The 144,179-nt window shown below is 43.5% G+C and overlaps 1 protein-coding gene and 1 pseudogene across 5 annotated transcripts; both read left to right on the forward strand.

Moving 5' to 3' along the window:
• The first annotated feature begins 4,768 nt into the window (after positions 1-4,768).
• Positions 4,769-113,591, forward strand: HMG20A (high mobility group 20A). 5 transcript variants are annotated; one of them, XR_008201237.1, is made up of 10 exons: positions 4,769-5,013; positions 55,972-56,064; positions 62,807-62,954; positions 65,526-65,738; positions 68,558-68,690; positions 69,789-69,820; positions 77,227-77,302; positions 77,999-78,177; positions 79,666-79,808; positions 82,750-85,172. XR_008201237.1 is itself a non-coding variant. In XM_052659783.1 (10 exons), the coding sequence occupies exons 2-9, from the start codon at positions 55,976-55,978 to the stop codon at positions 79,800-79,802; spliced, it is 1,044 nt and encodes a 347-aa protein (XP_052515743.1). In that variant the 5' UTR covers positions 4,769-5,013; positions 55,972-55,975; the 3' UTR covers positions 79,803-79,808; positions 82,750-85,171. The 5 variants fall into 5 exon arrangements, 4 of the variants coding, with proteins under 4 accessions (XP_052515743.1, XP_052515744.1, XP_052515745.1 ...); XM_052659783.1 differs by having other exon boundaries at positions 77,999-78,214; positions 82,750-85,171; XM_052659784.1 differs by lacking the exon at positions 82,750-85,172 and adding an exon at positions 80,815-80,937 and having other exon boundaries at positions 77,999-78,214.
• On the forward strand, positions 35,306-37,405 carry LOC128066691 (dnaJ homolog subfamily C member 14-like; annotated as a pseudogene).
• Positions 113,592-144,179: the final 30,588 nt, after the last annotated feature.

Genomic DNA, 144,179 nt, shown 5'->3' on the forward strand with positions numbered 1-144,179 from the left:
ATTTATTTATATATATTTTTTTAATTTTAAAATCTTAAGGGAGGAGAGACAGTAAACTCTTCCAAAATCCGGTGCATCTCCTTCACCTGTACTATTTGTTCAGTCCTCTGTTGAAAACATTATATCTCTCACAATTAGCTACATTTCTAGTTGTCATTGGCTCTTCAACTCCCTCACCCAGAAAGCATTACAATGTAGCTACCTGCTCCAACTGAAGTAACAAATGACTTAACCATCATGGCTCAGGGGCTTTTTTTCCATTTTTATCTTACTTGGCCTTTGCATGGCGAGATACTGTATTCTCCACTCCTAGTCCCTGAAATACTCTTCTCCCTCAGCTTCCGTGACAAATCTCTCATAGTTTCCCTTTTCAACTCTGGTCTATCTGGCACAGATGGTTGGCTTCTCTTAGTTGTCTGCCCCATTCAGTAGTTCACAACAGAAACGTGGGAATCATGTTAAACTGTCAGTCTTGCTCAACTCTATAATCTGATTATTTACCCTATCCTGTTGATAATACTTCCTAAACGTCTTACACATCCACCCCTCTTCTATCTCTCATCATTTCTCACCAGGAATGGCTTCCTAACTGGTTCTGCTTCTAGTTTTGTCCTTCTCTAATCCAGCATTCACCTCACTGCCTGGAACACAAATTTGATTCTTCACAGCATAATTCCCTGACTCCCCCCACCCCACTAAATCCTCACAGCTTTCAGAATAAAGTTAAAGCCCCTTAGCTTGTTTCATAAGGCACTCAGTGATTTGACTTCTTAACACTTTTTCATCCCCTATTTTAAACTGTGTTGTCCACATGTGCCTATTGAATACTTTAACAAGGCTAGACCCAACTGAGATATGGTGTAAGTGTAAAATACATACAAGATTCTGAAAACTTAGTTTGAAAAGAGAATGTCAAATATCTCAATAATACTTTTTATATTAATTACAGATTGAAATATTTTAGATATATCAAATTAAATAAAATATTATTAAAATTAATTTCATCTTTTACTTTTTAACGGGGTTAATAGGAAATTTTTTTGAATTACATTTGTGACTTACATTATTATATTTTTACAGAACAACACTGGTCTAGAATGTCCTTTCTCTTTCTTCAACCTAGTTAACCCCTGTCTATTTCTGAAGATTAGCTGAGGTAACTCACTAAAATGCATTTTAGGACACTCCCCTCCCAAGACTCCCAAGTACCCATCCTCCTCTGTGCTTCTATCCACAGGAATTCACTTACACCTGTTATATATCACTCCACATTATAATTATTGGTTACCAGCTATCTTCTTCTGCTAAACTATATGCTCCTTGCAAAAAGGTATATCATTCTACATATACTCAGGGATTTCCACCATGCCTACCACTTTTAAGGCACTCAAAATATTTGCTGAACAAATGTGAACTATCTATTCCTGGCCTGAAAGTTACTAGAATTTCTCCAAGGAAAACAAATCAGCAAAGAAGGAACCTAGATTTCTTCCAAGAGCTCCAGTAATGAAGGATCAGAATGATGCTAGGAAGCAGGAATTACAGTAAAGAGAACAGTAATAAGAAAATACGGCTCATCATACACACCTCTTACAGTGAAAGCAGGAATTTGCAGCAGTGATACGGAGCCTTGAACTCAACTTAGCATGCCAGGGGCCACAGTTTGGTTCCTAAATTACTCAAATAACCCATCCAACAAAAGAGTATGATTTGGCAGGTTTCAACACAAACAGCTAGAGCCCAGCACCTGTTCCACTTAAACAGAACATCATTACAGTTAAAAACAACAACAAATCTTTCTCATGAAGCAAATGCTAATCTCATGATGCTTCACCATGGAGCAATTTAGAAGAGTTATTATATGAAATGTGCCAAAGCATGAATTTATGGCTGATGCTTATTTGGCAAATATGGTTGGCACTGCTAGATGTTGAAAAACATGTATGCAAATAAGCAAATAAAAGTTTTTAAGCTCTCAGACTTAAATATTTACATTATCATAAATGTACAAAGATAAATGTTTATATGAGAACACATATAACACATTCCAGGAACATATTTTTAAACATGATTGTCAGGAACAGTTATGAAGTGGCATTATTTCTTTATGGGCCTCGTGGTAAACTCTTAAAAATAAATTTTGACTGAATGTTAATGGGGTACAAAAATTATGGAGGAGGTTTCTCCGTACTATCACTGGGTAAAATGAATAGTCACAATATCATAATAGTTCAAAGCAATTTTATCTTTTCCTTTCACCAAAATACTTTTCTTCCCATCCTGGAGCACAGCCAAACATAAATGTCAAACCCTAAATGGAAGGTCAGAGGTGAAGAAGAGGACCACACATCAAAAAGGCTTAAAAAAGATACTTTGACATTTTCCCCACATTAATATAGTCATGTTAAGAGTCTCCAAAAATAAAGACATGATAAAATATTTCCCCCTCTTTCCCTCTGACAGTTATGGAAAGATGTTTGTTTTTTCACATAGTTTGTGAGCTGGTCATAGCCAAAACACATAGTAATCGTATGAATTCTGCTTCCATTGTTAACTGTTCATCTCTGGGCAGAGGCTACAACTCCCATCTCTGAAGCCAAGAAAATGTACCATACACGCCATTATAGTTTACTAAACGAGTCACCAAAGAAAAGCAGGCACTTCAGAAAGTAATTAAGGTAGTCAGTGAACTGAGCTATCTAGAAGTGCTCTGAGATTACAGGAGAAGCCATCATGAAGCAAGTATTCAAGATTGCTCATAGAAAGTTTTACCCCTGTGGGTAATTCATGGTTTTCACTTCTACACTGCAGAGAGCAATATGGGTTCTCTGCCTATACACATTACCACATCATTCCATTTATCAAGGAAAAAAAAAAAAAGACGTTGTGGCTGAACAAAAGTCAAGAGGTAGGCCCCAACACAGAATCCTCAAGGCAATCCCAATTCAGGTGAAAAGCTGATGACATACACCATACAATGACCTAAAATCAGACTTTCATATATAATCTTACCATATTTAACAGACACAGAAGAAAAATGTATTGAGTTTTCTATACAAGGCCAATAGAAATGAAATCCTAGTTTTCCTTTAGCTCCTCTCCTATCCCCTCAACGCCAGCCTTCCACTAACTCCATTCCATAGCTCTCCGATTCCTAAAAGGGGATCTTAAAAACACAGCGGACTGCAAAAAAGTAACATTTAATGGTGGGAAGGCTCCTCTTTCCTGTTGCTCTCAGCAGTCTTTCATGTAGTCAAAGGACGAAAAAATAAAAAAGAAACCAAGCTCTCAGACGGATGGTGCAGGCGATTGGGAGAGGGTAGAAAAGGGGCGCAGACGGCAAGTCCTCATCGTGGGGGGGGGGGGGGGGGGGAGAAAAGTTGCAAAAATGAACGAATCAAAAGGCAAAGGAGATACAAGACTGACCTCACGAACCACTCAAAACCTCCAAATAACCAAGCAAACCCGCACGTTAGCGGGGCTCACAAACCGCAGAGCGAAGTGAGCAGGCAAAGAGCCACCGGGTTTCGCCCTGGCGCTGTCGGCCAGGCTGCGCCGGATCCTCGGGTTTGGAGGTGGATGGGGATGTCCCCGCAGACTTCGCAGTAACGAGAGGCGTCCTTCCTGCCCTAGCCTCACCGCGTCCACCTCCTCCAGGCTTCACTTTCCCTAGCAGCCTTCCAGCTGCGCCCGGGGGTGTCCCCCGCCGCCAGGTCCCAACTTTCCCTCCTCTGGGGGGCGCCGAGCCACCGGGGCCGCCGCCACCGCAGCCACCGAGGGAGGGGGCGGGAGCGGGGGCGGCAGGGGGCGCGAGGCGCCGGCGGGCCCCGGGGACGGCGGGGCGCGGGGGTGGCCGTGGCCGGAGAGCCCGCGCCGGGCCAGAGGCACAAGCCGCCTAAGCCCCCGCGGCGGCGCCACCCAGACCCTGCGCCGCCCCGCCCGGATTCCCCCAGGTCATCCCCCTTACCCGTCGGCGACTCTAGTCCCACACGCCGGCGCGAGAGGACAGAAGGGATCGAAGGGGACGCGGACAACCCTGCCCCCGTTACCTGAGGGGCTCACACGCCGCCGCGGTGACCACCTTCGCCGACCGTCCCGTACCCTTCCTGGTGACCGCCAGCGCCGCCGCCGAGCAACTGACACTGACTAACAACAACTAACTAACTACTCGCCGCCGCCGAGTCCATCGCGCGCTCCCGGCCGCCCGCCGCCCGCCCGGCCCACCAGCCAGCCCGCCTCCTCCTAGCCTCGCGCGCCGCCTCTCCGCGCGCGCACTCGCCGCCGCGCTCCTGGAGCGAACACGCGCGCGCGCGCACACGGGCCCTCTCCTCAACCCCGCGGGAGGAGTCACCATGAGGCCCCACCTCTCGCGTTCCTACCTCCCGGGAGACCTAGAGCACGTCTGATTGGCCGAGGGGGCGTGGCCAAAGAAAGAGGGCGGGACAACCAGGACCTTCGGCCGGCGTGAAGGGAAATTTCAGTTCAATTACGTTTAAGCGGAAAAGGGGAACGAAGTACTACCTCATTTGGTGCCTCAGCCCCCTAGGTCAGCCTACCGTCGAATACAGAATATGTATCTTCAAGGACTCCAGCACACAGTAATCACCAATTTAAGCCCAATATTTCTGCAGGCCTTAATTTTAAAAAACTACATCTCCCAGAAACCTAGGCGAAAATAAGTCTCACCTTACGTAATCACGTAGTCCTTCGCCGCCTTTGAACAAAATAATCCCTTCATTTTTCTGAAGGTATGGGGAATAATATTTCATTTTTCTCCTCACTGGAAAAATTTTAAATGCAGCGATTAAAGAAGTTACCTATGGAAGGCAGTTAAGAAATTAAGTAAAGGGAAAGAAAAGGCATCAATACAAAGTACTGCGGAGGAATTTTTGTCAAGCTGTGAGACGACGGAGTGAGAAGAGTGAAGGCGGTTGAGAGGGGCTCAGGGAATTGTCCTGTGTGCCAGGGACTTTCTTTAGGCCTCGGGCCCCTGTCTACCCCTATCGTCAGCAGGTCAGTAAGCGAGGCGAGCTTGGGGGTGGCCACAGTGGAGGTACCCTTCACCCCTTGAAGATCACCCCTCTTTTGCTGTTACTGGTTTGCCTCAGTTTGAGGCCGACTGAATGGGGGCGCCTCACTTCCTGTTGGGGGAGGGGAGGAAGGCCATCCTGGGGGAGGGGGGAACATAACTCACTTCCTGTGGGGGTAGGGTGATAGGTTGGGGTGTCCAACCCATTTCCCGTGCCGGCGAGAGCTTGAAAAGGTGATGCTTGGTGCCATATGCATAGACAGTATCCTAAAGCTTTGGGATTGTGTCTTAAGCGAAAAAATTAGGTTATTCCACGAAGTTGTGCTGATCACCAGTCTCCAGTCAGAATTTATGTGAATTTTGATTCCATGGGTAAGGTGAAAATTTTCTCCGCAGTAGAATTTTCTTAATGCATTTGTCATAGAATTCGAAACCTCTTGTTAAAATTTTCTACCCATCTGTGCAAGATGACATACTTTCTGGTGTGACTCATGAATTGCCCACCCTGCTCCTCGACTCAAGTCCAACCTTGACTTAGAGTGGTATAGCGGTATTCTTTGCCTTGACGTGCCACAGGAACTTTAGCAATTCTTAAAGAGCTTGTTTATTACAGGACTCGATATTTTACATAAACTATGAAACATTTTCACCTTAGGAAAGTGAAAATACACCCAGTTAACAGGTGTTACCTTAACTGACGTGATTGGTGTCTTAAATCCGTAGACCTGTTGCTTTTAGGGTACGGGTTCTGCCCTGTGCCTGAAAACAACTTCCTCAGCTTTAAAAATCGATTTAATTAAATTTACAAAGGGGGAGAATGTACTACAGTGCGACTTACACAGATGTTACATGTAAGTTACATATAAGAATGTTTAAAGCTGAGGACGTTGTTTTCAGGCAGAGGACAGAACCTGTAAGAGACCTGGGTCCCATCCCTGAGTCAGGAAGATCCCCTGGAGTAGGAAATGGCAAACCACTCCAGTATTCTTGCCTGGGAAATCCCATGAACAGAGAAGCCTGGGCAGGCCAGAGTCCATGGGGTCGCATAGAGTCCAGCACACCTGAGCGATTTAGCAGGCACATGCATGCACACATACCCAAGCACCGATTTTAAAATGGTGTCTACACTTTGTGGTTTTAAGGCATAGTGCAGGGATCCTGAAATTTAAGTAGGGGGAAATTTGGGCTCATAAAGGACAAAAAATACGTACCGGAACGTTCTATTTTTCTATATTCTCAGTGTTTTGTAAGAAACTACTTGTAAAGTAATAAACACTTAACAGTTTGATTTCTTGGCTTGTTTTCAAGTACCACAATACTTAGTAGGTGGTGAAGGTACTGAAAGGATCAATCTATTTGGTGATTATAAAATTTCAACAGCTTTAGTAATTTTAGAATATCTATCAAGTGAACTGTAATGTCTTTCAAGAATATTTAAAAGAATAAGGCTTTTGTATTTTTTTCCTTTAGGGTTCTCACCTAATCTACCCTCAGAATTTGCAATTGTTTTAATTCTGGTTCTTTTCAGAAGCTAGTTTGTTTAGAGTTTATTAGAAAATCTGATTTACACTAAATGTTTAAACATCTGTAAAACTGAAATGTCACAATAAGGAAAAAGATATGTTTTGACCTTTTATAGACATAAAGACAAAAAAGCTAAGACCCAAAAATCAGTGAGTTACCTTTTCAAGGACTACAGAGTTTCTGCAAAAGCTGAAAAGACAGGACACATTTATGTCTGTGTTACTGTTAATAAAAGGAACATATAGACTGCCTCAAGCAGGTATTAATTGATGAGAAAAACCTGTTCATTATCTTCTGTTAGTGTACTATAGAAGAAAATATTATATGAGGCTCCTGACAAACTATTCAACTACAGCATTAAGAACTGTTGAAGTGAGTAAAGCTTGTGGAATTAGATGAAATAGAGAAAAAGTAAGTTAAAATATTGATTGAAATACAGTAGTAGTGCCTTTAGGAAACTGTCTTTGAAAAGCAAAGGAGTTTTTAAAATTGGTCTTTATACTATTCCATGGAAGAAACGCAGTATAATAGAAATAAGAAAAATTGTTGCAGCTGAGAGACTTGAGCAACTTGAAGAATTGTCTGTTCAGAAGAAAGCAATTTATAAAGCACATATCTGAAAGAAGATGTTTTGTGATAAGTGGCAGTTATTCATTGGTTCCATCGAAGAAGAAATATTAGAAAACCTTGTGGAAAATAGAAGGAAGTTCATGGAACCTGCCTTTATTCTCTTTAAAAGTGTTTTTGTAGAGTAGATTGCTGTCTTCCAAAGACTTTTTTTTTTCTTCTTACAGCTCTTTGTTGCAGTTTTCTTTTCATGTTCTAATAGAGACATATTATCAAAATTAGAAAAATAAAGAATTTTGTAAGTGTACTCTGTTGCTTCTTTAAGTAAATGAATTTCATTCCATTACTTGCCATCAAGAAAAAAGAGATTGTCCGTTTTTTCATAATATTTAGATTAGATAACCATTTTCTTTTTCAAAAAGCAGTCATTAGATATACTGCTCATAGCAGTCTGAAATAAAACAGTAGGTCAAAATTCTGGATTCTGTCTCACTGAAGTTCGATTATCCAGGAAGTGCTAGATGCTATCTCTAATGCAAAAGGATCTTTTCATTCTTTTGTCTATCTTTCTGTGTACAATCATGTTCTTGTTTTACAACTGTTGCTTTTTTGTATATTTGTTGTTTTGATAGTTGCTTATTTTTGCCATTGAGTTGAAAGGGAATATGCTAACAACATGAATGGTTCTTAAACCTGCTGGTCTCCTGTCATCTCAGGGCCATCAAGAGTATTCAAATGAGAATACCCCTTACATGACCTTTCATTATTTCAAGAAAAGTTTATTGAGTGCTTACTATGAAATAGTCTCTGTTTTAGGATCTTGAAATACATCAGTGAATACAGACAAATATCCAGATTCTCTTGGAGTATCAGTTCAGTTCAGTCGCTCGGTCGTGTCTGACTCTTTGCGACCCCATAAACCGCAGCACGCCAGGCCTCCTTGTCCATCACCAACTCCCGGAGTCCACCCAAACCCATGTCCATTGAGTCGATGATGCCATCCAACCATCTTATCCTCTCTCGTCCCCTTCTCCTGCCCTCACTTTCCCAGCATCAGGGTCTTTTCCAATGAGTTAGCTCTTCGCATCAGGTGGCCAAAGGATTGGAGTTTCAGCTTCAACATCAGTCCTTCCAATGAACACCCAGGACTGATCTCCTTTAGGATGGACAGGTTGGATCTCCTTGCAGTCCGAGGGACTCTCAAGAGTCTTCTCCAACACCACAGTTCAAAAGCATCAGTTCTTCAGCACTCAGCTTTCTTTATAGTCCAACTCTCACATCCATACATAACCACTGGAAAAACCATAGCCTTGACTAGACGGACCTTTGTTGACAAAGTAATGTCTCTGCTTTTTAATATGCTGTCTAGATTGGTCATAACTTTCCTTCCAAGGAATAAACGTCTTTTAATTTCATGGCTGCAGTCACCATCTGCAGTGATTTTAGAGCCCAAAAAAATAAAGTCTGACACTTGTTTCCACTGTTTCCCCATCTATTTCCCATGAAGTGATGGGACCAGATGCCATGATCTCTGTTTTCTGAATGTTGAGCTTTAAGTCAACTTTTTCACTCTCCTCTTTCTCACTTCCTTCTCAGTTCCTCTTCACTTTCTGCCATAAGGGTGGTGTTATCTGCATATCTGAGGTTATTGATATTTCTCCCGGCAATGTTGATTCCAGCTTGTGCTTCTTCCAGCCCAGCGTTTCTCATGATGTACTCTACATATAAGTTAAATAAGCAGGGTGACAATATACAGCCTTGATGTACTCCTTTTCCTATTTGGAACCAGTCTGTTGTTCCATGTCCACGTCTAACTGTTGCTTCCTGACCTGCATACAGGTTTCTCAAGAAGCAGGTATACTCCAAATCAAAACCGGGATTTTGCTCCTTGATATTCCTAAATAAGCTCTGTAGTGTGATCATTGTTCAAACTGAATCAAGAGACAGCTGTAAACTTGATCTCTTTCGGTCTTGATCTCTAAGCATTCTAAACCTAGTTTTTAATATTTCAGTCGAACTTTTCTCCAGACCATTAAAGTCCCTGTGTTAAATATTCAACCTTTTTCATCGATGCATGCATCACAACCCTAACATTCTAACCTTTGTGTGGTACAAACAAAAGTGAACAGTGGGGAAAATAGGGGATCAGACAGGCCTGGGTTCAAAAGTGATGTTTACGTTTTACTAGCTGAGCTTCTTACTGGCTTGGTAACCTTGAACAATTTATTTAAGCTGTCTGAGCCTCACTTGCCATAAACCTAAATAGGGTTATTTTATGTAAATCACCTGGCAGAATGCCTGTTGTTAGGAGCTTAAAAAAAGAGTGGAAGTGTTTGTCGCTCAGTCATGTCTAACTCTTTGTCACCCCATGAACTGTAGCCCACCAGGCTTCTCTGTCCATGGAATTCTCCAGGCAAAAATACTGGAGTGGGTAGCCATTCCCTTCTCCAGAGAATCTTCCTGACCCAGGGATTGAACCCAGGTCTTCTGCATTGCAGAGTCTTTATGTCTGAGCCACCAGACATGGGAAGCCCATTAGGAGCTTAATGAATGCTGTTATTTTGGTTTGCTTCATTATTCTAGCTATTGGGATATGCCTGCATGACTGTTGTAAGCCTTACATATTCCCAGAAGTATGGGGATGCGGTGATAGGATTATTCAAATTCAGCCTTTCCCAATCTAAGTAATCTAAGCATGCCCACTTAGCTGTCAAGATTTTAGTTTTTGTTCTTTGCAGAAGAAATCACTCATTTCCATGATTATTTTAGATAATAAACATAGAAGGAGTTTCTAGCAAAGGTTAAGGAATCACCAAAGTAATTTGAATTGTTAAAGGAAGACTTTTTGAGTCAGTCTTCTAAACCTATTTAACTATTAAGCCTAACATTCAGGAGTCTTCTCTTGTTACCCATCTACACAGTCCCCAACTAAATTGGTCTCTGGGGGTAAAATAAAAAGTATCTTGTACCCCACCCTTTTCTGTCTTGGATCATGCTGTTGTTCATTCTCTGTGTGAAACCTTTGTCTTTTCCTAGGAAAATCCTTATGTATCTATCAGAATGCCACTTTCTTTGGCCCTTTCTGAAATACCACCTTCAGCTTCAAAAATTATTTTCTGATGTCTGTCCTCTAGTACTTCTATTTTCCCAACCATATGTGCTGTGTCTGTTGACCCTCCAGAGCATTTTGTACTTTTCTTGTGGCATTTAAAATCCAGTACGACTGATGTTGTTGTGTATTTCTGTTGTTGTTATTGTTGTCAGGTGAGTGTATACTCCTCGATTCTGTCTCATCACAACAAAGATTTGGAGTGACGGACATTAAAGCCCTCGGCGTGTCACAGCTCTTAGGTCTTGGACAGACCAGACCGTGTTATAGCTCTTAGACAAATCAGTGTTACAGCTCTATTTTATTTAGATAATAACAGGAAAATCCATCCTCAAGGTGTTGAGGGCATGTCGACACCAAAGTTGCAAAGAGAAGAGCGCCCCAGCGTGCCAGAGAGAGAGTGAGAAAGAGCGCACGCACGCAGGAGAGAGAGAAGGAGCATATGCACGCGGGGGGTGGGGGCGGTGGGGGGTAGAGAGAGAGACCCCCAGCCCTTTGGCTTCTCTTTTTATATGTTTTCTCTCCCTGGGGGCCTGCCCTATGTAAATTGGGCTGGCCAGGAGTGTTGTTTGTTCTACCTGAGGTCCTCACTCTGGTCCTCGGACCTTCCTTTGTTCTATTTTCGTGGGCTTTTCCCTTCCCTGTCTTTTAGCCACCACCATTCTGGACTCCTGTTTCCTATTCTAACTACCTAACATTCCCCCCTCAAGAGATGGGAGGCCCAATTCTTTGGGAATAGGGGTGTCGAGTTCTTTCTGGCTACTTCCTACTGAGCTGGGACGGTGAGGGGTATTGGTCCTCCCCCTCTTGCTAGTCACAAGCCTCAGAGTCCTTATAGCGGTGTCCATCTAAGGGTGAGTGATATTTTCCGTGGTCGGCTGTAGTTTTATCTTTGTTGAACCGGCACTGCATGTTGTAGCTTGTTGACTGGGGCAGAGATGAAACAGGTTAGACAATTGACAGTACATGGAACAATCATAAGCAGCATCAGTATGGCATAACAAGGACTAGTAGGGGCATTAGCCAGTTCCAGATTCACACACCAGGATGGCTTAAGTCCATCCTTGTGTAGGGATCAGAAGATCTATCTCCTGTCTGTTTTGGAGTACTATCCCTGCCAAGCTGTATTGGCTCTTTAGAGCTATCCTGAGAAATCTTATCCCCAGAAACCAGATTTTGGGGGTGTTCATTAGAATGGCACTCATTGGTAGTCCTGAATAGGTATCTGAGCTCTCCCAGGGGCTCACAGGTGTATTGATTTTGGGGATGCTCATTAGAATGGCACTCATTGGTAGTCCTGAATAGGTATCTGAGATCTCCCGGGGGCTCACAGGTGTATTGAGCGTCGTCTTCTGTTTTTTTCTATGGCTTGACTTGTGAATAGTGAATCCAGGAGTCATGTCCTGGTACCTTGACTGCTGTGGGGGTAGAAAGTATTATAGGGTAGGGGCCCTTCCATGTGGGCTGGGGTTGAACCTTGGGGACCCATCTTTCCAGACTTTAATTAGGGCTTGAGTCCCTGGAGCATATAGTGGTGACTCCTTACAATCTTTTGGGTCCTAGTTCATATCTCACAAGCTTATATCCTGTTGGAATTGCCCAGTGGCCATGGTATAAGACTGGAGGGTCTGAACCTCTGGATCTAGGAAGAGGTCATTGACATAAACAGAAGGTCTCCCATATAGCATCTCATAAGGACTAAGACCAACCTGTTCCTTAGGGCCAATGCGGGTGCAGAGGAGAGCTATTGGTAAAGCCTCCTTCCATCCCAGGGAGGTCTCCCGGGTTATCTTTTTTTATCGCTGATTTTAAGAATTGGTTGGCTCTTTCTACTTTTCCTGAAGACTGAGGCTTCCAGGCACAATGGAGATAATAAGTAATGCCCAATGCTTTAGAGACCCCTTGGGTGACCTTAGAAGAAAATGATGTCCCATTGTCACTTTGTAATGACCTGGGCAGACCAAATCTTGGAATGATTTCATGGAGCAGTTTTTTTTACCACCTCCTCAACCTTCTCAGTATGGGTGGGAAAGCCTTCAATCCATCCTATGAATGTATCTATCATGACTAATAGGTATTTATATCCTTGAGAAACTGGCATCTAGGCGAAGTCCATCTGCCAGTCCTCTCCTGGGTAGGCCCCACATCATTGGACAGGCTGGGCCAGCTGGGGTCTTCGAGCTCCTTGGGGGTTGTTTAAATGGCAAGTGGGACAAGAGGAGACGACTTGTCTTATAGTTGTTTGGAAGCCTGTTCCTCTTAAGGACCTTTCTAGTAATCTTTGAAGGGCCTTTTCTCCTAAATGAGTGGTGGCGTGTAAGGAGTTTACCAACTTCCATTGGAGGTTTCCAGGCAGAAAAAGTCCCTCCTTTTGCAACCACCCCATATGATCTTCTTCAAAGCCCTCAGCTTTAAGAGTCTCACCTTCAGTATATGAAAGAGTTTCTGGCAAATTAGTCTGTGGAACTAAGGTGGCAACCCCTATTAGGTTATGGTTCTGTAATGCAGCTCTCTTAGCAGCCTGATCAGCTGCTTGGTTCCTTTGTGCCACTTCCTTGCTCCCTTTTTGGTGTCCTTTACAGTGAGAGACTGAAACTTCAGTGGGCAGATGAACTGCCTCCAAGAGTCTAAGAATTTGATCACCATATTTGATTGGGGACCCTCAGGTGGTCAAATGGCCCCTTTCTTTCCAGATAGCATCCTGTGCATGTAGCACCATACTTGGAGTCAGTGTAAATGGCTCCTCTTTTTCCTTTTCCCAGCTCTAAAGCTCGAGTCAGGGCTATGAGCTCAGCTAATTGGGCTGAAGTACCTGGTGGCAGAGGCTTAGCCTCTGTGATCTGAAAATTGGAGACTGCTGCATATCCGGCTCTTTTTTCCATCCAAGACAAAGCTGCTTCCATCAGTATGTCAGATTTCCTCAGGATTGGTCAGAGGATCTTTTTACAATCCCGCTTGGGGTGTTGTCCAGTGGTCCAAGGTTTCTAGACAAGAGTGAAAGGGGAGAGAGCCCTCGGGGGTAGGCAGGAGAGTGGCTGGGTTAAGAACCTCACAAGGGGATATAGTGAGGCCTGGATTTTCCATCAGCATTACTTGATACCTGAGGATTCTTTGATCAGACATCCATAACCATTTAAGAGTTATTTTACTTGGTGGCTGGTAAAAATAGTTTGCTCCCAAAGGAGAGTTTTAAAGCATCTTCTATCATGATTGCAATAGCTGCAAGATTTCGAAGGCAGGGGGGCCAGCCTCGTGTGGTTGGAACGAGCCTTTTGGATAAGTAAGCTACAAGCTGGGGCTCAGATCCCAGCCTTTAAGTTAACACTCCCAAGGCTATTCCCTCTCTTTCATGGACATAAAGTTGGAATGCTTTTTCTGGGTCTGGCAACCTCAAGGCAGGTGCCTGAGTTAAGGCTTGTTTTAGTGTAGCCTCTGCCTTCTTTTGCGGAGTTCCCCACATCAGTAGGATTGAATCATCTCATCCCTTTAAGCTTTCATATAGGGCTGGGCAATTAGACCATAGTTGGGTATCCAGATTCTACAATACCCAGTTAGCTCCAGGAAAGCTCGAAATTGTTTTCAAGTTGTGGGGGAGGGCAACTGGAGGATTCCTTGTACCCGATCAGAGGACAGCCTCCTGGACCCATGTGTAATCTGAACTCCCAGGTAAGTAACCTTTGTCTCGACTGTCTGTGCCTTAGCATGGGAGACTTTATATCCCCTTTCTGCCAAAATGTTTAGAACCTGAATTGCATGTTGTTGGGCACTTCTCATCTGGAGAGCAGATTAGTAGGTCATCTACATATTGTAATATTTTCCCATTAGGTCCCAGGTCCAGATCTAGGAGATCCCGCTAAGGGCCTGTCCAAACAGGTGGGGGCTATCTCTGAACCCCTGAGGTAATACTGTCCAAGTCATCTGTTGGTGTTTTTCTCCTGGGGCCTCCCACACAAAGGCAAAAAGATACTGGGATTCTTTAGCCACTGGTATGCAAAAAAATGCACCTTTGCGATCCAAGACTCTAAACCACTTGGCACTGGGTGGGTTTCTCCCAAGATTACATAGGGATTGGGTACTGTGGAATGGAGGGGGACTACAGCTTCATTTATGATCTGGAGATCTTGAAATATTCACCAGGTTCCGTCCTTTTTCTTTACTGAGAGGATTGGGGTGTTACATGGTGAACTGGTGGGGACCAATAGCCCGCAAGCAAAGAATTTATTTATTAAAGACTGTAGTCCCTCCCGAACCTCTCTTTTGAGGGGATATTGTTTCTGGTTAGGAAACCAAGTGGGATCTCGGAGGACAGTGATGACCGGTTCAGCTTGGTGGGCTCGTTCAGGAATCCCCTGGTCCCACACCTGGGGGTTAATTTTGTCTTCCCATTGTTTTTGGTCCCTCTCTATTGGAGAAGTTGTAATCGGTTCTTCAGTAGTAACCAGGAGCTGTAAGAGCTCTAGGGGCTGAAAAACTTCCCATCACAAGGGTGGTCCCCAGTTTAGTGAGTATATCTCTTCCCAATAAGGAAGTAGGACACTCAGGGACCACCAGAAACTGGTGGGAAAATATTTGTCCATCCCAGCAACAAAGAAGTGCTCGGGTGAATCTTTTAGTAGTTGCTTTTCCTGTAGCACCCAAAATGGTACAGGTTTGGGAGGAGAAGGCTCCGGAGTAGGAGATCAAGACAGAGTAGGTAGCCCCTGTGTCAACCAAAAAATTCTCGGACCTACCTGCCACATCCAGTTGCACCCTTGGCTCCAGCCCTGCGATGGTTATCTGTGACACGTGGGCTGGTTGGAGCGGGCTGCTTCGGTCCTCTTGAACCATCGTGAAGGTAGGCTTGGCGCTTGACCTTGAGGCTCTTGGGTCCCAAGGGCAGAATGCCGCCCAGTGTCCCAATTGATGGCATTTGTAGCAAGCCATTTTAGGAGACTTGTCATGGTTTGGACGCTCTTTGGCCCAATGCCCCACTTGTCTACAGATTAGGCATTTGCCTAGTGCCTTGTCCTTCAAGGACTCGGGGTTTGCCATAGAGCTTCTCTGGAGGGCAGCCAGCATCTTAGCATGCCTTGTCTCTTTCCTTCTCTCCCTCTCTTGGGCCTTGGCCTTCTCCTGTTCTCTGTTATAAAAGGTATTGGTGGCTGTCTGGACCATCTCATCTAAAGAGGAAGCAGGGTACTGCTGTTGTAGTTGTTGTAACTTAATTCTGATATCTGATGCACATTGGGACAGGAATTTGTCCTTTAAAATCACCTGTCCCTCGTAAGAGTGTAAGTCCAGATTGGTAAACTTTTGGAGGGCCTCTTTTAGCCTTTCCAGAAAGGCAATGGGGTTCTCATTGGGCTCCTAAGTTATTGCTAAGACTGGGCACAGTCCCACAAGTAATAGGTTTCCTTCTATTTCCATGGGTGGATCTTCCTTAGGGGTGAGTCTTTCTGAAGCTTATCCTACGCAGTACTGTTGCAACCTGAGAGCCAGGCATCCCCGGGTCAGGGTGCAGATCCCCAGGCAGGCTGAGGCGTGACAGCCTCCTAGAGATCGAATCCCCGGGCCAGTCGAGGCATCACAGCCTCCCGAGAATTGGGTCCCTGGGCAGGTCAAGGCATGACGACCTCCTGGTACCCCTGGACTGGCGGATCCCTGAGCAGGTTGAGGTGTGACAGCCTTTCAAGGACCAGATCCCTAGGCAAGTCAAGGCAGGTTGACCTCCTGGGACCCTCCGGACTGGAGTTGGGCATCCCCAAGATCTCCAGGGTGACCAGTGCTGGGTGAGATTAAGGGGTTGTAATCTTAACTCATTGCTGGTTTGTCCACTGTGGATGGGAATAGATATCATGATGTAAAGCAATCCAAGCCTGTGCCCTGAGTCTGGGAAACAGTGTAACAGTCATAAGCCTTATCTTCTTACTCTGTACTTCCCTGGTGGCTCAGATGGTAAAGCCTCTGTCTACAATGGGGGAGACCTGGGTTCGAGCCCTGGGTTGGGTACTCTAAGGGATTGTAAATCATTGATTTCTTTCCCTAGTCCTCCATAAGAGCAGGTTAGGGTGTCTCCAATGGTAAACATTTCGTTGTCATAGACCCACTTTAGGTAATAACAGAAGTAGTGACAAAGGAGTGGGTAACTGGCCCTGTTAGGGACATTAAGGTATTTTAATAGTAGGCTAGGTGGAGCAATGTTGCCTACAAGGGGGCAGGGTCCTGATTTTAGGAGTTAGTAATTGGCTTAGGAACAAATTTGTTTAGAGGCAACAGACCAAATGTTCCATAAAAGTGGAGTGGAGATTTGATCCAGGGGGTTGTTTGTAACTTTAGGAGAAGGGTGGTAAGGGTTTGGGCCCAAACGGCCTGTGGGGCTAACTCCCAAAGTGGCAAACATTATCCCTGGAAGCCCAGTTGCCTTTGAAGGGATGCCAATTGATGGACTTCCAGCAGGCACTGTGTGCCTGTCACCCCCCCTAGCAGGTTCACTGAGAGATGTCGATGTTGCACATGTTGTAGGAAACATGGAAGATGAAGGGCTGAGGGATTGGATATTATACAGTATTTCCCTCCCCAGGGCCAGCTATTTTCTGGGTGTCCCTCCAGAAGATTGTAGAGGCGACATTGTGGGCCTGGATGGGACTCAGGAAAAAAGCATGAAACAAGAGGGAAGGGGACAGGGCACAACCTTTGAAAAGAATGACACAGCACAAGGGCATAATGTAAACTGATTAAAATCAACTGGGTCCAAGATGACAAGTCAAATTCAAGCAAACCTTAATCCCCAATCTGTAAACTAAATGACACACCCAGAGGTGGCAGGACAGCTCCAAGGCACTGTCAAAAGACAGAGGAGTGGGTGGTTCCCCAGTGGCTGGGATGATCCTCCCACTCATTAGCATATGAATTCACCTGGCTCTCAAAACCTAGCCAGGCCGCATTCCATGGCCCATACCCCATAGAGTGGGCGCTTCCCTCTGAATCCTAACAAATCTACCTCTTACCTATGGCTTGTCTCTCGCTGAATTTCTGCAATGAGACATCAGAGCCTGAGCTTCATTAGGTCCTGAAGCCAGGCATCCTGGGTTTTGGCTGGGCTCAAGTCCCAGGAGAGAGAGCTGAAGGACAGGAGGAAAAAGCAGTGGGAAAAATGTGCCAAGGAATCCCCTTCATAGCCTGCAGGAAAATTTGCTAAATATCTGACTGGTGCTCACAGTTTTCATTGGCCTGATCCTTGGCACAAAGAAGAGTAAGGACGGAAGAACCAGTGGCTTGGGTAACAGCTACTGGGGCTCAGCAGATAGTGCCTTTGGGACATGCTGAGGAGTAGCCCCTCCAGAGTCTCTCAGTTGTGCCCACTGCCGCCCACCTGTTTTCGGGGGCAGAGGGGGTTGGTTCGAGCAAACAAGAAATGAGAAATTGTAAAGGAATTTAGATTTCGTTAGGCATATGTCCCTCCAGCCATAGGAGCAAGGATCTCTTACCTTAACTGGAGGTCTTCTGGAATCTGAGACTGAGCCGCGAGAGCTTTCTGCTGAGTTCGTTTTTCACTGTCCCGGTTTCCAGCACGATGGCCCTCTTGTCACTTTCCTTGCGCTGGGTTTTCTTTGCGTTCTGCTGGGCTCCTGCTGTGCTTGGCCCCCTCCTTGCCTGGCCGCTCCGAGGTTGTTATAGCCAGGTTAAATCCGAGTCACGGCACCATGTTACACGGCACCACGATATCACTGTCAGGCGAGTGTATACTCCTCCGCTCTGTCTCGTCACAACAAAGATTTGGAGTGACGGACATTAAAGCCCTCGGTGTGTCATAGCTCTCAGGTCTTGGACAGACCAGACCATGTTATAGCTCTTAGACAAATCAGTGTTACAGCTCCGTGTTACAGCTCTATTTTATTTAGATAATAACAGGAAAATCCATCCTTGAGGCGTGAGGGCATGTCGACCCAAAAACGCGAAGAGAAGAGCCCCCCAGCGCGCGGGGAGGGAGAGAGAGAGAAAGAACGCACACGTGTGTGGTGGAGGGAGAGACCCCCCCCCCAGCCCTTTGGCTCCTCTTTTTATGTGTTTTCTCTCCCCCTGGGCCTGCGCTATGTAAAGTGGGCTGGCCATGAGTGTTGCTTGGTCTACCCGAGGTCCTCACTCTGGTCCTTGGACCTCCCTTTGTTCTATTTTCACAGGCTTTTCCCTTCCTTGTCTTTTAGCCACCGCCATTCTGGACTCCTGTTTCCTAGTCTAACTACCTAATATTGTCATATCTAGAGTTCATGAATGGTCGTAAAAGTTTGCAGACTACACTATATTACTGTGTCTACTGTCCTACCTAGCCATGCGCATCATAAGTATTCAGTAAATATTTGTGGAGTTGAATTGGCAGTTGGGGTAGATGAAACTGATCAATAACTTTTATCCACTACTTATACCCCTTGTTTAATATATATATATTATATATATGTTTATATATATATGAATAATCATGTAGCTGTATGATGAGACTTATGAGAATTCAATTTAATTGGAAAGAACTAAGTTGTAATTAATATGTATAGATTCTGAAGACTGAAGGTGTTTCAGTGAAGGTGGGGTGGGGACTCACTGTAGAGTTGCTTGCATTTTGAGAGATATCCCAGGCTGTCTGAACTCAGAATAGATTTAGATATCAAGAGATACTTACCTTGCAATTCCAATCCTAGTTATATACCCAAGAGAATTAGAAATGGGTTCACATCTTTTCCCCAGATGTTCCTAGCAGCATTTATTTTTAAGAGCCAAAATATAGAAACAAAACCAAATGTTTATCAGTTGATGAATAAATAAGCAAAATGCAATGTAGTCATACAACAGAATGTTATTCATCAATGAAAGGAATGGAGCATTGGTACATGCTATAAAATGGATGAATCTTGAATATATTACACCAAAGGGAAAGAAGCTAGACACAAAAAGCCATATATGATTCCATTTATATGCAATGTCTAGAACAGGCAAAACCATAGAGACAGAAAGTTAATATATTAGTGTGCCAGGAACTGGGGGCTATGGATGGAGAATGACTGCTAATGTGTATGGAGTTTCTTTGAGGGAATGATGAAAATGTTCTGTGATGGTTGCACAACATAAACATGATACTAAAATACCTGTATACAAATATATTGGGCCAGCCTGAAAGTTGATTCAGATTTTCCAGTAAGATGATACAGAAAAACCAGAATGAGCTTTTTTGGCAAACCCAATACTAAACCACTGAACTGTATACTGAAGGGGTGAATTTTATGGGATGTGAATTATACATTTAAAGAGAGGGATATACCTAAACTTGAAGATTCTGGATTTTTGGATGGGGCTAGAACAAGGAAGTAGTAGTGAAAGTTGCTCAGTTGTGTCCAACTCCTTGCAACTCATCTGTCCATGGAATTCTCCAGGCAAGACTACTGGAGTGGGTAGCCATTCCCTTCTCCAGGGGATCTTCCCAACCCAGGGATTGAACCTGGTTCTCCTGCATTGCAGTCAGATTCTTTACTTTCTGAGCCTCTAGGGTTGTAAGGATGTGATAATTCTCATATTCTAGAGGGAAATGTATCCAGGTGCAGATAAGGTAGGGATGGATAGGTTTCTGGCTATCATGTTTCTTATGAAGCAGGCAGTGAAGTGAATGGTTAGACTAGAAGGGTGTTGACAAGGGAGAACAGGATTTTAGGAACTTAAAGGAAGCTTCAGATTTTTTTCTTGATAGGGTCAAGGATGTGGTGTGTGGTCATCCTGGTTTCAGTGTGAAGGTCAGCTTAGTTCAGAGGGGGAAAGTATCATAGGGAGCCTGATAGCAATCAACAATGAAGTTACTAGAGAAGATGGGAGAACAGAGACTAGACAGAAATATTAGAATTTTATTCTAAGACTATCCCCATATGATGAAAAATAGTTAAATCATAGTGGAAAGGAAACAAGGGCAATGATTTGGAGAAGTTAGTACATATGAAGGTATTCATTTGAAGAAATGCTTGAGTACCTTTTATGTGCCAGGCACTATTAAATAAAAGCATAGTTGTTTTCTTTATTTAAATTATTTTTTTAGAATAAGATCTTATGAGCGAAATTGTTCATTTTAAGAGTATGGGTATTTTATAGTTCTTGATATAGTAGGCTATATTACTTCTCCTAAAAGGTTATACTAATTTTTGATGTCACCAGTAATATACAAGTGTGTTGTCTTAACCACAATTTCACCAGTAAAAATTCTTGGCTAATTGGATAGGCATAAAATTATTCTTCTCTTTGATTATTGCTTCCATTATAGTGTTTCTATATTATGGAGTTGGCATCTGTGGGAGCATGAAGGAATTCAAAGCCTTTATATTTGCTCCCTCATCTGGAATAGCTTCCTTAAAGAATATGGATTTTTAAGGACCCTAGGAATCAAACCAGTCCCTAATTTGAATCAGCTCAAAACTACTGTTACTCAGTGGTGTTCTGCTTATTTCTTAAATGGTATTCACATTTAAACTATATTTAGCTATAATTCCAATTCCCATTCAACTAACTTAATTCTCATAATTTGGTGTTTTAGGTATTAACTAACTTCATGTTGCATATGAGAAGATAGAGGCTAGTTCACTTGCCCAGGGTCACTTGACCTGTAAGTGAAAGAGACAGGATTTGAATGCAGCCAGTTATTATTTCTCAAACTCTGTGATCTCCTAGAGTCACTAGTAAAATTTACTGGGCGCTAATAGAAACTGGAAATGAAATTTGAAATGGAACTTGGCCAATCAAGCACTTACTTACATATGTATGTAATGAAGCAGTTAGCAGAACAGGTTTTTTCATTTTATTTTTTTATTGGCCCTCAAAGAGGCCTAGAGTAACTTTTTAAATAATAACTTCGAAATTGGTAACAAGGTTAGTGAGATACTCAAAAGCATAGTACATGATAGCAAAGGAAGAGAGATTGTTTTTCATTTTTATTCAGTATAGTATGCCCACTAGACAGATTTAGGATAAGGAATATAAAACGAGATGCCATGTTCAAATGCTCAGCTTTAATCAGATGAAATACCCCAACATATAGATAAGGCAATTAAGGCCCAGAATTACATACCAAATACAGTGACACAATGGACCCTAGAACATCAGCCACCTGCTTCCTAATACACTCTGCTAAATTGACTGAACCAAGTAGAAACAACAATCCATGTGGTCGTTTTGTAAGTTATAATTTTTATAATTTAATATGCAATTCTTAAAAGAGATCATTTCTCTGTGTATTTTAAAACAATAATAATATAATAAAGATCCACACACCAAATTACTAAATATTTAGTGATAGGTTAGAATAAGAAGTGATACTGAAGACCAGGTTGAACCCTAGTGTATCAGATAGTCTATCTGTAAGTTATACCCAAACAGTATTTATCTGTATCCCAGATGAGTATTTGGAATTTTCAGCAAAGCCCAGCCCTTTTCTTCTATCCCTAATCCTTTAAGTGAAACTAATACCCCTGCTTCCCCCAAAATAGTATCCAGATACTCCACTTTCATTTCTTAGCCTCAAAATTTATATTTCCTTTCTCATGCCATCTCCACACTTCCTTCATTCCTGTACTTCATAACTTTAATTCCTATTCTCTTGACACAAACCTTGCATTTTTATTGCCAGTGATACCACAATTACTTCAGCGGTTTGCAAAAGCAATATAGCTATTGTGTCAGCAATAATAATAGGGTCACAGTCTTGAGCCAGATTTCCACTGATAGGATTTTATTCTGAGAAAATACTTCAAATAAAGAAAATAGTAAAAGGGACAAAATGTTAATGGCACTGATATCTATACTGTTTTTAAAAACTGGAAACCTGCTAGATACCCAAAAATAGAATGATGGTTAAGCAAATTATTACCTATTCATTCAGTAGGCTATTAGACATTAATTTTTCACAATAGCTTCTTTTAAAATATATTAAAAGATGCTCTAAGAATGTTTATGCCAAAATGAAAAAAAGGAGAAATCAAGAAAAAATAGAAAATTTCACATGATTCGTGTATTTCTGAAGCATTTGTATTTTCTGTGTCATAATAACTGACATTCATTGAGCATATACTGGTGTCAGGCACAATACTAATGCAAATTACAGAAGTATTGAGTAATTAGTAAGAAACCTGCTCTAAAGTCAGATCCTAGCAACATCACTTACTAGTATGTGATCTTAAAAAAGAAACTGGAGATAGTAACTATATCTATATTAAGTTATTAAATCTATATAAAGTGTCTGGCACATTGCATGCCCTCATTAATGTGTTTTTGTTAGTAGACATTTTATAGACATTGTAATCTTCACATCCTCACAACATTTATGAGATGGTGTTATTTTCATTTACATAAGAGAAAATTGAAACTCAGAATGTTTAAATATTTTGGTCAAATAACTTGCCAAGGTCACGCAGCTAATATGCAGTAGATTTTTGATTGAGAGCCCATGCTATGACTTCTCTCCTGGCACTGAGGTTCTGGGTTGCTGCAGACTAATGCTTTTGCTGAGAACATGAGAGGACAAATTTTTTAAAAAGAATAATGAAAGCATCAGAGACCTACTGAGGCAGCCATCAACATCATGGAGTCAGGGGAACTTCAGAGAAGCACGCTTATGTTCTATGCTTCTCTTTTCCTGTTCAAGAATTTGCTTAATGCATGGTACAGAACAAGAACCTGTGAAACGGAGCAGAGGATTTCTGCTATAAGCAGAGAAGCCAGTATTCTTATGGGGCTGAGTACATAAAAATTGGAGTTTAGTGATCCCCAGTGGCCAAGACTGAGGGGTCAAGATCCTAGTAGGGAAGGGAAGTATCTAGAAGTGATTTTGCTGAAGAGCAGAAGCTAGCAAGCTAACCCCTAAAAAGAAAGAGTGAAATTTTTTTTCATTCTCATGATGTTGACAAGCAAGCATTAAAATTCTGGTCCCTCCAAGGAAGAAAGGACCTGTATAACAGCCCAGGCTCTCAAATAGTATTCCCTAGAGGACTACACCCTCTATACAGAATAGACTTGAGTACAAGAATAACTAGAAATAAGAATATTTCATATTATAGATGAGTCATCCTACCAGGGAAAATAGGAGAATATAAATCTGTATATATCTAATTCTAGTAATATAGCTTCAAAAATTATTTTTTCAAGTTCACATAGAACTTTTAACAAAATAGATCTTACAATAGACCATAAAGCAAGTCTTAACAAATCTCATCCAGCCTGTTATCTGAACATAGTTCAATTCAGTGAGAAATGGATTATAAAATAGTAGCTAGCAAACTCCCCCCAAAATACATTTCTGAATGACCCACTAGATCAAAAAATAAAGCACAATTAGAACATATTCACAACAGAATAGTAATGAAAATATAATATATCAAAATATATGTGACTCTGCTATACTTGATGGGAAAAAAGCTATACTTGGTGGGAAAATGTATAGCCCTATATGCCTATATTAAAAGAGAAAAAAGTCAAAAACTAGTGATCTAAATATCATTTTCAGGAAATCCAGAAAATAACAGCAAATTAAACCCAAAGTAAGTAGAAGAAGGGAATTATTAAAAAGTAGCAATTAATTAAACAGAAAACAAGTACACAGTAGGAAATATCTGCAAAGCCAAGAGGTCTGTCTTTGAAAAGTTCAGTAAAATGTATAGACCTCTAGCAATACCAATCAATAAAAGTATACGATCTTTTTCCTAATTCTACATCTCCAGTATTCCTATTTCTATAAATCTCATCTCTGTGTATATCTACTGATAGCTCAGTTGGACATCTTGGTATTATTCTTGAGAGCTCTCACTACCACACACGTACACCATGCAGACCACTACAAAATTCCCTTAACTCTACCTCCTAAATATATCAAATCCACTCTATATGCTACATCTTCACTGCCATATCTTGTTTTAAGCCACCATCATGTTGTGGTAGACTGTTGCAGTGACTTCCCAACAGTAACTTCCTAGATTCATTCTTACTATTTGTCACTCCATTCTTTACATAGAAGTTAGAATGATCCTTTAAAAAGCATAAATATCATATCATGCTGCTCCTTGGAATTCCTAAAAGCCTTGTTCTTAACATTGGTGAAAACCCAAATGTTTAAGATAATCCCACATCTGTGCAGGATGTAGTCCCTGCTTGCTTATCCTTGCTGTGCTCTCCTGATCACTTTACTCCAGCCTCCTCTAGCCTTCTTTCACTTCTTCCAAAGCACCAAGTTCTCATTCAAGTCCTAGTTCCTCAGTGTGGAATGTACCTACTTAACATTCAGTTCTCACTTTACTTCTTCAGAGTGGTCCTCTGTCTAAGTGACATCTCCCACTTTTTCTATAGCATTCTGTTCTTTTCCTTCCTAGCAGTTTTCATAATTTAAAATTATATTCATTGGTATATGTGCTTAATCTTTTACCTCACACCATAATTTTCGTGAAAGCAGAGACTGTTCACTGTTATAGTCCTGGTGTCTTAACTAAGTGCCTGGTATATGTTACACATTTGGTAAATACAAGACGAATGAGAAAAGATAGCATGCCGCCTTAGGTAAACTCTATAGGTCAGGAACCGTTTCATAGGTGTGCCCTGTACCATAGGAGCATGGAGGGATTAATTTATTTTCTCTGGTTTAATTCTTTATTTCTTCAGAATTACTCTCAGAGAAAGGCACCATGTAATCATTGTAATGCCTGGAGACAGTTTCTGATGATCAGCCTGTCCTCCCAGTGATGTATATTTTATGTGCTAAGCTAAACTGGCAGTTGTGGGCAGATTTCATTTAAGTCCCCACAGAGGAATACACCTGCCTGCATTTCTTAGGTCGGAGCTCTTGGAAACTGTTGGCAGAGTATTCTCAGTGGCAGTCTTGGCTAAACAACTTGTCTTTTGTAGAATTCCTTTTTTTTTTAAACATTCAGTTCAGTTCAATTCAGTCACTCAGTCGTGTCCGACTCTTTGCGACCCCATAAATCGCAGCACGCAAGGCCTCCCTGTCCATCACCAACTCCTGGAGTTCACTCAGACTCACGTCCATCAAGTCCGTGATGCCATCCAGCCATCTCATCCTCTGTCGTCCCCTTCTCCTCCTGCCCCAATCCCTCCCAGCATCAGAGTCTTTTCCAAAGAGTCAGCTCTTCGCATGAGGTGGCCCAAGTACTGGAGTTTCAGCTTTAGCATCATTCCTTCCAAAGAAATCCTACGCCTGATCCGCCCTACAAAGGAAAGGTGGTCTAATTGCATTTGCTTACTGCAGAGGTTGACAGCATTGTTTGTATAAAGGTTATTAGCTATTTTAGGCATGTAAGTATGCCATAATGCTACCACAGTAAGTATATGACATGCCTTTTAATCACAATAAAGCAAAAATGACCACATTTCACAATACGAATATCTTCATACATGTTTTATAAGACATACAGAGCTATTGTGACTTGCTATTACAAAATCTACATTTTCTTAGCTTGCATTTTTTCCTTCATCTTAGACCTAATTTTTAATTAAAAATTTGTTTTAAGCTAATTTCAGTAAAATGAAATACTTAATTGTGTGTTTGATATAAAATTGTAAGTCCAACAATTGTTTTTTCTTTGTTTAAAATATATTTATTTTTAAGAAGTCCAACAATTTGAAAGAGCTTTTGGCCACTAGAATTTCTTGAAACACATGAAAAAAATGTTTGCTAGCAATTTCAGGCATAAATTTCATTTCAAAAGAAAATGTTTTATATACCTGAAACTAACTCAACACTGTAAGTCAACTATACTTTAGTTTAAAAAAAAAATGTTTCAGGGACTTTTATTTCTTAATGTATAGTAAATGAAGTATTCTTATTTATTTCTAAAGTCTTGGTACCATACTTAGAATTCTCACATAAACTGAAAAAAGCATGATGAATGTTTCTTATGCATTTTGGCAGGTTCAGGGTGATGATGGGGAAAGTGAGTAAAACAAGAAGAATGAGAATTCTGAGTGCCTGGTTTCTCACATCATCATATTATTGCTATTATTAATTTTGCCTTTAACAAAATTATTAATTCTTAATGCAATAATTTTTAAAAGCTTTATCTAGTTATTGATATTTGTGGATTTACTAGACATTCATAGCTGTTCTCAGGTCAATGAAATTGGGAGTTTATAAGTCATAAGAATGTATAAATGTCTGCTGACAGGTATGACTAAGTAAGTTTCTGAATTTCATAATCCTCTGGTTGCTATTGTAGGTTCTTTCTTTGATTTTTGAAATGTAAATCACTGACTCTAGAGCTAGTGAAAGAATATGAGTATATTGAAATTCTTTCTGTAGTACTATAGCAGTGTGTAAATATGATGCATTATGGGTATGGAAGTGGTGAGGAGCCTTTAAGTACAGGGAACTCTGCCATATGTGAAAACAGTCTTCTCCAGCTAATTGCCAATTTAGAGACTATATTAAATAAATGTAATAGAGTAGTTTTTATGTTTATTTCTTGAAAGGGGAAAGAGCAGCTTTATTTTGCCAGAAAGACAGTGTCAGCTCTAGCCATTAATTTCCTGGCAAAACAAACTACTTGCAGAATTCTAATTGGCCAATTTCTTCTCCCCCATGTTTAATTAAAATCTTAGCAATACATGATACTGAAGATAGTGTATAGATTCCTTTACTGTACAAAGACAGACTTGGGTCAACTATATCTTTCTGGCTGTCAGCCTTTACTAATTATGTATCTTCTCTTACTTGTTTAGCAATCTTGTCTAAAAAGCAGTCTCATTGGTAGAGTAGGGTAAATATACTGTTTACAGTCTTTATCTTCTATGTCTGTGTCACCATCCATAGAGTTATATTCCATTCTGCAGAGTTTAATGTTTACTTGGCTGTGTAAACCCTTATCACATTAGAAATAACAACTCAATTTCTGTTTGTAGCTTAATTCGATCATGTAGTAGAAATAATTCTGGTGCCTAGGATTGGAATTGATCTCTGTTTGTACCTTACCTTAGAGTGATGCCCTATAGATAAATATTGCGCTTCAGGAGTGCTAGATTGAAGACTAAGGATGAATTGGAATAACTGCATCCTTGTTTTTAAACATTAGAAAATCTTTCACCAATGGTGAAACAGCAGTCATTTTTACATATCAAGAGCAATATCATGGTAGCTAACAATTGATCATCATCTAGTAGGAAGCTTGAATTCAGAGATTTCAAATTCAGAACACTATTTTTCAAATAGGTTAAGTGTATTTAAGTTCAGTAGTGTGGCATTTTATGAACTGTTCTAGAAAGCAGTGAATACAGTGGAATGATTGAGCTTTATTCCTCCTGAGTATTAAATTGGTAACTAAATTTTCTCTTTTTTTCCAAACTGTGCCCTCTTAGCATGTAGGGAAGGCATGTTTAACCTGGTGGGTCCAACTCTTGCCTGGGTTATATATTTTATCATTTCGATACTTAATAAATACACATAATAAGAAATGAATTGTAGCTGTAGCTCTGCACTTCCTTTGCTTTGATCTATAATAGTCTGTTTACACTCTGTTCTCTTTGTCTTTCAAGCAAATCACGTCACCCCAAACTTAGAACCTATTTACTACAATTGTGTCAATAGTGTCATGTTTGCGGAGCCTAGAAAGAAGAAAAAATTTAACTGGCATCATGGGATCTCAGTTGGTGTAACAGTTTATCCTGCCTTACTTGGTAATGCATGTATAAAACTGGTGAATGGCATTTGCTCTCAAAAGGTTTTGAGGTTGACTACAACAGAAATACATTGCAGGAAAGAACATAGATTCTGTAATTTAAAGGGTTATAGGAGAGACTAGAAATTACTCTGATAACCTGTTAATTTCAAGACCTCAAGCATGTATTTAAATACGATACAATCGAAAATAATCTTCCTAGTTCAAAAATTAATAGAAAGCTCTATCATAAGTAGTTATGTATATTGACAATTAAATCTTATCATACTAATTTGTTTCATCTCCTTTCTTTAAAACTGTATTTATTTCCTGGGCATAGGCTATTTGATCTACAGAAGATGCTGTAGGTTTGGTTCTAGACGAGCACAATATTATGATAATTGCAACAAAGCAAGGCACACAGATTTTTCGGTTCCCCAGTGCATATAAAAGTTATGTTTATTCTGTACTGTAGTCTGTTGACTAAAGTGTGCAATAGTATTATTTAAAAAAATAATAATACCTTAATTTTTAAATATTGCTAAAAAATGCCAACTATCTTCTGAACCTTCAAGCAAGCTATAATTTTTGCAACAGTAACATCGGAGATCACAGATCACCATAACAGATATAATAATAATGGAAAAGCTTTAAATACTGCAAGAATTACCAGAATGTGACCCAGAGACACAAAATGAGCAAATGCTGTTGGGAAAATGGCACTGGTAGACTTGCTCGACACAAGGTCAAACCACCAATTTGTAAAAAAAACATAGTATCTGCAAATTGCAATAAAGCAAAGTACAATAAAACAAAGTATGCCTGTACTCAAAAGAGAAAAGAAGGTCAGGACTGCATTTTTTTAACTGAGCACTTGTTATCTATATGTTAGTCTTAATTGGCAAGTCAGCTGAATCTTATTCCCTCAAGGGATAAATTTGTAAGATGTTTCATGTGAGAACAAATAGAGGGTGCCAAAGAAAAGAATTCAATGTAGAGAAGACTTTAGTTTTTTTTAATGTATTCTTTTTAGTTATATTTTTTGTATTCTAGTTCATTTAAACATATCAAGATTCCTTTTTCTGATTCCGAAACTAGTTTAAAGGTAGTCATTCACTACCAAGTTTTATTGTTTATACTAATAATAAAATAACGTATCTTTACTGCAAGACATTCAGACTTTGAGCATACAGACAAGCATAACTTTTATGCTTTTAAACAGAGAATTTTAAAAAGAAAAAAGCAAGAATCACCCAAAGACAGGTGGGTTGTCTCTTGAATGATTTTATGCAAGGAATGATGTGCATGAATCGATTTGTATTTTCGAAGGATCACCGGCAGCTGTATGGAAACAGATTGGAGGCAGGAACAACAGGCAGGAGGTTGTTAAGAGTACTCAGGCCAAGAAAAATAAAGGCTTTCACCGAGACAGTAATCATGGGATCATAGAAGAGACAGGATCAACTAGGTTTTGGTAAAGGCAGGGGAAATGCTGGAAAGGACGCCCAGGTTTTTGGACTGAGTGACAAGTAAAGCACCCTCAACTGACATAGAAAACATAGGAGATGGAATAGACTTTGAGGAAAAGATTATAGATGCAGTTTTATATGTGTAAAGTGTGAATTGCCTCTGGCACACCAAAGGAAGATCATCTTCTTTGCCATATAAGATACAGGCCTGAAATTTTAGAGTTGGTTGTAGATGTTATCAGTATAAGTGGTTATTAAAACACTGGGACTGAAAGAGATCACTAGGAAAACGTACAGAGTGAGAGAGAGAGAAAGGGGCCAATGTCTGAAGAAATGGCTAAAGAGACAGGGAAATAAAACAAGAGAGGTCAACAGGAAACAGTGGAAGAAGAGTTATTTACAGTATCAAATGCCAGTTCGCAACAAAATAGATTGACACTTAAAAACTGTTCATTGAAATTAGCACTTAGAGATGACTGGGTATCAGAGAAGTCAGTAGAGTAAGTTAGGGATAGAAACCAGATTACTGTGTATTTCAGATTGAGTGGGTAGTGGCTAGGATAATCTTTGTAGTTTGGTTATGAAGAAAAGAAAAATGAATGGGCAGTTGCTTAGAAGGGAAGATAGGAATTAATGAAGGGTTCTATTATGAGTTTTGTTTTTTTCTTTCTTAGGAATAGAGTATATTTATATCTGATGGGAAAAAGAACAGTCATTGTTGTAAAAGAGGTTAAAATGATGATAAGAGAGCTGAAATACTTGAAGAAGCTAAAAGCATATCCAGAGCATGATGTCTTCCATGGAGAAGACACTTACATGGAAAATTTACAACTCAAAGTGGTGCCAAGTGTTAAATGAATAAAAAGAGAAGGCTGGGAGTTCCAGAGGGGTTGAGAAAAGTTTGACTCAAATGCTGAACTCATTGCGTAGCCTCCATTTAGTTTTCTACTTTATAAATCGGTGCATCATTTAGAAGTGTGTAGTATAAGCCTTCAGTTCATTATTGCTGATGAGAATCTCTAGTTGTGTATAAGATTTCCCTGGTTCTGTCTGACAGTAGTTGACCTTCACTGTCTTCAGGCATTTAATCTGTCTGTGTTTCTGTGTTAGCTCCATAAAATCATCAGTTTCATGGCACCATTTCTCCTGCAAAGCACAGCCATGCAAGAATTTCTCAGATTACAATACTTACTAAGCTTTCCTTCTGTTTATTACTTCATATCCTGTCTCAGAAATTCCCCAGAATCATTAAATAAATACATTTTATCTTTGCATAATTCATGCTGCAGATAATCTATCTGTAGATAATCTTGAGTCTGGCTTTTACACAGTATGCAGAATCTTAGTTCCCCGACCAGGGATCAAAACAATGGCCCATGCAGTGGAAGCGGAGTCATCCACTGGACCACCAGGGAAGTCCTTGATTATTGTTCTAATCTGTGCAATAAAGGACAACACAGTAAGAACATGAGGTTGTAATAGTAAAAGAGCTGCCACTGATATGAAATGATTATATGGTCAAAGTGTTGGTGTTTGGCTTTTTAAACACAAGACCTGCATAGTATGAGTAATACTAGAAATCTTGAGTGTGAGAAAAATCTCATTCTGATTTTACATTTATCTCCTAAACTTTAACACTATAGAGGCTTTTCAATGCCTTAAAATATGCAATTCTATGAATTAGTTGTCCAGTTGGTTCTTTGAGGTTAGGAAGTACTTTTATGTTTGTTCATGAAGTCTGGTATGCTTTAGGCCTAACAGGACTTTCATATATTCATCTTAATTCCAAATGGATAGATCAAAATAGTCACCACTGACTTGACTAATTTTTTTATCTAAGAAATACACTTCTCATCTTCCTAGTCTAAACATTTGATGGTAAACACTGCAAATCCAAGTGAGTTAGGCATCTTTCATGAGGAGCTGTGATATGCTAATATGTTAAGCATTGAGAGAGATCTTTTTCTGCTCTCATGAGCACACAGATGTGGCCAGCTATACACTGTAAATATTGATGTGATTTAAAATTCATATTTTGAGTAAAAAGCTACAAGTTAGTTATCTACTTAAGTTGATGCATAACAGTAGAATACTTTGGTTGAAAGAGTAAAGTTCAACAGAGGTGCAGCGAAAGAGGTTAATGAAAGGAATGTGGACAAGTAAAAATAGAGGTTTCTAGAATTTTTAGAGCTGAAAGGAATCTAAACAGTCATTAATAAGCCTTGGTATAACTGCATGCGTTTGTGCTCAATTGCTCCGGTCATGTCCCCACGGACTGTAGCCCGCCAGGCTCCTCAGTCTGTGAGATTCTCCAGGCAAGAATACTGGAGTGGGTTGCCATGCCCTTTTCCAGGGGATCTTCCTGATCCAGGGATCAAACCTGCATCTCCTGCACTGCAAGTGGATTCTTCACTGACTGAGCCACCGTGGAATACCTGAGGGGATGTGATTTAGGAAAGGGAGCACACTGTAGAATGAAAATCTAAGGATGGACACTTCTTGGGGACAAGTTTGGAGTTCATTATTAAGAAAAATTTTCTAGTGATCAGGCTATTCAGAAATGGGAGTAGACATCCCCAGAAGAGATACTCAGGTTGGGAGCCAAGCCTTGGATGTGTGGTTGGATCCAGTGACCTTTATGAGATTTTCTAATCCTTGAATTCTTACATAAACCAGTGACCAATGTTTCTCTTTTCTTTTCACTTTTTTAAACTGCAGTATATACAGTAAGTGCACAAATCTTAAAGGTACAAGTCGGTGAGTGTTTATGTATATATGCACCTGTGAATATTTCCAGCACTTCAGGAGGCTCTTTAGTCAGTACCCTCTCTCCCCCTGTTATAGATAACCACTATTCTGATTTCTGCCCACATTACATAACTAGATTCACAGAGTATTTACTTTTGTGGTTCTGGCTTCTTTTGCTCATCATTATATCTATGAGGTTCATCCATGCTATATGTAGCAGTAGTTCAGTCTGTGTAGTATTCCACTGATGTCACTGTAGGAATATATTAGAATGTAACCAAGCCACTGTTGATGGATATGTTGGTGTCCAATCCACTGTTGATGCATTGGTTGCACTTTGATATTGTTAATAATGGTGCTATGAACAGTCTTTATGTGTCTTTTGGTAGACATCTGCACTCATCTTCAGGATATGTTACTAGGAATGGATTGCTGGTTCATAGAATAGGTTTATTTTAGCAGTTATTGCCAAGGAGTTTTCCAACGTGAGTGTGCACCTTTAAACTTCCACTAGCAACATGACAAGAATTTCAGTTCCTGCTCCTCCTTGCCAACACTGTGTATTGTCAGTATTTTTTATTTTAGTCATTAAATGTGTTGTAGTATTTCTTTTTCTATGATTATTGATCATTTGGATTGTCTCTTTTAGGAAGTGCTTTTTTTTATCTTTAGCCTTTTTATTTTTAATTGAATCATTTGTCTTTATCTTGCTGATTTGTTCTTTACACATTCTGAATATGCGTCTTTAGGAAATTGTGTGTGTTACAACTATAATTTCCTAGTCTGTGGCTTACTTTTTAACTCATGGACTTTGATGAACAGACATTCTTAATTTTAGTTGTTTATCATTTTTCTCATTTGTGGTTAGTGCTTTTTGTTTCTTCTTCAAGAAGACTGCCTATCCCAAGGTCGGGAAGATATTTAGACTAATAATTCTTGAACTGTGTACTAAATTAGACAATATTTAACTTTCAATTGTTCATATTCCCCCAAAAAAGAAATGTATAGAATTGTACTATTTTCTCCTGTAATTTAATTAAGCTTTCAGCATTAGCTGTAAGTAAGTAGATAATTATGATGGTATTAAATCTGAAATTTACTATCAGGATACTTGGTTATTGCTATGGTAACAATACCATCACAAAAATCTCAGTGGGTTTTTTTCTCAATCATGATATTTGTCCAAAAGTGTGCAGGGTAGGGGAGTTGGGGAGGGGGCGGCTATGCTGTTTTTATACACTTTGGCATCTGGGTTGATGTAAACTCCAGTACAATATATACTTGCATGATCACTATAATAGGGGGAGGGCAACATGGAATATTGAATATTCCTTGGAAGGACTGATGCTGAAACTGGAGCTCCAATACTTTGGTCACCTGATGCGAAGAGCCAGTTCACTGGAAAAGACCCTGCTGCTGGGAAGGATTGAGGGCAAGAGGAGAAGGGGGCGACAGAGGATGAGATGGTTGGATGGCATCACTGACTCAATGGAATGAGTTTGAACAAACTCAGGAAGATAGTGAAGGACAGTGAAGCCTGATGTGCTGCAGTTCATGGGGTAGCAGAGAGTCGGACATGACTTGGTGACTGAACAATAATACCAATAACATGGAAAATTGCTTTTGGACTCAAACTTTCTGCCCAGAAGTATCATGTGCCACTATGAGGTGACCCTGTGAGTTCCCACCAGCCTTACCTAATTTCAGAGGTCATGAGGAAGTATAATCTTACTATGTTCCAAAAAGGAGAACTAAAAATATTTGTAAATAGCCGTAATATTGACTATCACAGTTAACTTGGGCGCATTACTTAACCTTTCTACGGATCAGTTTGTTCACTGTAAAATCGAAGCTAAGGATAGTATCTATCTCGTGATAGTTGTGAGGATTAACTGGGGTGATACATGTAAACTCTTAGAATATTGCCTGATACTTAGTGAACACTGAGGATATATTTGCTAGTATTACTGCTGTCATCATTGGGTTTTATCTTCTATTACTTTATTTGTTTTTGGCTCTGCTGGGTCTTCATTGCTGCCCAGGCTTTTCTCTAGTTGCGGTGCACAGGGGCTACTCGTTGTCGCAGTGTGCGGGCTTCTCTTTGCACGGAGATCTCCCTGCGGACTTCTCTAGTTGCAGAGCACGAGCTCCAGGGTGTACCTGCTTCAGTACTAGCAGTTCCCAGGTTCTAGAGCACAAGCTCAGTAGTCATTTTCACGGGCTTAGTTGCTCTGCAGCGTGTGGGAATTTCCTGGACCAGGGATCAAACCCATGGCTCCTGCACTGGCAGGCAGACTCTTTACTGCTGAGCCACCTGGGAAGCCCTGTCCTTATTGTTATTAGGCTCTTACTATGGGATGGATACCACACGTGCATGTGTGCTAAGTTGCTTCAGTCATGTCCAATTCTGTGCGACACTATGGACTGTAGCCTACCAGGCTCCTTTGTCCATGGGATTCTCCAGGCAGGAGTACTGGAGTGGGTTGCCATTTCCTCTTCCAGGGGATCTTCCCGACCCAGGGATTGAACCCACGTCTCTTATGTCTCCTGGATTGGCAGGCAGGTTCTTTACCACTAGCACCACCTGGGACACCATACTACCTGCTTTACACAGATTGATTCTTCAAATAACTCGCATTATAGCTACTATTACTACCCTCATTTACAGATGAGAAAATTTAGGTTCAGAGATATTAACTAACTACCCAGGTACCAGAACTAAAAAATAAAAGATGCGGTTTGAATTTAGGCAGTCTGATTTCAGAGCCTGCAATCATAACCATGACTCCCTCCCAGATAGCAAGTAAATATTAACAGAAAAATTCAGAAGTGCATCCTTTGCTTAGAGAACTCTGTGTGTGTTTGTAGACAAGTATATTCATGGTATGAGTTTATATTGAACTTTCAATATATTTCTATTTTCTGTTAGTTTGTAAAATTGTTTCTAGTTCATATCACTTAATTAAAGGTATTATTTCATGGTGTTCTGTTCATGGCTTGACATCTAGACAAATTTAGAATTGATCTTGTCCTTAAGATGAAGAAACTTGAGAGCGTGAGTGGGAGGCGGAGCCGGGGGAGCCACTCTCGTACCTCCCCCTGGCCCTTGGCCCAGCAGCTCGAGGGGGCGGAGTTACCGCCGTTCTTCGGCATCAGAAGTCAGCATGATGGCTGTGACCTAAAATCCTCAGGAAGCCCCGGGGTCATGGCCCAGAAGCACCGCGGAGAAGGAGGGTTGTGTGGAGCCCACCACAGTGGTGGTGCCTCCCTCAGGACTTTAGGACCCTCTGTGGACCCTGACATACTTTGATTCTCAGGACTCAGGGACTCAGCGGGGCCTGCTCCTAATGGTACCCGCTGCCTCACAGAGCACTCTAGTCCTAAGTACACACAGCCCCCAAATCCAGCCCACTGGTCGGATCCAAGCCATGGACCCCCAAGGGGTCCAGGACCCCCTCTGGCTGAAGAGGACCCTGATCAGAGTGAGGCATCTTCAGAAGAGTCAGGAGTGGACCAGGAACTCTCAAGAGAGAATGAGGCTGGGTACCAGGATGATGGGAACTCTTCTTTCCTTTCCATTCCATCTACTTGTAACTGCCAGGGAACCCCTGGAATCCCTGAAGGGCCTTACTCTGAGGGAGGAGATAGCTCTTCTAGCAACTTCTGCCACCATTGTACCTCTCCAGCTTTGGGGGAAGATGAAGAGTTGGAAGGGGAATATGATGAAGAGGAACCTCTTAAGTTTCCCAGTGATCTTTCACGTGTGCACAGTGAAAAGAAACCTGCACCCCAGAGACAACGGCACCGTGTTCCAGCCAAGGAGGACCCTCGGGAGGGTGGACGAACAGATCCCAGATCCCCTGGTCGACATCGGCTGGGCCGGAAACGGAGTCAGGCAGATAAACGCAGAGGACTGGGATTGTGGGGAGCAGAGGAACTGTGTCAGCCTGGACAGGCAGGCTTCTGGTGGCTGATCGAACTGCTAGTATTAGTGGGGGAGTACGTGGAGACTTGTGGCTATCTCATCTATGCATGCAGGCAGCTGAAAGGCAGTGATCTGGACCTTTTACGTGTCTGGGTGGGAGTGTGGGCAGGGCGGCTGGGGGGCTGGGCCCAGGTGATGTTCCAGTTTCTGAGCCAGGGGTTTTGCTGTGGGGCAGGGCTGTTCACCCGTTTTCTTAGGCTTGTGGGTGCTTTGCTTCTCCTGGCTCTGGCCCTTTTGTTGGGCTGTTTACAGTTGGGCTGGCGGTTTCTGGTAGGATTGAGTGACCGGCTAGGCTAGAGGGGTAAAGCCACCTGGCTCTTCTCTTGGCTGGCTTCTCCCACCTGGCAGCGTTGCCTGATTCTGCTGAGAGAGAGCAGGCCCTGGCAGCAGCTGGTAAGAATAGTTCAGTTGGGTTGGCTGGAGTTACCTTGGGTCAAACAGAGGACCAATAGGCAGGGGAATGCACCTGTAGCTGGTGGTCGTTACTGCCAGCCTGAAGAGGAAGTGGCTCGACTCTTGACCATGGATGGGGTTCCTGAGGATGAGCTAAACCCTTTTCACGTGTTGGGGGTTGAAGCCACAGCATCAGATGTTGAACTGAAGAAGGCCTATAGGCAGCTGGCAGTGATGGTTCATCCTGACAAAAATCATCATCCTCGGGCTGAGGAGGCCTTCAAGGTTTTGCGGGCAGCTTGGGACATTGTCAGCAACCCTGAAAGACGGAAGGAATATGAGATGAAACGAATGGCTGAAAATGAGCTGAGCCGGTCAGTGAATGAGTTTCTGTCCAAGCTGCAAGAAGCAATGAATACTATGATGTGCAGCCGATGCCAGGGAAAGCATAGGAGGTTCGAAATGGACCGGGAACCTAAGAGTGCCAGATACTGTGCTGAGTGTAATAGGCTGCATCCTGCTGAGGAAGGTGACTTCTGGGCAGAGTCAAGCATGTTGGGCCTCAAAATCACCTACTTTGCGCTGATGGATGGAAAGGTGTATGATATCACAGAGTGGGCTGGATGCCAGCATGTGGGAATCTCCCCAGATACCCACAGAGTCCCTTATCACATCTCATTTGGTTCACGGATGCCAGGCACCAGTGGGCGGCAGAGAGCTACTCCAGATGCCCCTCCTGCTGACCTTCAGGATTTCTTGAGCCGGATCTTTCAAGTACCCCCAGGCCAGATGTCCAACGGGAACTTCTTTGCAGCTCCTCAGCCCAGCCCTGGGGCCACTGCAACCTCCAAGCCCAACAGCACAGTACCCAAGGGAGACGCCAAACCGAAGCGGCGGAAGAAAGTGAGGAGGCCCTTCCAACGTTGACACCCCTTCTCTTTCCTCCAATCAATGTCAGGGAGTCAGAAGGGCTGTGTACAGCACCAGATGGAATTTGATTTGTTTATTTTTAAATATTTTAAAAAGGGAAAATTTTAAGCTCAAATTGTTCACTCAGTACTTTTAGGAAGCCCTGGAACCACTCTCCCTCCTCCACCAGCACCCAGGAACTGAATCTTTTCTTCTGACAATACCAAAGAAGTAGAGAATGTCTAGAACAAAGAACCTGGGGCCTGGACCTGGGCTGGATGGTATCTCCCATAGTGTGGGAACTGGGTATTTCCCTGGGGTCTGTATGCCTTTATCTTGTCTTTTGCTTCTTAGAGCAGATGACACTCCCCCCACCCCCAAACGAGTCTATCTTATATTTCTTGACTCATTTCAGGAGGGAGCCCCCTCCTTTGCCCCAGTATACTAGTTAAAAGAACAAGAAAGCATGTAACCCTAATTATAGGAGATACATAAGAGTTCAGAGAGTGGGAACTCTCACCTTGTGGGTAATCACCCAACTTCATGCTTGTTGCTGCAGGGATGGCCAAAACTAATAATTTTTAAAAAACAAGATTCATGCCCTCTGCCCTTGGGTGAGGGGGAAGGGTAAAGGGGCTCCCGGCAGCCCCCTTATGATCCAAGGGTTTGTATTTTTTTTAAGTTTGTTCATATTTGTATGTACATATCTATTTAAAGCCAGGGGATTATCTTTCTATAAATATGTAACTGGCAACCTGTATCTTCCCTCTCTTCTTTGCCCATATAGCTGGAGTCCTTTTTCTCATTTGAAAATCTTTTCCTTCCTAAGTGTTAGAGTGAAGGGCACCTCCTGCTGGACCAAGGGAGGGGGATAAAAAAATACCTTAAAGAAAAAAAAAAAAAAAAAGATGAAGAAACTTAGGCCAGAATGGTTTAGTGATCCCATAAGACACAGCTAGTTGGTGACATGCCTGAACTCAGAATCAGACTTCCTAACTTCAGTTCGGAGCGCTTCCTGATGCTTTGGATTACCTCCTTGTAGTTTGTATATGATATAGCACATAATCCTTTATAAAAGAATCTGAGGTGCTTTGGTTCTTCCTCCCCCCAAATTTACATGAATTTGTTGTAAAAAACGGAGATTGTGCTTCTTTCCTCATAGCTTACATTGGTACATCTTGATTTTAAGTTATCAATTTTGTCTTTTAAATATCCTGTTGCTAAACACCAAGAGTCAAGTTATATATTTGGAAAGGTTTTGTAATAAGAATAAATGCCTCCAAAGAAAATGCTTCCATGGAAAAACATTGTAATGATGAGCTTTTTCATGTCAGCCAGATTTGGAGTCAAATTTCTGAAGGAAAAGGGATGACAGTAGAATTGGAAATGAATCAAATATACCATACTTGAGGTATATCTCAAGATACATTAGCAAGAAATAAAATGACTGTTTACTCATAAGCAGCTTGTTACTTTTGCTACCAGTGACATCATAATGTACATTTGTCAACCTCACATGTATTGTAGTTTTCAGAATTAAATATTTTAAGGAAATGCCAAGCCATATTAAATTGGTGGTCATGGTTTATTTTCCCATTATTAAATGAGACTTTTGTATGGTAATTGCAGTGTATTATCATATAATTTTATCTGAAAGATTAACAGGATATAAATTGAGTTAACTGTATAGTTCTAGCCAAAAATAGGATTTACTCATTCTATTGCTGTATAGTAGAGAAGGAGTTGGGCTTCCCTGGTGGCTCAGAGGTTAAAGCGTCCGCCTGCAATGCGGGAGACCCGGGTTCGATCCCTGGATCAGGAAGATCCCCTGAAGAAGGAAATGGCAACCCGCTCCAGTATTCTTGCCTGGAGAATCTCATGGACGGAGGAGCCTGGTAGGCTACAGTCCACAGGGTCACAAAGAGTCAGACACGACTGAGCAACTTCTGAGTAGAAAGTCAGCACTTCTGTTTCTCTCAATATCAGAAGTTGTCAGGTATCTGTCAGGAAGGTGAACCTAATCTGTACTACAAGGTAATGCACTCATAGGGAAATATACTATTGTTTTGAAGAGAACACGATCCTTTTTCCTGGTCTCCTTCAGTTTTAAATATTCATTCTTGCATTAAGGTAAACACTGTTTTATAAAATTGAATGCAGAATTTAAATGAATTTTTTAATATAAAATGGAAAGTTTATAAACTGTGCTTTCATACTTTTCTTGCTAGACATTTTTACTCTTCTCTGCCCTGAAGCACTCATTCTCATTTGAGAGAAAGAATGAATATATCACTAGAAATTATCTCAAAGGCTCCCTTCAGCAATAAGCTAGTGTATTTGCCAGAGAAGAGAGTGGGAAGAATCTGGTCAAAGGAAATTTTAGTTCACTGTATAGTGAAGAACTTTTTATAAACATTACTTTGCCAACAAAGGTCTGTCTAGTCAAGGCTATGGTTTTTCCGGTGGTCATGTATGGATGTGAGAGTTGGACTATAAAGAAAGCTGAGCGCTGAAGAATTAATGCCTTTGAACTGTGGTGTTGGAGAAGACTCTGAAGAGTCCCTTGGACTGCAAGGAGATCCAGCCAGTCCCTCCTAAAGGAGATCACTCCTGGGTGTTCATTGGAAGGACGATGTTGAAGCTGAAACTCCAATACTTTCGCCACCTGATGGTAAGAACTGGCTAATTTAAAAGACCCTGATTCTGGGAAAGATTGAAGGCAGGAGGAGAAGGGGACAACAGAGGATGAGATGGTTGGATGGCATCACCGACTTGATGGACATAGGTTTGGGTGAACTCTGGAAGTTGGTGATAGACAGGGAGGCCTGGCATGCTGTGGCTCATGGGGTCGCAAAGAGTCGGACACAACTAAACCACTGAACTGAACTGAACATTTACAAATATATTTATAAATATACCTTCTTTTTATAAAGTATATTCATAAAAAGAAAGTATATTGCATGTGAAATTGAAATTTAAGTTGAAAAGGTCTGATTTTTCATGGTACTTTCTTTTAAACAACACAACCATATTACTGAATATTGGGGAGTGAAAACAAAGATTGAAAAGTAATTCATAATTTCACCATCCTAATATTATTACTTTGAGCACTGAGTATGTTTCCTTCCAGTCTCTTTTCTTATGTATCTGTTCTTTTGACATCACTATAACCTGTGTAATACACTTTCTCATAAATATTTCATAATTAGCATATGTCATAATTAGCCAAAATAGCTTTTAAATTTTATTATTTGCAGATAACATAATATTTGATCCACACAATATATTTTTGAGTTAAATAGGAAAGGTATTATTAGCACCATTTTACATATGAGAGTACTGCAAGCAGAAATGCCTCTACTTGGTCCTGTAGTGGATTTCTGTTCTCTGCAGAAGTATTTGCTAACACAGATGGGTGAATGAAGTTCAGTTCAGTCGCTCAGTCATGTCCAACTCTTTGCGACCCCATGGACTGCAGCACGCCAGGCCTCCCTGTCCCTCACCAACTCCTGGAGTTTACTCAAACTCATGTCCATTGAGTCAGTGATGCCATCCAACCATCTCATCCTCTGTCGTCCCCTTCACCTCCCTCCTTCAATCTTTCCCAGCATCAAGGTCTTTTCAAATGAATTAGTTCTTCACATTAGGTGGCCAAAGTATTAGAGTTTCAGCTTCAACATCAGTCCTTCCAATGAACGTTCAGGACTGATCTCCTTTAGAATGGACTGGTTGGATCTCCTTGCAGTCCAAGGGACTCTTCAGAGTCTTCTCCAACACCACACTTCAAAAGCATCAATCCTTCTGCACTCTGCTTTCTTTATAGTCCAACTCTCACATCCATACATGACTACTGGAAAAACCATAGCCTTGACTAAACGGACCTTTGTTGGCAAAGTAATGTCTCTGCTTTTGAATATGCTTTCTAGGTTGGTCATAACTTTCCTTCCAAGGAGTAAGCGTCTTTTAATTTCATGGCTGCAGTCACCATCTGCAGTGATTTTGGAGCCCAGAAAAATAAAGTCAGCCACTGTTTCCATTGTTTCCCCATCTATTTGCCATGAAGTGATGGGACCAGATGCCATGATCTTCATTTTCTGTATGTTGAGCTTTAAGCCAACTTTTTCACTCTCCTCTTTCACTTTCATCAAGAGGCTCTGTAGTTCTTCACTTTCTGCCATATCTGCATATCTGAGGTTATTGATATTTCTCCTGACAATCTTGATTCTAGCTTGTGCTTCCTCCAGCCCAGCATTTCTCATGATGATCTCTGCATAGAAGTTAAATAAGAGGGTGACAATATACAGCCTTGACGTACTCCTTTTTCTATTTGGAACCAGTCTGTTGTTCCATGTCCAGTTCTAACTGTTGCTTCCTGACCTACATAAAGATTTCTCAAGAGGCAGGTCAGGTGGTCTGGTATTCCCATCTCTTTCAGAATTTTCCAGTTTATTGTGATCCACACAGTCAAAGGCTTTGGCATAGTCAGTAAAACAGAAATAGATGTTTTTGTGGAACTCTCTTGCTTTTTCGATGGTCCAACGGATGTTGGCAATTTGATCTCTGGTTAACGTAGAAAGAAGAGCAAAACAAATTCTTATTCCCTGGACACAATCCTGCCTTACTGGACTAAGCGAGCCTTGAAAAGCAATAGGCAACTGTGGAAATAAAAATTTTGTCAGATTTTAGTAAATACACACTCACTCAGACACTAAGAATCTGGAGGTGATTTGATTAGTCTTGTTACCCCTCAGAGTTACACCACTGCTAATAGGTTTTTGTTTTTGTTTTTTAAACTTGTTTTTGTTTCACCTGGAAACAAGGGTAACAAAGTCAGTAGCTTGTAAATGGGAAAGATAACATCTAAGCACTTGATTGGTAGCCTGAGAGCCTGGAGGCTCAGTGTATGAAGGGCAGAAACCTTTTCATATTGGGTAGAGTATTTAAAGGAAAAATGTTCCTGGGAAACTGCTCTTCTAGAGCTTTAAATGTGTCGTTTGAATTCTGTGACTATTTGATTTACTTTCTGAAGTCTTGAGCATTGTCAGCTTTAGGATTCAGAAGCAAAACGTAGCACAATATTTCAGAGTTTTAAGTTTTCGCTCTTTCATTTAAACTGTTCTGTTAAACTGCAATTATGCCTTTTTGTTTTCTAAGGAAAACTGTGAATTTTAAAAGGAAAATATAGCAAAATCTGAGTTTTATTCTTCTTTCAGTTAATTTGTCCTGTTAAACTGCAACTGTGCCTATTTGTTTTGTGAGGAAAACTGAATTTTATTTTATTGTTCAAAGTGGTGAAAACCATTAACTGCTTTGACTTATGGCAGCTCCTGGGTTTTTTTTGTTATTTTTGTCTTCACTTTTTGACTGAAGAGAACTTCCCTACTACCTAAAGCTTCTGTTTTTCCTTTTAGGAATTCTTCCTAGAAAGAGAATTTAATTTGTATTGGATTAAACCGATTAAAATGAAGTTGGTTCAAATGAACACTTTGATGGGATCTATTTCCTCTTATTATACTATAGTTTTTATAAGTGATCTCTGACTTTCCTTTCATCTTTTACTTTTAGTATTCATCAGCTTTAAAAGAGTAAAAGGTTTTGAATTATTGATTGTAACAGAAAGGAGCATTCTTTCCATCTCTTCTCTGCAGTGTTGTTTCACAGCTGCAAATTAGAGCTGAAGAAGCAGTGGAAAACATAACAAAATAAAGAAGCAATGTTCTTTGGACCCATAAGAACCCTTGCCCTAGAACTGTTAACTGCTGAGTTTTTGTTTGGGTCAGTAGGTACTGAAGACTTTTGTTGCTTCTGCTTTCTCATATATAGCTTTCCTCAGATGGCAGGCTGGAATAATTTTGTTTTAGAGCTAGAAAGGAATACTGTCTGTCTCCTTAATATGAGTCTGGATTCCAAACATGAAAGTACCCCTGAGTGTTCCTTCTCAGGTTTTACTCAATTAGTAGTTTCTGTTTCCTTCAGATCTCAATTTTTGGTGAGTTCATTACGATTATTAGTGGTTGTCTTAGCTGGTCACCCCATCTATTCAATTCATCTATATTTCTCCCCTGTTTTGTCATATATTTAAATAAATAAATAACTGTACACACATCAGCTACTACAGCCTTTGCATTTTTTTTCTTACCATTTGCCCTTCTATACCTCACTAGATTACAAACTGTGAAAGAATAAGAATTTCTTATTGATCTTATTTACCTCTGTGTCTTTGGCACATAACACAGTGAGATGTAATAAACTGTGAAAAGCATTGCTTTTCAGCTTTTTTAAAACTCATTTCCCTCTTGATAAACATAAAATTCCTCTAATCTGATACACCCTCCATGAGGGTATCACCAAGAAGTGAGTGAAAATATATACATCATATGGCTTCCTAGATGGAAGACTGTCCTGTCATTGCCCTCCTCTATCTATGTCCCTCTCACCCCTCCTTTACCTCATATACACCTTGTACTTGCCATAGTACCCCACTGTCCCAGGATATTGTTTGGGAAAGTACACTAAGGAAGTAGTGCCAAGTTTTACTGGGTTACTTTAACTCTTAGTTCCAGCACTGGTCCAGAAGTTTCTTACTTGGGCAGTTATCTCTTTGTTTACTAATAATAAAAGCAGTGCTTTAATACACTGTATAGGAAGGGCAACTTGGGACCATTAGCCACCAGGAAAAAGAAGCCAAATACGTGGACTATGACCTCGAAAGTCAACACCCTCCTTGTAAAATAACAAATTTGCTTTGGCAGAGGAAAATGTTTTTTTATTGTCTCCATATTATCAATGTGCTTTAACCTGTGATACAAACACTATGTCTAAATGTTTCAGGTTGTTTTCTTTTGACACCATATTTTGTGTCCTAATGGTAATACATCTCCAGCAAGATTTCATTGAGGGGAAAAAAAAATACATGTACAGGGATCATACTGTCTAGAAAGACTGTCTAGAAAGAAATCTAAACCATGCTCAGTTTCTTTTGTTGATCTAGTGCTTATATTTTTTAGAAAATATCTAACTCAAAAGTCTACAAAACTTTTGCTTCAAAAAATCATCAACAACAGTAGAAAATTTATGTTTGTTTCTAACCCTGGCCTCTTCTTTCCACTTATCATGTTGTCTGAGAACACTGTCTCTAGACCAAAGAGAACAACAGACTGGAAAATTCTGTAAAGCATAGCTTACACACCATTTGACACCAGGCACAATCTTAGTTACACAGTAAAGATGCTCAACAAACGTTTGCTGTTGAAATATGAATTCTGTAAGCACTTACCTTAAAAGGAGTCTGGATTATTTCCTTTATGGCCCCCACCAAATTAGTATATTGTTAGTATGTGTGCGTGCTCAGTCATGTCTGATTCTTCGTGACCCCATGAACTGTAGCCCGCCAGGCTGCCCTGTCCATGGGATTCTCCAGGCAAGAATACTGGAGTGGGTTGCCAATTCCTCCTCCAGGGGATCTTCCTGACCCCGGGATCTCCTGTATCTCCTACATGGCAGGCAGATCTTTATGACTGAGCCATGGGAAAAGCCACCCTTTATCACTAAGTAGGTTATAAAACTACAGCTGAAATAAATGCAGGGCACAGTAGATAGATTCTATTTCTTATTCTGAACTGAGAAATCTGCTCTATCTTCAATATATATCAAGAATCTGACCACTTCTCATCACCTCCACTATCATCACTGTGATCCAATCCACCATTTTTTAGATGGATTATTGCAATAGATTCCTAAGTGATCACCTTACTTCTGTCCTTGATCCTCTTCAACTTTCATTCTGTTCTCAAAACTGCAGCCATGGTAATCTTATAAAAATGGTTAATTCCATCCCTTATCTACTCAGAACTTTTTAGTGTCTTCACCATCTCAGAGTAAATGCCTGTCTTTACTATGAGTTACAAAGCTGTATACGGTCTGATCCCCTATAGCAGTCAGCCTCATCTACAGTTTTTGCCCGCAGTTCAGTCCAGCCAGATTTGCTGCCTCCTTCAGTCATCCCACGGGTACACCTTTGCTTGTGTTCCTCCTGCCTGGACCATTGTGTCCTCTCACATACATAGCTCTCTCCTTCCTCTTCTTTAGGTCTTTCCCCTGAGGTTACCTCAGTGAAGACTTTTCCTGGCCTCTATTTAAAATTCCAGAGTTCTCTTCCTTGAACTCTTCCTGGCCTCTTTCTTTGCTGTCTTTTTTTTACTTTGTACTTATCACTATGTAACATTTTTCATTTTACTTTATCTTGTTTTTTGTCTGTGTTCCACTATACTAAGCTCTGTAAGGGTGGGAATTTTTGCCTGTTTTGCCTACTGCTGTATCCCCAGCACATATAAAGTGCCTAGAATGTTAGATTAAAAAAAAAAAAAAAAAAACTTGTTCAATGAATGAATACTTGTTGAGTGAATGGTTTCTCTATTATTTAGTTCCTAGAGTAGCCTACTACCTTTTTAAAGAAATTAATGATAGTCATAGTTATAAGAGCCTGGACTCAAGATTCTAGGACTAGAGAGCCACATTTTCTTCCCACTCCATCCAATACCCAGCCAAACACACGCCTGTATGTACTTATTAGTTATTTAACAACCCTGAGCCTCAAACTCTAATTATATCCCCCAACCTACCCACCCCCCAAAAGTAAGTATTTAATTACTCCCAAATTACCTGACCTTATCTTTTGCCCCCTCATCTCCCACATCAAAACCTACAGTGAGCGAGTTCTTAACTGAATTTCACTTAACTGAACCCCAGTTAACTGCCTGGTGGGATTAGCCAGTGTTCTTATTCCCTCTGTAAAACATATTGATTAATGCCCACAGCCTGCTGAGTGTTCTTAGCTAAATGTTCACAGCTGGCAGATGGTTTTGTAGTAAGCCTTCATTCTTTCACTTGCCCCAGATAAACTAACTGTGTGCATATAAAAATCAGTTGTATTTATTCCTCAGCCTCAAGGCTATCTTACAATAAACTGTATAATTAAATTAATTTTTAAATAAATGAACGTTCTCTTTTAGAGCAGTTTTAGGTTCACAGCAAAATTAAGCAGAAAGTACAGAGTTCCCATATACTCCATGTCCCCATATGTGTACAACTTTCCCCACTCTCAATATCCCCTACGAGAGTGGTACCTGTGTTACATTCAGTAACAGCCAGTTACAGTCAGTTACAGTTAATAACAGCCTGCATTGACACATAATCATTACCCAACTCCATAGTTTAGGTTTACTCATAGTTTAGTTCACTCATGATGTTGTACCTTCTATGGGATTTGACAAATGTATGACACACATCTATCATTCTAACATGTAGAATAGTTTCACAGCCCTAAAAATCCTCTGTGTTCTGCTTTTTCACTCCTGCCTCCCTCCAACCCCTCCCAACCACTTATCCTTTTTACTGTCTTCCTAGTTTTACCTTATCCAGAATGTAGTGTGATTGGAATTATACACTATGTAGCCTTTTCATATTGACTTCTTTAACTTTGTATTATGCATTTAAGTTTTCTCCATATCCTTTCTTGGCTTAGTAGTAACATTTCTTTTTGGCACTGAATAATATTCCATTATCTACGTGTACCACAGTTGATAAACCCACCTACTGAAGGATATCTTGGTGGTGTCCAAATTTTGACATTATGAATAAAGCTGCTATAAACACCCACATGCAATTTTTGTATGGAATAAGTTTTTTAACTCCTTTAGGTCAATACCAAGGAACACATTTGCCAGTAAGAGTATGAGTAGTTTTGTAAGAAACTACCAAATGATTTTCCAAAGTGGCTGTACCATTTTGCATTCATTTCCACCAGCAATAAATTAGAGCTCCTGTTGTTCCATATCCTGACCAGTATCTGGTGTTTGATAGTGTTTTGGATTTTAACTGTTCTATAGATGTGTAGTGGTATCTTGTTTTCATTTTCAATTCCCTACTGACATATGATATTAAATATCTTTTCATATGCTACTTGCCATCTGTACATAGGCACTGGTGAGGAGTCTGTTCAGATCTTTTGTTTATATTTTACTTGAGGTGCTCCTTTCCTTATTGTTGAGTTTTAAGAGTTTTTTGTATATTTTGGATAAATTTCTTTATCAGATGTTATCTTCTGCAAATAGATAGACTTCCTAAAGTCTATGGCTTGTCTTCTCATTCTTTTGACATTGTCTTTCACGGAGCAAAGGTTTTTCATTTTATAGTTTTGCATTTTGATTCATTTAAAGTTAATACTTGTGAAAGGTATAAGGTCTGTGTCAAGTTTTGTTGTTGTTGTTTTGTGGGGGGAGGTTTGTACATGGATGTCCCTGTTCCAGCACCATTTATTGAAAATACTATCTTTATTTCATTGTTTTGCCTTTGCTCTTTTGTCAAAGATCAGTTGACTATATACATTTATTTCTATCTAAGATTTCTATTCTGTTTCAGTAATTTGTCTTGTCTTTCACCAGTACACACTGTCTTGATTATTGTAACTTAACAGGAAGTCTTGAAGTTGAGTGCTGTCAGTCCTTCAACTTTGTTGTTCTCCTTCAATATTGACTTGGCTATTCTGAGTCTTTTGCCCCTCCATATAAACTTTAGAATCATTTTATTTTTATTCACAAAATTACTTGCTGGGATTTGTATTGGGATTGACTAATCTGTAGCTCAAGCTGGGAAGAACCGACATCTTTACCATTTTGAGTCTTCCTATCATGAACATGGATTTTTCCATTTATTTAGTCCTTCTTTGATATCTTTCATCTGAGTTTTGTAGTTTTCCTTATAGAGGTCTTGTAAAATATTTTGTAAGATTTATACATAAGTACTTCATTTGGGAGGATGCTAATATAAATGGTAGTGTGTTTTTAATTTCAAGTTTCAACTTATTCATTGCTAGTATATAGAAAAGCAATTGAACTTAATATACAATTGAACCTTGAACAACATGGGTCTTAGTGATGCTGATCCTCTGTGTAGGAGGAGACTAAACAACATGCTACTAAAAAAACAATTAGTCAATGAAGAAATCAAAGAAGAAATTCAAAAATACCTTGAGACAAATAAAAATAGAAATATAACTTTCCAAAATCTATGGGACTCAGCAAAAGCATTTCTAAGAGAGATGTTTATAGCAATTCAAGGCCTACCTCAAGAAATAAGAAAAATCTCAAACGAACAACCTAACTCTCCATCTAGAAGAATTAGAGACTGAAGAACAAAGCCCAAAGTGAGCAGAAGGAAGGAAATAAGAAAAATCACAGTAAAAATACCAGGAAAAAAAGAGAGAAAAGATCAGTGAAACTATGATCTGGCTTTTTGAAAAGATACAATTGATAAACCTTTAGCCAGACTCATTAAGGAAGAAAAAGAGGGGCCCCAAATCAGCAAAATTAGAACTGAAAAAGGAAAAATTACAACTGATATTACAGAAATACAAACTGCCATAGGAGAATACTATGAACAATACAATGAATACAGTGACAAACTGGACAACCTCAAAGAAATAGCTAGATTCAAAGACTGAATCAGGAAGAAGTAGAAAATCTGAACAGACTGATTTCTGGTACTGAAATTGAATCAGTAATTAAAAACTCAACAAATAAAAGTCCAAGACCAGATGGCATCACAGGGGAATTCTATAAAACATCTAAAGAAGAGTTAATGTCTGTCCATCTCAAACTGTTCCAGAAAATTTAAAGGGAGGGAATACTCTCAAACTCATTCTACAAGGCCAGCATTGCCCTGATACCCAAGCCAGACACAGATATTGCAAAAAAAGAAAGTTACAGGCCAGTATTCCTGATGAACATGAATGGTAAAATCCTCAACAAAATATTAGCAAACTGAATTTAACAGTATGTAGAAATGACCATACATCATGATCATGTGAGATTTATTCTAAGAATGCAGAGATGGTTCAGTTTACAAACCAATCAGTATGTTTCCCCATAGTAACAAAATGAAGGATGAAGATCACATGATCATCTCAAAATCTCATTTAAAATTCATGATAAGAACTCTAAACAAAGTGGGTATGGAGGGAACGTACCTCAACATAATAAAAGCCGTTTATGACAAACCCACAGCTAGTATCATATTCAGTGGTGAAATGTTGAAAGCTTTTCCTCTAAGATCAGGAACAGGCAAGGAGGCCCACTCTGGCCATTTCTAATTAACTTATATTGGAAGCCCTAGCCACAGCAATCAGACAAGAAAAAGACAAGACATCCAAACTGTAAAAGAAGAAGTAAAACTGTCAGATGACATGATACGATATATAGAAAACCCCAACAACCCCACCAGAAAAAAAAAACATTAGAACTAATAAGTTCAGTTAAGTGCAGGATACAGTATTAATATACCAAAATCTATTGTGTTTCTCTCCACTGGTGGTTCAGACAGTAAAGAAGCTGCCTACAATGTGGGAGATCCAGGTTCGATCCCTGGATCAGGAAGATCCTCTGGCTAAATGAATGGCAACCCATTCCAGTATTCTTACCTGGAGAATTCTATGGACAGAGGAGCCTGGCAGGCTACAGCCCATGGGGTTGCAAAGAGTCAGACATGACTGAGCAACTAACAGTCATAAACTTCAGAAAGAGAAGTCAAAAAGAATTGCTATTCATAATGACATCAAAAAGAATAAAATATCTAGGAATAAACTTAATCAAGGAGGTGAAAGACTCATATTCTTAAAACTGTAAAATGTTTATAAAGGAAACTGCTGCTGCTGCTGCTAAGTTGCTTCAGTTGTGTCTGACTCTGTGCGACCCCATAGACGGCAGCCCACAAGGGTTCAAACCCCTTCCCTGGGGTTCTCCAGGCAAGAACACTGGAGTGGGTTGCCGTTTCCTTCTCCAGGGGATCTTCCCCCTCCCAGGGATTGAACCTGGAACTCCTGTATTGCAGGCAAACTCTACCCACTGAGCCACCAGGGATTGTTAAAATGACCATACTACCCAAAACAGTCTACAGATTTAATGCAATTCCTATCAAAATACTGATGACATTTGTAACAGAACTAGAACAAATAATTCTAAAATTTATATTGAACCATAAAAGATCCTGAACAGCCAAAGCAGTCTTGAGAAAAAAGAACAAAGCTGGAGGATCATGCTATTTGACTTCAGACTATACTACAAAACTTCAGTAATCAAAGCAATATGGTACTGGCACAGAAGCAGACACATAGATCAATGGAACAAAATAGAGAGCCCACAGATAAACCCACACACATATGGACAATTAGTCTGTGACAAGGGAGGCAAGAATATATAATGGGGAAAAGACAGGCTCTTCAGTAAACTGGATAGCTACATGTAAAAGAATGAAACTAGAACATTCTTTCACAATGTGTACAAAAATAAACTCAAATGGATTAAAGACCTAAATATAAGACCTGAAACTGTAAAACTCCTAGAAGAAAACATAGGCAGTGAACTCTTTGACATTGGTCTTAGTGATGTTTTTCTGAATCTGTCTCGTCATGCAAGGGAAACAAAAGTGGGAAACAAAAAATCAACAAGTTTAAAGTTTAAAGTTTAAAATCAACAAGTTTAATCGAGTTTAAAAGCGTTTGCACAGGAAAGAAAACCGTCAACAAAACAGAAGGCAACCTACTAAATAAATGGAAGAAGATATCTGGAGATGATATGTTCGATAAGGGGTTAATGTCCAAAATATATAAAGAACTCATACAACTCAATTAAAAAAAACAACAACAAATTTTAAAATGAACAGAGGACCTAAATAAGCATTTTTCCAGAGAAGACGTACAGATGGCCAACAGGCACATTGAAAAGATGCTCAACATCACTGGTCATCAGAGTATTGCAAATCAAAACCACAATGAGATATCATCTCACCTTTGTCAGAAAGGCAAGAAATATTATGTTGACAAGGATGTGGAGAGGAGAGAACCCTAGACCACTGTTGGTGGGAAGGTAAATTGGTATAGTCACTATAGAAAACAGTAATACAGGTTTCTCAAAAACTAAAAATAGAACTACCATACATATTTAAAGAAAACAAAAACACTATTTGAAAAAATATATGCACCCCAACATTCATAGCAGCAATGTTTACAATAGCCAGGATATGGAAGCATCCTAAATGTTCATCAAAAAGTGAATGGATAAAGAAGATATGGTATGTATACAAAGGAATATTACTCAGTATTTTTTAAAAAAAAATTGCCATTTGCAACAATATGGATGGACCTGGAGGGTGTTATGCTTAATAAAATAAGACAGAGAAAGACAAATACTGTTTGTTTTCACTGATATGAGGAATTTTTTAAATAAATGAGTATAACAAAACAGAAATAGACTGACAGCTACTGATAACAAACTAGTATTAGCAGAGGAGAGGAATGGCTGGGAAGGGCTAAAATAAGTGGAAGGGCTAAAATAGGCTGAGGGGACTAAGAGATACAAACTACTAGGTATAAAATAAGTTACAAGGATGTAATGTATGTTGCTTGAATGTTGCTGTTTTTCAGTTGCTAAGTCGTGTCTGACTCTTTGTGACTGCATGGACTGTAGCATGCCAGGCTCCTCTGTCCTCCACTACTACCAGAGTTTGCTCAAATTCATGTCCATTGAGTCGATAATACTATCTAACCATCTCATCCTCTGCCACCCCCTTCTCCTTTGCCTTCAGTCTTTCCCAGCATCTTTTCCAGTCTTTCCAGGGTCTTTTCTAGTGAGTCAGCTCTTCACATCAGATGGCCAAAGCTTCAGCATTCCTTCCTTCAGAAGGAATATTCCTTCCAATGAATATTCAGGTTTGATTTCCTTTAGGATAGCCTGGTGTGATCTCTTTGGTAAAACTCAGAGTTGATCTATATCTAGGGTATAGAAGAATAACATGGCAAAGGAATTGAGAGTGTTGGCAAAAAAAAAAAAAATTCAAGTGAAGCTATAGAATCTAAGCTGCACAGAGTAGGGAAAATTAAGAGTCGACAAATAGAGTTTTGTGAGGTTAAAGGTCAGTTGAGTAGAATGGGGCTTCCCAGGTGGCGAAGTGGCAAAAAATCCACCTGCCATGCCTGGGTTAGGAAGATCCTCTGGAGAAGGGAATGGCTACCCACTCCAGTATTCTTGCCTGGAGAATTCCATGGACAGAGGAGCCTGGCAGGCTACAGTCCATGACATCGCAAAGAATCAGACCCAATTGAGCGTGCATGCTCATGCACATTGTAGAACTGAAATGACAGGAGGTAATGACCAGAAACTGATATAGCCAAGTAACATGACTTTTAAAGGAACTAGACCTTTTACATAAGGGTTGTAGTATGGGGAAGTGAGGGCAGAATCCCACCTCTCAACTCTGACGTGTGTACAGTTGGGGCTGGTGTGGTAGGAAAGGAGTATGATGTGTCTCCATGAGAGGGCTTGATGAAGTGGGATTAACATATGTGAAGTAGGGAAAGGGCACTTGCAAAGAGCCAACTCCAGAAAACACAAGTACAAATTCTCCTTCCAGCATTGTTCAGCATATTCAGAATAATGTAGTCTCATTGGTGAGATCATTCTTTTGTTGGGAAAGGCTACTATTAGTAGAAAAAGCTTAGTTGAAGAACACTTCTTAAGCTCTACCTGAGTTCCTTTATTCTGGCCCTATATTGACCAAAGACATGTGGCTCAATGTAATTTGTGTTATAGTTTTTGTAATTGCTATTCAAATATCTTCAATTGGCACTCTGTTTTATACATCAGGCTTTTTTTTTTTTTTCAGTGAGTATTAGTATTAGTACTAGAAGGCATTTTTTCGTTTCCAAAGCCACAGTTGAAGTGTCAGCCCCAAGGTAATACTATTTTTGAAGCCTCCAGGTGGAATCCTTCTGTGGGTGAATCCCTTCTGCAAGAAAACATCTGCATGATATACTTGTTTCTATAAAATGAAGTGGAAAACCAAACTTGTATATTGCTTTGCCTTTGTGCGTATTTCTCTTCTTTCCCCTTCCAGAGCAGTATTCATTACACAGCTTAAGTGCTTTGCATAGAATTTCCGAGTTCAGTACGACCCCTGTACTGGGGCGTTATCAGGCACAGATGCTACACTGAAGGGCTTTTGGCCATCAGTGGCTTGGTAACTGTGATTCAGTTTGAATCACCCCCTCATGGACCATATAAAAGCAGATTCTTACAGGATCTCAGCCAATTCTTGGGAATCATTTTATTTTCCAACTTACTGGACTAGTTTAGAGGCCTTTGAGTTTCACTGGACTTTTTCCTCATTTCCTTCTTTTGTTGATTTTGGCCCCTTAACCTTCCACCCACTTTATTACTCACTCATTTCTTAGGGACCTGACTATTCAATAACACTAGAGAAACTATATCTGAAACCATATGGGTTGAGTAAAACACACTTAAGAGGGAGGAAAAAAGCAACAACAACAAGAAATGTGTGTTCTCTGAACTTCCTTTGTTTATATGGTCTGTTTATGTGTTGTTAAGCTTGTGTTGTCCAGCTGCCTCCCCATATTTCAAAAATGACCGAAGATATCTGGGAAACATTCTAAGAGGATCACGTTGGCATAGTGAATGAAAAGACACCTCAGGGACTTCCCTGGCAGTCTGGTGATTAAGACAATGCAGGGGATGTGGGTGTGACCCCTGGTCAGGCTAGGATCCCAAATGCCTCTCGACTAAAAAACCAAACCAAAACATAAAACAGAAGCAGTAGTGTAACAAATTCAATAATGACTTTTAAAATGATCCTCATAAAAAAAAAAGAAACTTCATTTGTCCCCCACCAGATAATATATCTTCTTCTTAGGTTTAGATGGGATGTCAAGAGCTTCAAATGCTAAATCTTGAAGGCTCTTGAGAAGTCCTTTACTTCTAAGGAGACTTTTAGAAAGAAGCCAGTTAAATGAGCTCTTTTGAGGTTTGTGGATATATACCTGGTTATTTGAATGTTTGTTTGTGGTTTATAATTAGGCTGTATGGCATCTAATTGATTAATTTTCTTTTGGTAAAATGAATATTGGTATAAGGTGATGTTAACAGCCCTTAAAGCCTGGGTTCTCATCTAGTCTGTGCATAATGTGAATTAAAACATAAGCACACTTGTGTCAAGATTATCCTAGAATGAATGGAACTGTGCACTATTTGTTAGAGTCCCTTGTAAGCCCCCTTCTCTTGAAGGAATGCGTTAGCAAGATCCCTGCACATGGAACAAACTCCTTACTCTGTGGTTGAGTGGGAAGTTCCTCTCTGCCTTCCATGCTCTACCCACACTATAATGAGTGGTGAATATACAGAGATGCATTTTTTTCACATTAAGCTATTTATGGAATTTGGTCTGCTAAGTAACAAAGAAATGAAAACAAGAAAATAAGTAAGAAATAAATCATCAGTGTTATCATTTTGGAAGTAAATTATTATACTGAGCTTCAGGATATGGCATCGGCGTCATCAGCATTTTCTTCACACCTCGCTCTGCCGGGGGCCCTGTGCTTCCCTCACAGCTGCTGTCTCACTAGGGCTCCTTAGCAGCGGCACCCTGGATAGAACTGCCGAGGGAGCTCCTGAGAGGGAGCTCCTGAGTGCGTGTTCATAACCGGCTTCTCGTTCTCCCAGTTGATTAAGGCACTTTTTTTTTTCTTGAGTGGCTTGCAGTTCCACTTAAGTGTCTGATGTTTGGGGTCACTGTTGAATGTTTTGTTTGAATATCACTTTCACAGTGGATGGGAGGCTTCTGCTTTTAGCTCTGTGGGGTGAAGCCCTTGGTGTTAAGCCTTGAAAGGGAAAAATCTTTCTTTGTAGCGATATGCTAAATGAAATTACTCTATTTGTCACTTTGTCCTTTTATACTTTCAGTCCAATAACCTCAAATTCTTGTGATTTATTTGCTTTCTTCAGTTAAGCTTAGTTATTTCCTGTGTCCAGGTGCATGCTGTTTCCACTGGTGGCCATCATGGTGATGTGGAGCATATTTCTGACCTGGAAGTGTGGTTTCTTTAATTTTGAACCACATCAGTATGCCTTCCATCCTCCACTTCCTTTGCATTATTTCCTTTTGGAAGGCTCAGTTTGTCACCATTTAATCTAAGGATGATTCATCTGGGACTGAGAACTCATAATGTTGTAATAACAATACCTTTCTTTGTATAATAATACTCAAAGCACTTACCATCTTAGCCTTTCTCTATTTATGAAGCACTTTCAGTTTAATCCTTCACAATAACCCTGTGGGTTAAGTCAGCAATTTGGTCTGTGTCTAAGATGGTGAAATTTTATCTCAAAGAGGTTGAATAGCTTGCTCAGGGTTGCAGTGCTTCTGAGTTTACTCTGCTTAATGATTTTTACAGCAAATACAGAATAGTTTTGAAGATATTCTGAATGAACAAAAAGGAATTTTCCAAACTGTGTCCTGATTTTTAAAAAATGATTTTACCCTGGTCAGTTGGTAAGATCAGGGTTAAAAACTCATTAACCATAAAGTTTAAATTGATGTGTCCAAGTCAAGAAAATATTTAGGTCAGTTTCTCTTCTGCTACTGATGTGATAAAGGTTAAGGAGGGCTGGCTCTTAAATATGTGCAACTTGAACTGGAAATAATTAAGCCTTTTTTTTTTTTTAATTCTCTCTTCCTTCCAGAGAGATGGAAACCTTGATGACTAGTTCCACTCTGCCTCCCCTTTTTGCAGATGAAGATGGCTCCAAGGAGAGTAATGATCTGGCTTCAACTGGGTAAGCAGCTGCTTTGGGACACTGGGCCTTTGCCTAGGCTTCAAAACAGATTCTGATAATGTATAAGGTGCTAAAGAGGTCGTCTTATATCATAAAAATAGAAGGTATGTTATGCTTTGCCAAGAGAATGGGAGCTATTGTAAACTGCTTTGATATCTGCATTCAGCCATCATTTGCAATGCTGGTTCCTGAGAACTGGAACGGCAGTAATGTGGGATCTAGGAAACAGGACTCCTGGTTACATGATCACCATTAAGGAAATACCTGCCACAGGGCTAGCTGCAAAAAGCAAATTCATTTTCTGTCTGAACTGCCACAAATATTAAAATAATTTTTTCCCCAAACATCAGATTTTTTTAAGATCAAATTTTTAGTTATGGTTCCTTTATTCAGAATGCATAGGAGCTCTAGCAAAACTGTGGAAAATTCTGAAAGAGATGGGAATACCAGACCACCTGACCTGCCTCTTGAGAAATTCGTATGCAGGTGAGGAAGCAACAGTTAGAATTTGACATGGAACAACAGACTGGTTCCAAATAGGAAAAGGAGTACGTCAAGGCTGTATATTGTCACCCTGCTTATTTAACTTCTATGCAGAGTACATCATGAGAAATGCTGGGCTGGAAGAAGCACAAGCTGGAATCAAGATTGCCGTGAGAAATATCAATAACCTCAGATATTGGCTTAAAGCTCAACATTCAGAAAACAAAGATCATGGCATCTGGTCCCATCACTTCATGGCAAATAGATGGGGAACCAGTGTCAGACTTTATTTTTGGGGCTCCAAAATCACTGCAGCTGGTGACTGCAGCCATGAAATTAAAAGATGCTTATGCCTTGGAAAGAAAGTTATGACCGACCTAGATAGCATATTCAAAAGCAGAAACATTACTTTGCCAACAAAGGTCTGTCTAGTCAAGGCTATGGTTTTTCCAGTGGTCGTGTATGGATGTGAGAGTTGGACTGTGAAGAAAGCTGAGCGCCGAAGAATTGATGCTTTTGAACTGTGTTGTTGGAGAAGGCTCTTGAGAGTCCCTTGGACTGCAAGGAGATCCAACCAGTCCATTCTGAAGGAGATCAGCCCTGGGATTTCTTTGGAAGGAATGATGCTAAAGCTGAAACTCCAGTACTTTGGCCACCTCATACAAAGAACTGACTCATTGGAAAAGACTCTGATGCTGGGAGGGATTAGGGGCGGGAGGAGAAGGGGACGACAGAGGATGAGATGGCTGGATGGCATCACCGACTCAATGGATGTGAGTCTGGGTGAACTCTGGGAGATGGTGATGGACAGGGAAGCCTGGCGTGCTGCAATTCATGGGGTCGTAAAGAGTCGGACATGACTGAGCGATTGAACTGAACTGATCTGAACTGAGGAGCTCTAGCTTACTTCTCTTCCTCCCAGCACACACTGCCCCCAACACCCCAACTCCTTTCTTTGGTATTTTTGGGCACATATATGAAGAAATATAGAAAACGGCTAATAGCAATAGTCCCTCTTCCATTGACAATCTCTGTTCCACTTGAATGTTTATCTTTTCTATTTAGACATTATTTGCCAAGGAAGAAATTTATTCACTAATAGATTGAAGTGCTAGCTAATCCCTAAAATGAATTATTTTAAAATCCTTTAGAGCTCTTTAAAAATAGACTACTCTTTATAATTCTGTTTCCTTCCCTGACATTCTTCACTCATTAATATCTGCCATCTGACTCTATTCAGATGAAACTGTTCTCCAAGACTTTGCTAAAAGCTGCCTACGTGCTGAATCCAGTTCGTACAGTAAAAATGTTCTGAGTGTCTGCTGTGTGTGCCAGGCACCATTCTAGGTACTAAGTATTAAGCAGAATAACCAAAACATACAAAAATTACAAAAATTCTAACCCCTGTTCTACTGGGGAAGTCAGACAATAGAAAGTATAAAGTAAGCTGCGTAGTACACTGATAAGAACTATGGATTAAAAAATAAAGTCGGGAAGGGGAACAGGAAGGGCTTGGGGTGCCATTTTAGATAAGATGGCCCAGAAAGGCTTTACAAGTGACTCGAATAAAAACCTGAAGAAAATAAAGTAACTACCTGCATTATAGGCAAAGATTATTCTAGGCAGAGGGAAGTAGTGAGTGGGAAAGCCTTGAGGTAGCAGTGTTTTTTCCTTTCAGGAATAGCTGAGAGGCCAGTATGACTGGAGCAGAGTATGCCAGGGGGAAGCATAATAGGCTTCATCAGTGTGTTTCTCAAACTTTAATGCACTTATGAATTGCCTAGACATGTTATTAAAATGCAAATGCTGAGTCAGAAAGTCTGAGTTAAGACCAGAGATTCTACATCCTGTTACATTCCCAGAGATACCAGTGCCACTGCTGTGAGGCCAGTACTTTGAGTAGCAAGGGACTAGATCCTGTAGGAGCCTGTGGGTCAGAGTAATCAGTTTAACTGTCTCTCTGAGTGATGTGCGAAAGTGTGAGGAGGTTTTGCACAAAATGATGTGATCTGACATTTTTAAATAGTATCCCTGTGGCTGATATATAGAGAAAAGAGCAAAGGGAGCAGGGACTGAAGCAGGAGACCAGTTTGGGTTCTAAAATAACTCGAGAGATGACTCAAAGGACTTCACTAGTGACAGCAGTATTTTTGGCAGAGTAGTAGGGGAAAAAACCTCATTAGAGTGGGTTTTAAGGATTATAGGAATGGGGAGTGGTGAAAAGTATAGAATTCTTGATATATTTTGAAGATAAACCAAACAGGATTTGCCTGAAAGAAACAGATGAGATGTGAGAAAGGAGAAAAAAGCAGTCAAAGACAAGCTCCAAAATTTTGGCTTAAGCAACCTGAAGGGATAAAATTGCCATTACATTAGATGGCACACACTGAGCAAGTGGAGGAGGGAATGTTAGATTGGTTTTGGAGATTTTAAAATTGAGATGCTTATTAGATATCCAAGCAGAGATGCCAGATAGGCAGCTTGACACAGAGCTCTAAAGTTACAGGCTATCTAGCTTGAAAAAAGAAACTTTGGAGTCGATCAGCATATTACAGCTGACACGTAAGGCTGTGTAACTGGTTGAGATCATCAGACGAACGAGCACTGTGTAGGGAGAAAAGAGAAGAGACCTGACACTTGAACTTGGGGATATTCCAGCATTACAAGTCAGGGAGAAGAGGAAGAGTCAGCAAAGAAGACTCAAGGGGGTACCTAAAAAGGTATCAGAAAAACCAGGGATGTGCAGGGTCCTGGGAAGCAGGTAAAAAATGTACTTCAAGGGAAAGGAAGAGATGAACTGTGTCAAATACTTCTGGAAGATCAGGTAGGATGAGGTCTGAGAAGTGACATTGGATTTAGCATGGAGGTCATTGGTGATCTTGACAGGAGTTGTAAACATTTATCTCCTTTGGGTTGGGTTTAAGATAGAATGAAGCAAGACAAATTAAAGTTAATAACTATAAACAGTTCTTCCCAATACAAACTACTAAAAGTCAGTAAGTGCCCCTCATCCATGGTTTCACTTTCCATGGGTTCTGTTACCTACCACGATCAGCCACAGTTGGAAAATACTAAATGGAAAATTTTAGAAATAAACAGTTCATAAGTTTCAAAGTGCCCACTATTCTGAATAGTATGATAAAATCTCACACTGTCCCACCTGTGTCCTGCCTGGGACGTGAATCATCACTTTGTCCGGTATATCCCACCTGTTAGTCACTTGGTGGTTGCCTCTGTTATCAGATTGACTGTCACAGTATCTCAGTGCTTATGTTCAAGTAACATTTATTTTACTTAATAATGGCTCCAAAGAGCAAAAGTAGCGGTGCTGTCAATTCAGATACGCCAAAGAGAAGCCGTAATGTGCTTTCTATAAGTGAAAAGGTGAGAGTTCTTGACTTAATAAAGAAAGAAAAATAATAATAATATGCTGAGATCTGACATCTGTGTTAAGAATGAATCTTCTGTGAAATTGTGAAGAAGGAAAAAGAAATTTGTGCCATTTTTGCTATCAAGTATCAGACTGCAAGAGTTGTGGCCACAGTGCGTGACAAGTGCTTAGTTAAGAAAGGCATTGAATTTGTGGGTGGAGGACATGAACAGAAAACAGGGTTCAGTACTATCTGCTCATCCACTGGGGATCTTGGAACATATCACCCCTGGGTCGGGAGCTTCTGTATAAACAGTTCCATAAAGGAAGGGAGAAAAATGAAGTGGAATCAAGAAAGTTTGGTTTTTTCCAGATAAGACTAAGAACTTGGACAGTTCATTCATTGGAACTAAAGAGCCTTTTTTTTTCCAGTCTGTATTCAATTTGTCATCTCTAAGCATTTGACACTTTTGACCACTCCCTCTGATTCCTGTTCATTTCAGTCAAGGCACTCACAGAGTGGGTACTTGTTCCTGAACCTAGTTTTCCTATTTTACTAAAATAAGAATGTGCAAGAGTTAGTAACTTAAAATCTGATGGCACAGTTAAAATGAAGAATGACAGTGAAAGAAAAAGACATCATACACTATCCAAAATGATTGAAATATTTGGAAAACAAAGCTGCCAAGATCAAACTGAATCTCTGATGGCAACTCTTTTTCAGAGAACATGATTAGCATTGAGTTAATAACTTCTCTTATTTACCATTTTTCAAAGAACCTCAAAAATGTAGGAACCTTCTAGTTTAAATCTTCTATTTTTTCTGGAAAGGATCAGAAAAATAAAATTTCTTTCCTTTCCAGAACAGTCTGCATCTGCTTTCATTCATTTCTCAGCCCACTGTAATCTGGTTTTTATTCCCATAACTCTACTAAAACTGTACTTCCTTCAAGTACAGGGAGTACAGTTGAACTCCTTCAATCTTCAGATTTAGCTGATACTTTTTAGCCTATCTTATGTGACATCTGCAACTTTGCTTGTGTAAAACCCCTTCTCAAAAGTCTTCTCACCTTGGCCTCTGTAACAGTTTTCTCTCTTCTCTCTTAGATCTCTTCATACCTTCCTTAGTCTTACTCAGCTCGTGTAACACTTGATCTTAAAATATTGTTCCAACAGAGTTCTATCGTGGCTTTTCTTCTCACTGTCTTTCTGGAGAAATAGCTAACACTTCCCAGTATTTCCATGAGCTGATGCCTCCTGAAACGTCTCCTGCCTTTTTCTTCACTTCTGTTCTCTCAGAACATGTGTCCAGTTGTCTACAGGACAGCTCCACTTAATTATGCCAGAAATTATGTTTAAAGCTTATCATTTTCTCATCTGTCTTAACTCATCCATCTTAATGTGTCTGACACACATGTGTACACACACACTCTCCAGTTGTTACCTTGGTTAATAGTACATTATCACCCAATCTAGAAACCTGAGAATTACCTTTGACTCTTCTTTTTCCCTCACTATTTATATTCATTCTATCATTTTGCCTCTTAATTATCCCTTCGCTTTCTTTCCCCTGTTCTCCCACTTACCCTGGTCTCTCACTTAGTTTTTTGCAATAGCCTCCTGAAAAGTTCTCCTTTCTCCTATTACACCCTGTTCTTTCTACCTGTAATAATAACCTGTAATAATATTGTTTACCTAAGGCTTCTCTGGTAACTCAGATAGTAAAACATTCGCCTGCAATGCAGGGACCCAGGTTAGATCCCTGAGTCAGGAAGAGCCCCTGAAGAAGGAAATGACTACCCATTCCAGCATTCTTGCCTGGAGGATTCCATGGACAGAGGAGGCTGATGGGCTATAGTTAACATTTACATGTTTACAATCCATTGTTTACCTAATGAATGCCTATTCATCTTTTAAGTCCTCCTCTGTAAAATCTTTCTTAACATTCTCTCCATATATATAAAAGTCCTCATCCCCTCTACTGTACCTTTGTGGCCCATTTTATAGACCTCTGTTTCACTACTTGTAAGTATTTTCTATAACCCTGTAAAGTATACATTCTTCCAGAATAATGACTGAATATTGCTCTCTTATACATCTTCCTCCACCTTCCCCACTACCTGCCCCAAACCCTAAATTCTCTAGCACGTGGTGCTACCTTTATTTCCATTCCTTTATCTAAATGTTTAGTTAGGGTTTAACTCTCTATCTGAGATCCAACCATCATCTGTACATTGTATCCACTTTTCAGAAAGATGAGGTTTGCTGACTCATCTGAAACAGAACGGTAGGAACAGAAAGTGTGTATCTCTGAGTTATTAATGTTTATACCTGAATTTCTGAACTTGATAATATTGATCTTAAATGATCTCTTTGTCAACAAACACTATAATCCTACAGAAGGAATAGCCAATGGAATATACTATAAGAGAAATTTCTTGTGCCTTTAAAGAACTCTCTCTTTTGTGATAGGGGGGCAAACTGCTTCTACAACTCCCATTCCTATTCTTTTCCATTAATACTGTTTTCCATTTATCACATTGGAGGAACATGAAAAGTAGCACATAAAAGTTAGCTGCATGTTTAGAGCTAAAATGTAAAGTCTACATTGAGGAGAGAGGTAATTTGCAGCAGAAAGATTATAGTTGTTTTTAGTAGGAGACTTCTTCTTGGAACTGAGCTAGTCCAATCAAGCATTGAAACCTTTTTAAAAGTGTTCTATAATTACTATGGAGATATGGTTTATTTACATTTATACAGAATGAGGTGGGGAATTAATTCAAGGGCTGGCATGTGATTTTGCTGGCAGTGAAATGTGTCTTGAACCTTGATAAGTAGGAGGTTTTGATGCTGCTGATACTAAACTTCTCTCTGCCGATCATTCTTCAGGTTAACCCACCCAGAGGCTCCATATAGTAGTGGAGCCACATCATCCAGCAATAATCCAGAATTTGTAGAGGATCTCTCCCAAGGTCAGCTGCTTCAGAATGACTCTTCAAATACAGCAGAAGGCAGTGAACAGAGGCATGAAGATGAGGTGAGCTGAAGCATCTCCTCTTGTTACTGGTCTCTGAGGCTTCTAAAGAAGCAGTCAGCAAAGGAGTTGATTGAGGTGTTCATCCTCTGGCCTTCCATTCTGCAGAATATTCTTTTTAATATTTCTTCTTTTACATAGAAACATATTAATGTTTTTAATGATATAGAGACAAGTAGACTCTACTTTATCCCCTGCCAAGTAAATTTATACCTGCATCAGATTAGATGCTCAAATGCTTACTGAATGAGTTGAATGATTAAATTAAATAAGTAATTAACGAGGAGTCTACATGCCCTTACCACGTACTGCTCACCTGCAGCATATGTGCCCGAAGGGTCCACAAGACTTGCCAGGTCAATCTCTCTCCCATAGAAGGCTGCTGCTGCTGCTAAGTCGCTTCAGTCATGTCCAACTCTGTGTGACCCCCATAGACAGCAGCCCACCAGGCTCTGCCATCCCTGGGATTCTCCAGGCAAGAACACTGGAGTGGGATGCCATTTCCTTCTCCAATGCGTGAAAGTGAAGTTGCTCAGTTGTGTCCGACTCTTCACGACCTCATGGACTGCAGCCTACCAGGCTCCTCCGTCCATGGGATTTTCCAGGCAAGAGTACTGGAGTGGGGTGCCATTGCCTTCTCCGCCCATAGAAGGCATCTTTTTCTAATTCACACAAGGGCAGTAATGCCCTTGTTGGACTTCCAGTGTTCCTACACATGACTGATTACATTGTCTGTGTTTTAAGGTACTTTTTTTTAAGCCATAGAAGAGGACCACCATTGATTTTTGTCTTGATTCTCATTTTGAGAAAGCTGATTCTTTCTGCGTTGGCATTCTTAACGATTATGATGAATGCTTGTGTGTGCTGTATCCTCAGTCACTCCGTCATGTCCTACTCTTCGCAGCCCCATGGACTACAGTGCCCCAGACTCCTCTGTCCATGGCATTTTTCAAGCAAGAAAACTGGAATGGGTTATTGCATTTCCTACCCCAGGGAATTTTCCTGACCCATGAATCAAAGCTGGGTCTCTTGTATCTCCTACAGGTTGGCAGGCAGATTCTTTACCACTGTACCACCTGAGAAGCCTCATAATAAATGCTTAAAGCTCCTTAAGCATCTTAAATCCTTAGTAGCTTTAATGTTAAATGTTACTCAGGTTACAAAACAAAAACAACAAAAATTGTTACCAAATATACCGTTTGCCCAGTGCTGAATTATCATACCATTGTATATATATTTGAAGGATTACAGTATGGTAATTGATATTTAGATATTTTCATCTCATTCTAATTATCTTTCTCTCCTCTGAAATAAAAATGCTTGTATCCATAAAACTTTATTAACTGATAGGCAATATGTATTTGTAAAATTATGAAGCAAAAGTACCTTTTATCTTGTTTAAAAGGACAAAGAAAAAAGCTGTGGTAAACATTAGTGGTACCTCAGTCCTTTAAACTTTGGGTGGGAGGCGGGGTTGGGGAGCAGTGATTTCATCTTTTGATTTAATAACATATAAAACCTCTGATTTATAAAATAAACATCTTAAGAAATAAATCAAGCCAAAGAAATTGTCTTCATTCTGGATATATTACAGTTACTAAAATTTTCTAAGTCTTATATATTAATTTTAAATTCTGTAGTGCTACCTACTGTGGGAAATAAACTGATCTTTGAATGATATCAGTGAGAAAGAGCCTCATAATGATTTCAGTCCCACTGCTACAGTTTGTCTCTTCTTTTGTTGTCACAAGCGCATGCGACAGCATCTTGTTCTGATCTGATCTACTGTAGCAATGTCAGCTGCCCTGGCATAGTGCTGTGTATGTGCTGCCTTTCTCATCTAGAATATTCCCCTGGCAGGAGTCAGGCTTTGTTAAGTGCATATGAAGGCCAGAGCTTATTTATGTGATTGTGGCAGGGGTACCTTACCCTTTTGTTTTATTTTGTTTTTTTAATATTCACTTTGTTTTTTTTTGGCTGTGCTGGTTCTTCACTGCTATGCTCAGGCTTTTCTCTGGTTGGCAGAGAGCAGGGGCTTCTCTCTAGTTGCAGCTCATGGCTTTTCATTGCAGTGGCATCTCTTGTTGCAAGCACAGGTTCGGGGTTCACAGGCTTCAGGAATTGTAGCACGTGGTCTCAGTAGTTGCAGCTCACAAGTTCCAGAACACAGGCTTAGTAGCTGTGGCACATGGGCTGATCGTCCCAGACCAGAGATCCAACTGGTGTCCCCTGCATTGCAAGGCGAATTCTTAACTACTAGGTCACCAGGAAAGCCCCGGTACTCCTTATTCTTATTTGTTGGGATTAGCGCTAAAATGGCCCCTTAGTGAAACAGTGTGTAGCGTGGTACATAAAAAGGTCTGCAGGTGAACCATCTGGAGTCCCTTCCTGCAGACTGCATTGCAGTCTTTTGTTCCTATAACAGATTTGGAGAGCTTTGACTATGCAGGGCCTTAATGGTGGGAAAATGCACTTAATCCTGTTTTGTTTGTCAGTGTTCATCATTGTGTTATTGGGAAAATTTTTGTTGTTGTAATTTGATTTGGAGTTTTTTAATATTGACTTGTTTTGCAGCAAAGAAGTAAACGAGGAGGTTGGTCCAAAGGAAGAAAGAGAAAGAAACCTCTTCGAGACAGCAATGCACCCAAATCCCCTCTTACAGGATATGTTCGATTCATGAATGAGCGTCGAGAACAGCTTCGAGCAAAGAGACCAGAAGTCCCATTTCCAGAAATTACAAGGATGTTAGGCAATGAATGGAGTAAACTTCCTCCGGAGGAAAAACAGGTAATTGTTCCTATTTCTGCTTGGTTTTGATTCTGTCTTAAAAATAAATTTTGTCAGAAAAGCAAAGAGAATGGACTCCTGATTCTTCACTTTTGTCCTAGGAGACCAGAATAGCAGGGTCCTTCCTAGTCCTTTTATTTAGCATAGTAGTTTTTATACTCTTTCAGGGTCTGCTGCAGGCATGTGAGCAACCTCAACCAAAGTAGCTCTACTTTTATTTGCTTTATATGCTGAGTTCATATAAGACTTCTGTAAAAAGTAGTTCAATATTAACAAATCTTTCAATATGATTTATCCTGCTGAGTTAAATGAAAAGTCATGAGTTAAATGAGAATTTTGATAAAATTCTGCTGTTCACATAAGAATTTTAAGAAAAAAATTTAACTGCTTTAATAAACTTTTATAACTGGAGTTCTGGTAAATTTAACCTACTATGGCAAATAAAGCAAGAACTATTTGAATTCTCTCCTCTCCAAGACATAAATTAACCCTATCGCCAAACTGAAACAAATCCATCTGTTAGAGAGATTTGAGAGGAATTAAGGACAAAATAGCCACAAACTGACTGAAATGCCACAAAAGTAGTGTGACGGTAATGATGTTGGAGTGGTTTGGGGTTTAAAGTTCCCAGCATTCTCAGCATCTGAAGTATATCTGTAATTCTTTTTATGTCCTACACTCGTTAAAAAGGATTCCAAACAAATTAAACCAAATTGAAAAACACTCAGGAATTAACTGAATTCAAAAAAATTTCAAAGAGATCAGACTGAGTTGCAACTTGAAGCTCTGTGTGTTTGTGGTAGCAAGCTAGTAGAAAACAGTATATCATCCATTGTTTTAGCTCTAATGTATAAAGGGCTAGACAGAGATCATGAGCTGCACATAGTAATTACTCTTTTCTCTTTTTTAATTTTTTTATTTCAAAATTAATACATGATCATTGTTTAAAATTTTTCAGATAATACAGTGATAACTAGTTAGGGCAAGTATTTGTTCTTAAATTTTTATTTGAAAATATTTTTTCAAATGTACAAAAAGTTACAGGCATAGAATAGTACAAGCAAAGAATGCCCAAATACCCCTACTCAGATTCATGTATTATTAACACAACATATTCTCCTGGGCAAGATTGGGCATGTGCTTTCTCTTTGTCACACTCACACACACAAACACACACAATTTTTTTCTGAATTTCTTCATGTAAGTTACATACGTCATGGCCCCTTACCCTTAAATATTTCAGTGTGAATTTCCTTAGACACATTCTCTCACTTAACCACAGTTAGTAACCTCATAATTTTATATGAACACAATACTTCTATCTAACATACCATCTATATTCCAGTTCTGTCAGTTGACCTAACATCATTCCTGTGTAACATTTCCCCCTCCAGTTCAGATTCCATTCCAAGTTCAGGTTCTGTGTTTAGCAGTCAAATCTCTAGATTCCTTTAATCCAGGATATTTCCATAACCTTTCTTTGTCTTTTATGACATTGATTTTTTTTTAAGAATACCATCTCTCTGTCTTCCTCCCCTTCTTTTTTGCTTACTCTTAACAGAACATTCCTCATTTTATATTTGTCTGATGTTTCCTCATGATTAGATTGAGGTCATGCATTCTTGGTCAGAAAACTTCATAGATGGTGTTGGCCCTTCTCACGGTATCGCATATGCAGGCACACAGTGTCATTTATTTCTCGTTGGTTATGTTAATTTTGCTCACTCAGTAAAGTTTTTCACTTTCCCTTATAATTAAGAAGCAGTCTATGCAGAGACATTTTAAGAATATGCAAATAGTCTGTTCCATTTCAGAATTTTCCCTAGATTTAGCAGTCATTAATAACTTCTTCTTGATCTAATCTTTACCATGATGATTGCAAATGATTATTTTCAACTCTAGCACTCACTCTACATGTGCTGGTTGACCCTTAGCATTCTAAGCGAGAGCCCTCTCCCTCTCTCCATTTATGTGTTTGTTTATTATTTATTTACTATTGGTATAGGCATATGAATCTCTCTTTTCCCAATGGTTTATAAATTATTACTAAGTAAATTTGATACTTAAATTGTCCCAGATTTGGCCAGGGTGTCCTCTTTATCTGGCTTTTGTGTGGGGTAAGGCTATTAACATAATTTCTGACTCTAGTTTGTGTTCATTTAGAAGCAGTATTTTTACACTCTATTTCTTAAACCTAATTGATGAATGAAAACTACAAGGCATTAAACAAAATTATCCTAGTAGATCAATGAACTTTGTTTAAATAATTAATAGCACAAGGCATGTAGATACAGGCTCTCTCATAGTAGTCCATTTTAGGTCCATAGGATGAGGTCATTCTTTTTTATGTTCTTTGTGTCTCCTTTCTCCTGGCTCTTAAAAGGCAAATTGATATATGAGATCATCCCCTCAGAATGGGTTGGGGATAAAGAAACAGAGTAATATTCCATCCTCTCCCCTGGGAAGATTTAAGTGTGCCTGTGTGGTGTGTTGAGGACTCTAGTGGCCATGTGTACTTCTATCTATAAGATTAGAGGAAGAACCATAATCTTCTCGTGAATTTTTTATGAGAATGACCTCAATAGAACTTGTCTTCAGTAAGTTAAAAAAGGCTATAGTCTAAAAAGTCAAAATTGCCTTTTTCTTTTATAATTGAGAGATTTTTTTTTACATGACTTTTTTTTTAAATGCTCAAAGCTTATTCCACTTTTACTTTTCTTTCCATGTTCTAATTATCTTTTGTTTTCTTCAAAGAGTTATTTGGTATTGTACCTCAGTAAGATCTATTTCTTGAAAATAATTCCACATTTCTTTCCTAGCGCTACCTTGATGAGGCAGACAGAGATAAGGAGCGTTACATGAAGGAACTGGAGCAGTATCAGAAGACTGAGGCCTACAAGGTTTTCAGCAGGAAAACCCAGGACCGTCAGAAAGGCAAATCTCATAGACAAGGTATCAGAACCAGAATCAAATATATTTGTAGTTTGTTCTGCATGGTGTATTGTCATAAAGCCTACAATTACAGCAATAAAGATAAAAGATATGTTTCTATCATTTCCCTATTATACTAGATTCACTCAAAGCATCATCTTCAACACTTATTAAAATCACACTGCTCTCATTTAGAAATTTCAATTGGGTTTCCATATCCAGGATCAACAGTTTGACTTGTACTCCAAGGCCCCTTTTAGTTGTATGTGCTTTTTCTTCTATCTCCACTTTAGGCATTTCTCTGCAATGCAGAAGACCCGGATTTGATCCCTGGGTTGGGAAAGTCCCCTGGAGAAGGGAATGGCAACCCACTCCAGTATTCTTGCCTAGAGAATCCCATGGACAGAGGAGCCTGGCAAGCTACAGTCCACGGGGTTACAAAGAGTTGGACACGACTGAGCAACTAACACTTTCACTAACACCTCTAAGCCTTTCATGTGATCATTTCTCCCAGCTTCCAGTGATTAATCTTTTTAATTCACTCATTCTTGTTTGCATGTATTCAAAAAATATGTTGAACACTTCCTATTATATATCAGGGTCTCACCTAGGCATTAAGGATGCAAAGGTAAACAAGATAGAGAAGATCCTGGTCTTCATGGATCTTTTGTTTTCTGCAAAATTGTTCATCACACTGTTTAAGTATTGCTAAAGTTCCCCTTTTTCAGGGAACACTGCCAAAGAAAGAAGCCCCACTCATAACAGCCTGTCATTCCTTAGCCATTGCGTCTTCTCCGCATTTGGGCATCTTGCCTGCTAAACTGTAATGTTGTGCAAACAGCCTTTGGCATGCATTTCCTGTCCACTCTCCCACCCTGTTCTCCTTAAAGGTGAGGACTGTGTCTGCTCTTTCTCTTCCATCTAATTGCATAACCTATAAGATGGTGTTCCCTTTAACTCTTGTTGACTGATTAATAAAGCTATTAGAGAAAATATGATATGTTTTGAGAACCCACATATACCAGCAGTTTCTGTATTTTGGCACAGTCATTTCCTTAAGTATTTTTTAAATTTTGTTTTGTTTGTCAGCTTAATGTTCTTGTTCTTTCATATTTTTAGATGCAGCCCGACAGGCCACTCATGATCATGAGGTAACTAACTTTCTGTCTCCATTCTGTGTGTGTGTGTTCATGTGATATATGTATGCAATGTATATAATGATGATGCTGTTTGAAATGCTATTGGACTGTTTTTTAATGAATGGCAGAGCATTTTCTATCCTGTAATTAGGAGTGAGTTAGTTGCCTTTTAGCTTAAGGATTCTTAGCATATGGCAGACACTTATGAGTCTGTTCTTGAACTAAAGCCCCTAACTCTAGTCCTTTCTTGTGGTCCAAGAATTTTACTGGCTTTAAATGCTGAAGATGGCTGGAATCTGGAGTGATGTATAGAAATGGGGACCAACTAATAACTATAACTTGACCATAGTTTATCATCACCAGATACTATATTCTGACTCTCAGAAAGTTGTTATTTAGGAAATCCAGCATTTAGTTAAAATGCGCTATTCAACTTACAGCATCTGCAGAGCACAAGTGACAATATCTTGATTTCTGTGCCTCCTTTCTTCCCTGGCACATATTTGTTTACTGGTCTTTTCCCCTCCATTTGGTTCAGTTTCAGCAATAGGATTTTGATCTGTGTTCCCTTATAGGATTGAGACCTATGTGTGTTGGCTGTGTTGCTAGAGAGCTTTAAATACATACTTAGCCTATGGTTAATATATGATTGTACGAAAATAAAATGTATGGTATTTTCGTGCATGAAAATGTTCAGTGACTCCTCATTGCTTACCAAATCACATTCAGACTCAGCAACCAGGGTTTTCTGTAATTAAGTGCCAATTTCCCTTTCCAAATAACCTAACTCCTATATAAACTTTTTGTTAAGCTTTTTATTTTGTATTGGGGCATAGCTGAATAACAGTGTTGTGATAGTTTCAGGTGAACAGTGAAGGAGACTCGGCCCTACATATACATGTGTCCATTCTTCCCCAAACGCCCCTCCCCTCCAGGCTGCCACCCACTGAGCAGAGTTCCATGTGCCATATAGTAGTTCCTTGTTAGTTATCTGTTTTAAATATAGCAGTATGTACATGTCCATTCCAGACTGCCAAACTGTCCATATATATCTTATGTACTTAAAAAATACTGACTGTTCTCTAAGTGCCCCATCCTTTCCTGCCTCATGCCTGTGCTCATATTCTTCCTTTCATAAGAATACTTTCTTTCCCTCACTCATTTTTTAATCACCCTCTCATATCATCCAATTTTGCTTCTAAATTCTAGTCATCCATCAAACCCTATTTCAAGTTCCATTTTTCTCCTTCAAGCTTTTCCTGTTTCCTCCAACTTCCTTTAAACCTCACAGTTCTCTTTATGTCTTTTATCCACTTAGCTGGTCTGGCTAAGGTGCCAGAGTTACTCAAGTGCTTCTGTCATTAACACTCTTGGCTTATAATCTCTTTGAAGGCATGTGTGGTCTAGTTTCCATTCTGTACCCATCCACATACCATCTTGCATTATGCTCTTATATGGAGGAGTTATTCCACAAATACTCATTTGTTTTTATACAAAACCCATTTGTTGAAATAACAATGGAAACTTACACACACAGAATTTTCTGATGCACTCTTTTGCATGCCCTGGGTTTTTCACTAAATCAGGAAAATCATTTCTTCAAAATAATAACTTGTTTATCGTGGAGTTATAGTTCTCATACCTAATTTGGTATTGGTTACCTTCAAAATGTAGAGAAAACTTTTAGATTCACAATTCAAATAGATTTATCACCATCCATGAATTATAAAGTGAGAAGTATGGTAAATATGAACATTTTATTTTTCATATAAATCCTATATAAATGTAGTTATATATAACATCTCTGTGTTCCAATTAGGATGAAATTATTTTTTGCTTGAGAAACTATATGTACACTATATGTTTTAAATCATAATTGAATTGTTATAAGTTTTCTATACTGCCAGATACTTGTATAATTACTTATTGCCCACCAATATCATAAATTTTCTAAACTTCTTTTTTTTCCCTATTAAGCATCTTTTATAGCTTCTGTATCCTTAATAGTTACAAAAGAGAGTATGGACAATAAAATCTTAGATCTCACATTTTCTGGTCAATGACTGACTGACTGACTCCTTTCATCAATATGGATTTTGCTGGCCAAATCGTGGCATTTTTTGCCTCTAATAAAAAGTTAATAGTTGCAATCAGAAAAGATTTAGTAGACTTAGTCAATCATAGAAGCTGCTGCTGATTTACGAAATTAAGCATTTTAATAACATATGTTATTTTAGTATGATAGGAATTTCTGCAGTATGTGAAAAGGAATAAGTCTCTTTGTGATTTTCCTGTTTCAGGATTAGACACGAAAACCAAAGAAAAGGAGGGAGTAGGTGGAAAGCCAGCGTAGTTTCTCAAATATATATACACTAGTCTTCATAAGCCTGTCTGTTGTATGCCCAGGTCAGGGTAAAGCTCTTTTAGTAAGGTTGTTGCCTCAATTAATGTCACTCACTGTATCAGTTTTTTTTTCATTGAATAATAGCTTACTAAACTAGGTAATTTCAAAACAGTTGTAATTTAAAAAACTGGTTTGACAGTTTTTAAACACAGCCACACATAACCTCTTAGTATAATAAGAGTTAAGAAAAATAAGAAAGCACTATGAGTGAAAAAAAAAAAAGCCACAGAAGCCCCATGGAAAGGAGCAACTGAATCAGACCTTAAAGATGACTTAGGTTTTGTGGGGGCATTTCATATATATACATATAGATCTTTGGATAAAGTGGCCTGAGCTGAGTTATGAGGAAGTTAATAAAAGAGCAAGTATCTTGCAACATGCCTAAAACATCACATTTCTAAATACATGCTTATTTTCTTTTTCTTATCCTATTAGGAATAAAATGGCAAATGCCGTGAAACAGTTTTTGAGCTCACATCAAAATTACTAAGACCTCAGAAATCCTCTCACCTGACCCCCTCATTTTGCCAGTGAGGAAAATGACTTGCCTAAGAAAGGAGAGAATGTCCCAGAATCACTTACGGAATTGGTTAGAGGCAGAATTGACTGAAACCCAGGCGTCTGTAGCCCAGGCTTATTAAGGTCTCTTGGCAGTGCCCGCCACACTATATAGAATAAACAGTGTTGCAGGTTAAAATGGGCCTGGCTGCCTGTGGTGTCTGCAAAATTTGTTGCCACTTGAGACAGAAATGATTTGATTTGTATATATGTAGTAAAGAAACCTATTGTATTCCTTAATGGAACTTAGATTCCTAAGACATTGTTACCGAGGTAGATACTGGGGAGCCCTGTTAGAGCTCAAGAAATGCTGACCTGAAAGCCATTCAAGCCATTCTGCATAGCGGTGGGGCACTTCAGCCTGGTACACAATACTGAGAGCATTCCTTAAAGTAAAGGGCACTTGAGAGAAGCATATCACTTCATGAGATTCTGGCCCTGAGCCTGGATCACAGCAAAATAGTTTCAGTTCAAAAGGCCTCTGTTCTCTTACCCTCCACTCAATATATAGAATGAAAACCAAAGTGAAGAGTATTCTTGCTCCTCTCAAATCAGAAGCCAGCCTGCTAGACCCAGGAGTCAGCTAGTGTTACTCTCAAGAAAGTGTCTAAGTCTCATGTGGGGACTAAGATAGAAACAATAATTTTGTTTCTCCTTTAATTTATGAAAAATGACAAAGTGACACTCAACCTGAACAAATTAGACCCCTCCAATGACGAGGTAATGAAATCCTTATGATTTTAATCCCTTGAGCGATCCTTGGAGCAGCTTAAGTATATCTGAGCCCCCAAGAGGATCCTCTCCAATGCCAAGTAACGTACTCAGTAATGGAAGAGTGCTGATGGTTTTCATGACGACTCTTCAGTTAAGTAGAATTCCTCTCTTGGCCTTTCAGAGACTGAACAGTTTCATTTAATTGCTGTGGTGTTTCTTATTTTGTACTCTTAAGAATCTGTACCAAGAGGCAGTGTGTTAATGCACTTATGTGGTGCTATCCTCTGCCCTTATGTAGTTAGCTTGGTCTGGACTGCTCTGGCAAGGAAGAAAACAGAATTACCTGTCTGAGCAGAATCTAAGCCTTGGAGAGGGCTCTTGGTACCATGGTAATGGGAGCCAGGCATCCACACCGACCCATCTGACTGGCATAATATTCAGACCTATAGCTAAGTAAATTGATCTCACATGACTGAAGCGACTTAACAGGAGCAGCAGCAAGCCAGTACAGTTAAGTAAGAGACTGAGCAGGATGGGATGATAAAATTATAAGCATTTATCTAAAGTCATTTGTGGACTTATATCTGTTATGTCTTGTACAGTAACAGAGTTAAAGCATATGGTAAGCCAGCAGAGCTGAGAGAAAGCCACTTTGAAATATATCTAAGATCTCTTCTGGAAGCAGTCTTTCTTACCCATACATTAATTCTCTTTGAAATCCACCAAGAACTGGCTACCATCTTACTTGGGTTTCTCTTACCTTGGACGTGGGGTATCTCTTCACGGCTGCTCCAGCAAAGTGCAGCCGCTGCTCCTTACCTTGGACGAGGGGTATCTCCTCACCGCCGCCCCTCCTGACCAGAGAGTTCCAGAAAAACATCTATTTCTGCTTTATTGACTAGGCCAAAGCCTTTGACTGTGTGCATCACAATAAACTGGAAAATTCTGAAAGAGATGGGAATACCAGACCACCTGACCTGCCTCTTGAGAAACCTATATGCAGGTCAGGAAGCAACAGTTAGAACTGGACATGGAACAACAGACTGGTTCCAAATATAAAAAGGAGTATGTCAAGGCTGTATATTGTCACCCTGCTTATTTAACTTCTATGCAAAGAACATCATGAGAAACACTGGGCTGGAAGAAGCACAAGCTGGAATCAAGATTGCTGGGAGAAATATCAATAACCTCTGATATGCAGATGACACCACCCTTATGGCAGAAAGTGAAGAGGAACTAAAAAGCTTCTTGATGAAAGTGAAAGAGGAGAGTGAAAAAGTTGGCTTAAAGCTCAACATTCAGAAAACAAAGATCATGACATCTAGTCCCATCACTTCATGGCAAATAGATGGGGAAACAATGGAAACAATGTCAGACTTTATTTTTGGGGGCTCCAAAATCACCGCAGATGGGGACTGCAGCCATGAAATTAAAAGACACTTTTTATTCCTTGGAAGAAAAGTTATGACCAACCTAGATAGCATATTCAAAAGCAGAGACATTACTTTGCCAACAAAGGTCCGTCTAGTCAAGGCTATGGTTTTTCCAGTGGTCATGTATGGATGTGAGAGTTGGACTGCGAAGAAAGCTGAGCACCGAAGAATTGGTGCTTTTGAACTGTGGTGTTGGAGAAGACTCTTGAGAGTCCCTTGGACTGCAAGAAGATCAGGCCTGGGATTTCTTTGGAAGGACTGATGCTAAAGCTGAAACTCCAGTACTTTGGCCACCTCATGCGAAGAGTTGACTCATTGAAAAAGACTCTGATGCTGGGAGGGATTGGGGGCAGGAGGAGAAGGGGATGACAGAGGATGAGATGGCTGGATGGCATCACGTACTCGATGGATGTGAGTTTGAGTGAACTCCGGGAGGTGGTGATGGACAGGGAGGCCTGGCGTGCTGTGATTCACAGGGTCGCAAAGAGTCGGACACAACTGAGCAACTGAACTGAACTGAAGAACTGGCTAGAGGCAGAGCTTTGCCTGTTGAAACTGGGACCTTCAGTGATAATTCTGTTGTTTTTAAATCATTATGGAAAACTTCACTTTCTTTCTTTCAGAGGTGAAAGGGTAAAAATTAAGTGCTCTGAAAGTTTCTTCAGGTAAATACATAGTTTTTCAGACCTCCATCCTAGCTGTCTCTCTTAATGAGCTGCCCTTGGCAGGCAGTTCACATAGCCCAACCCTCCATAACAAGGCAGGCACCAATATGAAAACAGGAGCTTGGCTGTCAGAGTTCCCTCATAGGCTGTTAACTGCTTAGCCTTTCTGCTGGGCACCAAATCATATTTGTGTTCAAAGATAAAAGACTAGTGGTGGCAAGAGTAGGAAATATACATTCTATCTCTGGCACTAAATGTGTTTTTATAGGAATGATTTCTAGACTTTTTAAACTGTTCTTTATGTTATAAAGGTTTTGAAATCCTCAGATTTCACTAGCAATTTCTTCAGTACTCATTTCCCACTGTTTTCTTTACCATCTTATATTATGCAAGATTTTAAATACTGCCAAGACACTTATAATTTATATTCTTAATGCTTTCAACTTTAAATTCATTGTAGAAATTGCTGCTGAAGCATTTTGAAATGTTGACTTTATTCACAAAGATCATTGTGGAATATGTTTTGCAGTGGTTTTGTGAGACTTTTATTTTTAATGGCTTATTGGTGAATTAATTTTAGGTTTATTATTTTTTCTCTCACATAATCCTTGGCATTCTCATATTTAGAGCCTAGTTATTACTGACTTTTTGGTTTTGTTTGTTTTTCCTGTGTCCAAAGAAAGTCTGAAAGATCCCCGTTACAGGCTGCCCTTGTAAATAAGGAGAAGTAAAAGTAGACGTCCTAATGGAATACCGTTATTATTGCTTGTGGCTGGCAGATCTCTGCTTAAAATTCGTATTGTCCACTCTGCAAAGTTAGATTGTATCATCCTATCTCAGAGAGCACTTTATATGCATAACCAACAGAAGCAATGGAAAAATCACCTAGAAATTGTTTCTCTATACCTACCTCTTAGATGAAAAGTTATGACCAACCTAGAATTGTGGTATTGGAGAATACTCTTGAGAGTCCCTTGGATAGCAAGGAGATCCAACTGCCATCCTAAAGGAAATCAGTCCTGAATATTCATTGGAAGGACTGATGCTGAAGCTCCAATACTTTGGCCACCTGATGTGAAGAACTGACTCATTTGAAAAGTCCCTGATGCTGAAAAAGATTGAAGGTGGGAGGAGAAGGGGACAACAGGGGATGAGATGGTTGGATGGCATCACCGACTTAATGGACATGAGTTTGAGCAAGCTCCGGGAGCCGATGATGGACAGGGAGGCCTAGCATGCTGCAGTCCATGGGGTTGCAAAGAGTCAGATGTGACTGAGCGACTGAACTGAACTGACTGATACCTACCTCAGTCACTTTCTCCCTTGTACACTGTTGACTATTCAGAGCAGAGAGCTAAGCAATGGTTTCCAACATCTCCATTAGGGAAATTTATGTAGGTTTGTTTTAAGGTTTCTCATTGCACAGCAGTTGTCACCTGAGAAATCTGAATACTTAACATGCTTGAGCTCTGTGAAAGTTTGGTTCCAAAGGAAAGGTGAATACAGTTTCTTCACAGCGTCACCTAGACTGACTGATTGCTGCTCATCTTACTATTTCGTTAATGAAAACATGACCATTGTGCCTGCAGGTACTACTGTTTAATTTAGTTTAAGAATTAACTGTTTTGTTACTTTGATTCACAGAAAGAAGCAGAAGTAAAGGAACGGTCTGTTTTTGACATCCCTATATTTACAGAGGAATTCCTGAACCACAGCAAAGGTGATTACCAGAGGATCGTATTGTGTTCCTCACATCTGTGACAGGGGATTTAGTTGTCAGGAGAAATTAATTGCTGGAAAGCAGTGGTAGCGATCTTCCCGAACCTGGGACTGGTCTGGAAGAAGGAAACTGCTTCTATTTCACTCTCTATTAAAAATAGTTACTCAGAAACCAGTGGAGGAAAGCTCAGCCAGTGTTGTCAAAGTAGCTTTACTCTCTGAATCAGAGGAAATAAATAAACATCACTAATTCAGTTGCTTTCAGGCTGTTAGCCAAGAACCCTTTGTACAAATGAAAGCTTGCATGGATGTCCAAAATATAAAATAAATAAGAGCAAAGCTGACCCCACTGCAGTAAAGCTTCGGACCCACAGCTGTGCTTGCCCAGTCTCCCAGGATCCCCCTGTGAAACCCCTCAGGCTTCTTATAGCACAACTTTAAACAAACCAAACAAACAAACACTGGGAATTGCAGCTGTTCCTTGCAGTCTTAAGTATAGAATATGACCAGGCTTTAAGAATTAAAATAGCTCTGGAGAGCCAGGCGTCTTATTGCTGAAATTGCTATCTGAAAGGCCATAATAAGACTAGGGACAGGAGGAGGGGTAGCTAATTAGCTAAGCAGAACTTCTAGAAGAGTCACTGGGACTCCTCAGAGACACTGTGTTACCTGTGTTTTGGGGGGCTTGCGTCCTCAGCTCGGGAGGCAGAGCTCCGTCAGCTTCGCAAATCCAACATGGAATTTGAGGAGAGGAACGCAGCCCTGCAAAAGCACGTGGAGAGCATGCGCACAGCAGTGGAGAAACTGGAGGTGGACGTGATCCAGGAGCGCAGCCGCAACACCGTCTTACAGCAGCACTTGGAGACGCTGCGGCAGGTGCTGACCAGCAGCTTCGCCAGCATGCCCTTGCCTGGTAACATCATCCCCACCTGAGTCGTGAAAGCGATGGGGGCTGGGGAGGTGCTGCATATATTGGCGTTGGTGTGGTGAGGCTGAAGTCTCCCTTCAAGGGGAAGACCAATAAACTCCGAGGTCGTTTCCCCAGAGTTTTCTGTAGGTCATGTAATAGAATCTCAGTATTGGTTAAAATCTGGACGTCTTGCCTGGAGAAATCCCCACGGAGAGAGGAACCTGGTGGGCTCTAGTCCATTCCGTCACAGTCAGACACGACTGAGCCACTAAGCACAGCACAGCCCATTGGTTAAAATAATCCGAAATCTCAGACTCTCTGCTCAGTTAAATTTTCCTTCAATTATATTTTAACATAATCTACTTTCTATTAAGCTTAACTTGATTTTCAGAATAGTTGAAACTGTGTAATAAATCCTCAGTGGAGTGCTTTTCTTTTTTTTTAATTGTGCTATAATTGACATATAACATTGTATTAATTTCTAGTGTACAACATAATGATTCTATATCTATATATGCTCTGAAATGATCACCGCAAGTCTAGTTACCTTGTGCTACCATGCGTGTATGCACGCCAAATCACTTCAGGCGTGTCCTACTCTTTGCAACCCTGTGGGCTGTAGCCCTCCAAGTTCCTCTGTCCATGGGATTTCCCAGACAAGAATACTGGGAGTGGGTTGCCATGCTCTCCTCCAGGGGATCTTCACAACCCAGGGATTGAACTCTTATCTCTCCTGCATCGGTAGGTGGGTTCTTTACTGCTAGTGCTACCTGGGAAACCTGTGCTACTGCTAAATCACTTCAGTCGTGTCTGACTCTGTGTGACCCCATAGACGGCAGCCCACCAGGCTCCCCCGTCCCTGGGATTCTCCAGGCAAGAACACTGTACCACCATACAAAGTTACAAACAAATTTTTCTTCTTGTGATGAGAACTTTTAAGATACACTTTCTTGGCAGCTTTCAAATATGTAGTACAGTACTGTTGACTACAGTCACCATACTGCACACTCCACCCCCATGACTTAATTTATTTCATCACTGGACGTTTTTATTTCTTGATACCCTCTCCCACGTCACCTGTTCCCCCAGAGCACTTTTCTGATATAAATGTGCTGGTTCTGTGATATTGTCTTAATGGGAAGGAAAATAAATACTCGTATTTCTTATATATGTTTTCATGTTGCAAATAGTCACAGCAGATATAAGAGAGTCTTTAACCTGTTTTATGCAACTACACCTATATGCTGTGCAGCAATAATAGTCCATCTGTTTATGTAGAGTATGTGGATTAATTTCATTTCTTTGAGGTCTAAAAGTCTCTCCTCTGAAATTAAAGTCTTCTCTGTGGAGCAGACCCCATTAGAATCAAGTTTCTTTTGCTGTGGAATCACTGATCTGTGTTACTATTGAACTGAATGGGGAAGCTTTTCTTACTTTCTCTTATCTCACTTCAGGAAGTGGAGAGACACCTACAGTGGACACTATCGACTCCTATATGAACAGACTGCACAGTATTATTTTAGCTAATCCCCAAGACAATGAAAACTTCATAGCTACAGTTCGAGAAGTTGTGAACAGGCTTGATCGTTAGGGAATGGTGAGTGCTCACTGACTTGATTCGTACATGCCAGCACATCATCAAAACTAAGATGGCATTAGACTTTATTAATACTATTAAAATCCTGGAATGACATTGAATAAGTGAGTTGGAGGCTTAAGATTCCTGTTGCTTGGTTGCTGAATGTAGTAAATAGTGTTGGAAAACTGAACCAAGATAGTTTTTCCTCATGCATGCCTCCGTGTGGCTTAATAGAAAGGGCATGATTTTTGTGGTTGGATCTCAATTCTAGCTTTGTCACTTATTAAGTTGTATTCTTAGGTATTAGTTTCCCATAGGGTTTTGAAGGTTGAGTGAGAAATTTAAAGGAAATAACCCCCCAAAGAACACATTGGACAAAATAAGTATCACTTAATTGTTAAGCTTCCTTTTCTCTGTAAATTAAATGATAATTTAACAATAACAATAGTCAGTGAGACATTGTATGTGTACAAGCCTATGTCGGTAAGCTTTTCATTCACCACTCAATATCGGAGTAACAGTTGTATGTTAAATGTTAATGTGGACTAAACTTACAATGAAACAGTTAATGCCGTGATTGAATATATTTAAAAATATATAAACTCTCAATAAGTGAAAGGAGAGAAATGAGAAAATAAACTTTTAAAAGATACATTCAAGAAATGACTTGTAATATGTTTTACATCCTTTTGGAAGAGAAAAAATACATTTCCAAAGGAGGCCTGCCTTTATAAATTTTTTGGTACTAACGGTCAGTCATCAGTATCATTTCTTAAATGGAACTGGTATTTTTTCACTCAGATTCCTAGAGATAGAGTACCCTTTAGTTTGTCATTCCATAATTGACACCCCTTTGGTCTGTCAATTAAATTGTTCCATCCCTGCAGACGTATGAACTATGTGGAAATCTTAGGGTTGGATCACACAGTGAATGGCCATATATGGATCCTAAAACAAGAGTGGATGGCAGGATACACTTCTTAGCAAGGCTGGTCATGGATTTATATCTTTATTTGTCTTACAGGTAAATGAGCATACTCATATACATGTTCATATTCTAACATGGTCTGGACCTTGAGCAACATGTGCAAGAATAGATAACGCCTATAATTCTTTATCTAACAAGGTCGTGTCTGCCCGCAGAGACAAAGGCAGTCATCTCTCTCCTTCTTGGCCACAGGCTCCAACAGTAACTGTACAGGGCGATTCGTCATACTTTATCCGAGTCGTGCTCTGATGGGGGAAAGGATTACTGTCCTTCTAGTGAGTAGCCAGATGGAACAGACCATACTTCTAAGAGATGACTGGACTCCCTACAGAATAAAGAAACGGCATTACTGCTGCTGTTTATGAGGGAAACAGCTTGTAAGTCTAGGTCTGGGATTTTCAGGAGCTCATCATCCTTCTCATTTTCACTCAGTGTTTTCAATTAGCACTCTGGTAGGCTTGAAAAGAAAGAGCTGGGAGAAACAGTGTGGAGGACTATGGAAGAGCATGATAACTGATAACATGCTGTCTCCTCACATAGGTAAAGGGCAGTTGTTGTGAGTTTTGAGCCAAATTTGTTTTCCATTTTGAGCATTTGACCAGTAAGACTTTTCTAAAGCTTTACCCATCTTAAGGATATAAACTGTCATATCTGCTTTCTGAGGTGTCTTTGAAAACCTAGAACATTATCATTGTCCTTGATTTTAACCTACAAATATTTTGCCCCTAAAAGAGTAGCTGAAAATGTGAACGGTTTTGTTACTACAGATTTTTACAATCTAGCCATGTAAACATAACTAAGAATGGTTAGTTCTCCACACCCTGAAACTGTCAAATGAAACAGTTATAAAGACTGTGATTAATTCTAGCTTGGCTTCATTACACAAATATGTACAGACAACTAGACCTGATGTCCCCAGCATTCATGGTGCAATTCATTACTCTGACATGGGCTTGGCAAAGTTTTCTTCCTTTGTCAGGAGCCAGCAAGTGAAAGGAAGCGAATGGTCTGTGGTTTTAGAGGAGCGTGTTAGAGCTGGAAGGGGCCTTTAGAAATCCCATCATTGTACATACAAAGAAACTGAGTCCCAGAGAGGTGAGATGTCTTGCCTAAAAATACCTGAGTAGGCAAGTGCAGATTCTAGAACTAGAACACATGTATCTAAATGCAGTTGAGTTTCTAGAACATTGATACAAGGAAATAGGGATGGGTGTCAAGGGAGAGCACTAAAAAATCTTAGAATGAAAGCAGTAAGATAAATGGGGGGTAATTAGGAAAAAAGTTACAATCCAGCAATTATAATGTAAATTTTTGTTCAGCCATTTTATAATTATTTTTTATTAGAATGGAAGAATTACCCCAGCTGTCATTTTTCTTTGTGGCTAACTCATACTTAGAAAAAGTGGAGCTGGGAGGAAGCCATAGGGGTGATTTCACATGGAGAGGTGACTACTGTAGATATCAAAAGCCATATGTTGCTTGATTTCAGTTGAACCAAATGATAAATAGTTACCTGTTTGAGGACTGGAAAGAAAACAACTTTTTTTATGTGATTGCATTTTTATAGATGTAAGAATTTATTCATCTTATGCACACAGTACTTCCCTACACATGCAGGGAGCCTTAGATTTATACTTGAAGAAGTTGGTTTGATTGACCAGGACAAAAGTACTCATTTTTCATCATCAAATTTGTCCCTGATACTTGGTTTTCTGTGTTTGGCTGGCAATTTTCCAACCTCCCCATTGTGGCTGAACTGGAGCAGGGCCACGTTTGTCATTGAAATGTCTAAAATGCCTCAGTGAGGTTGGCTGCTTGCAGTTTTATGAGCTCCTTGGTTTACATACACCCTGCTACTCACCTTAACCCTTTTGAAAATAGAGCATTGCAGTATTTTCACCCAAAGTCTGAACCCTTTCTGATCTGTGCTTCCCTTTCGGTATCTTTTCTCGTTTGTTTTTTTTCTCCCAGTTCTACAGGTCTTAGAGCTCCAGGATGTTCTGTAAGTGGTTTTACTTGTTCAGAATGAGAAGCCATCCATGGAAATTTGAGTTGAGTGGAGGCAGAGAGGGCGTACAGATTATTCTGCTTGTGAAAGAACCGTCAGTTAGGAGGTACATGCCTTCACCCCAGGAAGCCATGTGAGGGAGCCGCAGAAGGAGCATGTGTGGGAACTTCCTGTGGGATTGTCCTTGTGAAGCTTTGACCGTGTGCGAGTCTTCAGTCTCCTGTCGTCTCTGCTTCTGCTCCAGCGGGCCTGCGTATACTCCGCTGACTAGACACCCCCGAGACAGGCACCTTCTGCAGCAGAAAGGAAGCCTTCTCTTTGTTCTGCTTTGTTCAGACTGGACTCTTTTATCAGTGGCTCTGTGGTTTTTATCAGTGGTTTTCCTACCTAGCTATCACTTCTTTTCTTAATGCTTTTGGGAGTTAATTTTTTTATATTTTCTTCACCCCACCAAGTTAGATGTCTCCATTTTCTGACCTCTGGGCTTTGTTGCTCAGCAGGGCTCTGAAGGAGCGTTTCTCTCATTGGACAGGCCCAATCTTCTCCCATCATTGTCCTGCTGTGACTCCAAAGAAAGGAGCTTCTTGTTGACAGTGCCCTGTGGAGCGAGGCTGTGTCTCATACCGCACGCAGCGCTCAGTGGGTGCCAGCCCTTGTAGTGGAGGCTTTGTGATTGCTGCCCTGAAGGAGAGCACTCCTTCCTCCTGCCTTGGTGCTGCCTGCTGTTTTCTAAGCACCGCTCCTGCACGTACCCTGCGTCCCGGCCCCAGCAAGGCTCTTCTGTTCCCATCCGTTGGCAGTGACTTGTGGAATATTTTTGCGGAGGGAAAGGTCACTGGTAAACAGGACAAAACAAGAAAGTAGTTTATCACTTGGTATTGAAAAAGATCCTAAAGTTTCTTATAAGTGAAAACAGAGGAAATCCCTGTGTGCTTGTGGTGTACTGAGTTATGGATACGGATGGCGGAAATGTCATCAGAATACTGCCAGCTGACAGAAGAGAACACGGAGGAATTCTCCATCCTTTGTCTTTCTTCTCTAATCATAACTGCATAGTCTGTGTCAAAGGGACAGGCTTTCCTTCCTTCTGCCCTCTTGTGATTAAAAAAAAAAAAAAAACACAGCAAAAGGGAAGAGAGGTTTCTGATTTTCACTTCAGGGTTTGGTTTTGTTGTGTTATATGTTGATGCTGTGAAGCACAAGGCTGGCAGTTGCAGCTGAGATCTTCGGAACCAAAGCAGGGCACGCTGAGCCCACTGTCCAGGCACCACGCCACCAAGGGCAGGTGGAAGTGTGGCCCCCTCACAGTATGCTCACACGCCAGGGTGCAAGCCAGACACCCCCATCATGTTGCTGCAACCCTCCTGTCTTCTCAGCATCTCCTCCCCTGATTTCTTTCTTAACCCAAAGGAAACAAAACAACAGCAAAAAAAAAAAACCTTGTTAAAAGTTCTTACGTGAACACACATCAAATTTTCATGTACTGAAGCCCATACATATACCACCTTGGCTGTCTTTGAGAATAAGAGCCCATCATTATCTCTCTAAACCTGCCAACTCACCTGCTCTTCTGTGTTTTCCTACTCTCACTGGCCATTCCTAGCTCTTCTCTCAGACACTCTGCCTGCTCAGTCCAAGCTGGAATGCACTGTCTGTGGCAGAAGGACAGCCAAGCCAGTTCTGGAGTTTGTGTCTGCCTTCTGCCAAATACTTTGTCTCCTTTCTTCATCCTCATATTTCTCTCTGTCTCGCCTTTTTGTTAGTTTTGCACAGTATTATTAGCAGTGCTGTGCACCAGGGAAGGCTGTAATAGGTCCAGAGCTCATCCTTCTCCTTCGTCTGGATAGATACCTGACACTGACTTGAAAGCCATCCGTAATCGGGAATGCATGAGATCTCAAGAAAGCTGGCAATTTGAAAGCATTTTCACAAAATAGCAACCTGCTCCTGACATGCTGGCCCTCCCAGCAGCTACACCTGACTCCCTGGTGGCTGGAATTCAGCTGCCACAAAACAAGAAGTTTCCGTGAAGCAGGTCTGTCTTGCCTGCTCTCTTCTCTGTGTCCAGCCAGGAAGGTAGTAAGTGAGCTCAGAGGCTAACACAATACCTAATTCACATTTCCCAGTAAACTTGTAGATATTATTGCACTAATATGTTCTTCTCAAGAAATAAATTGTTGCCTATTCAGTGTTACAGATTTCTTTCTTTTTATTAAAACACAAAGAGCAGCTGAAGAAAATGGGACAGATTCTGACAGAATGAAATTTTAGGAAAAAAATGTGTACATGTGTTTGAAACTGTTGAAATGCCAAGTTTTCTGTACAAGTGTTTTTGTAATTAAACTTTTAGATTTTCTTTGTTTTTTAAAGAAGTCAATATGCTTGCTTGATGTTTGCCTCATTAAAAACTTTTCTATGTTGAATCCACTCGATTCAGCTTTACCTGCATTGCCTTCTTGTCTTAAAGACTTCGTCAACTCTGCATTAATCATTGTCAGTTACACTTTTAAAATGGTAACATTCGTTTTACTAATTGCTTATTCAAAATGTGTCTTAGTCTGTTTGAGGGTTCAGTTCTCCTAATGTATGCTATAAGAATACAATGAATTATAATTCATTTTAAGGTAGCAGTAGTATTCTGGAGGCAACTTGAAAGAAGTCTCATGTTCTTAAAGTCAGTGACTTCAGCCCCCTTGATAGGAGGCCTAAAGACAGTCTTCCTTTTGACTGAAGAGATAAATTTTCCTTTAATACTTGCTTTTAAAAGTAACCACTACTTCATTAGTCAAAATCTGTTTTCAGGGAAATTTGTCACCTACTTCCAGCATGCTCTTAAAATTCTAGGGGTGAGCTCTTCTGGCTTCCAAAGCCTGCTGCCCTCCTAGTAAGCTAGTTATGTGGCATTTTTGTTCCCAGTTTCCTCATCTGACATGCTCATCTGACATGCCTCAGCTCTCTTTACACTTGTCAGAAAGACAGAATTGGGTGATGAATTGACCGTACTTTGGAGGCTATGAAGAATCTTAAATGAATGCCAGGAATTATTGAGGCAACTCAGGGTCAGACTTGACTACATTTAACAGAAACTCAAATCAGCAAAAGCTTAAATAAGACACATCTCTCTCACTGAAAAGTACTCCAAAGGTAGGCAATCCAAGACCAGTATAGGGGGTTCTTGTCTGCACCACAAGAAGATTCTTTTCTCAAGGTCATTTCATGGTCAGAAACAGCCACTTGACCATCAGCCATCATTTGAAATTCCTGGCAGCTTAAAGGAAGAAAAAGGGCAAGGACAAAAATGGGCAAACTCAGCTGAGTCAGCACCCTTTAAAGTCTTCCTAGAAACCACGCAACGCTTCCAGAACGCAGTCATGTGACAACAGCTAGCTACGGGAGGCCATGGAATGTCATCTTTCCTCGGGCATTACTACCTCCGATAATATACAGGTTTTAGTCAGTAAGGAAGGAGAAAATAAATACCAAGTAGGCAACTGAGTTAGTTACATGACTCATATGTGACTGTATGTATGCATAGGCCAGCGCAGACTCTAAGGCCAGCCCTGCTCTGCTAGTGAGCAAGATGTATTATCCTGTCTTTGCTCCTTGGCCATCATGAATGACCATGTACTTCCTTGGTACTTCCCCCCACTTAAACAGCCAAAAAGCTGACAACCAAATTCAACCAGAGTTAGCATTTTCCTGTTGCCACCTTAGTTCATCCCTTCCCTCTCGACAGCTGGTGGCCAGTCTTGTCTGGAAAAGTCAACATAACCAGGTGGCAGTATTTCCTCCAGTTGTTTGTTCCCTTTCTCTAACTGTTCAGCATCTGCTGGATTAAAACAACAACAGGATAATCTTTCCCTACGGGTGGGGAGATTGAAGTATTGCTTGGCAGAAAAGCTCATAGCTACTTCCTGCCCTCTAAATTTCCTGCCTTGCAACTGAGGGTTCCAAGTCAAGGACCTTGTCTTTGTTTTAATTATTTACATGCTAACACATAGCCAGTGCTTAAAAATATATTTTACAATATCTATAGAAATAAACACTAGCTCATACCCTAGCTCACAAAAAAGATGAGGATTGAGAATTTAAAAGATCAAGTGAAAATGTTAATGTACTTCCTCTTACCCAGAAACCATTTCAGTTTAGTGCTGGGGGAACATGGTCCATAGGGAGGATCATCTGCCAGAAGCATAAAATGTCAGTTCTCTTAGCCTAGAAAAATGCAGAAAGGAGGAGGAGCTGTGAGATAAGGATGGCATTGGGAAACTAAGAGCAGGGTCAATGCAAATTGCCCAGATAGAAGGATTTTTGTAAACCACTTGCAACTACTGGGATGGAAAGAAAATGCCTTAGATGTTTAGATAAGAATATATAAGACAGTGGGTATAGAAGTAGCCTTTTGTCTGAGTCTCGAACACCAGAGCCAGTTCTTTATTTCTCTGTTTTCCATTTCATGTCAGTTCACTGTTTGGAACTACAAAAGTATTTTATAAAATATATTTCTGCCCTTGGCATGACAGTCCAGTGGGAAGAACAGATATCTGCATAAATAGTTCTAACACAGGGCAGCCTGTAATTAAGAGTTTTAATGGTGGTAAATAACTTTTTGGAGAGTGTATTGCTTGACTCTCACCTGACAAGAGCTGATTTTTCCATAATTGCAAGAGTTTGCAATGGGAAATCTAAGTCTTGTGGGATCACCATATTAACTAATAAGGGCTTTCTCTGAAATGTAAATGAAATATAAAGTCTATACTGATAACCATCAAAGTTTTCTAGCAGCAGTTGAGGTAACTGAAACGTGAAAGTAGTTGGATTATTGTAATTTAGACAATAATACTTCTTCAAAGTATGCTTTTGACTCATTAACAGGTCATTAAATCAATAAGTTGATCAAAACCTTTTTTCATTAAATTGAAGAGTGCACTGCATATAGTAAGGGTAAATATTATTTTGTGAAACTTGTTTCCACTTTAGAGCAGACACATGTGATGGGTTACAATGTGAAATGTATTTCATACTGTGGGGTCACAATAAAGATAGTCAGTGATTGTTTCACTACCTCTAAAATCGGATTGAACTGCTGGGTTCGAGTTTGGGCTCCATTTTTCTGCTTGTGTGATCTAAGGTGAGTTGCTTAAACTGGTCTGTGGCTCAGTCTGTAACACAGGGATATTTATAGTTTCTGTTGTGTACTGTTTGGGGGTGGGGTTGTTTGCTTTGTTGGTTTGTTTTTTTTTTTTTGGCTGCGCTGGACCTCCATTGAAGCACATGGGCTCTTCACTGTGGTGCATGGGTTTTCTCTAGTTGCGCATACACAGGCTTCTCTTGCTACAGAGCATAGGCTTTAGATTGTGCAGGCGCTCTAGATGAAGCGTGGGGGCTTAGTTGCCCTGCAGCAGGTGGAGTCTTAGTTCCCTGACCAGGGATCGAAACCTGCATCCCCTGCTTTGGAAGATGTGTTCTTAACCCCTGGACCACTAAGGAAGTCCCTATAGTGTACAGTTTTCATGTGGATTAATCCATGTAAGATATTTAGTACCGGTCATAGAACAGACACCTAAATTTAGCTATTATAATTTATGAAAGACTCAAGGGGGAAGAAGAATTAGACACATACTATAAGTCAAGCACTCTGATCTAGTTTTTATATAAATTATATATATATGTATGTATATATATATATATATGTCTCATTTAATTCATTCTTTGGGGTCACAAGGAGTCAGACACAACCAAGCACACACACACATTTAATTTGAACCACAACTTTATAGAGTAGGGCTATTATACCATTTTCCAGGTAAGTAAATTAAGGCTCAAAGCTGATAAGCAACTTGCAGGTGTTACAACTGGGAAGAGGCAAAGAAAGGATTTATACCCAGATCATTCTGACTCCTCATTCCACTGCAGCCAGACTATCTTAGAGATATTTAATGAGACTGACAGGAGACGGAGAAGTAGAGGGGCTTTGAAGTCGGTAGGCAATAATGAGATTATATAGCAGACAAATAATACCTTGTAAAATGTGATAAAAATTTAAATTGTATCATAAGTATAGCATGAAGTGTTCTGTGAAAGTAAGTGACAAGATCTGGTTTCTATTTTTAAAGGCTCACCCTGGCTGCTATGAAGGGAATTAGGAGGCAAGAGAGGAATCAAAAAGGTTGATTAGAAGGTTGGCCCAGGGATCCAGGTGACAGCAGCTTAGCCTAGCATGGAGGCAGTAGGGGCTGCTGATGAATTCTGAATGTATTTTGGAAGTATAATGAACAGAAGTTGCTGAGGGGCTTCATGTGGAGAATGAAGGAAAAAGAATCAAGAATGACCCCTAGACTTCTGAAGGGTTTGAGCAACTGGGCAGTAGACAGGTGCCACTGTCTGAGATAGCGTAGAGTTAAGGATGAAGCATTGTGGAGGAAAAGAGTAAGAATTCTGTGTTTGGAGTTGCTAAATTTGAGATTCAGCCACCAGATCAACCCCTGGGCAAGACATGTCTCTCTGCTATTTGTTAAAAAGATTCCTTTCAGCTCTTGAAAGTCTATGGTTCTGTGAGATTCTAACTTCAGGTCAGGGCTGCTGACATTCCATCCTCAGTGCCTGCGCGCATACACATAGACTTGGTTACTCAAGCTGTTCGCTGAACTATGAAATTAAGGAATGGTCTCCTTTTGAATTTTTCAAGCTCCTTAGAAAAAAAATTTTTTAAACCATCCATCTGTATTTGTTTAAGATTGGCATAAAGCAGCTGAATGTTCTAGGATATGAAAATCATACCATAACCTGATGGTTAGAAAATCCTAGGCAAGTAATAGAAAGTATCTGCTTGAAGGAGACTGTGTGAAAATATATTTGGCATCAGTCTAAAAAGGGAAATATGAGAAGACATCAGTGATACAGCCAAAAGGTTTATGGATTCAGCAAATAGGTTCCTGCTAGGGGTGCTTCTGCTATCTTCAAGGACAGAAATTAACCAAAGGCAGCTGGGTCCAGGCAGTGACTATTTTTCTTGGGCTGGTGGATTTTTCAAGTGGACCTACATGTATCAAAAGAACTTCCTTCTGCTCAGTGTTATGTGGCAGGCTGGATAGAGGGGGAGCTTGGGAGAGAATGGATACGTGTATATGTATGGCTGAGTCCCTTCGCTGTCCACCTGAAACTATCACAATGTTGTTGATACTGCAATATAGTGTAAAAGGCTTTTTTAAAAGAAGTTCTTGTTTTGAAGGACACACTAATGTGTTCATTATGGATTTTACTCATCCCTAGGGAGAATGAGTATTTTACCTATATTCATTCATTCAAACATTTTCAAGCAAGTACTTACTATGTGTTTGGGGTGTAAAGTTGAGGACATCTCTTGCCTTAAGAAGTTCACAATATAACACAAAAGAAACACAGGATCTGATAAATTAGCAAATGTGCTGTGCTTAGTCGCTCAGTCGTGTCTAATTCTTTGTGACTCATGGACTGCAGCCCACCAGGCTACTTTGTCCACGGGGATTCTCCAGGCAAAAATACTGGAATGGATTGCCCTGATGTTCCCAAGCCAGGGATCGAACCTAGGTCTCCCACATTGCAGACAGATTCTTTACTGACTGAGCTACCGAAGAAGCCCAAGGGTACTGGAGTGGGTAGCCTATCCCTTCTCCAAGGGATCTTCCCGACCCAGGAATAGAACCAGGGTCTCTTCCCGACCCAGGGTCTCTTCCCGACCCAGGGTCTCGCATTACAGGAGGTTCTTTACCAGCTGAGCTACCAGGGAAGCAAAGTGTTCCCAAAAATACAAAGGAAGGATTCAGTGGTTGTGCTTGGGAGAGGTCAAAAGAGGGTTTTACCAGGGTAACATTTTGAGGTAGGCCTTTAAAAAAAAATAGCTCTTTAAGAGAAGCTTAAAAATAGATCTGGAGATATGCATGCATTTTTGGTGTACTCCAGTGATTCAGCAGGATTGGAACACATGTATTCAGAATATTGATTTTAAAAAAATGAAGATAGGAAGGTTTTTTGAATATGGCTATAAATGGGCCTTGAGTGCCATATGAAGGAATTTAGCTTTCACGTTGCAGCCAGGGGGAAGGCATTAAGGCTGTGTTTGCACGGTAGAGATATGAGATGAAGAAAAACTAGACCAGAGGTTCTTAACATTTTTTCTGTCATAAACACTTTCGGCAGTCTGGTGAAGTCTGTGAAACCTTCTCAAAATAATGTTTTCAAGTGCAGAAAATAAAATGCATAGCTTTACCAAGAGGAAAATAACTATATTGAAAAATAGCTATCAAAATATTAATATTATTATTAAATAATAGTAATATAAAAAAGTTAATAGGAATGTCTGTGTTTACTACTAAAGAATTAAATAACATAATCTAGCAACAGCTCTAATAACTGCCATAATTTTACAGTAGTATTGATCATAAGTGATATTTCAACATTTGCAACAGCAGTACTATGATGTAAAAATATCTGTGATTCTGTTGGTGCCAAAGTCATAGGTCCTGCCAGTACTACTGGGGCTTGTGCCAACATTTATAATAAAAGAAAGTGCAAATTTCCAGTTAGAGGTTTCTGAAAATCAAGATGTAATTTTTTTCCCTGTCCATGCTTGCAGTTCTGAGTCCTAGTCAGATTCCTGAATCAAGACAGTATGGAGATAGACTGGTTATGAGACTGTCAAAAAACTCAGGTCAAAGACTTCCCTGGCAGCTCAATGGTAAAGAATCCGCCTGCCAGTGCAAAAGACATGGGTTTGATCCTCGATCTGGAAAGATCCCACATGCAACTAGAGAAAAAGCTTGAGCAGCAATGAAGACTCAGCACAGCACAAAATAAATAAGTAAATAAAATTCTAAAGAAAAAGTCAAGAAGCAAGAAGAGCCTATTTTGGGGGTAGTAAAAGAGCAGATTGGAGAAACATTTGGGGTTGGGCTTGGTTTCTGTCAGCCCACAATGAGGAATCCTCTCAAGGAGGAATCTGGGGGTAACATGTGGTCTGACCAAGCAGGTTCACCAGGAAGGAAACAGATCCTTTAAGCAGCTGTCCCTATTACAGTTGAGTTTCATTCATTTGTTCAGCTGATATTGATTACTCTCTGTGGCAGACTTGAGGAATACAGCCTTATGGAACATTTCTTGCCTTCATGGAGCTTTCTGTCTGTTGGAAGAAACGTGATGAACAAAGCTAAACAGATAGGTTATTACTATTTGGGATCAAATGCATGAAGAGTGGTGGGACACAAGAGCATCTGGGCAGGGAAGAGGGACCAAGGCCTCTCCAAGAAAGTGACACTTAAGATGAGACTTGAAAAACCAGTCAGATACAGGTAGAGTCAGGAAGAAAACATGATGGGCAGCCTTTTGTGTGTTTTAGAGGAACTAATTGAGAATCAAAGGAATGGGGCAGAGAGCCAGGGGAAGAGTAGCAAGAGGAAGAGAGGAGCTAGGCCGCATGAGGTCTTGTCAACCCACGGGAGGATCTTGGGTATGAAGTGCCGGGGAAATCCACTGAAGCTTTCAAAAAGGAAAGTGATGTAATCCAGCATGTGGTTTTTGACGATTCTCCTGGCTGCTCTCTAAAGAGCGAGTTGCAGAAAGTAAGCACTGAATAGGGAGGGCAGCTGTGGCTGTGAAAGATGGTAGGAGCTCCAACAGAGGCTGAGGCAGAAAAGACCGAGGGGAGAACAGGGTGGAACAAAGCTATTTAAACAGGAAGAGTGACGGGCTAGAGGTGAGAAGGAGGGAGGAAGAGAGCAGCTGTGGATGGATCTCAGGCTTCAAACCACTTATTGAGATAGGTGGCCTGGAGCAGGAGCAGACAAGGGCAGGTGGGAGTGGCTAGAAGTCAGAGATCCTTGTGGGCATCTTCATTTGAGATGCAAGAGAGTAAGTGTTAAGTAAGCATCTATACTGACAATTCTAATGCTTAAAAGATAGGTCTGGACTTGGGGTGACACTTACTAAAGGCCCCCAAGGAGGCTTTTTGTGTGAACATTTTCCTTGCTGATCCTGGTGCTGCTCTGCAGGCAAACATAGCCCGCCAACCTCTACCATCCTGGCTAAAAATGTCACTGTTGGATCCTTGACCCTATTACCAACTTTGACTATTCTTTTGTCCTTCTCCTTGACACAAGCAATAGCATCTGGATCTAGCTGCAACTTTTCTGTTGGCCTAAATCAGGCAGTATCTTAAAAGATGTTCAGAGCATTTAACTTACATAGGTTTTTTTGCATGGGATTTCTGCAGGAGGAGCTTTGTATCCGTAAACTAAGAAAGTGTTAGTCACTCAGTTTTGCCCCACTCTTTGAGACCTCATGGACTGTGCCCACCAGGCTCCTCTGCCCATGTAATGTTCCAAGCAAGAATACTGGAGTGGGTAGCCATTCCCTTCTCAGAGGGATCTTCCCAACCCAGGGATCGAACCTGGGTCTCCTGCGTCACAGGCAGATTCTGTGTTATCTGATCTCTTAACTTGCATAGGTTTCTTGTGTGGGATTTATGCAAGGGGAGCTTTGCATCTGTAAAATGAAGTGAAAGTCGCTCAGTCGTGTCTAATTCTTTGTGACCCAGTGGACTGTACAGTCCATGGAATTCTCTAGGCCAGAATACTGGAGTGGGTAGCAGGGGATCTGCTACCAGGGGATCTTCCCAACCCAGGGATCAAACCCATGTCTCCCTTATTGCAGGCGGATTCTTGAACAGCTGAGCCACAAGGGAAGCCCAAGAATACTGGAGTGAGTAGCCTATCCCTTCACCAGCGGAACTGAACTGGCGTCTCCTGCATTGCAGGTGGATTCTTTACCAGCTGAGCTATCAGGGAAGCTTGCATCTGTAAAGAAGATGCTAAATATCCTAGTGGCCTACCGTGAAATAATATTTATTTATTGTGGCTGATTTTGTAGCAAATATGATTGGTATATTTACTCACTTCTTAGAACTGGGTGAAAATAACAGGACAGACCAAGTGAACTGCAGCAACTAAACATGCTAACAACACGGGAGAAAGGGCTATAGATTATAGAAAATCATAAATTGTGATCATGCAAAGAAGGAGCTTCACTGTAGCTTGAAAACCTGACCCATAGCTAAATGGGGCCAAAATTAATCATGTCTTGATCTTATACATAAGCCAAAGGATCTTTTCTAAAGATCATGCCTATTAGAGCAGTAAAGACTTTTCTGCAGGTTATACCATAATGAGCTTCAGGCATTTAATGAGGGAGACAAGTGCTATTGTTAAAAGTGGTAACCTTCAGCATCTAATGTGAAAATGAAATAGGGCTGCTTGCTCTGCCAAACGAGGGATTGCTCTCCAATTCAGTCCATGAGATGAAGATGACTCTTATAATCTTAGATGCTCTGATGCAGGCAAATTTAAATCTTCTGGGAAAGGGGGAAAGGCTTTGGTTGGTTTTGTTTTTATAATTAGGTAAGGATTTTACCTGCAAGGAGCAAGTCGCTGACTCCAGGCTTCAGGCCCAGAAGCTTCTAAAGGCAGTAAAATAAAACCAGCACCAAGGAACAAACCAGCCTAAGGGTCTCGATGCAGGTTCCCAAAAGCCTCTGGAAGAATAGACAGCATTTTGAGGAGGGGAGACTTGGCTTCCATCTCCGTCACAATAGCTGTCTCAGATGAGGGTAACTGCCTGGCCAAAAAAAAAATATTACCAGCATGAAAGAAAGTGTCATCTCACCCTGAACCCCCAGAAATCTCCTGTCTAAGAATTGATGTTAAGCTGGATCCTCTCCTACATTGCTATGCAGTAGGAAGTGCCAAGACGTGACCCTGACCCTCTTCCCCCTCAGTGAGGCCCTCACTGACTGTCCCCACAGCAGACAGGATGCTACCTCATGTCCTGGAGCTCACTGCAGATTCCTGCCCCACTTGCTGCATTCTGGCTTCCTCTTGCAATTCCCAAGAGACAGAGGGCGGCAGGGGCAGGAAGGGAAGGAACAGAGGCTGAAAACCTTTAGATGCCTGAGCTGCTTCGCCCTGGTGGGTCGGCCTTTCTGGGCAAGAAGAGGGTGGGGATGGGGGGATCCTCTCAGCTGCTTCCAAAGGACCCTTTCTTAAAACTAGGGCAGCACAAAACAAGCCAGGTCATTGTGTTCCTGGATATAAATATTGATTCTCGGTGGTGGTAACATTCTGTTCATAAGAAGGATGTAACATATTTCTCCCACACCGTATTAGACTGATGTGCTGTTTGTCCAAGAGAAGTACAGATTACTGGCTTCTGCAGGGGAAATGTGGACGTTTAAATGCATGCAGCTTTCGGAAGTCTAGGGAGCCGTCTTGGAATAGAAACCAGGTCCCTTTCCTGGCTCCAGCCCTTCCCTCCTCTGTCCAGTGTCTCCTTTCCGGACTCCATGTTGCATACCGCATTGGCATTTCTAATCGCTTGTAACTTAGGAAGATGCTTTCTTAGAATTACATCTTGTTTCACAAGAACCTGGAAATGTGGGCACTTGCTCTCTTTGGGAGGGAGGCGTGGAAGGTCAAGGCCAAATATTTTTTGCTTTCTTCCCCTCAGGGGAAAGATCTGGGTGGTCCCCGCTCCTCTGTTTTCTTTTTCACCCCACGTGGGAGGGCAGGGCAAAGGCTTCAGACCAGAGGTGGTCCCTCGGAACATTCCACCCAGGCCTGACCAAGCCCCAGATTCAGAGGCGCTGGCCGCCTTGGCAAGACAAATTCCCCGCATTCCACAAGTGCTCTTGAGGGAGAAATAGCGCTAATGAGAAAGTGGAGTTCTGGATGTGTGTGCATGCTCACTCGGTGCCAGCACGTCTCACAGACAGATCCCGGGCCAGCAGTATTTCGTAAGAGTGGTGGAGCCGGGCTCCAGATGCGGGAGCCGCAGTGACACATGTGCTGTCAGGAGAGCCAGCGCCCTCTGCTGTCCCAGGCCGGAAGCACCACGACGGTGGGGAAGACTCCGGGGCCTCCCGAAAGCGGGCGGCGGTTAGAATCCACCGCGGAGCCCGGCGGGTGAGGAGGCCAGGCAGCTCCTCGCCGTCCAAACGCTGGGTCTGCGAGGGGCTGCACTCCCTCCGTCGAGCGGGCCCTCTTAATGTTTGGGGGTTGAGAAAGAGCCAAAAATGGGGAGGATTTATAATAATAAAACTCCAGGCTCCAGCAGCATGCGCTGGTCGCATCCCTAAGAAGGTGAGGAACAGCACGGCCAGCCCCCATCCCGAACCTGGCCGGCAGCCCGGGGCCAGGCCAAATCAAGAGGGCGGCCGGCCCAGGAGGACACCTCCCCGCTGCAGAGCAGCCCTGCGGCCACTCCCTCGCCTGGGAACGCGGCTTCTGGAGGCCTTGCTGGCTCGGAGGCTGCCAGCCGAGGGGAAGTTGTTACTGCTCCCACTCAGGCATGCTGGCATCTCCTAGGGGCTGGCACCTCAGAGAGACTGGCTCAGCTTACAAGCTCAGAGCGAACTGCCGCCCCCTCTGCTCCACCGCTTGCCAAGACAGCGGCTCAGCAGCGGCCCAGGGTCAGGCTTGCTGCTGCAGTGTGTGTGTGTGTGCGTGTGTGTGCGTGTGTCTGTGTGTGTGTGTGTGCGTGTGATGGTGAAAGATAGGGTGGAGATACTGCTGCAGTGTGTGTGTGTGTGTGTGTGTGATGGTGAAAGATAGGGTGGAGATACTCAGGTGGGGGTCAGAGGGAGGCTGGCAAATGGCACTGCCATTTGGACAACTTTGAAGTTTTGCAAAAAGGCACAAAACAATCACTTATTGTTTTTTGGCAGGTTTTTAATTTTTCTTTTTTTTTTTTTTTTGTTAAACCGATCTCCTCCCTGTTGGGAGAAGAAAAACCCAACCACCAAACAAACCCCTCACAACAATGCCTTTCTCTCTCTGGGACCAATTTCCAGACTGCACAGCAGTCCTGACAAGGTCAACAAGCTGGAGCGGTAAGCGGAAGATCTTTATCTATGTGGGAAATAGGAAAATCATTTGACTGATAAAAGGAAATACAATAAATAGCATCTAAATTCCTGGCTGCATTCCCTGGGGCCCCTCCTCTGCTGGAGAAAGTGCGCGGGGCAGGATACACGTGCTGCTCCAGCAGGTTTAAAAATAGCATGCAGCACACAGCCCTTTCTTACCTTCCAGAAAGACTTCATTACCGGATTCTCAGCCCCGAGCCTGCAGAGCTGCTGCTGGCGCTTTCTTCTCCCCACACTGGGTTTTTCTTTTTTGGAAACGTTAAGGCAATGCCTGTGATACATTTTACTCACGGGCCAGCTCCTGCTCAGCTAGTTTCAATCTGGGCACGTCTGAAGCTCACGTTGAAAGTCCATTGTATTTAATGGGGTGTTAACTCTGTTTATTCTCTGGGACTTGGGCAGTAATTTTACACTCTGCAAAACTAGCAGCTTGAACTTGAAGTGGTGTGCCTCTCTCCCCATCCCCACCCTGTGGGTCTCAGTCCCCAGGCACCCCTGGTCCTGTTTCCCACCTTTCCTCAGCTCAGGTGGCCATACATGACCTGGATGGAGCCAAGAAACCTGGGTTCACATCCACTGCAGCCCCCTTTAGCATTGGTCTCTTGAATCGCCTGGAGACTCAGTTTTCTCATCTGTAAAATGGGGACTTTAATCAGCTGTCGACATACCACAATTCCAAAGTGGATAAACATTTGGGGGGAGGAGTACCACAAAGACCCCCATTCTGTTATTCCCAACCAGGCCACTTCTATATCACCTTGCAACATCTCCAGACCATCTCTCCACTAAAACCCAGGGTGGTTCACGTGGAGCCTGCGGATAGGCCTGGGTCTTCACTGTGCTGCTCTGACTTTCTGACTCCATTCTTCCTTCTGCCTCTCCAAGTGGGCACTCTACTCGCAGGCAGCATCTTTCTTCCGTCTCCTTTTGCTCATTCACATCGCCCGGCCCTAAAAGGTATGAATAAACAAAAGATGAGGTGGTCCCTTCTAGCTCTGAGTCTCTGGGTCTGGATCAAAATAACTGAAGCACCTGCACTTTCTAGCAAACCAACATTCTGTATGAGCTATGTCTTAAATTATTCCCACCTAATCTAAAAACTGGATTCTTAGGGACCTTCCAGAATCACCACTGCTTAGATGCCATCTGGACCTTGGTCCTCTCTCTCCAGGAGCCAGGCTTTCCCCCCTGCCTGTCAATAGCTCAGATCTGAATCTCCAGGCCCCTCCTTGCTGGAGTTCCTGATCTCTATTTCCAGCTCCCTCAGGCCTTCTCCATCTGGCATTCTGTAGAATCTTCAAACTCAATTTGCCCAAAATTAAATAGTCTCCCCAAACCCACATTTTCTCCTGCATCTGCCAACACAGTTAAGAACTCCACTGCCCACTCAAGCTAGAAAAGCCTGTCATTCTCCATCCCTCTTCCTCATTCTTTACCTTGCTCCCTCACTGTCCCCCTACATCCCTTCATTCACAGGAACCCCCCTCACTCAGCCATGGAACCTCCTATGAAGTGGTCCTTCTCACCATCCCCAGGCCAATTTTCTGTAAGGTACTCAGCGTTCGGCTCTCTTCTGAGCTCCCTCAATAGCTCATTGTTTTGTTTTTCTTCTTGATTAATTATTAATAATTCTACAGTAGCTCTTCACTGGCCTTAGTCCCTCCTGCCACCCATCTGTCCCCTCCCCAGCAGACCCCCTTCTGTCCTGCCCACCACTACAAGAAGAACCTTTCTAAAATACAAGTCTAATCTTGCCAATATCACTCTATTGTAAATTATCATTTTGGTAGTGGCTTTTATTTTATTATCTCATTTAAGCCTTGCAATAATTCCATATGATAAGCATTATCCTTGACCTGTTATACGTGAAACTGAGACTTGCTGGGTTAAAGGATGCAAGGTCACATAGCTGTCATACCTTGCAAACCAGGATTTGGTCTGTCTTATATTGCAAAATCCATGTTGAAAACGTATAAGGTAGTGGCTCTATGCCTGGCACACAGCAGATGAACCAATGTATTTTTCCTCCCATTTCTCCTTTTCACAGACTTCAGTCTCTTTAGCAAGGTGTGGAGGCCCATTCTGTCATGGCCAGCTTATTTTTCTAAGGCGTTCCCTGTCACTCCCTGTGATCCACCATCACCACCCCCGTCAGGCCAGATCCGGCCACTTGTTGGTCCCCAAACTCTCCCTGTTCTTTCTGAACTCTGTCCCTTTGAAAATTTTCCTGCAGCTTGGTAAACCTTTTCTTCCTCCATCTTCCTCATCTGTAAGGATCAGGTCAGCTAGAGCCCACTCTGTGATGCTTTTTCTGATCCCCAGACACAGAATCTGTGGCTCCAGCATTCCTCTTGCCAATACTGCTTGCTGTGTGCACTTTATTTGGATGCTGATCATATTGGAGTGTGGTTATTTGGGCCTGTCTCTTCCCACCTTTGTATCCCTGTGCCTGGCACTGTGCCTAGGACAGAGTGGGCACTCACAGAAAGTGTGTGGATTTAGTTCCATCCCTCGTCCTTCCGTATGACTAATGCTTAATTTCAGCTGTTTTGCAAAGGTGAGAACGTTCCCAAAGAATGGTGTGTGTCACCTCCGTTCTGTCCGACTCCTACGCCCACCTCCTCACTGATCGGCTCTTGTGAGGTCATCAGAGACCCCCACATCACCATGTCCTCACTGTCTTGTCTTGTCCCCCCAAGCTCTCAGTAGCATTGGACTCAGACGCCACTCCCCTCTTCAGTCACCCTCTCCTCCTGGCTTCCGGGCATCACAGTCTGCTGTTTTCTTCCTGCCTCTCCAGCTCTCCTGGTCCCCAGCCGACCTGCAGAATAGAACCACCTCAGCGCTCTGTCCTAAGCTGTGTTCTCTTCTCTCCCAATGCTCCTTTCCCAGATGCGCTTGCCTCTCCCAGAATTCAAAATACTATCTCCATCTTCAGCTCAGCTCCAAAGTCAAGTATTCAATAACCTCAGTGATTTAACTGAACCACTTAGAGGATTCTTAGGTATCTCAGACTCTCAGTTTTATCCCCCAAACCTTTCCTTCCTCACTTGGTCCCACTGCTTTCAGTGAAAGGCATACTTATGGGTCCTCTTCCTGGGATCTTGGGAGTCACTTATCTAGGAAGAATGTGTCTTGGAAGAGGGATCCAGTTTCAGGAGGTCTGAATATTATGCTTTCCTACTTCTGACACAGGTTTGGAAAAACACCAGATTCTTTAACCTGGTATTTCATGCCCAGTATCATGTGAGTACCATCCCCCATACCCAGACTTTTCAGCCCCATTTTTATCTTGCCCCTAGATCAGAAATATCCTTCTGCAGAAAAAGTTTGCTGACCTCTTGCTATGGTCTGAATGCTTGTGATATGTTGAAATCCCAACCCCCAACCTGATGGTATTTGAAAGTAAGGCCACTGGGAGGTGATTAGGTGTGAAGGAGTCCTCAAGGATGGGGTCAGTGTTCTTATGAAAGGGATCCCAGAGAGCCAGAGTGCTCTTGCCTCTTCACTGTGCGAGGACACAGCAAGAAGACACCATCCATGAACAGGAAGTCAGCCCGCACCAGCCACTGAACCCACCTTTCCTTAATCTTGGGCTTCCCAGCCTTGAGAATAAGCTTCTATAAGCCACCCAGTCTCTGGCATTTTGCTGTAGCAGCCAGAACAGACTGAGATGAATCAAGCCACCCCCTGTCCTTTAAATACACCTTGCAAGTGTGCACCTTCGCACTTACTGCTCTCTGCTCCTTTCCATCTAAATTCTCTGCTTTCAGGCCTTTCCAGTCCAGCATCTTCTAGAATCTTCCATGTCTGCTCCACCCAATAATGTCTCATGCTTCTCAAAACTCCTCTAGTAACACGGAAAGTTGGTAGACTTGGCACCCAAGGCCTCACACTGACTGTTAGCTTTCCTGATGCTTGTGTCAGGTGTCCTTTCCAGACTGGGTGAAAGGTGAGGACTGCTGAGGTGTCTTGTTCATCGTGTGCCCAGCGCACTGCCCGGCAACATTACAAGTGGCTAGAACATAGGTGCTGAAACCCTCCTTGCGTGGTCTCATCTATCCTGACATTCCCCTGTCTAAGCGTGATACAGAGCTATCCATTTTATTTGCTTAGGTATTCTCTATTTAAAAGATGCAAATTGTATCCAGCTCCCTCCAGTTTATCTCCACGAGGTGCTGAAGACAGGCAGAGATGGATAGATGGCAAGAACAGCTTTAGGAGACTGCCTGGGCTTATGCAGCAGCAAAATGAAAAAGGCCCCGGGCTCCAATCTCAGCCCAGCCACTGACCATCAGATTTTGCTGTTTCACCTCTCTTTCCTCGGTTTAATCATCTGTAAAATTGCTGAGCGATCACTGGGTATCTGCTTGAGCAGAGGAGTCTCAAAAATCCTTTCTAACTCCTCAATCTAAAATATCCCATTTTTCCTAAAAGCCCTCATTATGGTGAGCATTCCCAAGCTCACCTCCCAGGAGAGGCAGGGGTGCCCACCCGAGCCCCCTGCCTTGGGGACCAGCCTCCTTAAGGCTCTGTCCTCATTCTATTGAGTTACACAACAACTCTGAGAGAGAGGCGTTTTTAGGCTCCATTTGGCAGACCAGGAAATGAGACCCAGAGAAGGTTTGCCCGAGCCCAGCCAGCATGTCGCAGAGCTCCAGGGGTGTCACTCACTCCACAGCCTGTGTGCGCGGTGTTTTCCAGGAGCGTTATCCATCAGTGATTCTCAGACTTCAGTGTTTGAATCACCCAGAGATCTTGTGAAAACAGATCTTGATCCTGTCACTCTGAGGGGCGGCCCCAGCTTCGGTGTTTCTAACAAGCTCCCGGGAGATACACCTGCTGCCTCGTCTCTGAACCCCGCTGTGAATCACCAGGTATACAACCTGCACAGCTGTACCTGGCAGCCCTGCCAAATTATAGCTCAAAAGCAGCAGAGCCGGTACTTCACTTTAGGTCTTTTGACTCAAAGTCCAGGGCAGCCTGTGAGCCAGAACTTGGTGAAAAGCCCCTCTGCTCTCGGCCCAGGGGTCCCTGGAGAATTAGAGAAAGCTTGACAAGGAAAGACTTACTAAAGAGGACCTCATTCCTGCCGTGCCATTCAGGAGTCCTTGGCCGGGGCCCCTTGGAGCTGGCACAGGTAGATGTGTGTGGAGGTGGGGGCCCTGTGGGGACAAGGAGCAGTCAAGGGGCTGCATGCCTGGCCTCACGGGGTTGCGGGGCCGGGAGGAATGAGGACTGGCAGCTGGATTCCCAGTCTGCAGCTCCCGGGGCAGTGATGAGCAGGGCGTTCTTCAGTTCTCCGTGCAGGTGCTGAGAAGTGGGGATGCTGCTCGCAAGCAGAGAGAGGCGCTGAGCTGCAGCCTGGGAAGCCTGCATTCCCAGGATCCTTCCCTCTGCAGCCGAGCTGGCTCAGGGCCTATTTCCACTTGCTGGGGAACAGCCGGACATTTTACAGGGAACCCTGTGCACATGGGGTCTCCTTCTGTCCTCTCCAGGGTAATTGCCTGAGAGGCACAGGTGCTCCCTGGGTCTGGAGTCTCAGCTGGGGCCACCATCATGACATAATATCCTGGGGTGGGCTTTGTAAACTCTAGAGATCTGTGCAAATGCCAGGAGTGCTGGGGTGGAAGGTGAGTCTGCAGTGAGGCACAGTGGGGGAGGACCTAAGAGGAGCAACGGTGAAAGAAGGGTTTTGAAGGAGAAACCAGGGAGGCCCTGGGGAAAACTGGCAGAAGAGAGCTCAGTGAACAGACAAACAGAGCAGAGGACAGAGGGAACAGCCAATTTGCAGGTGGGGTGAGTGTGTACTAACTTGCTTCAGTCGTGTCTGACAGTTTGTGACTCTATGGACCGTAGCCCACCAGGCTCCTCTGTCCATGGGGATTCTCCAGGCAAGAATACTCGAGTAGGTTGCCATGACCTACTCCAGGGGATCTTCCCAACCCAGGGATCAACCCTGTGTCTCTTATGTCTCCTGCATTAGCAAGTGGGTTCTTTACCACTGGCGCCACCTGGGGAGCCCCTTGCAGGTGGGGGCCTGGGGCTGAACACTGCCCTGCCACTCACCAGCTTCAGGCACATATCTGCATCTCTGGGAGCCTCCTTTGCCTCATGTGTACATGGAGACAAGGAAGCTACAGAGACTGGGACGTGTCTTGGGTTATTGGGGGGGTACATGTTCATAGCACAGTATATATGGGTTGATGCCAAGACTTGGGTCATGTGTGGCAGCTTGCTGAGCCCTGAGCAGGGGCTGTGAGCCCTGCTTGGCCTGGAGTCCTGCACTGGCCTTGGACAAATGCCTTTCGCTTCAGGGCCTTGGTTCCCCGTGTGCATAGTGGGGAGGGGTAGGTGTGAATGGCCTGCAAGTATCCTTCTAGCCCACCTGGGCTCCAGATGGCTGCACGTTCTGTCCAGCAAGGCCTGAATTGGGCATCTATTCTGAGGCTTTGCCCTCTTCAACAAGGCTAAGCTGGCAGAGGTTTCCAGGACGGAGGTGAAGGGCCTCAGCCTCCACTGGGGCTGAAGGCTGAAACCAGTGACCATTCAGAAGCATCTCTCCTCCAGGCAGGGGCCCAGGGCTACCCGGTCACCAGATGCAGGGCTAGATGGAGCAAGAGCCTGGCAGGGCCGTTTCTGGGCAGCCTGGTGAGTCCTGTGGGCATGGCCTCAAGGCTCCACTTCACCGTCTTGACTCCCACATCCATAGGCGGGCCAACCAGGGAGACATAATAGCTTCTGCATCCACCTCAGAGCAGTCACGCTGGAGGAAGAAGGATTAAGGACAGAAGAGAGGCTGAGGTGGTCTGCCGGGCTGATTGGGATAGAAGGCACGTCCACGGAGAACACAGATGGGGATGTGGGAGATAAAACTCACCGGCCCAAACCCAGAGAATGGACTTAGAGGCATGAGGTGCAGCCGGAAGCGAGGCTTTAAGAACAGTGTTGCAAGATGGGGTGTCTCCTGGGCAGGCACACCCAGAGTCGTTACAATGGGTTCTTCATCCTCTCGGCATGCAAGTCCCTCCCCCAGCTCCTCATTGGCTGGGTACAAAGGGTTAACAATCTTCCAGAATGTCACCTGGATTTATTATTCTCCCCACACGCTTCTTCCCATTCTTATGTTTTGAATTCACCAATAGAATGAGTCCGTGCTGAAATCCTAGGCATTCCATTCTCCTTTTGTCTGGATTTTCCCACACAGGTACCCTAATGGCTATTATATCAGCAGGCTGTCACTCTGGGCTAGCTGTCCTTGAAAATGGACCACTTTAAGTTTTTATTTCTTACAGGGAGACCAAGGCACAGAGGCTCGAGCTTTCATGGGAGCAGGTACCAGATCTGTAACCAGCACCATGTCTTCTCTCGGCCACTTAGTCTCTTCTAGAACAGGCCATACAGATGCTATTTCAGACAATTGTTTCCATCTTCTGATTCTGACTCTCTCCCAGGACAGCCCTTCTGAAATTGAAAGCCAGTGCACCTGTCCCCCAGAGTCGGCCGGCTGCTGGGAGAAACATCCTGTTTCTTCAACCATGTTGTTCCCCACTAGGGGTGCTAGATTTTGGGCGGGGGAGGGGGGATATTGCTTACTGAATACAGGACACCTAGTTAAATTTAAATCTCAAGTAAACAACGAATAACTTTTCAGTGTAAGTACATCCTGTGCAATGTTGAGGACAAGCTTATACTAAAACTACCTTGTTTCTCTGAGATTCAGATTTAGCCGTGTCTTGTATCTAGAAACCCTACCTACCTACCTCCCAGGCCATCCTGCCCAACCCTCTCTGTGAGGGTGCTGGTGAGGGTTCAGGACATCAAGGGTCTCGCTTTTGTTCAGGGGTGGCTTTACTGGGCAGCCTCGAAGTGCTCTGGCCTGCCTCTGCCCTCACTGCCAGCAGGCTCCCCTCCCGCAGGCCTGTGTGTGGTGTGTGTTGGAGTGGGGCATGTCCTTCTCTGTCGCAATTGTGTTTACTGTCTCAGCGCTCGGCTCAGGCTCCAGGCGTGCGCCTGCCCTCTTGATTCCCTGCTCGCGCTATTCATGACCACCACTCAGCCACTTTGCCTTTGGTTGCTGGGCACCTAGAACACAATTTATTCCTTTCTTCCCCGCAAAGTGGAAGGGAGCAAGGATTTGAGAAGGACCTCCGAAAGACGGAGTTCCCTGTGCCCGGCCCGCCTCCCTAAGGCTGGCCTCACACCTGTGGAACGGGTATGCTTGGCTCCATGCCACAAGCGGGGGCTCCCAGATTCTCACAGACCTGCTCTGCTGAAGAAGGAAGTGACTGAGAATCTCAACCTTGACCCCAAAGGCTGTATGTTAAGAGCCTACTCTCTGCCAGCAGAAGGTTCAGTCAGCACCTCCATCCACTCCAGGGCTACAGGGGGGACAGGCTAGTGAGGCCCCTCTGCAAGGACAGAGGTGGGCCGAACACTCACATCACACACAATTCCCAGAAGCCCGTCATACACATGACAGGCCTCTCCCAGATTCCTCCTCCACTGGGCCTCGGCCTGTGTTCCCCGAGGCCTACTGAGTGACGGATCTTTATGAGAGTGATTTAGCAGGAAGTTCTCAAGGAGAAACGCAGAGCAGAGGAACGGGGAAGTGGGACAGGGAAGCAAAAAGAAAGAAGCCGACCAAGAGTATCAATTTAGCGGAAGTCACACAGAGGGGGCTTTGGCCCATTCCCATGGGACAACCTCAGAGTTGTCCCAGTCAGGGGCAAAGAGAGCTAGGGTATTGATACTTCTGCATGGCCAGTCCTTGGGGGACACAAATTTCCAGGCACTTCCTGTTCAGGATGGTTACAGGCAGAGTTGGGCAATCCTCCAACAGAGAGAGGGTGTGAAGGCCCAGGGGTGGGCAAAGGCAGGGAAAATGTGGAGGGAAGTTTGGGGGGGTGTGGGGTCACACAGGTGTAGGGGACATAGGTCAGGAGAACGGGGCAGGGGAAGGTTAAGGAGGGCTTCCCTTTGGACAGCCCACTCAAAGCTCACCTTCCAGTCTGTTACCCTCAGAAAAAACCTACCCTAATGTCTTGAGTTACCCTCAGCACCCTCACCCCACCCCTGGAATTCTCCAGATCCAAAGCTATTATCGTAATAACAATAAGCCCATTGTGCACACTTCCTGACTAATCCCTTCCGCGTGGCCTGGAGGAGAGAGGGGCAGGCCCAGGGACTGAAGGCCTGTCTTTGGCCAGGAATTAAGGCTGAGCCGTCTGGTGAGGTCAGGTGTGGGAAAGACCCTGGCTCGCAGGCAGACCCTGCCATCCCACCTGCTCTAACACAGTTGGTTTCCAGTTTCTGCTCCATCACAGCCAAGGTCTGCTTCTGACCTCGTGTGTGAGTTGCTCAGTCATGTCCAACTCTGCAACCCCAAGGACTGTGGCCCACCACGCTCCTCTGTCCATGGGATTCTCCAGGCAAGAACAATGGAATGGGTAGCCATTCTCTTCTCTAGGAGATCTTCCCAACTCAGGGATCTAACCCAGGCCTCTGGCATTACAGGCAGATTCTTTACCATCTGAGCCACCAGTGTTCCAACTAGAACTGCAGAAATCTAAGGGTACTCCCTGAGCATGCACGGTGCCCGAGATCCTGTGCTAGACCCTTGCATTCCTCATTTCATTTTCCCTCATGTCCAGCCCCACAATGTAGCTATTAGAGTCTATTATTTAGATAAGGAATCCAAAGGTCACAGAGATTCAGCGGCTGATCGATCGGAATGTGCATGATTGCTGAGTGATGATGTCATGTCTAAATCCAGGCTCCTGGACCCCTCAGCTGGACATCAGTCTGCATCTCCGAGGTCCTGTCTCCAGGAATCCACACTGGAATCAGTGAGAGGTGGAGTGCCCAAGCTCAGGCTGGGTGGGCCAGGCCTCATGTGTGCCTTGGCACCAGCAAAGCAACGCATGCCCCAGACAAGAAGTTTTGGAGAAATGATCCAGTTTTGAAAAATCGCTGTAGAGTCTTGGTGGAAGAACTCAGACCATGGCAGGACTTACTCTTATTTTGTGATTTAGGATTAGCTTTGTTTTAATTTGTAGTTTGTAAGTGGAGGGGGGGTGGGGCGCGTTTTATTCTTTTCTCCAGGCTCAGGTCCCGTAAATAAAGGTCTTCATCTGACCCTGCATAGGTCTGGAGAATACTCTTGAGAATCCCTTGGACAGTAAGGAGATCAAACCAGTCAGTCCTAAAGGAAATCAACCCTGCATATTCATTGGAAGGACTGATACTGAAGCTGAAGCTCCAATACTCTGGCCACTTGATGTGAAGTGCTGACTCACTGGAAAAGACCCTGATACTGGGAAAGATTGAGGGCAGGAGGAGAAGAGGGTGACAGAGGATGAGATGGTTGGATGGCATCACCAACTCAGTGGACGTGAGTTTGAGCAGGGCGTGGGCAGGTCCTGCAGGGAGGAGCTGCTTCCTGGTCTCTTTGGCCCATGTGTTAACTTACCAAAGGCAAACTGTGCAGCTTCCGCCTGTCAGGCCCTGTGCACCGCACCATGCAGAGGATACAGTTGTTTCTCCTTCCTTACCTGGTGCTCTTGGAGACAACTACACATACTGATGTGCTTTGTAGACTGTAAAGTGCTGTGCACTCACTTCCCAGTTCCATAGGCCCTCCTGCTCTCCGCCTCTTCTGATAGGAAGCCACTCCAGGACCAGACAGGATCACACAGTCACACCACCTTTGAACATACAAGACCCCTTCCTGTGGCTCCTGATACCCTCTGCCGAGTATGACAGAGGTTTACTCAAGCTCTCTGGGGAGGAAACATCAGTCTGCTGGCCTAGCACCCAGCCCAGGCCCACATACATGACAGCCACTCAGGAAATGTTGGTTCAAGTTTTCAGAATTGAATTGAGCTCAGTCACTCCAGAGCCATAGGCAGTCATATTTTTCTAGGAGAGTTCCCTGGCTGGATTCCGATTATCTCCTCACTTCTTTCTTGAGTGTGTGTTCCATACCTGCTCCCATCCCCTCCTTCCCACCTGGTTCCCATGCTCCCCCTTCTGACCCTGAGTCAGTCTCCTTTCTGGTAGACTGTGTTCTGCCAGGTTCTCCTTCTTGCCTGAGACTCCATTCCTTTGTATTACCCAAAAGGGGACAGAACATGTGCTTTGGAACCTAGGCCCCTTCATTTACTATCTGGGCAAGTCAGACAAGCAGCTTCCCTCCCCAAATCTCGATTTCCCTGTCTATAAGATAGAGAGAATGGGTTGTTGGGATTATTTGAACAGAATAACATATGCAAGTTGCCTGGCACATAATTAAAGTTTAAAATATCTTTCCCCTTAGGACCTCTCTGGTGATCCAGTGGTTATGAATCTGCCTTCCACTGCAGGAGACATGGTCTAGATCTCTGGTCAGGAAACTAAGATCCCACGTGCCTAGCAGCAGCTAAGCCCGTACAGCACAACTACTGAGCCATGTGCCAAGAGCCTGTGCTCCACAACAAGAGAAGAATAGCCCGCACTCGCTGCAGCACATAGCAGCGAAGACCCAGAGCAGCCAAAAATGACAAATAAATAAGTTAAATACTTTAAAAATAAATAAATAAAAATATCTCTGCCCCTTAACAAAATCTTGTTGCTTCTTCCCTTTCTTCTATTTGTTCTAGTAATGCTTATTAAGCACCTGCTTTCTACTAGAGACAATGTAAGGAAGACACAGTGCCAGGTGCGTGCATGCTCACTCGTGTGTGACCCTTCACGCCTCCATGGACGATAACCCACCTGGCTTTTCTGTTTGTAGGATTTCCCAGGCAAGAACACTGGAGTGGGTTGCCATGACCTCCTCCAGGGGATCTTCCTGACCCAGGGATCGAACCTGTATCTCCTGTGTCTCGGATTCTTTAACATTGAGCCACCTGGGAAGCCCAGGGAAGACATAGTACCTGCCCTTAAGAACTGTAGAAGGGGTGAGAGAAAAATGAACAGAACCACATACTCTGGATAGAGAGGTGGGTTCTTAGGCAGCTCTGAAAGTCTTCCTGAGGAGGTGAGGCCCGGAGAGTCCTGGACAGTCAGGAATCTCTAGGTAAGGATGTGCTGTTAGCCAGGGGAGGTTTCCAAGTCAGCCAAGGAGGCTCAAGATTCAGGACATCTTCCAAGATTCTGTATCAATTCTGGGTCATGATTTTGTATTATTTTTCTTTCAGGGCCCCCCAATTATATACAGTTCAGGCCTGCTTAAATGTGCCTCAGCCATCTGTTGGAGAGCCTGATCTGCCTTTCTGCGGACTCTCTGCCAGATTCTCTATCACCCTCACCTTCTCTGCTTTCAGCACTCTGAGGGTGTTGCTCCCTCAGCCCTAGTCCCTGGCAGGGCATCTCTGGGTGAACAGGGCAGGGCTTCTGCTTCCTGACTGGAGGGGCTCTGTGACATCCAATGGACTGTGGTGAGTTCTCTGAGGGTGAGGGTTCTCCCCCTTATACCCTGAAGGCATTGCACATGATAGGTCTCAGTGAGCTCTCATGCCTATGGCCTCCCTGGACTGAGAGGCAGGCGGGCATGAGTTGGCCTGGCTGCCAAGAATGACTGAAACCTAGTGGTGGGCCTGAGCAGGGCTTCTTTTGGACAGAGGTGTGCTCTCCTTCCCAGGCTTCCCAGGTGGTGCTGGTGGTAAACACCCCGCCTGGCAGTACAGGAGATGCAGGAGATGTGGGTTCAACCCCTGGATCAGGAAGATCCCCTGGAGAAGGGCATGACAACCCACCCTGGTAGTCTTGCCTGGAGAATCCCATGGACAGAGGAGCCTTGCAGGTTAAAGTCCACAGGATCCCAAAGACCTGGACACGACTGAAGCCACTTAGCACGCATCCTCTTACCAAGTCGCTGTGTTAGTGGAAAGGCTGGATAGAATGGCAGGCAAAACCTTTTACATTCTGGTAGCTGGGATGAGAGTGGAACCTATAAACAATTTGGACCTATAAGTGAAGCTTAAATGCATGGGAGTGGGGAGTGGTGAATATAGTGAAGAGGTTGTGCTCAGCTAAGAGCTTCTGTATCAATTATAAATCTCTTCCAGTTTCTAACCTGATCTCCCAGGACAGACCTACTTGGTTCCCCTAGCTGGTTGGGGGAGGCCCAAGGCCCCAGCAACATGCTTGACCCTACCAGGTCCAGGGACTCTGGGTAGGGTTCAAGTGTTAGGTGGGCCCAGGGCAGCATCGCCACCTCCAGCAGCTGCCAGCATTCATCCAGGCTTACAAGTGCAGAGCCAGAGCAGACTGGGTCATCACAGTCTGGTGGGCATCCCTGCCCCAGGGGCCAGCCCAGGAGCCTCCCAGGAACAGTGACACACAGGTGAAGTCACAGCCCTGGGGGCCATTAAAGGCAAGTCCCCGAGCTTTCAGCTGAATTACACAGGGCAGAAATGCACAGGAGCTGTCCACCCACTCGTTAAAACCCGGCACAGTCCTCACTCACTTGCTTTCTTCCTTCCTCAATAATTTAATCAGTTCAGTTCAGTTCAGTTGCTCAGTCATGTCCGACTCTTTGCAACCCCATGAATCGCAGCATGCCAGGCCTCCCTGTCCATCACCAACTCCCGGAGTTCACTCAGACTCACGTCCATCGAGTCCCTGATGCCATCCAGCCATCTCATCCTCGGTCGTCCCCTTCTCCTCCTGCCCCCAATCCCTCCCAGCATCAGAGTCTTTTCTAATGAGAAACTCTTTGCATGAGGTGGCCAAAGTACTGGAGTTTCAGCTTTAGCATCATTCCTTCCAAGGAAATCCCAGGGCTGATCTCCTTCAGAATGGACTGGTTGGATCTCTTTACAGTCCAAGGGACTCTCAAGAATCTTCTCCAACACCACAGTTCAAAAGTATCAATTCTTTGGCACTCAGCCTTCTTCACAGTCCAACTCTCACATCCATACATGACCACAGGAAAAACCATAGCCTTGACTAGACAGACCTTAGTCGGCAAAGTAATGTCTCTGCTTTTGAATACACTATCTAGGTTGGTCATAACTTTTCTTCCAAGGAGTAAGCATCTTTTAATTTCATGGCTGAAGTCACCATCTGCAGTGATTTTGGAGCCCAAAAAATAAAGTCTGACACTGTTTCCCCATCTATTTCCCATGAAGTGATGGGACTGGATGCCATATCTTCATATTCTGAATGTTGAGCTTTAAGCCAACTTTTTCACTCTCCTCTTTCACTTTCATCAAGAGGCTTTTTTGCTCCTCTTCACTTTCTGCCATAAGGATGGTGTCATCTGCATATATGAGGTTATTGATATTTCTCCCAACAATCTTGATTCCAGCTTGTGTTTCTTCCAGTCTAGCGTTTCTCATGATGTACTCTGCATATAAGTTAAATAAGCAGGATGACAATATTCAGAATTCACTCAAAAGGCCATTAGGGTCCCTACCCCTTTCCTGATACTTGTTGAAGGCGGGAGGAGGGTTGGGGTGAAGCAACCTTGAGTTGGCCAAGTGAGGTGGCAGCCACTGGGGTCAGGAGATTGGCTACACACAGAGGGACTGAGCAATAGGTTAACATATTGAGGATGTTGGGAGGCAGAGTTCTTGCTGTTGGAGAAGGAAGTTGCAAATATGAAAAGGGAAGAATCTAGAATGACTCCAGTGGTGGATTAGAAATAGAGTTATTGATATGACTTACAGTTTTCAACATATGGATACAGAAATAAATATAAATGTAAGTACACACGTGCAAATATTCTCTAGCTCTGGCCACTGTACAGGGCCTGGAAACAGCATCCCCAGCCCTCCCCAACAAGAGCAATGAGCAAACCTGGAACCCAGATAGGCTTCTTAAAGCCATTCTCCGCTAAAAGAAACCAGGGCTCCTTGGAGAAATGGCTACTCCCAAGGGTGAGGCGGGGAAATAGTTAAACAGCTGAAACATCTTACAGTTTCAGTTGGAAAGTACTCAAAGAATGATGGGGACATGTCAAAAGGAAATGAGATAATATCCAGAATATATAAAGAACTCCTACACTCAACAACAACAAAACAAACAATCCAATTAAAATATAGGCCAACAACCTGAATAGACTTACTCCAAAGAAGATACGCAAATGTCCAACAGGTACCTGAAAAGATGCTCATTAGAGAAATGCAAATCAAAACTACAATGAGAGTCTGTCCCACTGGGATTAGGATGGCTACTATGAAAAAACAAAAATAGCAAGTATTGGCAAGAATGTAAAGAAGTTGGAACACTCTCGGACTGTCCCTGTAGCTGTTATGGAACACAGCATGGTGATTCCTCAAAAAATTGAAAACAGAGTCACCATATGATCCAGAAATCTCACTTCTGGTATATACTCAAAAGCGTTGAAAGAAGGGGACTCAAAGAAATATTTGTACACTTACGTTCATAGCAACATTATTCACAATAGCCAAAAGGTGAAAGCAACTCAAATGTCCCATTGATGATTGGATGGATAAACAAAATGTGGTCACACATATGGTGGGGTGTTATTCAGACTTAAAAAGGAGGGAAACTCTCACATATGTGATAGCATGGATGGACCTTAAAGACATGGTGTTAAGTGAAAAAAGTCAGTCATAGAAGGACAAATACTGTATTATTTCAAATGGCAACCCACTCCAGTGTTCTTGCCTGGAGAATCCGATGGATAGAGGAGCTTGCTGGTCTACGGTCCATGGAATCACAAAGAGTCGGACACGACTGAGTGACTTCACTTTCACTTTCAGAGTAGTCAAGAGTCAAAGAAATGGGAGAATGGTGGTTTCCAGGGGCTGAGAGTAGGAAAAAGGGAGTTATTGTTTAATGACGACAGTTTCAATTTTATAGGATGGAGTCTGGGGGACTTCCCTGGTGGTCCAGTGGCTAAGAATCTGCCTGCCAATGTAGGGAACACGAGTTCAATCCCTGGTCCGGGAACTAAGATTCCAAATGCTGCAGGTCAGCTAAGCCAATGGACCACAACTACTGGGCCCGTGCCTGCGAGCTGCGGCTACTGAGCCAGTGCTGCACAATGAGAGAAGCCGCCGCGGTGAGAAGCCCGCACACCACAACTAGAGAAAGCTCGTGTGCAGCAACGTAGAGCCCGTGCAGCCCATCAAAGACCCAGTGCAGCCAAAGACAAATGAAAATTTAAAAAAGGAACAGCGATTAAAAAAAGAGTTCTGGAGATGAGTGGTGATGATAGTGGCACAACAATGCAAACACCCTTAATATCAATGAATTTCACACTAAAATATCTGAAGGAAGTAAGTAAAGTCACTCGGTTGTGTCCGACTCTTTGTGACCCCATGGACTGCAACCCACCAGGCTCCTCAGTCCATGGGATTCTCCAGGCAAGAGGATACATTTTATTTTATGTGTGTTTTACCACAATTTTTTTTTTAATTTGAAAGAATTTTAAAGGACACAGAAATCAATTTGAAGTGCTCCAAATTCCCAGATCTGGGACAATTTGAGCATCAAAATAAATACTGATTACAGTCTATCAGACTGTATTCATGTAAAGAAATAAATCAGTAGACAAATGGGGAGAAGAGACGCCTCCTTCTTAGAGCAGAATGCCAACTAATAAATGTAGAGGGAATAATGGAATTGGAAAAACCAGACTTTGCAGCCACTGTAGAAACATTTGGTGTGGGCAAGACTCATTCATGGATGTTAAAGTTATCAGGTGAAATTATCATGAGGGACAGAATATTTACATAATCTTAAACTCTCTCTCCACAAAATATTTACTTGTTGTTCTTATTAATTAATTTAACAGTGGAGAAGCCTGGCAGATGCCATCTTAACCAAGTGTTAAAAGTTAATGTTGCCAGTAATGGGACAAATTGACCAGGTGCCACTCATCAACAGAGGGAAGAACACAGCATCACCTCTGTGACATTCCTGCCAAAGGTGAATGATATCAGATAAACTCACATTGAGAGACATTCTACAAAATAACCAGACTGTAATCTTCACAAGTGTCAAAGTCATGAAAGTAAAGATTGCGGGACTGTCTCGGGCTGAAAGAGGCGAAAGATACTCGATAACAAAAAAGCAATATGTGATCATGGACTGGACCTTTTTGATATAAAGGACAGTACTGGGATAATGGTTGAAAATGAACTCGTAGATTAGTTGGTAGTATTATAGTATCCTGACTTCCCTGGTTTTAATGTGGTTTTGTGAAAAAAATAAACTCTCTTTCTTTTTCTTTCCTCCTTTGCTTCCTCCCTTCTTTCCCTCCACCCTCCTTCCCTCCCTCCTTTCTTTTTTCCCTCTCTCCTTTCTTCCCTCCCTCCCTCTTTTCTTTCTTTCTCTCTTTCTCTTTACCAGTGCATCTACTCTGTTACCCACTTGTGAAAACATACTCAACCGAATTATAGTAAGTCCCCTACATACAAACAAGTTCCTTTCCAAGAACATATTCGTTAAGTCCAATTTATTCATAAGTCCAGCAAAGTCAGCCTAGGTAGTCAACTAGCACAATCAGCTTTATGCCACTATACTATAATGGGGTTGTAATACTTTTCACACAAATAATAGATAAAAAGCAAACAAACACAAAAATATAGAAAACATTTTTAATCTTACACTACAGTACCTTGAAAAGTACAGTAGTACAATACAGCAGCTGGCATGCAGGGTCTGGAATCAAGTGTACAGGCAAGGAGACTCCCTGGATAGAGGAGCAAGAGGAGGGGGGAGATGGTAGAGTACTACTGTACTCTACCCAGTTGTTGTTCAGACACTAAGTTGCATCTGACTCTCACGACCCCGTGGACTGTAGCCCACCAGGCTCCTCTGTCCATGGGTTTTCCAGGCAAGAATACGGGAGTGAGTTGTCATTTCCTTCTCCAGGGGATCTTCCCAGACCAGGGATCAAACCCTTGTCTCCTGCACCGGCAGGTGGATTCTTTACTACTGGGCCACCAAGGAAGCCCACTCTCCCCAGTACTACCCAGCAAAGTACACCAAAGCACTACCGCTTTTAGAGGATGCACGCACATGGCAACGGACGCCAGACACGTGAGCTAACTCACTAGAATGGACATGAAAACACACACTGACATCTCTGAAAGTCTGCAACTTGAAGGTTCGTATGTAGGGGACACACTGGAAGTCTATGTCCACCAAATATTGTTCTATATGTTCTACATATAGAACAATATTTAAGTAGTTTTGTTTGTAATGGATCCTAATTAGAAATTACTTGTATAAGTCTAATCAGGGTGTCATAACAGAATACCATGGACGGGGTGACTTTAACAACAGAAATGTATTTTCTCATAGTCCTGGAGGCTGGAAGTCCAAGATCAAGGTACCAGTGGGCTTGGTTTCTGATGAGACCTCTCTCTCCAGCTTACAGAGTGCCGCCTTCTTGTTTTCACCTGGCCTTTACTTTCCACTTCTTCTCCCTCTTCTTATAAGGACACCAGTCCTGTTGGATTAGGGCCCCACCCTGGTGATCTCTTTTATTCCTAATAACCTCCTTAAAGGCCCAGTTTCCAAATACAGTCACGTTGGTAGATAGGGATTCAATTCATGAATTTTGGCAGGACACAATTCATTCCATAATGGTACCCAAATTCCCATTAACAGTGGAATGCATAAATAGTGGCTATTTATTCAGTGGAATACTACATGGCAATGAGAATGAACTGCTAATACACATAACAACATGGATGAATTTCACAGACATAACATTGAGCAAACATTTCAGACAGAAAAGGATACATACTGTATGCTTTCACGTATATGAAAGTCAAAAACAGGCAAAGCTAATCTATGGTAAAGTTGTTTGAATAACAGGAGTGGTAGGTTTGCCTCCAAAGAACATGAAGAGACTCCTGGAGTACCAAAGTGTTCTGGGCCTCAGGCTGAGTAGTGATTACATAGCTGTTTACATATGTAAAAATCAATGAGGCTGAAGCCATAGAAGCAACCCAAGTGTCCATTGACTGATGAATGAATAAGCAAACCACGGTCACACTTACAGGGCAGTTTTATTCCACCTTAAAAGGGAAGGAAATTCTGCAGTGTGCTACAACACGGATGAAACTGGAGGACATGCTAAGTGAAAAAAAATGACAAGCACCATATGATTCCACTTCTATGAAGTACCTAGAGTAGTCAAAAGCATGGAGATGGAAAGCAGACAGGGGTTGCCAGGGGCTGGGAGGACAGGGAAGTGGGGACTTATTGTTTAATGTGCGTAGAGTTTCAGTTACACCTGATGAAAGAGTCATGAAGATGGGTGTAGTGATGGTCATACAGCATTGCGAATGTATTTAATACCCCAGAACTATATGCTTAAAATGCTTAATATAGTAATTTTTATGTATTTTATCACAATGAAAAAAATTGGAGGGAAAAAAAATCAGTCAGGCTGTAACATAAGATGTATACAGTTTACTATATAAAGATCATATCTCTTTAAAAAGCTAAAAAAATATGGAGGGGAGTGAGCTGAAATATGGTGAGAATGTATGGTATGGAGAGAAAATAGGGGAGGGTGTGGGAAAAGACTGGAAAGAGACAGACCCTGGTTCTAGGCCCTTGTAGGTTTGGATTTTTTTTCCTTATAAGGAGTTTAGATTTTTTCCCCAAGAAAAAGAAGCCATCAGAAAAGATCTAAGCAGGAAGTGACATGGTCCTGTTGTGTTTTAAAGACCTTTCTGGCTGCAAAGGGCTCAGCAGACTTGATGGGCAGGAGTGGAGGCAGGAAAATCCAGCCACATTAGCTCCTGTGGTCCCAGCCAAGGACTACAGAGGCTTGGCCCAGGCAGGTTCCAGAATCATGAGAGTTGTTGATGAATTGTTAGTAGGATGAAAGAGAGGCAGGAGTCCCGGAGATGCCCAGGCCTTTGCCTCAGGTGACTGGGTGGGCTATGATTCATCATTTAGGAGCGGTTTAGGGCACAGGGGAAAAGGATGTGGGTTCAATCATGATGTGCTGAGTTTGAGGTACCCATAGAACATCCAGGAGACAGTGAGAAATAAAAGTTTGGAGCACACAAAGAGAACTGGCTCGAATGCCGAGCCTAGGGGCAGGAACACAGATGAGGAAAGTGGCTGTGAGTGGAATAACGTGGTGGAGACTATGGGAAAATGGGGGAAGTGGTGTTTTTGGTGAAGGAGGAAGCTGTAGCCAGAGCTCACATAGAATAGAGATCCAGCAGTGCAGACCTACCAAGTGTTCAAAAGAGGTGGGAATCAGGGTTTTGAATATGAAATCTGCAGAGTAAAACATTTTCAGTTGAAGTATACATGCAGAAAAGTGCATGAATTCTAAGTGTACAGCTTGAAAAATTATTATACTGAATTCACTTATGCAAATCTGTTGATTTTCAAATGTTTAGCAACTAATTTAAACTTTTTAAGTTTAAAGGACTTCTCTGGTGGTCCAGTGGGTAAGACTCCTCTCTGACACTGCAGGGGATGGGGGTTCAATCCCTGGTCAGGGAAGTTCCGCATGCCATGCAGTGTGGCCGAAAAAAAAGAAAAGAAAGATACTGCAGGCGAAACGGAACATATCTGCATGAACCTGAAGCTACCATTTTGGAAAATGAGGCGGAGGTTTCAGAAGGAACATGTAGCTGGTCTGTGGAGTCAAGGTTGTGGGGGAAACTGGGAGATTGAAAGTGGAGAGCTAGAGGACGGAGAGCTGGGATGGGGCTTGGGGAATGCTGGGTCTCACTTAAAGACGTGAAGCTAAGAGGGAGCTCCGAGGCCCCTGGGTCCCGTGAGGTGGCCACCCGCGGCTTAGAGATCTGTGACTGGACCATCCAGGATGGGGCTTCAGAGGAGAGGTGCCTTCACACCTGGACAGGGAAAGCCTAAGGTGTCACGGTCACTTCAGTTCAGTTCAGTTCAGTTCAGTTCAGTTCAGTTCAGTTCAGTCGCTCAGTCGTGTCCGACTCTTTGCAACCCCACGAATCGCAGCACACCAGGCCTCCCTGTCCATCACCAACTCCCGGAGTTCACTCAGACTCACGTCCATCGAGTCCGTGATGCCATCCAGCCATCTCATCCTCGGTCGTCCCCTTCTCCTCCTGCCCCCAATCCCTCCCAGCATCAGGGTCTTTTCCAATGAGTCAACTCTTCGCATGAGGTGGCCAAAGGACTGGAGTTTCAGCTTTAACATCATTCCTTCCAAGGAAATCCCAGGGCTGATCTCCTTCAGAATGGATGGTTGGATCTCCTTGCAGTCCAAGGGACTCTCAAGAGTCTTCTCCAACACCACAGTTCAAAAGAACCAATTCTTCGGCGCTCAGCCTTCTTCATGGTCCAACTCTCACATCCATACATGACTACTGGAAAAACCATAGCCTTGACTAGACGGACCTTAGTCGGCAAAGTAATGTCTCTGCTTTTGAATATGCTATCTAGGTTGGTCATAACTTTTCTTCCAAGGAGTAAGCATCTTTTAATTTCATGGCTGCAGTCACCTGACAGTTTCCATTGTTTCCCCGTCTATTTCCCATGAAGTGATGGGACCAGATGCCATGATCTTTGTTTTCTGAATGTTGAGCTTTAAGCCAACTTTTTCACTCTCCTCTTTTACCTTCATCAAGAGGCTTTTTAGTTCCTCTTCACTTTCTGCCATAAAGTCACTTAGGACCTCCTAGATACCACGGCAGGGTCTAAATGCTGCTTAGGAAAACAGATTAGAGGAATTGATGGTTTTCTGATTTCATTTTCTCTTTTGATGAAAAATAGATGACTTTTACATGGTGGCAGAAGAAATAGAAGCTGGAGTATGGACACAGCTGCATCATCAATGCTGTCAATTTTCCCAGCTCTTTGGCTTACCATCCCTCCACTCATGACTCACTGTGGGGCCAACACCCGACTCCTTCCCCAAAGTCACTCACCATCCAGGGAGGGAGACAGATGAGAAAACAAACAACCCCGTGACCAGGGAGGGATGGGGCCCAAGGAGGCATGGCTCTCAGTTTGAGGTTTGTGAGGAGGTGAAGACCAGGCTGAGCGTCAGACAGTGTCTTTAGAGGAAGAAGAGGAAGAGGATGGGGGCATCCTAGGAAGAGGGGACAGTGTGAGTGAAGGCTGAGAGGTGTGAAACAGCTTGGTTGTGTGGGAAACCACAAGAGTCTATAAAGGTTGTGAGTAAGGCTGTGAGTGAAGGGAACTCAGGCAGGGCGTTGGGAGGGGCGCTGCTGTGGGACTGCGGCTGTTTCCCACAGCCTATCCAGAAGGGCCATCTCACTTTCCCACACTTCCTAGCCCTTTCTCCTCTCCTCTCCACTCAAGCCAGTCTTTAGACCACAGTTCCCTTCCCCACTGTCACCCTTTACCTCCGTCCTAGAAAACCATGTTCCTTGAAGGCCTGGTCCAGGCCACCTACCTGTCTGAATCCCCCACGAGGGCCCTGAACTCTTCCTCCCGCCTTACCCAGCCCATCACTGAAGAGCTAATCATGGCTCACCCCAGGCCTCTGTTGCTACTGTTCTAACCCTGTAGAGTGTCCATCTTCCCCTCTGACCATTGCACACCCAGATGGAGTTTCACATCCTAGCACAGTGCTAGGCCCATAGCAGAGTGGGTTTTTTTTTCCTTGCTGTATAGGCTTTCTTTTTTTAAAAAAAATTATTTATTATAATTGGAGGATAATTATTTGACAATATTGTGATGGTTTTTGTCATACATCAACCATAGCAGATATTTAAGAGCTTGTTGAACAAGTTGCCAGAGAATCCAGCCCTTTGAGTGAAATGACACCCAGTGTCCGCTATTTGAAGACAGTGCTGAGAATATTGTTTCACAAACTTGGCAGTTGGAAGAATTATGTGGCAGCATTTTTTAAAAGCATAAAACATGGCAGAAAGTGCTCCCTTAGGGGGAGGACCCCAGGGACATCAAGAAGATTGTGTCTCATTTGAACACAATTTCCCTCTTCCTGTTGACGTCTTGTGTTGTGCTGTGAAAAGGCTGCAACCCTGCACCTTTGGGCAGGCGCACTCAGCTGGGGAGATCACCAGGGTAGCTCTTCGGGGAAGGGCATTTGGAGGCTCTGGGACTGTACTACAGGGGCCAAATAGGCACTAGGCCCAGACTTCCCTCCACACCAGACTTCTGGAGGAGGGAGTCACACACACCTTGCCTGGGGCATCATCACAGGGTCAGGCTGTGTGTACAGACTCACTGCGTGGGTAATTTAGCCTGCCTCAGACCTCAGTTTCTTCATCTGTGAAATAGGACTAATCCCTTTCTACTAGAGCTGTTACAAACAGTGAAATATTGAACATAGGACACTGAGCGTGCTGACTGGCACTGGCTGATGATAAACAAACACTTCCTTCGCCCACCCTCACAAACTCAGGGAGATGGTGAAGGACAGGGAAGCCTGGCATGCTGCAGTCCCTGGGGTCACAGAGTTAGAAATGACTGAACAATGAGTCAGTCATTGAGTGACTAAACAAATGGGTGACTGAACAACAGCAAGTCTCACAAACACATAGTCTGGACCTGGCCTCTGGAATTAGCTTTCCAAGGATCACAGGCTGAGTAGCTAATCACGTCAAAGTCTGCACTGATATCTAGAGTTTTTCCTTTAGCAGGGCCTCTTGGTGCCAGAAAAGTCTTTGTCTTCCTAAGGAAGGGAGCTCAAATGGTGGAAGCAAGTTGGGGAGACTGTTGGCTCAGGGCCTTCCACAGGTGAGCATGTGTGATCACCTCTGATTATGTCACCCCGTACCCACCGCCTCAAAAGCACCAATAGCTCTCTGGCCTTTTTGCTATTGTTCAGTCATGTCTGACTCTCTGTGACCACATGGACTGCAGCACACCAGGCTGTCCTCCACTATCTCCCAGTTGACTCAAATTCATGTCCATTGAGTCAGTGATGCCATCCTGCCATCTCATCTTCTGCTGCCCCATTCTCCTTTTGCCTTCAATCTTTCTGAGTATCAGGGTCTTTTCTAATGAGCTGGCTCATCTCATCAGGTGGCCAGAGGCCTGGGCCTTCAACTTCATCATCGGTCCTTCCAGTGCGTATTCAGGATTGATTTCCTTTAGGAGTGACTGGTTTGATCTCCTTGCAGATCTCCTTGGCCGTTACCCATGGGATAAGATCTCACCTCATCAGCCAGGTTTTCAAGGCCCTTGGTGATAGAACCACCATCTGCTTTCATCCTTCATCCCATGAACATGCCCAGGTCCCCAGCTCTGTGTCTGCACTAAGGCTGTAACCTGGGCCTGGAACACTTTCCTCCCTCTTAGCTGATCCCCATTAGCCATCCACCTTCTAGTTTTGGGGTTTCCCTGGTGGCTCAGACAGTAAAGCGTCTGCCTGCAATGCAGGAGACCCAGGTTCAATCCCTGGGTTGGGAAGATCCCCTGGAGAAGGCAATGGCAACCCACTCCAGTACTCTTGCCGGGAAAATCCCATGGACTGAGGAGTCTGGTGGGCTATAGTCCATGGGGTCACAAAGAGTCAGACACGACTGAGCGACTTCGCTTTCAGTTTTCTAGTTAAAGGCCATCTGGGCCTCTGCTGGAACGTAGTTTTCAGTCGTTTGTGTCTGTGTTTCAGCTTCCCCACAAGGCCCTCTGCATCTGTGGCAAGAACACACTTCAGAACCCCACTTAGGGCCTGCACAGTGCCACACTCAATCCCTCCTTACAGATGACAGGGGCAGAGCTTCTAAACCTAAGCCTGGCCCAGGTCGGAACATACAGGTGAGCTGAGGAATAGAAAGGTGGGAACACACTCCTCCCGTGGGCTCTCTGAGGGATTTGGGGGTCTTGCTTGGGGGGTGTTCTGTTTTCTTCACTGACACAAAGGCATGTGGCAGTTGCTTGCCCCTCTCTTTGGCCACTCCAAGATAACTTGTGTTATGCAAAGATAACTTGTCTATTTCTCATCTGCTACCGCACTTGGATGACTTCCTCTAGCACTGCACCAAAAAGCAGCAGTTTGCAAACTGCCCCAGAGATGCTGCAGGCAGTCCCCAGGTCCCCAGCCTTGTGTCTGGAAACCAGCCTTAGATCACAAGCAGTGGAGCCAGCCAAAGGCAAATGGGTTCAAGCCTTGCTCTTTCTGGTCTAGGCTCTCCATTATAAAGAAGAAAGATGGAGGTGATCAGGGAAGCTTTCTGGTGGAGGCATCCACAAGCTCCCACTGATGGAAGAAAATGACCCAGGACAGGAACAGGCATAGGACTGGCATGTGGGTAAGTGTATCTCTGTCTCATGCACAGCCGGTGCCCAGGAAGTAGGGAGCCAGGCTTGGGCAAAAGTGGCCCGGAGACTCCACCACTTCTGATGCCAGTTGGTGTCTGTTGCAAAAGCAGGACGAGGGCCATTATTCCCATTGTGCAGAGAAGAAAATTAAGGCTTAGATAAGTCAAGATCACGCAACTCAGCCAATTAGGGTTGGCAGAGCCAGGTCTTCTGATTTCAAGGCCAGAGCCCCTTCATCATACCAGGCTGCTTCTCACAGAAGGCCAGTTTGGTGGCGATAAAGGGGAAATGTGGTCTTTGTTTGATGTTGGTGAGTGTGATATTATGATTTTTAATAAGTAATATATATTTAATCTTTGTCCTGTTCTTAGGACAGAGTTCTGCAATCCTTAGAATTTCCAAGGATGAGAGGAATACACGTGTTTTCTGTTATGTTATTGAAGTGACTTTAGGAAAGTGCCTGGGGTCACTGAAGGATGGGGGCTGGTCACCAGAGGAAGCAACCACACGTAATTAGAGAGTTAGGCATTTCAGTCCCATTCTCCACCCCTATTGCCCTCTCCTATCTCCAACCTCCAGAGAGAAGAAAGAGGCTACAGATTAGGTTCAATTGCCAATAGCCAGAGATTTAACCAACTGGGCCTATGTCATGAAATCCCCATAAAAACCCAAAAGGACTGGATTTAGGGGGCTTCTGTACGGCGGTCATGTGGCGGTACAGGGAGAGCAGCGCTCCCAGGACACGCGAGTTCTGCGCACTCCCCCATGTCACCCTACCCTTTCTGTCTCCCCATTTGGCTGTTTCTGAGTTAAACCTTTTCATTATAAACCAATAATCTAGTTAGTAAATGTTTTGGGGGCTTCCCTGGTGGCTCAGTAGGTAAAGAAACTGCCTGCAATGGAGGAGACACAGGAGACTCGGGTTCAATCCCTGGGTCAGGAAGATCCCCTGGAGGAGGGTATGGCAAGCCACTCCAGTATTCTTGCCTGAAGAATACCATAGACAGAGGAGCCTCGTGGGCTAGCCATGGGGTTGCAAAGAGTCTGCCGTGACTTAGGAACTGGACGATACAAATGATTTTTTGAGTTCTGTAAGCTGCTCTAGAAATTAATCAAACCACGGAGGGGGCATTGGAACCTCCTCCAGTCTGTAGTCAGCAGGTCGGAAGCACTGAACTTGAGACTGGGTGGTAGGAACAGTCTTGTAGGACTCAGCCCCTAACCCCTGGGGATCTGATGCTATCTCCAGGAGATAGTGTCAGAACTGAGTTGAATTATGGATGGCCCAGCTGGTGTCACAGAATTGCTGGTGTGAGGAAGAAAACTCACATGTTAGTAGAATTGGGAGCAGAAGTGAACAACTGGAACTCTTACACATGGCTGGCAGGAATGTAAACTGGTACAGTAGCACTTTACAAAAGTGTTTAACAGCAGCAGCTAAAGCTGAACATGTGCATACCTGATAACTCAGCAACTCTGCCCTTATGTTCCAAACACATTCTAGGTACTAGAATGTTCACAGCAGCACTAGCCATAAAGCAAAAAGCAACCTGGAAATTCCCAAATGCCCATTAACAATATAATGGATAAAAATATTCTAACATATTTATACAGTGTGATTCTAAACAGCGATATGAATGGACAAGTGACAACTGCATTGAAACAGGTAGATAAATGTCACAAACATAACGCTAAGCAGAAGAAGCAGGTACCACAGACTGAACATTATGTGAACCCACTTATATACAGCATTCAAACCGGGCAAAACTTAATCAAGTGAACCCCCACCGCCACCCTGGTAACCAGTACTCCAGAAGTCCCGACCTTCTGGGGAGAAAGATAGAGGGGGGTTTAGGGTGGGGGACACGTGTGCACCCATGGCTGATTCACGCTGATGTATGGCAAAAACCATCACAGTAGTGTAAAGTAATTATCCTCCAATTAAAATAAATTAATTAATTTTAAAAAAGCAATCCCTAACTTCTAACACTATTTTCTGTGTGTATGTTACTCTCAGTAAACAAGCGAACTTTTTTAAACTGAGGACAATCTCCATAAACTGATACAGAGTGATCCCCAGATGTGACATTAAATGAAAAACTCAAAGTCAAAAATATACCTATAGCATCTAAATTTTCATGACAGAAAGAAAGAGAAGTAAGAAATTTTATATGACTGAGTTTTCAAAAAGAAATACAGGAAGGGTAGACTAATGAGATCAACTACCCTCAGAGGTTGGGTGGGAATGGGGTGGGAGGGCTATAAGTATTGCTCTCAGCATAACTTTTTGGACTAGAATTGACTTTTGGAACCATGTTAAAGCTTTATGTACTCAAATAATAATAATAATAACAGCAACAATAATAAAAGATGGGGAAAATTCCTAAAATGAAATACATACATAAACAAACCTAACTGTATTTCAAGTGAATAACATAACCATGCTGGAGGGGGGAAAAAAGCATAATTTAAGAAGGTTTTGAACACAATATTTTGACTACATACTCCCAGACAAGGCTTCCCTGGTGGCTCAGGCGATAAAGAATCCGCCTGCAATTCAAGAGACCTGGGTTCGATCCCTGGGCTGGGAAGATCCCCTGGGGGAGGGCATGGCAACCCGCTCCAGTATTCTTGCCTGGAGGACCCCATGGGCAGAGGAGCCTGGCGGCTGCAGCCCCTGGGGTCACAAGGAGTTGGATACAACTGAGCGACTAAGCACAGCACGGGACAGCACGGCACACCCAGATGAAGGACGGAAAAGGGCTGCACAAGCACCAGACTCAAGCGAGCAGTTTTGCTCTTCACAGGGCCTGTTGTTGTTCAGTCGCTCCATCATGTCCAACTCTTTGCGACTCCATGGACTGCAGCACGCCAGGCTTCCCTGTCCTCCACCATCTCCTGCAGCTTGCTCAAACTCTTGTCCATTGAGTCAGCGATGCCATCCAACCATCTCATCTTCTGTCATCCCCTTCTCTTCCCACCTTCAATCTTTCCCAGCAGCAGGGTATTTTCCAATGAGTCGGGTCTTCGCATCAAGTGGCCAAAGTATTAGAGCTTTAGCATCAGTCCTTCCAATGAATATTCAGGACTGATATCCTTTAGGATTGACTGGTGTGATCTCTTGGCAGTCCAAGGGACTCTCAAGAGTTTTCTCCAACACTACAGTTCAAAAGTATCAATTCTTTGGTGCTCAGCCTTCTTTACGGTCCAACTCTCACATCCATACATGACTACTGGAAAAACCATAGCTTTGACTATACGAACCTTTGTTGGCAAAGTAATGTCTCTGCTCAGGTGATCAATTCTGAAATGACTTTCTTTGTGTTCTAGGACTGGACAAATGAATAAATGTGATGAAAGTCATGGATCTAAGTTTTTGCAATTGGAGAAGTGAATTACAAATATGGCAACAGGGAAGACAAGAATGCTCCTCTAGGATGTAACAAATATGAGCTCATGAGTTTATAAATAGACATTAAAATAGATATCAGTTCAGTTCCATTCAGTTCCATTCATTTCAGTCGCTCAGTTGTGTCCGACTCTTTGCCACCCCATGGACTGCAGCATGCCAGGCCTCCCTGTCCATCACCAACTCCTGGAGTTTACTCAAACTCATGTCCATCGAGTTGATGATGACCTCCAGCCATCTCATCCTCTGTCGTCCCCTTCTCCTCGTGCCTTCAATCTTTCCCAGCATCAGGGTCTTTTCAAATGAGTCAGTTCTTCGCATCAGGTGGCCAAAGTATTGGAGTTTCAGCTTCAGCATCAGTCCTTCCAGTGAATATTCAGGACTGATTTCCTTTAGGATGGACTGGTTGGATCTCCTTGCAGTCCAAGGGACTCTCAAGAGTTTTCTCCAACACCTCCATTCAAAAGCATCAGTTCTTCGGTGCTCAGCTTTCTTTATAGTTCAGCTCTCACATCCATAGATGACGACTGGAAAAACCATAGCTTTGACTAGAATAGATATGGTTATGGATATTCTACTTCCTGGACCATTCTCTGCTAAAATAAACAAGGGCTCCTTGGCAGATGGCTGATTCCTGGGGAAGTACATGCTGAGTCTGAAAGTGAGGAAATGCTCAGAAAAAAACTAGGAAATGTCAAAAAGACACAGGTGCCAGTTTGATGGGGCTCCCAGCAGCCAAATCTGGGACTATGGAAGCATCAAAATAAATAGTGATAGGAAAGAATGATGAGCCAGTGAATAAAATAAGAATTTATGAGTTGATACAAATATAATGTAATGAATGTAAATAAATACATGGAGGGGGAAGCTCTTCCTTATAATAACACTTGAACTAATAAAGAGGAAATTATGGGATTAGAAAATCACATTTAGCCATCATCATAGTAATAATTGATTCAGGCAAGAATTATCAATGGACACTAAATTTAGTGGATGAAAAGTCTGATACATAGGATGTTCATAGTCTTCAGGTGATTCTCCCCAAAATATTTGCTAAATACAATTGGAAAAGTCATAATTCTATGGCAGTAGACCTTCCCTTAACCGGCAACCCAAGTTGGTATCACTAGGAACAGAACAAACAGACAACAGACACCTCCTGAGAGGATGTGCCAAGAAGAACATAATGTCACTTCTGTGACAATCTTGCCAAAAATTAATAACCTGAATCTAATCATGAGGAAACACCAGACAAGCCCAAAGTGGAGAACGTTCATTAAAATAACCAGCCTGTGCTCTTCAGAAATGTCAAGCTCAGGACAAAGAAAGGCTGAGGAATTATTCCAAATCAAATGAGCCTAAAAAGACATGACAACTAAATGCAACTTGTGATCTTGGATCCAATCCTGGATCAGAAAAAAAAAAAATTTTAATAGAAGACCTTATTGGGACAAATAGCAAAATTTTAATAAGGAGGTTTATAGATTAGGTAATATTTTATTAATGTTAATATTCCAATTTTGATAACAGAAACAAGGAAATATCCTTGTTCTTGGGAAGTATGCACTGAACTGTTGGGAGGTAATATTCACAGCAGGCTTAACCAAAAGCTAGGAACAACCCTAATGTCCATCACCAATGGGTAAACTTTGGTACTTTGATACAATGAAACACTGCTGAGCCATAAAAAACAATGGATTGCTGATACATGCAACTACATGGATGAGTCTCAAAATGATTAGGCAGGCTACTCTCAAATGGCTCAGAAAAAACCCCATATATGTGTATAAGCGCGTGCACGTTCAGTCCCTTCATTTGTGTCCGACTCTTCGCAAACCTATGGACTGTAGCCCACCGGGCTCCTCTGTCCGTGGGATTCTCCAGAGAAGAATACTGGAGCAGGTTGCCATGCCCTCCTCCAGGGGATTGTCCCGACCCAGGGATCGAACCCACATCTCTCGTGTCTCCTGTGATGTAGGAGGATTCTTTACCACTGAGCCACAGGGAAGCCCATATTTGTGTATACTTGTATATATATTGCAATTATAATAATATGTGTATATACATACAGAGAGAATGATGGGATAAATGTAAATGTTAATTGTTAAAGAATTTGGGTGAAGGACAAATGGGAGTTCTTTGGCTTGGTCTTACAACTTTGCTGTACATTTACAATTATTTCAAATAAAGATTCAACTGACTAAATGCTACTTGGCATGCTCGTATTATTATTTACATATTCATTTATGGGGATGAAATCTTTATGCAGCCTTAAGGGTACTTAGACAGTGGTCCACGCACATATACCCACCACCCCGGTCAAGATCCAGAGTGCTTCTGCCACATCGCTCCAGAAAGTTCTCCCCTGCCCCCTTCCTGTCACCCCCTCTTCCGCCCTGAGGTGACCAGTCTTCTGATTCCTATCACCAAACTCATTACGGCTTTTCATACCAGTGGAATCAGGCAGTTCTCACTGGTGCCTGGCTGCTTTCAAACTCAGTGTAATGACTGCGAATCCTCCATGTGCTTACACCCATCAGCAGTTCATTCCTTTAGACGGCTGAGTAGTATTCCACTGTATCAATGCACCACGGTCTATCCAATGTTGATGGACACTGGGGTTGTTTCATTCATTATTATGAATGAACCTGCTACGGATCTTCCTGTACAAGTCTTTGTGTGGACCTATGTTTCCAAGGCCCTGCCTGCCTCCCTCTGTGGATACCAACACTGTCTTGCCCTCACTCACATACATTGGTAGAAACATAACCTTGGGCTTTTAAGAACACCAGAAGAGATTACTGATCCAAAGCATCTCTCTCTCTCTTTTAAAAATGATCTCTTTTGAGAATGCCTAAATTGCCATCCATTGTTGTCTCTTCCTTTGAGGCTACTCTAGCTCCGGCTGGTCTGAAATTTTATTGGAAGAGAGTTTGCTAAACATTTTTCTTCTGACCAGGAAGGCCTCTGCACGGGGCTATGGAAAGTAGGTGAAGGGACTGAACAGAAGCATCCCCCATGTCACCATTTTCTGGCAAGTGTGTATTTTCAGTGTGTACGTTACTCTTGGACTGTGTCTTCCTCAGCAGTTCCTATCAGATACCCATCCCTAGGCTAAACCATCAGGTCAATTTATGAACTTGGAATCCCAGACCTGTCCATCCCCAGATAACCATCCTGGAAGGCACCAGTGTGGAATCCCCATAATCCTGACTGCAAGGGTCCCTGGAGGCCTGGGTGCAGGGAGTGGGGGTGGGTAACGGGGAGTGAGGGATGTGTGTGCTGGTGAGAGGGAGCCTGCAGCCACGTGCAGGGATGCAACCTCTGGCCCTCATGGCAGCAAGCCTCTCTGCATCAGTGAAATAAGCCAATTTGTGCCCCCACCTCCTTCCCCCCAGGAAGGATTCAGCGGGCTTTGTGTAAGGGGATTAAGGCTTTAGCCTGCTCAGCAGGGAGAAGGGCTCTTAGCTCCAAGTTCTGTGGCTGTGTGACCATGCCACCCTGTGTCCACGAGGCCTTGAGGGCTGCCCTGACTCCAGGGCAGCAGGAACTTCAGCAAGAAATAGGAGCGGCAGCCCACAGCCTCCCTAGGGGGGTGAGTCCGTGTGCTCTGAATCTGTGTCCTATGAAAGTCCTAAGAAGGGGACTTTCAGGGGTCGGGGGAGGGGGGTGGGAGAGAAGGGGCAGAGACGGGCAGAAAGACACGCACTGGAAAGATCTGAGCCCAGGTAGGAGTGATGCAGGCAGAACTTCTCTGTGTCTGCTGGGCCTGGGCTGGGTGCTGAAGCAGGTGCCTTCTGTGTAGATTCAGACCTGAACTTGGAGTTTGAAGGCTGGAGCCTCATCAACTCTGTGAAACGAGCGAGTCTGGCGTCCCCTGTGGTCAAATGGGAATGACTGTCCTCCATGACAGGATGGCTCAGGAATGAGAGTGCTGTCCACTTGAGGGACTTTGGCTGGGACTCTGCTACTCAGAAGGCTGCTTGTGAATGTCCTTTGGAGGGCCAGGGATGACCCGGGCAGTGACAAGTGGTGGCGGGTGGCAGAGGTGCGGGGCAGGACTGGGGGCTCTGTGTCTGCTTGGGAAGAGAGATGCCCCCACATCCTTTGCTCACCCAACCCCATCCCTGGGGGAATATGTCCCGCGGAGGTCAGCTGACTTCCTGTCCCCCTTCACTTCCTCCTCCACTTAACAGAAGCCCTGCCAGAGGCCAGGCCCTGGGAGAAAAGCTGGGGGGAGGGACAGAAGAGGACGGGGACAAACTGGTCCACACCCCACTGCTCTGCCCACCACCCAGCCTGCCCTGTGCTTGACAGGGCCTGCCAGAATCTCCTCAAGGCCTTGGGCTCAGAACCTTGGAACCGGAACTCCCAACTCCATCTCAGTGTGGCTGGCCTGGGAAAGCCTCGGTCTCTTCATCTGCACAACAGGATGTGGACGGGGAGGCCTAGATTAAATGCCCATGCCGGGCCCTCCTGATAGAGTCCCTCAGGCAGACCCCTCTATTCTCCCTTCTTAGCCGACTTCCCTGTGGCAGCTTCTAGGATCAAATTCGGAGCATTCAGGAAGGGCTTTAGAAAGCAGCTGATATGGTGCGCCCATTGTTCAGATGGGAACAGTGAGGCCCAGGGAGGGATGAGGCTTGCCCCATCCAGTGAGTTAGCACCAGGCTGACTCCATCTGCTGATACACAGTCTGTTCTCTGGCTCATAGAGGGAAGCAGAGCATTTTGCACGTCCCAGCCGGGGGCAGGGAGGCAGTGACTCCTCTCTCAGTGGTGGTGGTGGGGGTGGGAGGGCGGGCAGGCTAGTCCGGACAGGTTCAGTGGGAATCTACTCTGGCCGTGGCTGCCTTCTGTTGGGCTGCCTCAGGCTGGGCCCAGGGCCTCAAGGTCCTAGGGACATTGCTTTCTGTTTATTTTCTGCCTGGCTTCTGCACGCATTGCGGTTTCCTCTTGGAAGGGCTGCAGTGGGAACTGTGGGGCCCGCTCTGGGGGGCTGGGCTGCATCTGTGGGAAAGTTTGGGTTCTGCAGATGGCTTGCAGCCTGCTGCCAGGACCCTAGTCCCTGAATTCCCACCCCCAGTCCCTATGCTGAATTCCTACGCTGTGGGCAGTGGGCTCAGCTCCTCTACCTAGGCCAGTTTAGAGTGGAGGGCCAGATCCTCTGTGTGTGAGCCAGGGGGATCTTCTAGTCCACACTCCTCACACTCCTCACCTTCTGATTCACAGATGGGGAACCAAGGGCAGAGATCCCCCCGTTCAAGGCCTCTCCTAGTCTAGGGCAGAGCTGGGGCACGAACGGGGCTGCCTGGTTCCCAGCTCAGGGAGCCTTCTGCAGGGCCTGAAATCCCCTCATCCCTTTGGGCTTTGCTGGAGTGGGGTGGACACCCAGGGATGTCTGAAGCCCTGAGTTTCCCATGACATCTCTCTGGAAGGGGCCTGGCCCTCCTTCCCCATGGTACCCTGGCCACGGCCCAGACTCTGGGCAGAAGGAAGTTGGGAGGGGGCCACCCCTGCCCTTGTTCTCTCTGGGGTCCCTGGGAACCTGACCCACCACTGAGAGGGCTGTGTTCCGGCCTGGGAACCAACCCTCAGATTTGAATTTCAACTCCCCTCTCCCCTGCCCACTGGCTTAGCAACTCTATCAAATTGTCCCAAACCCCTGAGCCTCAGTTTCCTTGTGTGTAAAGTGGACTTGTGACAGCCGCCTCCTTACGAGGCTAACAACAGGAGCAGAAGTACTATGCGAGCTGTAAGATGCTTGGAGCACACGGAGGAGTTGAGGCCAACGGCCAAGGACCTGATTCCAAGCAGCAGCTGGGAAAGGCCAAGGTCTCGTCTTGCCCATACAGGCCTGCGGGGGAGCCCAGTGAAGGTGCTAAGCTGTCTCTGGAGAATGCCTGCCCTCTCCAGGGAGTGTGCAGGCCTTGGGAAGGGAGCAGGATGGCCTGGCGAGTGGCCCCACTTTGCAAGGGCGGGGGCCACCCGATTCCTGCCTTCAGGGAGCCAGATGCTCTGAGGGGGGAGCTGATAATTGAGCTATCTCTCAGGGAGCCGACCCTGATTTTTATTAATCTACAGGACAAAGCAAGCAGAGCTGTCCTGCTGAGGAGACTGTGAGAAGGCGATGAGATGAAGGGGAAGTCATTTATCTTGCCAGCCTCTTCTGCTTGGGGGACTTCCCTGGCGTGTGACAGAAGAAGTGGAAGCCAACATCGGAACCTTGGGCAGAGGGCTCCGTGGCTCCTCTCCCTCACATGTCTTTGCCCCTAGTCCCCCAGTCACCTGCCTCTTTAATCCATTTAACACCTCTTCGTTGCTGCTTTTTTTTCTTTTTAATACTTTTCTCCAGTTGAGGCCCCCTGGGGCCTCCTTGACAGATGAGAAACTCCCAGGGTCCCAGTCGCAACAGCCTTGGGCTTGGCGGTTCCCAGAGCTGGCTGGGCTGTTCCCCGGGAGGGGACGCGGCTTCAAGGTCAGGCTGACGCTGGCTGACCTTGAAAGCTTCCTCTGCCTCCCCTGACGTGCCCCCACTCTCTAAGCTCAGTGAGCTCCATCACATTAAAAAGCTGTTAAAAGTGCCCATCTGGTTTGCTGCCTGCACGGGTGGCTGGCCGATCGATGGCCGGGATGAGCCGGCAAGGGTCTGCCCTGGGGACCCGGCCCACGGGGCGGCCTGGCAGCCTCCATTCACCCACTCTCACTTGAGGGAGGGCAGGCAGTAGGAGAAAGACAGAATAATCAGGGTGAGCTGTACTTCATGTGTATGTGAAAGGCGCCCCCTGGAGTTGTGCTGTGATCAGGCTTAACACATACCCTGTGCCAGACATTAGCCTACGTGCTTTAAATAGATGAATTCATTTATCTTCCCACCAATCCACTGAAGGGAGGCTATTATTAATTCCATTTTACAGCTGGGAAAATGAGGCACAGAGAGGTTAAGTAATTTACTCAAGGCCACACAGCTGGTAAGTGACCAAGCCAGAGTGGGAAGCCAGGACGTCTGGCTCCAGAACCCGCTGCAGCATCTGATGTTGGCTGGGCTGCTTCTGGGGAGGTGACAAGATCATACTCCCTGACACACTCGCAGAAATCTTTTTTTTTTGCCTGTGCTGGGTCTTAGCTGCGGCATGGGGAATCTTAAGAATTGGCACATGAACTGTTATTTGTGGCATTCTGGATCTAGGTCCCTGACCAGGGCTCAAACCCGGGCCTCTGCAGTGGGAACGCAGAGTCTCAGCCCCTGGACCACCAGGGGATTACCCCTTATAGCGATCTTGAGAGATAAGTATGACCATGTCTTATTACAAATAGAAGACCAGGACCCAGGAATGTTTAGACGCTTCTCCAGGGTCACACAGCTAGTAAGCAGATGGGGATACACTCAACCCAAGAACCCACTGGTTTCAGCCTTACCTGCAGGGTGATGTCCACTTCCCACTCTGCACACGCTGTCTTGCCTGGGCTGCAGGTAGCAGCCTCCTCTGGGCTGTAGCTGCCCTGTCTGGATTACTAGGGTAGCCTGAGCTGGGCCTCCAAACTCCAGGGCTGTGTGGCCACAGGCAAGCCCTTTCCTTCCCTGGGCTTGTGTTTCCTCGGGCCAGGGGTCAGATAATCAGCAGGCCTGCTGGGCGGGGGCAGAGAATGAGGCATATGCAGCATGGAGTGATATGCTGGGCTTTGGGCCCTTCATTAAATTCCAAGCAAACCCAGCTGCAGCCTTCCACGGTGGGCTTCCTGGGCCTCCAGAGCATTTTGTCTGCCGGCTGATAGTTTTTAGTACTCCTGCAGGGCCCAGTAACAGCCAAGTCCTCGAGGGCTCGCACCTAGACCCTCCTAGGCTGAGGAAGGCTCCCCAGGAGGCACCAACATTCCTTTCCCACCTCAGCCGACCAGGCCCCCCTTAGGTCATATCACAAGCAGAGCTGGGGAAGGGAAAGGTTGAGAGGGGGCCCCAGAGGAGATGAGGCATCACGCCCCAACTCCCATTCTCCTCCCAGCTGGCTGCCACATGTGGCTGTCAGGAGCCCACGACTCCATCACTGGTGGAAATCTTCAGATTAACCCATGAAGGCCCACCTTCCGATGACAATTTTAATGCCAAGGTCTAATGATATCTCTCGGTCCCCTTTCCCACCTCATTACCTCCCACTCATCCCCAGTTCGCTCTGTCCCAGCCACACTGACCTCCCTGCTGTCTTCAAGTGCATCAGGCCACTGCCACCTCAAGGCCTTTGCACAGGTGACCACTCCTCTGCCATCCCCCTTCCCCATGGTCCTCATTGTTGGTTCACTGCTTAAGCTGCTTCAGGTCTGTTCTTGATTTCTACTTTCTCACCAAGGCCTGCCCTGACCATTTGACTTCAAACTGCCTCCTCCCGGCCCTCCCCACCCTCCTGACCCTGCTCTGTGGCATTCCACAGCTTTATCACCTTCTGCCACTTTGTAATTAACTTATTTATATTGTTTTCCTCTTTGTCCTTCATTAAAATATAAGCTCCAAAAAGGCAGGGACTTTTGTTTGTCTTGATCAACATCAAATCCCTCCCCAGCACTTAATATCTAAATACAGTGTAGGCGCTTAATGAACACTTGTGGAACAAATGAATGGATGAGTGTGTAGATTACAGTACACCCCAAAGCAGGGTAACCCTGTGTTCGTTTGTTTGGGGACCAGCAAACGAAGTCTTCCGACACTTAGGTTGGAACCTCATCTCTGTCCTTGGCTGTGTAATCTTGAGCATATGCCTTGACTCAGGGAGCCTCAGCTTACTAAGTGTCCTGGCCTCTCACGGGACTGCAGCTTCTGAAGAGATGGCTTCCAGGAGGGGCCTGGCAGCCAGCACATCCATAGGCCCCCCTGCTGCTCTCCATCCCAGGCAGCCCCCCACATCCTGGCTATGTGACATCAATGCTAGACAGATCACCTGACTTCCCTAGGGCTCACTTTCTCCACTTCTAAAATGGAAGATGATGAAGACTGAGGTCTGTGAGCAGCTGCCATTGAGCCTGGGATTTGGTGAGCTTTCTGCAAAGCTTCATTCACTCTATTCAGTTGTTGCTAGGTCAGTGGGATGGAATGGCCTTCACCATGGAGCATTGGGCCATCAGACGCCCCTCCCTAGCCAAGGGGGACCACCAGAGTAGAGGACAACAGAGCCAGCAGGGACTTTGGAGGTCAATGGGGGACCCCGCAGAGGAACAGGAGCTTGTCCAAGGCTGTGAAGACTCAGACTCAGCCCTTCCCCGAGCACCTGTAGGTTTCACTTCGTGGGTCTTTGGGTGTCAGGCAGCCCTCGCAGTCCTGTCCAAGGCTTGCCAAGGGTTGGGATACACGCCCTTTCAGGCGTGTGTGCATTCTCTCCCTACATCTTCTCCTCACCAGCTGAGGGTGTGTGGGGTGGGGTAGGAGGAAGACGCTGGGTGGGGAATTAAACTCCTGGTTCTAAACAGTCTTGGGCTCTAGAAACCCTCTGATGAAAGCCATGACCTTCTCTTGAAAGAGAAGCACATTTCCACATTCAGAAGATAGAACCACTGTCCCCGTAAATGAGAATTTAGTCATCATCCGGGGGGTTCCCCCATGGTGGCGCTGGCCGTGGTCCCTGTTACTGGAGTCCATGTGTCCATGCCGTCCAGCTGCATTATCAGGTCTGTTGCACCAGCACCTCATGTAAAACCAGGAGGGTCACTGCCGTGCTATCGGCCAGGAGTCCATCTTCAGCAGCGGGGCCCTGGAGGGCAGCACACAGCATCCTGGACATGCACGGTCAGGTTAGGGTGGGGAAGATGGGGCAGTGGTGAGAGCCGCCCCCAGCCCTGCCTCTCTCAGGACCCCCTTGGGGCTCAGGCATGTGGGGCTGCTGAGAAAGACTCAGGTGACGAGACAAGCTGGGGGAAGCAGAAAGAGTGCAGTTTAAGAGAGGATTCTCTAGGTCTGGTCCTCGAAAGGAAGGCAGGGAAAGCATCACTAGCCTGTTTCACAGAGAAGTAGCTGAGGCTCAAAGTAGACGCCAAGCATGCAGATCAAGAAAATGAAAAACCAGGATTTGAATCTGCTCTGACTGCCTCTAGAGTCCATGTCTTAGCCCAGTGGAAGGAACAGTCTCAACAATTTAACTTGACATGGAACAGCTCCTGTGTATAGAATCCTATGTCAGACAACTTGGGAGGACACGGATCCAAGGGGAGCATAAAACCCACTAGAAACAACCAGGGAAGTGATAATAATAATAATAATAACCAAGGAATAATAATAGCCAACATTTTGGGAGCTATTATGCTAGGGGCCAGCATTAAGCCAAACAATTTTTATGAATTATGTCATTTAAGCTCTTGGATACTTCGAGGTATAAGTAGCACTGTGTCTGTTATTCTTGGTTGCTTTTGGGACCCAGAAGTGTGTACTCATTTTTGAGATAAGAGCCTCAGTGAGGTTAGGCAGCTTGCCTTTGACAAAGGTGATATCTTGCTGAGGCTCTGTTTCTTACTACCTGGATGTTGTCTGGAGCTGCGTGGACCCAGGCAGGTGTCACCTAGACCCTTGGCTCAAGTTGGCTGGAGCAGGATGAGGCAGAAAGGTTGTGGGTAGGCATCACTCCTGGATTGTTCTAGAGGAATTGTATTCCGTGTCCCCTCTTTGAGCCTCCTTTTTCCCTTCTTTGGATCCTCTGACCTCTGATGTCCTTGAGTTTGTGACCTGAGCTGTTCTTCCATTCCAGATGCTTTGAGGCTCGGTTAAGGGTTAGGGTCTCTGTGAGAGCAAAGAGTGACTTCATGGAGGAGAGACCAGCTGCCAGGGTTGGGGCGGGGTGATGGAGCGTGGGGAGAGAGCAAGGACGAGAGCACAAGGAAAACCCTGAGAGGAATACACTTTCCTGTGCTTGGAGAGTTTGGAGGGAGAAGGGCCAGGTCTTCTCCCAGCCCTACTTTCAACAAGCCCCAGGTCACCTTACCACCTCTGTGTCCCCCCAGAAGGCTAATTTAATATCAGATCAACCAAGACAGCAAAGAAAACAATGATAGGAGAAGAGGGGCCAGCATTCAGCCACATCGCTCTTCTTTCTGGACGTGAGTCTCTCCTTGGTGAAGAGAGGGAGTGTTCCTTCAGTCATTCGGGGGTATTCATGCCTGGCTGGCTCTGAATCTGGAGAGGTGAAGGTAGTCCCTCCGTGCCCTGCCCCAGGTCTGTGATTGGTGGTGTCCCCTCCTCTTCCCTCCCCTTCCCCGCCTCCCCTCCCCTCCCACTCTTTTCACAGCCCCCAGCGTGCTGTGCAGTTATTAGTTTAGGTTCATTTAGAATCGGCTTAGCAACCCCACACCCCTGGAACCTGGAAGCTTAAAGCACAAGATGTCTGGCAAATGGAAATTCAATTGCTTTAATATAGAGACTATTTTGCTGCAGTCGAACTGGAGCCTCTTATTAAGAATCTGATGGAATTTCTAAACAGAGAGAGAGGCCCCAAGGAGGGGGCATCGCCCATCACACACCAACATTGCTCTTGACATATTTATGGCTCCAATAAAATCTCCCATCTGGTATATTTTAAAATAAAATTGAAAATTTATCACTATCCCTGAGTTGGTTTGTCGTTCTCCCCAGGAGGAGATAGCCAGCCTGAGATTACCGCAGCAGCGGTGGCAGCAGCAGCGGGTGGCAGGCGGGCAGAGAGGTTACCGGGCTCTGATTTAAATTTCAATACTTTCCCCATTACAGCTGTCTGGGCTGGGAAAATTACTAGGGGGAAGCAGGCCTCGTTCTTCTCCTGTTTCTCTGGACAACTATTCAGCTCTCCCCCCGGGGTCCAAAGGTACGGTTTGTTCTATCTCCTGGTTTGCAAGATCTAGATAAACCTGGGAGACATGTGAGAACCCCTGGTTTTCTGGGATGGTGGTTCTCCAGGCCTGGGAATAAGCATTGTCCTTATTCAATCCTCTGGAGCCCAGGGGACATCTTCGGAAACTGCCAGATGGTTGAAAAGGTCCTCTGTTTATTAGAGCTCAGAGATCAAGGTCAGGGCTTAGACTCAAGTGGGGATCAAGGTTCAGTTTATAACCAGCATTAAGGTTCATCTAAAACTAAGATCAGAACTTAAACTTACATCAGGATCAAGGCTTGGTCGATAAGTGAGTTCAGGGCTCAGGCGGGGATCAAGGCTCAGTCTATTAACAAAGACACGGCTCAGATTTCCTCTTTATAGAAGTCAGTTCATATCTCTGAGCTTTAATTTCTTTTTCAGTCAAATCGTGAGATAAGAATTGCCCTGCCTGCTTCCAGAAGCTACCTAGAGGAACAAATAAAACAAGAATATCTTTCATTTCTGTAACATTTCATAGTCTATAAAAATGCCAGTATATACCTCATATCTTTGGTCCTTGTAATAATCCCTACTTTAAAGACAAGAATATAGGCTGAGAGAAGTTAAGAAGCTTATCCAAGGTCACACAGCCTGTAAACACAGGCAGGAAAGAGGGATTGGACCCAGCTCTTCCAGACTCCGACTGGTTCCTAGCACACAGAAACACACAGTAGTGAGAAGACTGCATTTGTCTACCCAGTACTCATTTCCCCTTTTTGCTCTAGTGACAGCCTGCTTATTCTCTCCTGGGGGCCGGTGTATCTACCTAAAAGACTGCACGTCCTAGCTTCCCTTGCAGTCAGAAGAGGTCAATGAGATATGAGGAAGGAGAACTGTGGAGTGGGACTCCTGGGAAAGTTCTGTAATAGAGACATGGATAGAGAGCATGCAGATTCCTCTCTTCCCTCCTCCTTGCTTCCTGCCTGGAATGCATACACAAGGGAGCCCAGCAGCCACGTTGGACCCTGAGGTGACATGGAAGATAGAAGCAGTGCTGAGGGAGAAACCAAAAAGAGAAGGAGCCCAGGACAGTGATAACATGTGAAACCACCGTACTGACGCTGGACTGCCAGCCTCCAGTTATGGAGCAGTGAAAGACACAACTAATTTATTCAGGCCATTATGCTTGAGTCTCTGTTATGGGCAGGCAAATGTAACTTTCAACTTATTCAAAGGTGATACCCTGAAAACGAGTGTGGTCAGGTAAACTTGAGAAACACCATGCTAAACAGAGGCTTTCTTGTATAACTTCCCAGAGCCTTTAATTCCTGCCCAGTTGGTTTCCCAAGCTTGCTTTTCACGGATCTCTTTTCTGGTGCCACACTGTGTGTCTGGGTGCTGGGAGACCCTTCCTGATATCTGACGGGGATTGGAAAATGCCTCATCCAGTGCTCTCATTGTTAAAGCAGATGAAGCCACTGGCCCCTTCTGACCCTTTCTTGAGCTTCGCTAGCATTCTGATTTTGGCTTCTCAGCGTTTAAGGAAGGCAGGGCCAAGTGTGTGTGCACGCTCAGTTGTGTCTGACTCTTTGCGACCCCATGGACTGCAGCCCGCCAGTCTCTTCTGTCCATGGGGTTATCCCCACAAGAATACTGGAGTGGGTTGCCATTTCCTTCTGCAGGGGATCTTCCCAACCCAGAGATTGAACCCGTGTCTCCAGCAGCTCTTGCACTGGCGGGCAGATTCTTTACCACTAGCGCCACCTGGGAAGCCCATAGGGCCATGCAGGGGAGGACTAATTTGGGGACAGAGCTAGCAGAGCCCTCTGGAGCAAGAAGGTCTCCTTGCGGCAGCTGGAGCCTTCAGGGACTGGGGCTTGCCTCACAAGTGAGGGGCCCGTTGCAGGGAGAAGAGGACCCTGGGCACCTTTTACATCTTACATAGGGCACGGGCAGTCGGTCCCTCTCCCCACCCCAAGGCAAAGAGGGACTTAGAGGGCATGCAGCGTGGGAGGGACTCATCCCGGCCACAGAAACAGTGACTGACACCCTCTGCCTAACCTACCGCCAGCCCTTCAGTTTTCCAGAAAGCTCGGGCTGAGTCATGCACTTTGCTGCCATAGCTGCATCTCACTCCTCTGTGGGGGTCCCACTGCAGGCTGCAAGATCTTGACACACCCTTTCATTGCCGTTTTAAGAGACTCATAACACAAAAACAGTCATAGAGGCACCCACTGCCTGGTTTGGGAATTACTGTGCTCCTTGTTGGGGAACTGTTTACTGCTTTGTAAAGGGTGAGGTCTCCCACTACTTTTTAAATAAGTGTCCTCCTTGGAGAGCACAGCCACAACTGGGGCAGTTCATCAGCAGCCTGTGCCAAGGAGAGAGAGGCATGGAGCTCCAGTGTGGCAGCCCAGGTGGAGGAAAATGGTTGTGGGGGGAGGGGTGCTGGGCGGATGCAGCCAGAATCCCAGGCCAGGGCTGCCTAAGGACTCGCGGTCCCCTTCCCTCTGTTCCGCTGTGGCCAAGTCCAGCCCATTCCCCAGACCTCAGTCTCTTGGTCGGTGCAATGGGGGCAAGAGATCAGGCTTCTGAGAACTTGTCCAGGGCCAGATTTCTGAAGTTCTGCCTTTTAAAGGAGATTGTAGGGAATTGAGGGCAGAAGAGAAAGACAACTAGCTCCCTCTTTTGCTAGCAAACTCTTAAACAGCAGGAACCATGCCTGTTTCCTCTCTTTAGCTCAGAACCTGACTCTGGCGTGGTGAGGTAGAAGAACCCATCCCAGCCAGAGGTGTGGATGGTTCTGGAGAAGAGTGGAATAGATGGGAAGGGAGTGGCATGTGGGAAAAAAATGGAAGCCCAGGGCTCCTTCTGAAGAAAATCCAATATCAAAACTTTAACAAGAGCCCCATAAACCAAGAAACAAATCTTGGACTCAGGAGGTGAAGGATCGTTTAAATGGCAAATTCCCCTGTGCCTGCAAGGGCCTTGTTTATAGAATAAAAAGCTGAGAGTGCAGGTGGTCCCACACAGAAAACTGGAAGCTTTTCTGTTTCAACTCCCCAAAGATTCATCTGCAATGCAGATGAAGCATCTTAGAAACAAGGATGAAAACAGGGTTTGATTTTCACAAAGGCCAATTCAGAGGCACACTTCCTGTTCAGCCCAGCACACCAGCATCTGTGTATGAGATAACCATCCCCTGCTGGCTGAGAGCCTGCCCAGGTCCTGCCAAGGTCAGGTTGGGCTACACCCACGCCTGCGTGCAAACTTACACACCCATACACACTCTCATTTACTCGGGATCTACAGCAGACTCATTTTGGATTTGGTCTTTATGTAAGGTCTATCCTCTGCCCAGATCTGGATCTAGAAAATTCATTTACTCTGCAGTTATTGAGTAAGAGGTAAAAGCCAGGAGTTGGAAATACCATGATGAATAAGATGCAGCTCCTCAAGGAACTCACAGGTCAGGCAGAGGGATAAAGAGACCAACACTTTAGAGAGCAGAGCATCACGGGAGTAGACGGGCATGCAGTACAAGCTTGGGAGGTCAGGGAGCACTTCCTGAAAGAGGTGACACCTTTAAGCAGCACTAACCAATGATAGCCACTGGCCACGTGCGGCCTGTGTGTTTCATTAACTTCAGGTTCATGCGTGTGAGCACAGTCATGTCTGACTCTTCACAGCATCATGGATTATAGCCCGCTAGGCTCCTCTGTCCATGGAATTTTCCAGGCAAGAATACTGGAGTGGGTTGTCCTTTCCTGCTCCAGGGGATCTTCCTAACCAGGGACCAAAACTACGTCTCTTTCGTCTCCTGCATTGGCAAGTGGATTTTTTATCGCTGCACCAGCTGGGAAGCCCTAACTGAAGATAAACACAATTTTAAAATGTTTTCTCCTTAGCACTGGCCAGGTTCAAGTGGCTACTATATTGGACAATGCAGAGACAGGATATTTCCTTCCTCACAGAAAGCTCTGTTGGACAGCACTGTCAGGGTAAACAGATCTTCCCTAGGTTAGGGCCACAGAGAGATATTCCAGTTCCAGGGAGCAGCTTTGTAAAGGCCAGGAAGCATAATGCAGTGGGTCCAGGGGACTGGCACCCTAAACACAGGTGCGAGGAGGAAGGCGGGTGGTGATGGCTGAAACTAGAGAGGAGGGAAGAATTCAAACAGCTGCTGAAGCCTGCATGTGTTGGCAAGGACCTGGGATTCAGTCCTGAACATTTGGGAAGCCTTGGAAGAGTTTTCAGTGGGAAGTAGCAAGGTCAGTTTTTCATGTTGGAAGAGCTTGCTTGGGGAGTGTCCTGGAGGGGAGCAAACACGGAGGCCAGGAACACTCAGGGAGGAAGCAGGTACCAGCATTCAGGGAAGAGTCCCGTGGAGAGGAGTTGCTGGCCTGGGAGTTCAGCTGAGAGGACCTGGATTTGGATTGGCTGAGGGTCCCAGGGAGAGAGGCTTCTGGCTTGAGGGACAGGTATCTGGGCTGCCCTTTGTGGGGGAGGAGGGGATCTGGGGGAGACCAGCTTGGGCCGTATTGAGTGTAAGGGAAGGTCAAGACCCTGTAATTGGTAGGTAGGTGAGGGCACCTAGTCCTCTGGGGGAAAGCTGGAGCTGGAAATAAAGGGAGTGGTCATCAGCATAAAGACATGAATGCAGGTCCTATTGGGGAGCTGAGGTCCCAGGAGCATCCTCAGAAGATGATGTTGGAACTCGCCCTGGAAAACATGGGCGAGTTCGTGGCCAAGAGAAGAGAAGGAGCCAGAGAACCAGGGAAGAGCCAGGGAGACCAGATGCCCCTTTGGAGGCAAACGTGCAGCTGTGGCTCCATCCTCAGGATGTGGGAGCTGTAGCTGCCAGTCTAGGTGGGGTTTCTGGAGAAGAGAAAGCAGTAGCTGGACACCGAGAAGACCAGGCTCAGAGAGGAAGGGAACTCATGACAGCGATGACAGAGAGGCAATGGGGCAGCTTGTATTTTCTGAAGATGGCCACACCATCTCCCCCACCCCACAGGCTCTTCTGCAGTGTGACCTGGCCCCCTGTTCCTGGGGTCAGGGGTCTGTGTCCCTCCTCTTAAACCTAGGCAGGCTGGTGACTGCTCTGACCAATAGAGTACAGCAGAAGTCACACTGGGACTTCTGAGGGTGGGTTAAGATGCAATACAGCTGCCACTGTGTTTGCTGGGACATTCACTCTTGGAGCTCCAAGCTATCATGTCAGAAGTCTTACTGGGACTGAGGCCACTGTGCTATGAAGATGCCCAGGCCATGTGAATGGGCCCCATGTGGATGGGCCCCATGTGGGTGTTGCGGTCAATAGCCTCAGCCTAGCTCCCAGCCCAGTCAGGATCAATTGTCAGACATGTGAGTTGCTGAGCCTCTGGATGATTCCAGACCCCAGATGTTGTCACCCGCAGCCGTTGAGGCCCCAGACCACCCAGACCAGATATAAGCTGTCCCTTCCCTACCCGGTCTGAATGTCTAACCTAGAGAATCCTTGAACATAATGAAATAGTCAGTGGTTTACACCACTATATCTTGGGGTGGCTTGTTATGTAATAGTAGTAGTAACAGGGGCAAACAGGAAGCAAACAGGCCAGGATGTGGGGCTGTGGCAGGGACACGGGGAGTTGATTGGACTAGATGGTGGGCTGGGGCCTCCAATCTGAAGGAGGGGCATGCTTTACCCTGCAGGCAGGTTAGGGAGAGGAGGCAAGGTAGGGTGAGCAGCGGCTGACACTGTGGGAGCTGGAGTTTGGAGACCAGACATGAATGTCAGAGATAGTTTGGGCCTGGGGGGTTACCCTAATGGTGGCATCAGAGAGGTCCCGCTGGGAGCAACAGTGAGAGGTGGGGAGGGCTTTGGAGTCTCACAGTTTTATGTTTAGTTCCCAGTACTCTCACTAACCAGGTCTCTCTGAGCCTCGGTTTATTGATCTGGAAAATGGGAATATAAATTCCTCCGTGGCACAGAGTAAAATGCAACGTAAATGTGATTTCCCTTTCTTTTATCAATTTTTCTCCATTTATTTCTTATCTTAACAATGGATATTCATGTGTGTATGCCCTGGTGGCTCCGTGGTAAAGAATCTGCATGCAATGCAGGAGATGTGGGTTTGACCCCTGGGTCCAGAAGATTCCCTGGAGAAGGAGAGGGCAACCCACTCTGGTATTCTTGCCTGGGAAATCCCACGGACAGAGGAGCTTGGCGGGCTACTAAGTCCACGGGGTTACAAAGAGTCAGACATGACTGGGTGACTAAACAACAGAAACAGCAAATTTTAACAAGGAATGTTCATATGTGTATAGACTCAACTGTTGATAAACACATTTAAGGGCAAGGTTATTTGCCTCATTTTATAAACACAGAACATGAAGCCCCTAGAGGGGCTGAGAGTATCCCGAAGCCTCAGAAGCCTGGAGCCTTCAGCTTGTACTTTTTCTGCAGCTGTTCCTCCCCTGGTTAGAGTCAGGGAGGAGGCGAGGGCAGGCTGGTGCCCCAGTGGGTCCCAGGGGCCCTGGGCAAGGCTGCAATGCTGTATTACGCATTCCTGCCCAGCCCTGCTCCAGCCCCAGCCTCGGTGACTGCTTGAACTCTGGAGTCCCAGACAAACTGTAGCCCCAAGAGTGAAAGCAAGTGTGGGGAGATTACAAATTTGGCAGGGCCAGCCCTCCCCACCCTGGCTTCCACCCCGAATGCCTGCCTCTGGGTGGGTTGGGGTGAGAGCAGCCAGGAACCTCCACCAGGGGCCTCCACACACCTGGGCCTCCTGGGGTCCTTGCTGCCTGGGCAACACTTACCCCCAAGCCCTGGATGTACCATCCGGACCCCAGCTCCTCTCTTCCTGCCACCCTCCTCTGCATCTGGTTTCATCTCTGAATGCCTTGCTGTTGTCCCTAGCAACCAAGCTCCTGGTCTCATCCTGGTCCTCCTTTCTCCCCTCTTTTCCTTCTCCTCTTTCTGCTTCCCCATTTTCATCCTTCTTCCCTCCCCCAACCTGTGGGGACAGTGCCAAGGGCTGGAAGGCTCCCCTCAAATCCCGGGCCAGCTGAG

The sequence above is a fragment of the Budorcas taxicolor genome, chromosome 21, assembly GCF_023091745.1.
Source record: "Budorcas taxicolor isolate Tak-1 chromosome 21, Takin1.1, whole genome shotgun sequence".
Classification (NCBI taxonomy): Eukaryota; Metazoa; Chordata; class Mammalia; order Artiodactyla; family Bovidae; genus Budorcas; species Budorcas taxicolor.

Coding starts and splice junctions, on each gene's coding strand:
- HMG20A (XM_052659783.1), top strand. CDS start 55,976: ATGGAAACCTTGATGACTAGTTCCACTCTGCCTCCCCTTTTTGCAGAT. Junction 62,955..65,525: donor AACAGAGGCATGAAGATGAG/GTGAGCTGAAGC, acceptor CTTGTTTTGCAG/CAAAGAAGTAAACGAGGAGG. Junction 77,303..77,998: donor ATTCCTGAACCACAGCAAAG/GTGATTACCAGA, acceptor TTGCGTCCTCAG/CTCGGGAGGCAGAGCTCCGT.